We start from the raw sequence: 144,179 nt of genomic DNA, 5'->3' as shown, positions 1-144,179 counted from the left end.
CCCCGGCTACCTCCAGAAAGAGTAATGAATATATAAGAAAATTGCATGGTTGCATTTTGATGATCGTAATAATTATTGATGATTTAATTAGTATTAAACACAAAACCGTTTTAATTATCTTTGCTATTTATTTTAATTGTTTAAATTTGTTCTAAGTTTCTAGTTTACGTCCTCTAATCTATACTTATAAATTAAGCTCAATGTGTGTGTGTGTGTGTGTTGGCGCTCTACAGGCCAGGTCATTTGACATACAGCTACCAAATTTGGTACATGTATACCTTAGAGGTCGGGAATGTGCACCTGGGGTCCCTTTTTTTGAATTTTTAATTACAATTTTAATTATTAATTAAAAACTAATTTTCCCTCCAAAAAAATCTTCTATTTTCCCCACCGCCAAATGAGTAAGGCTTCAGTCGTTTTTTTTTCCTCAACAGTAATGAGGCTAGGGTAACATTTTTCGGCCGATTATTTCAAACGATTCTGCTTATTTTCTTAATGTTTGATGCATTTAAAATTAAACATTGTTAATTAATCCATGTTTCAGATTCATTCTGAAGTACTTTTGAATTAAAATAACACAGAATAAAGGAAATTAAAAATGTCTAATCTGCATAGCGTTACCCTAACTGGCGTAGAAAAATTCACGCATGCGCATTGTGTTCTGATTGTTGACATGACAACCATTATCAACGGATGATTAAAATTATTTTTAGGTTAGTTGCATGCTTTTGTAATTAAATTGTATTTATGTTAATTATATATTTTTTGTGTATGCTTATAGTTTTAAGTACATCGTTTTTTAAGTAGTTTTTTTAAACCTGTTTTCGACCAATTATTTTAAACAATTCATTTAATTTCCTTAGTGTTTGAGGCATTTAAAATTAAACATTGTCAATGAATCGATCTGTTCATGATGAATCTGAGAAAATTTTGTTGACAAATTCTTGAGATATTACATAAATTAAGAAAGATATTCTTTAGTGCCCATAAAGTTTAAACGCTCAGTGAGTCTGTTATCAGTAATCATATTATAAAAAAATGCTTTGTTTCAGTAAAAAATATTATTATATTAATTGCAGATTAATTCTTTCCACTTTAATTTAAAGCATAAATTCTACGAGAGGTAACAGAAAATTAGAGAGATACATATTACGTTATGACTGAAGGCCTTTATAATATTAGGAGTGAATTATATGACTATCAAAATTTGAAGTTTTAAAATATTTTGATGAAGAATCTATTAAAGTTGGAATTGCGTAAAATATTTAATTATTAAAATTTAAACGAACATTAAGATTGGCGAACCGGCTGGTTGCCAAAGGCGGCTAGTAATAAAATAAAATGTTTAAAAGATTAAATGCTGTCTATCATTGACCTGGAGAGTCGCACTCAAATCCATATTTATCTTGATTGTATCTTTTTTGTATTTTCATTGCACGCGCTCGCAGAAAACCTGACGGCAAACTATATCATTGTCGAATTGGATCCAAAATCGTTTATCATGTCTAGTTTTAATAATAAAATCATAAACTAAATTTCCTCTATTTAAAAGACTTTGTTTTGAATATCTAATTCCAAAACTCAAAGAAAGCATACATACCGATTTCCCATTACGAATAATTAGACAATAAATAAAGTTTTTAGAGCCTAATTTCTCTTTTTTAGCTCTTCGCGTTTTTGAATCATCACACCCATATTCAAACACAAATCAAAGAGCAGTGTTCTTGTTTCGATCAGAAACGTTTATCACATTGATATTCCTTAAAACTTGAAATCAAAATAATTAACAACTTTGGCTTTTAAGAGCAATCTGCTATATAATTTTCAAATTACCAAAATGATCTTTTGATACAAAATATTTTACTTTTATCAAAAATATATTGAGAAGACAAATGCAATTAAAATTCGTAATGCTGACTAAATGCCGACTATTCAGCGATTCAGTGACTGACAATACAATATAAGCTTGTTAGTTTGCGGAACTACTTGTTTTCTTTATTTATAAGATCAGGCCTAAAAAAAAGGGATAAAAATTTACATGTTAGAACATTGTTTGTATGCTGAAGCCATTCATGCCTCATTTTAATTTCTTATACACGATGCATAGAGGAAATATTGTTATCAAAATATTCGAAGAAATTGTGACGAATCTCAAGTTTCAGATTTTCCTGAATTCTAAAAACACATTTATGGTGTTATGTTTGTATGTGAACACAATAAATTCAAAACAATTTGAACTATACGGATGAAATCAACTTCAGACCAAATTTATAGATTTCATAGAAATCATTGACCTGAATCTGACAAGCTTACGGAATGTATCGCGATATCGAAATAACAAAATGTATTGAATGTCCTTTTGTCGGTGGACTGACACCAAAATCTGACACGAAACAACAGTTGTAATCATAAGATAATACGTCACATTTCATTGATTTAAGTCATTAAGTTAATGAGTTATTGCGCTTATATGCATACGAAAGTACAGACCTACAGACGGTGAACAGTTTGACTCATTTAATTCAAAATTTGTTAAATATCTATATTTTATATACTAAGAACGTGTAAGAAATTTATCTACCTAGCTCTTTGCGTTTTGCAATAATCGAGTTCACTTGTACTCGAACGGCCAAATAGACTGCCTGTGAAAGGATTTCTTTTCGTTCTTAATAGAAATCGAAAAATTTGATCGTAATTCCATACACCAAATTTCAACCGTCTAGCTCAAAGCGTATTTGTGCTATTGTGTTCATACATGACAGACGTAATGACAAAAATGTGCTTTTCGGACTCAAGTAGGTCTAAAATGTGAAGATTCATAAAAATCTCGGGTGCTAAATTTTTGATAATTACAATATTTCCTCTACACTTCGCCTATGAAAAAGTAAAAAGGCATCCAAAATGCATATTCTCACACAGATTCAATTACAATGCTGCATTCACGACAAAGATTTTTATTTTAATAATATTTCGTGCTAATTTCAATGCAAGGCATTCGTGGCCTTAACCATGCCCACTGTTTTATGCGAAAATAGAGGAATAAGTCTTTTATTGGGGAGTTTACGATAAAGTTTCAAAGAGATTAATCCTGTTGGTTAGAGCTATGTAATGAATATATTAAAATATCTTCGAATGCCTGCACCTTTTAGATAGATTCCTATAGGAAGACTTACGGGAAAATTTCTTCAGTTCTTTGCCGATCATAGTCATTAGAACCTAAAACCACCCTTCGTTCAAAAGTTTATATAAATATAATATGCGTATAACCCTTTCCCCATGTTATCTTGTAAACAGGATAATTAGGTTTTTTTTTTTTTTTTTTTTAACTGGCTTTTAATATTCTGTTACAAATGTAAAAATCTCGGACGAGCTCGTAAATGGCTCATCTAGCTCAAAAGTAGGGTTTATACAAAAACCGACTTTTTGAAAAACCGGTTTTCGAATTCCATATTTCCAAAAAAGACGGTTTTCAAATTTTTGACAAAAAAATAAAATAGGGAAAAATATTTTCTCTAAGTTATATAAAATAACAAAAAATGAAATCAATATCAAATTCAATAAAATTAAAAAACACATATAGATATTATTTACACAAAATAACAAAAACTTAAACAAAAATTTTGAATAATATTTATATTGTTTTCACTAATTTTAATTTCTCCTAAGAAAATAGGATTTTAAAAAACATAAAATATCGACTGAATGGTGGCTAAGTTTTAAAGTTAAGTCTAATTTTGGACACAATATTGCCTGAAATTGAAAATACTCTTTCACTAACTACTGAGCTTGGTTTTATAGTTTTCATGGCATCAAATAACAAATCTAAGATTTTTGTTCATTTATTCGTTGCCTCAAATAATGAAAATTCAGCTTTCAGTGTCTTTGCATTTGCAAGCTTCAGGGTCTTCAAGAAATTTATGAATTGATTTTTCCATGGCTTCTTTTAAAAACGCATTACTCTGACGAGTAGTTTCTTCGATTTGCTCTTCATCAGAATCGGTTTCCACATAAGAATTTGGAAATATTCTAGACAATATCTTTCCAGATAACTTAATAATTTCGGTTTTTGAAACTAAAGAAAGTACACTAAATTTCTTCACTGAACTAGAAGTGTGCGAATACGGCAAAAGAGTCGCTAATTCGATTTTCTTGAATTCATTCTTCTAAAGCAATTTCAAATTTATTTCAGTGTTCAAATTTTTTAGTTCATTTAACAGAAATCCAAATATACCTACACTTGTTAATAAATTCGCATCTCGTCGCCTTAAGGCCCCAGTTGCTAGACAAATCGGTTCCAACCGATATATATGTATATATTGAAGAATTGGAATATCTAGGCGTTCCGGAAAACCGGTTTTCTTACTTTAAAAAACGGTTTCCGAATTTGACAAATTTGCTTAAAAAACCGATTATTTTAAAACCGGGTTTGAAAAACCGTCAAACCCTACTCAAAAGCGTTGGAAATGGTGAGGAGTTGAAATTTTCATTTCTAACTTTCTTACTATTGAAGATAGAAAAATAAATCCAATGAGCCAAATTATCACCTCATTAAGACGAGCAACTTTTCAATAACTGCAATATCTTAGAAGTTAGGTACTGAAAATTTTTTAAGCCCTAATTTTGACTAATTCTAACATCAACAATTTACGTTGCCAGATAGCAACTTAGCTGTAAAGGAGCCTACCTTTGCCGAGATGACTTTTTTTTTTTAATTATATTATTCAAAAATTACCTTTTACCACCTTTTCTTAAAAATAGATTATTACCAAGTCGAGGATTTAATATTATTCATTGAGCATTTATTTTTATCTGTCACGTCTTGAGGCACTACCAGACATAATTAATGAGAAATGGGAAAAATAGGGCGTGCAGCTTTCAGCTGTAGACTCTGGTGATTGTAAATCGGTATTGCTCTGGAGGCCATGTTTATGAAGCATACGTGATGTCCTGTGCAGGATACTTTCAAAAATGAATGAACTATTTTTAACTTCGGCGTAAACGCTTGCAGTTTTACTTAAATTATGTATTTCTAAGAATATATAAGGAAGAAAAATGTCGTGATATTTGAGCTGCTTCCTGTATACTTTGCCGAATTCGTAAAGGGACGAGCTATAGATCTTTGAGTTGCTAATAAATATACCGTTGTCAATATTTAATTCTTCATAATATATTCAGATATTGAAACCATAAAACGTCTTCATGAAATAAATGATTTCTCGTATTTTCTTATTTAATTTTATTATGAAAAGAAAAGATTGTCTGTTCATTCTAAACATATTTAATTTTAAATGAAATAAAATTATCCAACTTACATTCTATTTTTCCCAGCCACCTTTAGTGATCTGCTTTATCATCCGGGGATATTGGTTATGTTTAATTTCAGTTATATCTCTTCTGCATAACTTTGATGTTCGTGATTATCTCAATGAAGCATTTTTAAGTTTATAATTGTGCGAGACATTAAAGTTTTAGTATCTTTATGACCTTATACTTGTTTTGGTGATTATGCACATGAACATTCCTAAAATAATCTTTCTTGTTAAGCTTATAATAATAAAATACTTTATGAAATAATAGAAATTCCTATTCAAATATCCCGTGATATCTAGTACCATTAAAAAGGTTACTTTTCAGGTAATCTATATAATTCATGTTGCCTTTGCATTATTGTAATATTATTATCCAATTCCTCACGTAAATTTGCCAGATAATAAAAAATTCAACATTTTTTTTAAAAAAATTTCAGCTATAGAAGAAAATTACGCAATTGAATATTGGGTAAAGTATTGGAAACATTTCAAAATCCATTGCAAAAGTGTGAAATATTGTGCACAAAAAATACATTTAAATAGTTGTTAGAGCTCAGAACAGAATTGCAACAATTGATATCGTTAAAAAGACATTTTTACAATTTAAAATTTTCTAGGAATCATTTTATTCAGTCATATTTTTTTAAATAATCATAGAAAGGCACACAAATTTAGCTTAATTTTTAATTTACATTATAATTAACATTTCAAAAAAAATTCAATTTCAAGTAACGTCATCTTCTAAAAAATAAAAATGTTTTTGGCAAATTTGGTGTCTCTAAGTCAAATAAATGGTCTGGCTTGTAGAACACCAATACACACACACACACACACACACACACACACACACACACACACACACACACACACACACACACACACACACACACACACACACACACACACACACACACACACACACACACACACACACACACACACACACACACACACACACACACACACACACACACACACACACACACACACACACACACACACACACACACACACACACACACACACACACACACACACACACACACACACACACACACAAAAGCTCTCTTTTATTGATAATAGACACTAAAGATTGTAGATAAATGTAGGACAGAATAATTACAAAATGTAATTAATTATATCACAGCTCTTAAATTTTAAAATTATCCAAAATTGTTCATATGCCATGCCTGTAGTAATGTTTCACTTATCTTCCAGAAGAACTTGGGTAAAAAGATCATAACAATAAATGCTGAGCTGCACTAATGCTATTAAACAAGTAAACGAAACTTTAAGTAAGCTGTGCAGCGTTTTAGTATGCGGACTGATGAGAAAAAATCATTCAAATGTTAAGGATATGCCAAATATAACAAGTCAGTTTGTACACTAAAGACTAGAAAATATAGTCCATATCTGTGCATGCTAGAAAGCTTGATTAGATCTGACGTGAATTAGTTATGTCAGTCTTTTTCTTTTAAATTAAATGTCTTAACAGCGTAATATAGAATTGTACAGAACCCCTGAAATAGTAAGTGTGCATTTCAAATTTGAAAACAATTGAAATGTTCTTATTGAGAAAGATTTTAAAATATATGTGTCTATTTAATAATTTCTTTTACTCTTCAAATTACATTCAAATTACTCTTCAAATGACATTATTAATACAAAATGCTTTGAATCCTTGAAGCACATTATCATGACATCAGAATGATTACTTTACAATGTGCAAGAAGAATTGTAAGAATTGTATGCAATTTTCTGATAATTCATAATTATCTGAAAATGGCATATAAATTCTTTGAAAACATCAGTTCTCTATTATCTGAGCTAAAATTAAAACGTTATCTGATTCGTATTCAGTTTCTAAAGTACGTAATATCGCATACTGGTATGTAATATTGCATATGTTTTTCGTATGATTTACAGATTCATCGAATTAAAGGAAAGTATTTTATATACGTTTTTTAAAATGGAATCAACATGAAACATATTATTTTGAGTTCTTGTGATTTACAATTAAATTAAAAAAGCTGCCAAGGTTTATAATTTCGGGTTAAAAATTTCTCAAATATTGAATTTATGGTAGTACTTTATAAATTAACAATAGTGAAATATGAGCAAAATCAAAATAATTACTTATAAAATATGAATGTTGACGCACAACAATGCTAAATTCATAAACTTAATTAATATTTATAAATCAAACTTTTATCCTTGGATCTGAATTCTGAATTAAATGATTATTATGCTTGAAAATACTCACACACTTTCACAAATTTCTGAAATTATGAAAAAATATAAGAATCAATTGATGATAAACACATTTAATAATCGTTTCTAGATTCTTTCTCGTTTGTGAAATATGCAAAGAGAAAGTATTGTAATTGTCAAAAAAAATTCGATCTCGAAATTTTGACAAACCGATACATTTTAGACCTGTCCGAGTCCAAAAAATATTTTTTTAGAATTATGTCTGGCCTTCTTTCAACCTGATTACTCTGAAACGAAATGTGCGTTTAGCCTTGAGCTAGACGAAAGAAATTTGATATATTGTCTTAATATCAAATTTCTAGGTATGTCAAAATTTTAAGGAAATCCATTCAGAAAGTCTATCTGCCTGGCTGTTCGAGTATCAGCAAACGCAACTGCAAAATATAGAAAGCTAGATAGATAAAATTTGGTGCACAGGATTAACATCCTTAGCATCCATCCAATAAAATTTGGTGCACAGGATTAACATCCTTAGCATCCATCCAATAAAATTTGGTACACAGGATTCACTTTCAAACCACAGATTCGTCTTAAATTTTAAACTTAATTCGACATGGGGTTGACCATCTTTTAGTTTGTGCCTTCACATGTATGTAACCGCAATAAAATAATAACTAAAAAAATCTATTGGATTAAACAAAGGAAATTTCATATACGATATTGTGACTACAATTATAAACTTATGTCAAATTTTGAAGTCACACTGCCTTAAAAAATGAAGTTCAAAACACATATTTTGATATTATGGTACTTGTATATATGAACCTCACACCAACGATGGAAAAATTATTCGCATTCTGGATCATGCCAAATATCAATGCTACATAGATATTGTTCGTCAATGTTATGCAATTTTTACCCAATTATTAATTGCCTTCTCTATATTTAGAAGCGCACAACTCGTATATGTAAAATAAAAATCTGAGCACTCTTCACATTCATAACCATGCCAAGGCCCAAAATTCTATGCATGAGGAAGGAGGATAACGCCTTTATTAGAGAGTATGAAGGAGAGCTTTGGAGAGAATTATCTCTAATCTCTTCTTGTGTCAGGTCAGAATAGCAGAGCTCCATATATCCCGATTTAATCTGTTGTATCAATTTCTTCATGAGAAGGCAAGGTTCATGAAGTTGCGAGAGAATTTCAAAATTTCGGAAATCATTCAAACTTTGTAATTAAGTTATTACAGTATTTAAAGTGATTGAAGAGTCCATTCAGTTGTTACCATTAACGAATTGATTGTAATGTGGACTGCTCCACTTTTTGGACTCTTTAAGAGTCAATCCTGAGTTTTACAGGATTTTATTAGTCAGATAGTATGAAGTGAGGTAGGAAAACTGAAGGGTTTGTAGCTGGACGCTACGATACCCTAAGAAATTAGTGAGCTTTTCAGAGCAATATGCTATTTCCGATGTAGCGCTGAGTGTTAAAATTGAAGGATAGTATAAAATTCTCTGAGATTGCCAAAACAGGTAAGAATTATTGGGGTGTATACCAGGTAGTTAATATGTATCAGATTCTATCAGTTTATCTTGTTGATGCTCTCAGTACACGGTGACAGCGGTGGTTGTCTGCAGGTTGTTCTTTGTCATTGGCCACAATACTTGTTCATTCATCATTCTCCTCCATATTCATCATTCGTCCTTGTTCATTCATTTTTCTCTAAGTTACTTCTACAGAGCCAAAGGCTATTTCAAACATTCAGCGTGAAAATAATACAGAATTTGAAAAACTGGTCTGTCAAGTAAACAGCTATGAAATTTCTGGAACCGTGACCTTCTATGGTAATTTCTAATTCACATAAACTCATCTTGTCCGTAAATATATAGTACAGAAGAAGGAACGTGTATCCAAGGGTTTTAAATTATTAACTTTATTTTTGTGTTGAAATAATAAATAACTTAATTGAAACAACAGTTGTCATATTTGTCACAGCTCATGGTGAAAGTGGGAATCCTCAGGACACGAAATAGGTATGCTATTGCGTCAAAACGCAATATGGAGTCAAAGATAATGAATCAAAGTGGCTTATAAAATTCTGAGGAAAGTTCATTTTTTAAAATATAATATACCACTATTTGACGATACTAATACTTCTAGATGTATTTGGTGCGACTTGGTGACTTATGTCAGAGTTTCTGAATAAGGTATTTGACGAGCCACATTACATTACTTAATAGTTTTGACGCACTATTCAATAAATTTCTTCATTATATTTATATCATAAGAGAAGACAGGATCGAAAAATTTAATATTTTTCTACTGGCTTGAACTGAAGATTTATAGATTTAGTAGCATTATCAAATTTCTCTTTTACACGCTGAGAACTTTCTAATCATAAATTAAGCTTGACATTCTTTGTATATTTAATGAGTATATAGTTGGCAAGAATATCTATATTGGTAAGAAGGCGAGTCAAAAAACGAAATAAAAATTATGCTATAAATTATTTTATATCCTATTATTAATTTATTATCTTCTATTAATTTTGAATAATTTTCTTTTGCTGTCTGTTCCTTAAATTGTACAGTATTTGGGAAAAGAACACAATATACAATTTCAGAATTTTTTTTTTTGAAATACAGTCTGATATCTATTTGATATTCAAACATATTCTGTAATCTGAAATTTTTTCAAAAATTCATTTTACATTCATTTCAGGAAGTTCATTTTGAATAAACAGAAACTTTAAATAAAGATCCGATTGCATTGTGTCATGCTTTTCTTAATACAGTTGATGTTACTTGCTGTGATCATTTAGGGTCCAAGCCAAAGTAATCACTACATCTAAATAATCATTACGTTGAAAATGCATTAAAATTATACAACTTCCTCTCCATAAGTATATAGATATAACTTATGGAGCGCCTAAATAAGTATATAGATATAGCAGAAAAAAATCAGACCACACAACAACATTCGTACTATTTATATATTGTAACGTTTCCCCTTTCTCCTCACCTGGTAATTGGCTCTCCGGCCATATGTAACGTCACCCGTTTCCCCCCACATAGTTAAGTTCCTACGGACCGCACTTAACTGTGTGTGGACTATCTGCAGGACAGATGAAATCCTCCTCACTAGTAGAATCATTGTGTCTGGTCAGATGCTGTATCCAGATAAAGAACCACAGATTCGCGTTTCGTCGTTTTGAAAGGATCCATCATATCTTTAAGGGAGAAGAACGTCAAAACATCCAGATGTTAAACTTTTTTTCCATTATGTAGGGACTCCTGAAATCTTCGAGAAACGATTAATCACCAGCAACATTGTCATCAATTGTCGGAGTCAGGTAGACTTTAGCCGGTGATAGCTGTGAATTGATTATAATTCACATGTGTCTGGGAAGGGTCAGCTACAAAGATGGGTTAATTGACTGGAGACCATCGAGGAAGCATTGCTGAGCAGCTATTGGGTGATAAGGAACTCGTGTGCACCTGTGCACCAATGAGAAAATCAGAGCTGGAGATTTGATGGAAATAAAATGCTGGATTTTTTGTTCTCAAAAGAAAGAAGAGCAGTTACAGCCGTCGAAGGAGGAATCGGAGAGATGAGGGTGTTCGAAATTGTTCCTGCTTTTTATGAGAAGCTCCGTGTCATTTGGGTTTCTGTGTTAGGATCCACCCGATAAATATCGGTGGATTTCTGGAGCGGTCCCCTGGAGTAGTAGCCGTAGTCTATTAGCGCTCTCTCTCTCTCTCTCTCTCTCTCTCTCTCTGTGTGTGTGTGTGTGTGTGTGTGTGTGTGTGTGTGTGTGTGTGTGTGTGTGTGCAAGCGTTGCTCAACCTGCCAGGCTTTCACCCATACAGCCAACTCGGGCCAATGCAAAAATGATATTCCATTTTGCGGTCGCTGCAGCGGACGACACCACACCTGGAAGTGCATGTCTAATGAGCACTTCTGCATAAACTGCTCAGAGTCGAACAGACTCAATGGAACTAACCTACATATCTACCATATGGCCATAGACCCACGATGCCCCTGCTACCAAAAAGCGCTAGCAGCATTTAAACGGACCAGGGATTATTAATGACAACTAATATCACTCTAAATTCTTCCTTCTCCAGCAATAAAAATTTAAATATTCTCCAAATTAACCTTGGCAGAACTAAAGCAGCAACCACTCACCTCCACCCGACAGTGGTAAAATTAAAAACGGACATTCTCTTGGTTCAAGAACCATATGTGTACAACAATAAAATACAAGGTTTGCCGATGTCTTGGAATATCTTCACATCCACATCAAATAAAGCTGCAATTTTTATTCCCCAAACCATCCATAAAGCAATTACAGTAGCTAAATTGGAAAATACAATAGCAATCAAACTCCATACGGACAACAAACCTATAACACTCATTTCAGCTTATTCTTCTCCAATAGCGGATATCAATGAAACTTTACAAGAGATCCAGGATATTATAAGAATGCTACCAAATGAAAACTTCCTTGTAGGAGCCGATCTGAATGGCCACAATCCTCTTTGGGGATATCATCGCACCAACACCAGGGGTGTTGCAATAATGGATTTCCTACTGGCTAATAACCTTTTTATCAACAATTCGTCAGATGCCCCACCTACCTTCACGAGAAATACAGATGTGGGTTGGCCCGATTTGACATTCTGTTCGCAGGAAATGATCACAAAGGTAGCCTCTTGGGAAGTTCTCGAAGAACCATCGTTTAGTGATCACCAATTTATTCAGACAACAATAAGAACAATAATTACTAGCCACATTTTCAATAGGTTTAAAACCCTCCATGGAAACCATAATAAATTCCAGAAGCAGTTTCAGTTTCATGTCGAAAAACTAATTAACATAATCAAGAACTGCAATACCCAACAAGAACTAAATGAATTTACCTCCCTTCTTCAAGCAACAATAATTCAAGCCTGCAATAAAACATTTAAAATAAAGAAACAGCCATTGACCGAAAACCCAACTTGGTGGACAGACAAATTAGAAATAGAAAAGAAAAGAATTAAGGCATTGAGGCGAAGGGCCCAAAGATCAAGTTCGGAGGAAAGATCAGAAAAATATTTGCAGTGGAAGACAGAAGCCAAAAAATATATGAAGAAAGTCAAGAGAGCCAAAAATGATGGTTGGAAAGATCTTTGCACTGAAGCTGCAAATCCATATGGGAAACATTTCAAAGCTGCATTTAGGAAAACAATTCATCCATCTCAACTAACAGTCTTGAACAATATCAGTCCAGAAGGAGGACACCAAAAAATAGCCCAGGATATATTAGAACAAATTTTTCCATTCCCAAATTCAACCCCATCTTTAACACATGAAATCACCACCACCCCTAATGATTGCCCTTTCACTGAAAAAGAAATAGCACAGGTCATTGATAATCTCCCTCATGGAAAAGCACCAGGATATGACGGTATCGATAATCTAATTCTGAAAACAATAAACAAAAATTTTCCAACCCTCTTCAAAGAATATTTTAATAAATGTCTTTCACTAGAAAAATTCCCGGATCCATTTAAAATAAGCAATATCATCCTATTTCAAAAAACTGGAAGAGACCCGAAACTAGCCACGTCATACAGACCAATAGCTCTCTTACCTACTATAGGAAAAGTTCTAGAAAAATTACTCACACAACGTCTTATTTATTTTCTAGAATCAAATAAACTCATCAACAATAACCAGTTTGGATTCCGTGAAGGAAAATCTATAGATGCTGCTCTTAAAAAGCTTGTAGAAAAAATTTATGATGGAAAAAGGGAAAAAGACAATATTCTGGTACTTTCAGTGGACATCAAAGGGGCATTTGATAATATCCAACACCATTCAATAGTTAAATATCTAGATAAACTCCAATGTCCCCAAAATTTAAGAAACATCTTTGAAAACTTGCTACATGCCAGAAAAATAATCCTCAACACTCAAGAAGGCTGGGCCATAAGAGAACAGAAGCAAGGCTGCCCCCAAGGATCGTGCAGTGGTCCAGCTCTGTGGAACTTGGTGGCGAACGATCTGCTTAGTAAAATCTGGCCTGCCCATACAACTATCCAAGCATTCGCCGATGATTTTGTTCTGGTCATTAAAGCCAAAACAAAAGAAAATCTAAGACAAAATACTCAAGAATCAATAGCACAATTCGTATCCTGGGCTGACATAAACAATCTAGAAGTGTCCACGGAGAAATCCAACTTTATTCTGTTTAGTAAATGGGTAGCAGGACCCAGAATCTATTGGCAGGGAGAAAGAATAAAGCAGACTCACGCCATTAAATACCTAGGTGTCCATATTGATGATAAATTGAATTGGAATACCCACCTCAAGCATTTAGCATTGAAAGCGCAACAACAACAATTCAATTTTCTCAAAATAGCTGGCAAATCCTGGGGAATAACACTTCGACACAGAAAAATTTTGTACAAGACAGTCATTGAAAGGATGCTTGCACACGGAGCAGGAGTTTGGTGCCTCCACCCAACGGTTAGATTAGCAAGAAAGCTCTCTTCCATCCAAAGAGGCTTTCTGCTAGCAATTACGGGAGCATACAAGACCACGCCTACCGCAGCACTTCAGGTTATCCTTGGCTTGCCACCACTTCATCTGCAGCTTCAGATGATGGCAAGAATGACTGAACTGTATAGACTTCGTGGAATCGTACATGATATGCCACACATCAGCTCATACGAATATGAACACAGAGCTACGGGATGGACGTCACATCCTTCCAAACATCTCCAAGCACATCAAATTTCGTTGGAGGATGGTGGATCTCAGAATTTAATACTCGGGATCTATACCGATGGATCAAAGACCTCAGCAGGAGTTGGGGCTGCATTTTGTGTTGTGCAGGATGCAGTGGTTATACACCAGTGGTCAACCAGCCTATTGAAAGAAAATACGGTCTTCCAAGCTGAATTACTAGCACTCAATAGAGCAGTCAAATACGCAACCTCTCTTCCTACATCAGATCCCATCACAATTTACGTCGACAATAAAGCAAGTATACAAGCCTCAAGTTCACCAAAATCAAATAGCCAATTAGCAAGAGATACATTCACCCTTCTTCTTGCAAATCCTCACATTAAAATTTCATGGATCAAGGCACATGTAGGCTATGAAGGGAATGAAGCGGCGGACAAACTAGCCAAAACAGCGGCTAATGCTAATCAAGATCGGAATGTAATGAAGCTTCCAAGATGTCATCTGAAGAACATCCTCCAAACCGATATGATGACAAGATGGCAAAAGGAATGGGAAGAAGGCGAAACAGGCCGCTCCACATTCAACATAATACCGAAAGTTTCTCTCTACGCGACCAACTGGAACAGAGCGGATGTCCTTTTCTTCACTGGACACGGCCCATTCACGACATACCTACACAGATTCCACCTGGCCAACTCTCCTTATTGTAGCTGTGGGGAGATAGGATCCCCAATTCACTATGCCACCGAATGCCTACTAACTCTCTCATGGCACATGAGGAAGCCAGAAACAAGTCTCGAGGAAGAATGGTACAGGAGAGTTGCATCGAATACCCTTTCACGCGGCAAGATCCACTCCATAGTAAACCATATTCATAAATACCAAGACCTCTTCAAGACAACACAATAGCTGAGACCAAAATGCCACTTATCAAAATCAGCCGAAATTATAACTTCAAAAGTCCCTCAAAAGTGCAGTTCTGACGAGGGAAATCAAAACCACAGGACTCAAAAGGACGTTACAGATTTCTGACCTTTCAGTGATAATTTATATGCTTATACATATGATATAGATGTTCTCAATGTAATTTATCAGTTTTTTCAGTTAGTAATCTCGTTTCCCTCTAAGTTGAGCCCATAGTGACCATTTGTTTAAGTATCCTTGTCCCCTCTATTCGGTTATTACGTCACCAAAAAATTAAATACAGTCGTGTAGGATTTGACACCGTTGGGATTCTCTCTGGAGAACCCTGGATGGTCTGTCGTCTCTTTCTTTCTACCAACATTTTCTTTCTTTCTTTCTTTTTTTTTTTTTTTTTTTTTTTCCTTCCATCTTGTGCTCATCCAACTGGTTAGATAACTTAGTGTTATAGGTACCGGGGACACAGGATGGCGTTATGTTATGTGTGTGTGTGTGTGTGTGTGTGTGTGTGTGTGTGTGTGTGTGTGTGTGTGTGTGTGTGTGTGTGTGTGTGTGTGTGTGTGTGTGTGTGTGTGTGTGTGTGTGTGTGTGTGTGTGTGTGTGTGTGTGTGTGTGTGTGTGTTTTCTACGCTTTGATCGAGGAACTATTTCATGATTAAACTTTCAGATATTGTGTGAATTTTGTAAATAATATTAACCTAGATGTAAGGTTGTAAATAAAAAAAATGTTTGTTACGCTATTTTTTTGTTTGATCGGTCAGGATTAAGACATTACAGCATTTTAATTAAAAACAGTAAAATTAATACACTTTCCAGAATTGAAAAATATTTATACATGCGCAATTTTTTAAAGTTTATTTCCAAAATTATCGAAACTATTGAATTATCATAAATCCGTTGGATAAACCTTTCATATGCATAGCAAAAGTTCAGCAAAAGATGCAGCGCAGCATTGGACTTATGTTTTTAAAGATCGAAGGGTTGCAGAGTGTCATGATCTGATAGTGATTTCTCTTATGGCTCTTCTTCATTGCTTTTGTCCTCCCTCTGCAGTCATATCTTCGATTCATCTTGCATGATAAATTATTTCTTCTATAATTTGTATAGTTTTCCTGCAACTTATGTAAACGGTGACTAGCACCTCGTTATCTTCCTCGGAAAGATCTGCTGACTTTGCAATCAATCAAGGTCATCCTCTTGATCGGTTTTAATAAAAACTCTATGCCGAATCATCTGCATATCGATCATTACAAGCGAATTGTTGATCACTAGAACTGATATTTCTATGTATTTAGGTATGCGAAATCTGCTCCTTGCTATTTTTATCGTTACAATCGATTCATCGTTAAAATATATTTTTAATTTAACCTAAGTTATACCTTTCTGAAAACAAGAATAAAAAAAAGTGTTCATTTCTATCATCATCAACAGGATTATTATTTATTATAGTTTTAATTATATTTCTCCAGATTCGCAAATACAATAAATTGATCTGCATTTTTGTGCTAAACTTGTCAAGTTTTTGAAAAATCTAGCACAGAATATTTATGCAAATCTTTAATTAAAGTTCATTATTGCCTTCATCTGCCATTATTATATATATTAACTAAGCAGGAGTTCTAACTACGTTTTGGCACCTTAAAATATAATCATTTGTATTAACAATGAATGAACGACGGATTTGAAATCAAGCCAAATATGCATTCAGTTTCTTGTACCAAGCTGTAATTCATGTGCCGTGTAAAGGAAATTTTTTTTCACATTTTTAAAAATTATCTGAACCATAATAAAGCAAATACATTGAACATCATGGGAATCAAACAAATTTAAAAATGAAAGAAGTTTTGTTAAAATCATTCATTTGCTTCTTGTTAGAGCATTGCTCAAAGTAAAAGAAAAAATGTAAAAAAGTTAAGAAAGTAAAATCATTTTTAAAAAAATGTGTGTACAAATATATAAAGTGTGAAAAATACTTTTTATCAACAATCTGGAAATGAAAACAGTTTTTTTGGAGAATGAGGAATTGAGAAAATTGCACTTAGTAAATTGGAATTTTTATCACAGAATATATTTTATTTTAGATTAATTTTGAGGAATTTTATTTCCTATGACACAACGTGATTTAAATTCTTTATTTTATTGTTTCTATGGCTCATAGTTTTTCGATTTCCATTTTGACAACTAAATTTTTGATAATAATAGCATTCTTCCTATTTAGTGTTTATTAAATAAATTTTGAATTTTATTCTTTTTCCAATTTACTACCTAAAAGTACCTTCTCTTTTTTCCTCTTATATAAAAACAACATTTAATTAAAATTGATTAACACAAAATTAAATTATAAAAACATTAAAATATATACTTATACCCCAAACACTTAATTATAAGAAACTTCAGAATGTTAATAAACCATGAAAAAGTGTGAAAAATCAATCTCAAACTTCCATCCTTTTAACAATGAAGTCATTCAATAAAATCGTGTAAAAATAACTCTTATGAATTTCTCACAACTTACGAAAATGCTATTTTTATTTTGTTGTTTATTTTCTTAATATAAATTGTTTTTACAATATGAAGTAAACATCATATAAAAAAATGGCGTAGAAAAATATTTTCAAAGAAAAGGTTATTATTCTTTTAAGATTCGAGGCATAACTATCATGCATGAACATCAATAAGAAGTAGCGTGCCAACGAAAGAATTCCACTTAACTAATGAATATTCTGAGTTAATAAAAGTAGCGAAAAAAGGAAACTGGTTAGAAATACCACTAACACACTGACTTCTAATGAGCTTTACTATACTTTGAGAGTCAGATTACTCTCTTATTTGGCTTAAATTGTTCATCCGTAAAAAGAAAAGAAATTTAATTACTGTTACAAAATAAGAAAAAATAGTTATTTAATTATACTATTTTTCCTTGTTTCGCACAATTACCACGCTTCTCATATGAATTAAACAATGTTAAGTGCAAATCAGCAAGATTTATGTTGAGTTATATCACATTGCGTTGTATTAAACTTTCAACGCTACCGACGAGATATCAATTATTCCGGCTGTTGGCATTTTTTATACAAAAAAAAAAAAAAAAAAAAAAAAAAATGGAAAAAAGTAAAGGTATTCTTCAGATATGTATTAGAAAGTTCAACCTATCTAAACTGGCATAAGAGACAGATTTTAGGCCAGAGAAACCTGTAATTGGAAGTAGCTGCAAAACGAGATATCTCGTCGGTAGCGTTGAAAGCGTTAAAAAAAAAGTTGATTTGTGCAATTGCATTTTATAATAAATGAAGTGTAAACCAAGACATAATTATCTGTGAATTTTGATTATCACACACTAAAGGAAAATAAATTGTTGCCTTTATTTCATACATAGTTTCTCAAAATTTGGAAAATATATAAACAAAACATAGTAATTAAATTTATGCAGTAATGGAACTAATTTAGAATTTTTTTTTTGCGGTTTTCAGATTTGTTATGATATTGATTATTGCAATAAGGCTAAATATAGCATTCTCCAGAAAATTATATATTCAGAAGTATTCTTCAGAAGAATATTATTATTATTCAGAAGTATTCTTCAGAATAATGTTTTTAAGTACATTTTTCAGCACATATAATAATATTTTATGCTACAGGGTAATTCAAAATGTTTACTCCCTATTACAAATTTTGAATCAAAGAAAAATGCAAAAATAAAATTTCCATATAGCTGTAAAAATAAGCTCAGCGTTTCCTTTAGAAAGTTTAAGATGTTCTCCGCAACCATCCTATTCATTTCTTCAAACAGTCGTAAATTCTAAGCCAGGTCCATTAAGAAGGGAGTCACGAGGAGCAGAATCCCTAAAGTACGGACCAAAGGGATCTGTGATCAAGGATGTAGAAAAATGCATTTATTTTTAGTTATCAAAAGGTTGTTGTTTCCTATTTTATCAACTACAATCATGAATGAACTATATATATGATTACATTTTTTTGCTGAAAGTAGGCGATAGAATTATGGGATTGTTCCTGACATTTTTCTCTTAACAAGATTGTGATTGAATATCAAAAATGTAATTCAAAAATTTTTTAAAAAATTCAAAAATTATCAAAAATTAAAAAAATTTTTGCTGAAAGTAGGCGATAGAATTATGGGATTGTTCCTGACATTTTTCTCTTAACTAGATTGTCATTGAATATCAAAAATTAAATTCAGGCAGAAACATTAACCACACGTTTGTTCATTCGTCATCCAAACATTCAAATATTCAAGACAAATTTCTGAATAGATTCAACATATACCTGTAAGTAATATCCTATTAATTTGTTTAAATAAGTATTTTCCTTAGATTAAATAACTCAGTCAGTTGTTAAACTGGATTGTGTATACGTGTCCTATTGCTTTGTAATGTATTTCACTGTTTATTTTAATTCAGATTGCGTGTCCATGTAGTTTAGTACATGGTGTGTTCGATTGCTTTGTGAAATACATAATGTGTTCGATTGCTTTGTGAAATACATAATGTGTTCGATTGCTTTGTGAAGTACATGGCGAGTTCGATTGCTTTGTGATGTACATGTCGTGTTCGATTGCTTTGTGATGTACATGGTGTGTTCGATTGCTTTCGGAAGCACAAAACTTTCTACTTGGAAGACTGAGTTCTAAAGAAAGATCTTACTGATCATCTGTAAATGTCCCACTCGGGGGGGGGATACCTCGTAATAGAGGAAGAGAAGCTTCCGGCATGGTGGTTGGTTCTCGCCATCCCTGTGGGTTCACGAAAAGATGGGGCTCTGACTCCTTCCATCGATGATGGGACGTACTTCCTCAGGGAAGGGTTGTACCGTGACCGGTGATGGCCCTTAAGAATCATAGGTCTACACTGGTGGGCCCTTAAGGCACAGTTTCCACCAGTGTTGCTGTCGCGGTGGTCCTGTCATTCAAGTGTTTCCGTTGCCTTCCGGCACGTTGGAGTAGTCAGTTTGTGATTGTGACCATCTGTGAATAAGAGTGTTCTCAATGTCACGGAAAAAGTTATTCTCGTTCTTTTTTTCTGTTTTGAATCTTTGATATAAATTTTATGTCCTGTGTTAATGCTGCTTCCATCTTCAAGGAGGGCTTCAGTTGGATTTACATGCTCCGATCTGTCTGCTGATCAATCAGTTGTCTTCTTTCATTCTCAAGCATTTTTATCAACGAGAATGCAATTTGTCGATACAGGAAGTTTAAGTTTCTAAACTCCAGTGATACATGTTTTTAATAGGGATGCAGTACCCATATTACTTGTAGAGCTGTTGTGGAAGCTGCCCGGTAGGCACCAAAATTTACCAGGATGAACGGTTGTAATATTGTTAATATATTTCTTGCAATACGTAGCATTAATTCCAAATTTCAGGTGTATATTCCATGTACCAGCACTTGTTCTATTATTGCTTTATTCAAAATCCTTCGATATTTCAAGGATATTTCCTCGAAATTTCTAATTATTATAAAAAGTTTTGAAAAAATTGCATTTCTTTGATAGACTATACTTTTAGGTAAAACAATTAAAATTTTCATTTCTTTCACTCTCTATTCCAGGGTATTTTATGGCATGGGTTTTTTTTAAGTCAATTCTTTGCAGGGAATGTTAGCTTTCCCCAGTAAGATATCTGAACAACATGTAATTGATGGTATCAGCTAAAATTTCTATTTAATTCTTTCTTACCAAAGTAAGGAATGTAGCTATTGCCTGGTTAATTTGATGATCCCTTGTTGGAGCATAGGAAAGCAGGACAAAGTCGTTTACGAAGGCATAAAATATTAATTATTTTTAAGTTTTTTCCCAATTTCAAAAATTCTGATGTTTTATAACTGAAAACACTACATTTTCCTTTTATTCAAACACTACGTTTGATATTTTAGGGAACGTCTTGCGCTTTTTTATAGAAAGCTATAGATTTTAATGACGTTTTTTCATACTGATGCACAAAACTTTATGACTGAAGATTCATCCTTGATTTGCCCAAGCACATTTCCTTGATTTTATTCATACAAGTTTGTGAGTTTAACAGACATTATTGATCATTATTGATTTTTTTTGACAATATTTGTATGTATAGGATAATTTTTCTTTGATTATTTTATTCAAGTCCTTTTTTAAATAACTCAAAATATTTTTAATCATGATTTTATTCAATATTAATTTCATTTTCAAAAATTTTATTAATTACAAAGAAGAATTTATTATCAGATGCTAATATCCCTGAACTGAATGAAATTGCCTTCTTGAGATCCATATGCTGATGATTACTTGATCAAATATCAGCGAATGAATAATTTTTACTATTGTGAATTATATTTAACAAATTAATATGTAGGGTTGAAGTTTCCATTTTGAATTGAACGATAGTCTAGGCCTTGTTTTCTCATACATATTAAAACAAAGGGTAATCGCACATTGAATAATTCTACCCGTCCTGAGGCACAAGGATAAATATGAATGACCAAATTGCCACGACTACATTGACATGAACTGAAATTGAGTCCTAACGGCCACGGTACAACCCTTCCCATTGGAGGTGGGTCCCGTCATCAGAAGGGGATATCCGACTCCACGCCATTTTTGTACCCACCCAGATAGAGAGAACCAACCACCATGCCGAAGCTTCTCCTCATATCAGTGTTGTCCCCGGTGAGAGAAGAGAAAGGTATCTTTTATATTGTTGAAAAATTTTTTTAAAATTTTACACATAAAGTTTATAATTTTAATGAAAGATAAAATCTTCTTCAAATTACAAATTATAAGATCAAAATGTTCTATGGTTCTTTTTACTATTTGAATTAGTTTCTAAAATGGTTTGAACTCTTTTGAAACTAAAAGGGTATGTTTTTTTTTTCTTATTTCCATTAAATTGTAATCTTCTTTTCTTTTTCAAGCTATAGATATCCACTTAGACTGACATTTTTATACACTGGAAGTTAAAGTACAGTTTAAATTTCCAAAGAAGGCTCTTAGGGATTGCTACATATCCTTTTAGTGCAATAGACCTCAAAATCACATTCATAAAAAATAAATTTTAAAAAATTATCCCTCCTTGCTAAAATTAATGACAGACTTTTATTGTACTCTTTGGAAGACGTCCAATTTCAAAGCACTCTTACTATAAACTCAACAGCTTCAATTCAGAAATAGTTCTAAACATTACTGTGCCGACTTTTTTGCTAGTTGCAGGCGTACTACTCAAAGAGAATAAAAAATTTAATATCTATGTCCTCATCCAGTGATCGATGCTTGAAGTAAGTCAATGACCTCAAAAAAATTTCCAAGACGGATTGGTTGCCCTTTTGAAGCTTAATAGTTAAATATTTCTGAAAATGCGTCTGTCTAAAGTTGTTCATTGCCTTACCATATTTTAAAGCATATCATGCAAAGTTTTCTTTATTTTTATACTGGGACAAAAATAGCTACGCAATAAGGTTTACTACAAAAGTCAAGGAGGAGATAAAAATGCTTCTAAATTTATTATGAAGATTGATGTCAAGTACATTTATTTCAAGTAATCCGTCTTTGCTTTTCGGAAATGCTTTATTTTATTTCATTTTCCAAAGAATTGAATCATTTAACACATGATTGGACTTTTAACAGCGATTCACTCTTTCTACTTCTTATTCGAAATCATACGCTTGCAAACACCAGACATCAATTTTTAAATCGAAAGTAGAAATATACTAAAATATACTACATTATTAATTGACTCAGACTTTGAAATAAAATATTTTGATTCATTAAATAATGAAGGCATAGTTCATTTCTTAAATTGTGAATAATAAATTTCAGTCATTCCTCTTGATATTTTTTCCCGGCTAATTGGAAATGACTCCTTGATTATTATTCCCTTCTTTCCATATTTACATCTAATCAAACCATTGCATATGAGTAATTTTATTGGTTGAAATCAAAATTATTATACTACTAAAAATAAGGCAGAATCCGATTTGTTCCATGGAAGGGTTAAATCTTAATTATTTTCTGGTATAACAAATGTATCAGTTTATATGAGGAACAATTTTATAGGTAACACACTTGTAGATCCAAATAAAAAGATAGAAAAGACTGATAGCAAAATTTTTGAAATGGCATAATATTCCAAAGTGAATTGAGGCAAATTTAATGGTTTGAAACTTAAGGGCAAAACTTAAATTGAAGTGCATGGATGTTTTAATTCATAAAGCAGACTTGATTAATAGATTATAACAATGATATTGTTTTTCTAGACTAATTTACAATGTACGAAATGAAATGATGATATATGATGATTTATGAAGAATGAAAACATGTTGTTTCGAGATTACTGATGTTCTACAACAAAATGCTTCTTTACTTGCAATTAGAAGAAGTGACTTTCACATATTCATGAGCAATATTTTAGCATATTCCATTTACTTCGATTAGATCGAAAATTTGACCCTGGTGTATATTTTTAGGGTCAAGAATACATGCTAAGTTAAAATAATTGCGTGTTTAAACTATGGATTCAGAAATTCATGATTCATTGATGGATCGATGTCAAAATCTTAGGTACATTTTGGCCAAAATATAACACAAATCAAAAATGTGATGATAAAAATGCATACCAAATTTCCTACATCTAGTTCACCTGGAATTCCTATAGAGTTAAATGAAACTCAGCACTCCAAACTGTTCTATACCAGTAATGTTATTGAAATGATTTTGTCTAATTTTCATTTGTATGGCACGTTTGCTTGTTTTAAGTGTATGATGTATCACTTCTGAATCTAAGCATCACATTCCTGAAGCGAATAAGCTCTAAGATCTGGTAATAGTAGTGATACAATATGACAAAAGGTAGTAGTAATATATAGGAATGATTTACTACTCCCACTCCATATTGTGCCACATATGTATTCAACTATGCATCACATCCAGTCCCCAGATATGAGTAATGTGTTGTAGTTGTAGTAGATACGATATGGCATAAGGTAGTAGTAATAGATGTGAATGATTTACTACTCCTACCCCATTTGGTGCGATATATGTGTTCAAATTTGGATGACATCAAAATCCCCAGATATGAATAATGTGTAGTAGTAATAGTAGATAGGATGGGGCATAAGGTAGTAGTAATAGATATGAATGATTTATTACACCTTTCCCTTATGATGCGATATACGTATTCGTCTATGCATCACATCCAAGCCTCCAGATATGAATGATGTGTAGTAATAGTAGATACGATGTGATATAAGGTGGTAGTAATAGATATAATAGTAATAGTAGTAATAGATGTGAATAATTTACTACTCCTACTCCATATGGGCGATATTTATATTTAATTATGAATCACATCCAGTCCCCAGATATGAATGATTTGTAGTAGTTGTAATAGATATATTATGACATGAGGTAGTAGTAATAGATGTGAATGATTTACTACTCCTACCCCATTTGGTGCGATATATGTGTTCAACTATGGATGACATCAAAATCCCCAGATATGAATAATGTGTAGTAGTAATAATAGATAGGATGTGGCATAAGGTAGTAGTAATAGATATGAATGATTTATTACACCTTTCCCTTATCATGCGATATACGTATTCGTCTATGCATCACATCAAAGCCTCCAGATATGAATGATGTGTAGTAATAGTAGATACGATGTGATATAAGGTAGTAGTTATATTCAATTATGAATCACATCCGTCCCCAGATATGAATGAAGTTGATACTATATATATTCAACTTAATCATGTATATAAAAATAATAATTTTATTTACAAGCAAACTATTTACAGCGATACAGAGCTTCCGCTCATACGATCATGCTGGTACTGAGAAGAATGGAATAATAGTAGGATAAATTATATTAAAATGAAAATTAACGTGTAGTTTCTGTCCATCAAATCAATCGTTCTACCACCGAGTTTAGATAATCCGGTTATTGACTCCTTGATTTGGTTTCAGCTCATTCCCATTTCCGTTTTGAAATTCAGGATACTCTAATCAGATCGGTTGAATGCATCGATCAGAATACAAATCCTTGTCATCTCTCATGACACTACTAATATAAATAATGTGACCTAACGTCTGCACTACTTATCATCACTGAAACAATAATTATCCTACATTAAGACCGATTATGATACTTATCACCGATACGAGTATTAGATATTTTAGTCGCCCAACAGTCTACTCTTGTGCTGAATCTTCACGATTCTGTCGTTTATAATGGCCGCAAATGAGGGGGAATTTAGTTTCAATTTACGCTGATGGCTGCATAAGAGAATGTTTAAAATTACCATGAATCTTCCTAACATATTTTTCTGCTTGCTTATATTGTTTTTCTCGGCACGACGAATGTAGTGATGTTAATGCTTAAACGAAACATCTAATCAGTTAAGGAAGCATTTATTTAGACCATAAGTTAAAGCTACGCTGATAGCATGTCGTTTAACTAATAGACATTTCTCCGAGATAATCTGTGGTCATTAGTGTGGTCCCATCGACATTTTATGATTGTGCCATTTCAAACAAAACGCCCCATCATGCGCTGTCATTTAAATATAATTCAATATTTGCAAACGCAATTACGGGCTGTTATTGAAAGGTGCCTTGCAATTTAGTCTTTTTAAACTAAATCCATTCTATTTATGGCATCCTATGGGAAACCTATTAATTTTGCCCCACATTTAGCTCTGACTTGAATATATATAGAATTCTGTCACGCGATTCTGTGGTTTAGAAATATATTTAAATGTCTATGGAATGTTTGGAGTTAAAATGGGTGTCTATTGCCAGATTACATGTTTTTGTTTAGTTCAACATTTTTCGTATTTCTGAATGTCGTGATTGTGAATATGGAATTTTATAATCGATATTCATTTTATTCATCGATATTCATCATATGCTCTACAGTTCTTAATCATGTGGTGTTGCGAGTTCTCGGTCATAATGCAATATTTTGAATTTTCATAGCAAATTATCTGACAATAGATAGATGAAATCAATTTTTTTTTCTAAAAGAAATTTGAGACAAATATTGAACTCAAGATTCCATTATATACATAATAATGATATATAATAAAGTTTAAAATAATTTAAAAAGTTTTTGAAATAGCTTTTACTAATGTATCAAAACTTATAGATAATTTTTATTAAAAATATGGAGCATAAAATAAAACCTTAAAGGCATAAGAATGCTAAAATCAATAGTATTAAGAAATTAAGTTACATTTAATAAATTAAGGATTAATCATTATCCTTAAATTAAGGATTAATCATTAATAAATCAATGATTTCAAATTATTGATTAAAAAATACAGAGAGCTGTCAGTTATCCCTGCTCTTCCAATGTCAAAGTCTTTTTAAAATGAATTTAAAATAAAAAGATATGTCGTAATATGCATTCGTAATAAACAATATACCAATTTTCTTTGTAAAAGAATTAAACTAATATATAAGTACAGAGATATACTGTGTTTTGATCTATAATTATATATGTAAGCCCCATATAGCAAACAGAAATTATTTTTTAAAAAAAACGTTTTGTGATGATTGTGTCCTTTTTCGACGACTTTCGGATTATTTGCAGTTTTTCTATGTTCACCGTTTCAGCGCCCCAATTACGTGAATAATACGTAAAATTAAAAGCTATAATTTTTTTTTAAATTAGATAGATTGCCTAAATCCATAATAAAATTTCATTTTGTGGAATTGGTAGGAAAAGACCTTTTGAGATCATGATCATAGAGAAATCTTCAGATAATATAATTTTAGCCAATTTCTCTCCTATTTATAATGTTCAGTATCTTGAACAGAATGCAAAATAATTTGCGTAAATAAACACTGCACTTTCTTAATAAATTATAAGAAAACATAGCACCTCATAAAGTAAAATAATAATGTCTTCATAATGTAAGAAAACAATTGCTTTTAAAATAATTTTATCCTTACCTAAAATTTCACATTTTCTTCTAATAGAAAAATGAGAAGAATACGTATATGGGAAAATTTCTTAATAAACATGGGCGGATACTGTCATTAATCTATACTTATAATAAAGCTCAATGTGTGTGTGTGTGTGTGTGTGTTGGCGCTCTACAGGCCAGACCGTTTGGCATACAGCTACCAAATTTGGTACATGTATACCTTGGAGGTTGGGAATGTGCACCTGGGGTTTCTTTTTTCGAATTTTTAATTAGAATTTTAATTATTAATTAAAAACTAACTTTCCCGCCAAAAAATCTTTCATTTTCCCCACCGCCAACTTTTCCGCCAAAAAAATCTTCCATTATCCCCAGCGCCAAACGAGAAAGGCTTCAGTTTTTTTTTTCTCCCAACAGTAATGAGGCTAGGGTTAAAATTTTTCGGCGGATTATTTCAATCGGTTCTGTTTATTTTCTTAATGTTTGATGCATTTAAAATTAAACATTGTTAATGAATCAATCTTTCAGATTCATTCTGAAGTACTTTTGAATTAAAATAAAACAGAATAAAGGAAATTAAAAATTTCTAATCCGCATAGCGTTACCCCAACTGGCGTAGAAAAAAATCACGTATTTGCGTTACGTAACCGGCGAAGAAAATTCACGCATGCGCATTCTGTTCTGATTGTTGCCATGACAACGTTATCAATGGACGATTTAAATTATTTTTGGGTTAGTTGCATGCTTTTGTAAGTAAATTGTATTTATGTTAGTTATATATTTTTTGTATATGCTTATAGTTTTAAGAACATCGTTTTTTAAGTAGTTTTTTTAAAACCTGTTTTCAACCGTTTATTTTAAACGATTCGTTTTATTTTCTTAGTGTTTGATGCATTTAAATTTAAACATTGTTAATGAATCGATCTGCTCATAATGAATCTAAGAAAATTTTGTTGACCAACTCTTGAGATATTACATAAATTAAAAAAGATATTCTTTAGTGCCCATAAAGTTTAAACGCTGAGTGACTCTATTTTCAGTAATCAGATTATAAAAAAATGCTTTGTTTCAGTAAAAAATATTATTATATTAATTGAAGATAAATTCTTTCCACTTTAATTTAAAGCATAAATTCTACGGGTGCTAACAGAAAATGAGAGTGATACATATTACGTTATGACTGAAGGCCTTTATAATATTATGAATGAATTATATGATAATCAAAATTTGAAGTTTTAAAATATTTTGATGAAGAAGCTATTAAAGTAGAAATTGCATAAAATATTTAATTATTAAAATTTTAACGAACATTAAGATTGGCGAACCGGCTGGTCGCCAAAGGCGGCTAGTAATTGAATAAAGCAAACTGAAAGTGAATTTTTATATCTTTGAAAATTCTTGAAAAAATTAGGAGTTGCTGAATCGTTCAAATATGAATCAGAATTTTCTAAAAAATGTCGCAAAACTCCAGTTTTCACCCTGTGGACTTTATTTGTTTCAAAAGTGAAAGTTTGTTTCAAAAGACCAAATATTTAAATTGATAAATAAAGAAGAAAGAAAATTCATCTCTAGACTTACACGAGTTCTCAAAAAATTATTCTAAGGAGGCATCCAGTTGTGGAAAAACACATTGGGGAAAATAGATAAATGAGAAAAGAAAATGCTTGAAGGAATTGCTGATTTATTTTGAAAGCTTTAAAAAAAAGATTATACATTATTTTATTACAAACTTCTTTTGTAATATCCAGAAATCGGAATTTAGATTCAAATAATAATTTCAAAGTTCAATTTTTTTTTAAATTCTGAAAGCGATTTTTTGCATGAATTATTGGGTTCCTTTTTCCATTCCTAATATAGAAAGCTTTTATAGAAGGAAATCATGTATATAAAAAGCAACACTCTAGAGAAAAACAAAAGTTATTTTCTTTGTCGTCTTTTTTTTTTTTTTTTTTTTAATCATGTGAGAATTTGATGTTGTTTTCGTTACGGGATTTTGAATAATTGAACGAATAATTGAAGAAGCGAATAATTGAAGCTCGAAATCTCATAGGCAATGAATAAAGCATAAATGGCAATATTCATTTTTATCTGCTTCACCTGCTTTTACCAGTATTGCTTTATTATTATGTATTCTTCTTCTAAAGCAGATGCGTTTTTAAAAGGTTGACCAGCTGTTAGAGACATGAGGTTTTCACCATAGTAATCCTACGGACTATAGAAGATCCCCCATGGAGTACTCTACTGCGCATGCGCAGATGGTTTTCGTTATATCTCGTAAACTACATGTATTAGAGACATGGGGTTTTCACTTAGAAGTACCCTCGGGGAAACACCCCAAAATTTTTGCATCCATTGAGCATGCACGGATTTTGCTTATTATTGGTCAAATCAATGTCGGGTCGATATCATAGAGTTCCTATGGGTCTAGGGTGTCGATGACGCCAATTTCCGGTCAGACCGGAATTTGTTATATCTTGGATTCTATGCAACGTAGGGACGAATGCGTCCCATCTAAACACTTGTCTCGATGAATAGAGTCGAATGATATTCTTTACCGAAACTCTGGTCTCGATAGAGTCCGAGATCGGGTCTCGAAATTAACAAATTTGAGTTACAATGCATTTGCTCGTATCATTGGATAGTACTTGCCAAAATGCACGTAACGATATGAGTTTCACGTTGCTACTCCGGGTGATTCGCGAGTTATGGGATCTCAAACTTGTAAAAATGTGAATTTTCGAGCGAGGTTTTCGACCTCGTTTTTACAAAAACTCTCTTTACGACTGGCATCGATGCACTCTACTTGATGCTCTCTATCAAACGATACCCCATTTACGTCGCTTACTTTATTATATGCTCAGAAACGGAACCGAGAACGGAAGGTTAAGGGGGGGGGTTGAAGCTCGAAATCGCGTAGGCAATGAAGAAATCCTAAATAGTGCGTCCTATGCCTTCTCCCGATGAAGCCTTGCAAAGAAAGAAAGAAAGGGAACGATGAACATACAGAGGCCGGAACAAAACCTTCAGAGACAAAACCTTCAATCAACAAAAACGAATGATGAAAATTTAAAATTAGAAGCTGATTGAATAAAACAAGAACGTAAAATAGTTTTACAACGGAAACGAAGAAAGCGTAAACGCATGCAGTGCGTTGCAGATTCTCAATCGCAAAACTCAACTTCAAACACAAAAAAGTGTCCATTTTGGATTCTGAATTACAACCGTCAACGTTCAACGCAAAACGTCTAAGTTTCGATTCTGAGTTTCATAAATCACTTTCTAGTTCTAAGCAATTCATCGAAAAAATGTTTACACATGATAACTTGAAATTTGGGATAGCAGATTTAATTTTTTTTAAAGATTTTTATTAAATATTCAACTGCTTTAAGGTTCCGAGATTCTGATTCAAGGTGCAGATATATTATAATGTTCTGCTCCGTAGTTTTTTTTTTTTTTTTTTTTTTTCCACTGAAACAAAAGTTTAACCTTTATTCAACAGATGTTAAATTTCCTGTATTTCAAAGGTATTAAGAAATAGAATTTGATGTAGATTTGATTTGCCTCTTGCTTATAACACTTGAATAGTGCATCTAAAAATGTTCTCCGAAATTCACTTTTATTTTTCCACTCAGTTTGATAAAACAGTTTCTTTTTATCTGAACACCTGATTTATAACAAAAGAGGAATCTATAAATTATACTAACAAACAGGTTTCGACTACAGAAAGTGTTTTTTTTTTTCAGAGGCAATATTAAATACCCCATAATCCCAATTTTTTAGAATCGGAAGATTTCTACACAATCCTTTTTGAAAAGGATTGTCCAATAATAGTGGAGTCATTTTTTTTTTATTGAAAGAAATCTGAATTTAACATAAAAAATTTATTCTTTTATAGAACCAATGCTATTATTGATTAATACTTCAAAATAAGAATTCCTGGAACTCAACTGAAAACTTCTTCCCTCCATATCGGAAGTAATAGGCAGAACAAAATACTATAGACTTAAGAAAAAAATTATAATTACAATATAAGTAGGTATTTACACCAATTTAACTTGAATGTTGATAACAAAATTTAACACTTTTCTTATGAAAATTTCAACATTGTCGATGTTTACAACGGAATTACTATTTGGTATTGAAATGAAAAACATAACCAAGCTTTAAAAGAAAATGTGCATTTTTTTCTTGGCATAAAAATATTTTATTTCAAATCAATTCTTGATTAAAAGCAGATACATGGATTTTAGCATGTTTTCGCTTATAGGAAAATTATGTCTAACATTTCTAAACTAAAAAACGAATCATCAAAAAAGATTTACAGCATTCATAATCTTCATGGAATTAAACTTCATGTTTCTAGTTTAAATAATTTTTGTCACAAAAGATTTTTTTTTGTTTGTGAAAAAAGGCAGCATTTCTTTTATCTTTTATTTTTTTAAAAAAATTAGGCAATCTTTTAGACATTTTTGCAATTTCAGTTATTTAATTTAAAAACAACTTTATAAAATTCAGTGTTTTTGAAACATTAAATGTCACACTTTTCCAAAATGTAACTATTTGACATTTTACATATAAGATATATTAGAAAATTATTTCTAGAACGATATTAAAGAGATTTAATGGCAGCACTTAATCCTATTACTGTTCTACCTAATTGGATAAAATCTTATCTATACTTATAATAAAGCTCAATGTGTGTGTGTGTGTGTTGGCGCTCTACAGGCCAGACCGTTTGACATACAGCTACCAAATTTGGTACATGTATACCTTGGAGGTTGGGAATGTGCACCTGGGGTTTCTTTTTTCGAATTTTTAATTAGAATTTTAATTATTAATTAAAAACTAACTTTCCCGCCAAAAAAATCTTCCATTTTCCCCACCGCCAACTTTTCCGCCAAAAAAATCTTCCATTATCCCCAGCGCCAAACGAGAAAGGCTTCAGTTTTTTTTTCTCCCAACAGTAATGAGGCTAGGGTTAAAATTTTTCGGCGGATTATTTCAATCGGTTCTGTTTATTTTCTTAATGTTTGATGCATTTAAAATTAAACATTGTTAATGAATCAATCTTTCAGATTCATTCTGAAGTACTTTTGAATTAAAATAAAACAGAATAAAGGAAATTAAAAATTTCTAATCCGCATAGCGTTACCCCAACTGGCGTAGAAAAAATCACGTATTTGCGTTACGTAACCGGCGAAGAAAATTCACGCATGCGCATTCTGTTCTGATTGTTGCCATGACAACGTTATCGATGGATGATTTAAATTATTTTTGGGTTAGTTGCATGCTTTTGTAAGTAAATTGTATTTATGTTAGTTATATATTTTTTGTATATGCTTATAGTTTTAAGTACATCGTTTTTTAAGTAGTTTTTTTAAAACCTGTTTTCAACCGTTTATTTTAAACGATTCGTTTTATTTTCTTAGTGTTTGATGCATTTAAATTTAAACATTGTTAATTAATCGATCTGCTCATAATGAATCTAAGAAAATTTTGTTGACCAACTCTTGAGATATTACATAAATTAAAAAAGATATTCTTTAGTACCCATAAAGTTTAAACGCTGAGTGACTCTATTTTCAGTAATCAGATTATAAAAAAATGCTTTGTTTCAGTAAAAAATATTATTATATTAATTGAAGATAAATTCTTTCCACTTTAATTTAAAGCATAAATTCTACGGGTGCTAACAGAAAATGAGAGAGATACATATTACGTTATGACTGAAGGCCTTTATAATATTATGAATGAATTATATGATAATCAAAATTTGAAGTTTTAAAATATTTTGATGAAGAAGCTATTAAAGTAGAAATTGCATAAAATATTTAATTATTAAAATTTTAACGAACATTAAGATTGGCGAACCGGCTGGTCGCCAAAGGCGGCTAGTTCAATTAATATTCCATAAAATTCTTATTCAATTAATATTCGATTTGAGGTATTTGTGAATTATATGTAATTTCTGTATCGAGTTATAGCGTCACCGAATAATTTAATTACAAGTTTTAAAAGCGATAATTCGATGCCAAGATGAAGTATGAACATGACGATTAAGAGGTTAAAGGAAAATGCTAGCGTTAAAAGTGTTTTAAATACTCGTATGATTTTTTTGTGTTTGTGTATTTTCTCGCAATTTCCAACAGAATTAATTCTTTTCCAGACAAAATGGAATCGGAAACACTGATTCAATCAACTGCTTGCAAATTTAACATAAAATAAACAAAATAGAAATGTTGCTTTAGAAAGAAGATGTTGAACTTGTTTTGGGAAATGGAATGTAAATGAAGAATTTTGTGAATGAAGAAAAATTGGGAAAACATTCAAAAGCTTAAAAATATTTTTGATATCGTCTGTGTTTGTTCTAATGTATCACTACTAGAATTTTGTTTTAAATAGATAAAATAATAATGAAAATTAACTATACAGACTTAAAACAAGGAGTTTGGTATTTGTAGAAGCACAGGTTGTTATACCTTATTTCCAAAAAATAGTCACAGTAAATAAGTGGCAAGAAAATTCAAATCCAACGTATTCCAAATAGAACATTATGTCAACGCCATTTTTTTTTAATTCTGTATGTCTGTTTCTCTTCAATTTCAAACAACGCGTAGGGTTTCATTTAATGATTTCTGTAGAAATATTTTGAAACGTAAAAGAAAGATGTTGTGGTTGAAAAGACAACAGAGGCCATTAATCCCTAATGAAGGTGATAGAGAAATTTAGAAAACTCTGAATTATTTAATTGAAGATAACTTTTATTCACATTTATTTTGTCGAAAATGCTATAAAAGAAATGCTTTCTTTGCATGCTATGCGGAAATTCAATCAAAGCAAGAAAGAAAAGAAAAAAGACAAAAAAAGCAAGCAAGAAAGAAAAGACTTCTATAAAAAGAATGCTCTTTACCATAAAGAATTATGTACTCGATGCCATTACCATTATTATTCTCATGACACATTGCATCATTATGAATAAAGCAAATCAGCAGTCTTGTTGTTGCAATCATTATGCTGGTCAAACTGGCAATAACATCTTTCCTCTGTTTTCGGTCCAAGACGATAATGAATCATTGCTTTAATGTTTCTTGTGGAGATGAAGTATTTGCTGTTTTAGAATTATTCGTTTTGTATTATTTCTTTTTGAATTATTTATCACTGGAATTTTCCAGATTAGGCACAATATTTTCCCAGATATATTCATTTAATATTATAAGAGGTAATATTTTCCATACTTTCTTTTGCCAAACAATTCCTTAATTCATTCCAAATGATATTCGAGTTTCCAGGCATTGATATAAAAGTTATTCTTTCGTTTAATATTATAAATGTATGCTCTTTGAAAATCAGGCTTTGAATAATTTTTGATGATTGGAGATAGTTTTCAGAGATATAAGAACAAAGAAATTATCAGCAAGAATCAAGCAGTTATTCCCAGTGAAGATTAGAACATCCAATGCTTCAATGATGGTTAAGCTTTCTGCTATAAATTTGAAATTCAGTACACAGATTCCAAAAGCCAATTTTTAAACCGGTGATAAATTAGCTATCGAAATGTGTCAGACGTCATTGACGATGATGAAATGGACCAGAAAAGAATTCTAATTGCATATTAAACTCAGTTCTTCATCACTCATACTGAGGTCAAGGGTTATGTTCATTGTTAATAAATGAACAAAAATTATTCTTTTTCATTTTCACACTCATATGAAATTCAGTTAACCATGTGCAGAATTATATTTCATTTATTTAATTATTTATCCTATAACATCCAAATTACATTTTTTGAATAAGTAAAATATTTTATAGAAAATATGTTTTTCTGAATATTAATTATCTAACAATAAACGCAATAAGATACGAGGTATATTAAGGTATCATATGTCATTAAAAGAAATTTATGCTTACTTGTAACAGTCAACAAATAAAGTATAGTCATTAAGTTCATTAAAAAAGGTAGAGAATATTATAAATCGGCAAAAATTGTAATATTTTATGATAAAATTATAAAAGTTTAAATACTATATTTCTTGAAAAAAATAGGATAGATCTAGAATGTTAATTACCAATTTTACTTCATATTGCAATCTTTTTAAAATTAACAATTGAATAATATGCTTAGACTAAAATAATTTTTAAATATTTTATAATAGAATTTAAATAGATGTATGAATGTGAATAAGCAAGACAATTCTTGTGTTTATTTCCTACCTATAAATATCCAAAACAGTTAAAAAAATAATTTATATTTTTCTATTAACGTTTTGAAATGCTAATCAAATGCTTTAATTCTGTGGGGTTTTTTTTTCCAAAATTTAAGACATTTTTGACCTTTTATTCCTTGGTTAATATTCATAAAAAATTTCTTATAATTTTAAGGTTTTTTTTGTTTTGTTTTTAGAATGATATTATAAACATGAATATAGTTTACGGCTCTTTAATACCGGGAAACTCTTTAACATTTTTAAAAATTCTACAAAATAGAAAATTTAACAATTTTAATTTTTTTAATTATTAATTTTTAACAATATTACACAAATTGGAAGTTCTTGTCAGCAGTAACTAGTTATAACATTTTTTGATTCATCTGTCCATCGAATTTCAGTGCAAAATTTATGACGTAACTATTACGCAATCTGAATCTTTTTTTTTTAACTTTTTATGGTTCTAAATATTAACTGTATAATTTTTATGGTTCTAAATATCAATTGTATATTATTTTGATTAACAATCAATTCAGTTACATCATCATTACATTTTTAAAAATTATTCTTAGAGATTGGAATGACATGAGTAGGATATGTATTTCTATTTTTTCTACGGTTATAAATTTCCCAAAATATCTGACGAAAACATTATGTTGAAATTTCTGAATTGCAATATTCATATAATATTAACTGCGATACGCGCATGGTATGTCCCACTTCAAGGTAACTTTTTTTATCGGAAATTTCCTCGAGCTTCCGAAAAAAGTTCTAGTTGGCGCTTTCCACGGTCGATAAACCGGCCAAGTTTCAGTACTTCTTGGCGACGCCAACCCTAACGCGTGTTTGGGATATCGGGTCACTTCCTAAATGCATGCCACAACTCCGGCATTCGGTCGGTGATCGAACAGCATCTGCGACAACTCTTCACTCATCCCCAACATCTTGATCCTCGCCGTCACGTGGAAGCTTCTCGTCCTCTTCCCTTTTTAGAACTTTTCTACCCGTCTCTCTCCTCGCCAAATGGATTAAAAATTAAACTTTCTTGGAGAAATGGGAGTTTTCGCAAGTGACAGTCAACAATGTTTCATGCGCATTTGACTATTAAATATATTTACAACTGACCACCCAATTTATATCTCTCAAAACATATCTTTGTCATAAATCGTCTGCGTCAAAGTATTTTATAACAAAAATCGTTTGTATAAGTTCTTCTGTAATTTTATATTCTAGAGAATTTTTATCTGGAAGTTTTTAAAATTCTTATAAGAGCCTAAGTATCGTCGTGCTTCATCTGTCATAAATTGTCACAAAAAAAAGTGCTAAAAAAACTCTTGATTTTAAATGTTTTGACCTTCATTCAGATGATTCGGAAAACATTTTCAAAGTGCTTCACGGTCTTCTGAAGATTTCCAGACGACGCTTTTATGAGTGGATAAGCGAAAAATAAATTTTCATCTTTTTCTGTGTCAGGAGGGAAAAAACCCACATTTCAAAGACTCTGCAGCCTCTCGAGAAGCTCAAGAGATCTTCCAAAAGAACAGAACTCCCCTTTTGAGATTCTAAGATCCTGAGTTGAATATTTAGTTGGAAAAGCACCATGGCTAAAGTCGTTATCAAGTAAGTTCCCTTTCTTTTATTTTGAATTTCTTCCTTTATTTTTTTTTATTGGTGACTTAATGCAGAGAACTAGAAACACTTAAGTCAACCTCTAATGCAAAATTGCTTTTATTCAATAATAAAGCTGTTACAATAAATCTTTCACCTGGAATTTAAAAGTGCTTTTAAATTGTTTTGCATTGACCGTCTTTTAAGGTGGGCCAGCAAATAAACTTTTGAATAACGATCATCATAAAATGTTTATTGCTTTAAAATAATTTATGGTTCAGATGAACTCTGGCTTAATCCAGATATAAAAATCCTAATTAATTTTTTAAATGCTATAAATTTTTTTGAATAATTCATACGAATGTTTCTATAGATTGCTATCTACGGATATTGGGTTCGTAAGTCATGTATCTGATAGTGAAACTGCAAACAGACATTTCTAAAACTTCTCTTCTTCGATTTTTTTGCAAATAATTTTTAAATAATAAATCATTTGTGAAAAGCAATACTTTCCAAGTTGTTAGAAGTTTTGATGCGAATTTGTTGTATTCTAACAATTAACCATTGTTTTTTAAAATTAGGTCAAATGTGATATTTCAAGAATGACAAAATTAATCCTTAACACATAATTTTTTTTTATAAAAATGCATGTCATAAAGCAAACATTTTCTGAGACGTTTTTTCTTATAAAAATGATAAGAATAAAAAAGAGAGAAAGTGGATGTTAGAAATTCTATTATTCCATAAAGTTTTCCATGTGTACGAGACCAACAAAATATAAAGGGGTTTGAAATTCTATCACCAGAAAAGAATGTTACGATAATATCCTACTTCAAACTTTTGTTAAGTGGTTTTTCACAAATTCTTTTAGGGTTTTCGGAAATATCATTATATAATACAGATTAAATTGACTCGTTTTTAATTGGATTTGTTAATCAGAAGGCAAAACGAAATCTATAAATGTTTAAATTAAAAGACTAGAATAATTTTTGTATAAATTTTGTGATTACAAATTAACAATGTATTCAACAAATTTGATTTAAAAAAATTTTTCTTCCAAGGATATAAATAATGAACTCCTGTTAATTTGTTCTTAATTGAAAAAAAATTGAGTTATCTGATATTTCTATAAAATTCTTCATTCACGTGTAGGCAAATAATTTATTCTGGTCCAATAATTCTGAGCAAGTTTTATAAAAATTCATCAGAATGGGAATTTTCAATAAGACACAAACTTACATTAAAAGGCTTTTTGTTTATTTAGGTTATAATTTTTTCTTCGTTATTACCTTTACACAAACAAAAAAAGTAATGAGTTTTTGTACTTGGGGTTTTGTTTATCAAAAACAAAATGAAAAAAAAAATTCATATTTACCTTATCTCAACAGAAAGTAACATTCAAATTTATAAAATAATAAGTTTCTGTACATTAAGTTTTCTTTTTCCAGACAAAAAGGAAAAAAATATTTACTTTCAACAAAATGTAACGTCGAAATCTATGATTATCTAAAAATTGTTCTACAATTTATAACATAAAAACAAATTATCAGAAAAAAAAAAAAAAAACATTAAAACATCTGGAAAAAGTTTCGTGTTTTAATGGAAGGACAACACATGTCCTGAAAGAGGACAAAACGTCGAACATCAATCCCATCCTGTCTCCAATGACGCGGAGAAATCCGATTGTTTACCCGATGATTACAAAATCCATAACCGTTCAATAAGTAACACGCTCTCCACACAGCTGTGACATTTGAATGTTCTGTTGTTTTTTTTTAAACAAACAATAGGATACCGCAAGCTTTCATGCAGAACTGTGGGAATAAAAAGAAGCGCCAGTTCCTGGTAGTGAATTTTTAGGTATTCATGTTATTTGTAAATTTTTGACTACCTGTTAAACTGTAACAAAGTAGTCTGGTTGATATACGTCAGGTTTTGACGTTAAAAAAATTAAATGATCCGCTATTTTGTTGCGGAGATTATTGACCTTCAGCTGAGCCTCATTTTTTAAAAATCATTGTTATAGTGTTGCTTTTAAATATTTAATTAACGAATGGACTTCACTTAAATAGTTTTTATTGGCATTATTGTTGTTGAATAAAAGTAAAAAAAAATGAAAAATCTCACTGCAAAAATGAATTAATAAATTAAAAATGATAAAAATTGTTGTCGAGAAAAAAAAATTATTTACCAAACGATAATAAATTTTTTTTTCGGAATTTTTATGATATAGCATTATAGATTGGAACAATAATTTTGCTTTTTAGATTGCTAATATAATTAGATTTAGAATAGTAAAAATTTTTACACGCCAAAGAAAAGCAAAAATCCAACCTTAATGAATAAACACACACCTGTTCAGTCTTTAACTTGATTAGCCAAATATCTAACCAACTAATTGCTCAAACTCACAATATGTACTTGAACATGGCACGATTTTACTGTTTCTAGCTCATATCTTGACTTCTGTGAATTATCTTGAAGCAGATAGCAGCTAAATAGTAGCGTCTTAAATATCATTACCACTTCAACTCCTCATCTAAATTTACTGCTATGAGGTGTTTAATGATGCTTAGCATGAATTGCTATATTATGGACAAATTGAGGGGTATTTTTGGGGGTGGGTGGGGGGTATTTAGTAGTTCTGAGCCGTGGTCAAATGACGAGGATGGCACTCCCCATTTCTAGTTTCCATACTATATCAACAGATAAACATTTGGCTTACGACGTCATATTTAACATGTACAAAGTCTGCATGTACGATGAATCTTTAGTAGAATCGGATTTTGAATCTGGAACCCTCTGTGACCGAAGCCGAGATTTTACTGCTAGGCCACAGAGATCTTGAGGAAAAGGTGGGGCACTATGCTCTGATGATAAAGTTTAAAAGTCAGATCGAAAGATTACGAATTCGAGACACTATTTTAATAAAGATCACTATGTATATTGATCAATAACTTCATACATTTTAAATCCGTCGAAGTCGAACTTGAATCTTGCTTTTGTGTGGTATGGAAATTTAGAGAATGCTCGGTGGCGCGTCATCTGGTACTGGTTCACAATTATCCCGATAGGGGCCTCTCATAGTTTCATATATATAGGAATAATACGTCAAATCCTTAAAAAAGACGATTATTAATTTACAGAAAGCTAGGGTTTAGTTCATTATATTAGCGTCCTCTTTTGAAACATATTGACTATGTGAAATACTATATGATTACAGTGTACAAATATTGAATTATTTATGCAATTAATAAATTTAAATTTAATAACGTTTCTCATTTATATTCCAAGTTCTAACACCATTTACTGAATTTCACTATTGAGAGTGTTTATGTAGAACAAATTTATTCTCAGCAAACTGCAATATTTAGCATTAACATTCTGTATCGAACCAATCAGAATGAGACGAATGCGAACGACACGTATTGCATGTACTCATAACTAGTTTAGCATGCATAATGCAGCCAAAATTCTCGCAGATTATATTATAACTACTAATTCGTTACAAATTTACGCGTTCAAATACCATTAGATGAAAGATTCACTTTGATAGCTGGTTTAGTATTTTTTATGCCTCTAACGCACTGATGCGTGCTATGCACAGCATTGTTAAAACAATTGTAAATGATTAGAATTGAGTCTGACGTCTTTTCTGATAAGATGAATACGAAATTTCATGATAGATATATTTCTGACGCATATTTTATGTATTTCATTTTATTGATTTAAGGAAGTGATGTTACACTGTGGGTTTATACCAGAGTTTCACTGATATTTTTTATTCATCAAATTGTTCAAAATTATCTTTAAAGATTTTCAAATGATGCAGTAAGGAAATCAATCGATACGTTTTCAAAAACATATATATAGATGTTCTTAACATTCATGCTTAAACATTCCATGCATTCATTTTTTTACATTCATGCATTACATTCATGCTTACATTCATGCATTACATTCATGCATTACATTCATGCTTACATTCATGCATTACATTCATGCTTACATTCATGCTTAAACATTCCATGCATTCCTTTTTTACATTCATGCTTTTTACATTCATTACTTTACATTCATGCTTAAACATTCCATGCATTCCTTTTTTACATTCATGCTTTTTACATTCATTACTTTACATTCATGCTTAACACATTCCATGCATTCCTTTTTTACATTCATGCTTTTTACATTCATTACTTTACATTCATGCTTAAACATTCCATGCATTCCTTTTTTACATTCATGCTTTTTACATTCATTACTTTACATTCATGCTTAACACATTCCATGTATTCCTTTTTTACATTCATGCTTTTTACATTCATTACTTTACATTCATGCTTAAACATTCCATGCATTCCTTTTTTACATTCATGCATTACATTCATGCTTACATTCATTCTTTTTGCATTCATTACTTTACATTCATGCTTAAACATTTTCACATTCATGCTTAAACAGTGGGAGTAGTTCCTTTGAAATTTTCTCGTATATTCTCCAATAAATGTATTTGTGTATTAATAACCCCATGAAAGGGCAAACAGTAGTTACAAAATTATCTAATATTATCGTGTGTTTGGCGCTTTATTATTATTATAATTATTATTTTTTGCTTTAAATCGCTGGGATGCAGTTAATTCCCGAGTACCAGAAAACCGAATATGTGTTATGGCCGATTTATTTTAAAAACTACAAACGACAATGACGGACAAAAAAATTGCAAATGGAGTCACAAATCCACATATTAAATTTCATATATTTAACTAAGTTATTGCGTTTTTGAAATATCACACATTTTACATGTTTGAGAATGTACAGATCGGCAGACGATCGACACCTTGACGACTTTGATTCCAAATTTGGCTATCTACATTTTATATGTTACATCTGTATACCAAATTGTATCCCTTTACCTCACTTTGTTTTGTAGTTATTGTATTATCTTATTTTCAGACAACTTCCTGGGAATGGATTTCGTTTAAAATGTGATAGAAATCCAAAAACAAGTTTTTAAAATCCCGCATACCAAATTTCATCTATTTAGCTCAAAGCATTTTTTGAATTATCGTATTCAGATAGACAGAACTCCAAAACTGTATTTTTCAGACTTAGGAAGGTCCGAAACGAGGATTCTAAATTTTTTGACGATAACAAAACTTTCTCATTGTGTGCTTTGCATACGAGAAATTAAAAATGCTAAAAGGCATGTCTGTAAATTATTCCCCCGATCAATTGCCATTCAAAACTTCTTGTAACTGGAGTTCTTTTTAATAGACCTTAGAATGTAGTACAAATGCGGTCTAATTTAGACTAAATTCCAACAAGAACCTAAACGCATACATTAAATATAAACCAATCTTGTTTAGATGCTCCAAGATTGCTTTGGCTGGAAGAAGATACATTTCTCCTTTGTCATTATTGTTTGGCTAATTGTACTAAATTAATTGGGATTAGAATATTGTACTAGATTAATTGGTAATAGAATCGTAAACACTTTTAAATAAAATTGAATGAGATTCAAAATTATTTGACTGGAGTAATCACAAATCTTTTATCATACTGATAATTGAATTATAACTAATTTCAAATAATATCATAATTTTAGTCCAAATTATTGACGTTCTGAGAGGCAAGCGTTTTGCAAATCCGGATTACCAAATCAGATACGAATTATTTAAATAAAATCAAATTCTGGTTCATCAGAATGATCAACATTACTTCCCGATAATGTTAGATATTAAATAATGCAAAATTTTGATGATCATGGAAACTTGAATAGTCGGTAGATAATTTTGATTCATAATATAACGAATACTTATTTTTTAAGTTATTGCGAAATAAGAAAATGTAATATATATAACATAACATTTGAAAAGCATGATTTAATTAAGTTGACGACATTTTTGCGAAACTTCAGAAGTATAAGAAGAATGATTCATAACATATTGAGAAGTTTTTGCCGAGAGTTTTGATATTTTAATTTCAATTTTACCCTTAAATCAAAAGTTTTGAAATAAAAAAGAATAAAGATATTTTCGCAAAAGTATTTCCTTCAAACGGAATTTTTCTTCTCTCTCTCTTTTCTGTGAAGCATTTAACCGCTATCGCTCATTTTCCTCAGGAAATACCTTGTTGAATTGTAAGTAGCTGTATCCCTTTGTGGTTTTATTGCATTGCAACCAGGAGATACACATGGACAAAACAAGGCGTGAGTACAGCATTGAAAGAGGTTATTCATGACCGGAAATAATTTTCCTTTAATCTACTTTCAAAACTGAAGCATAATTATTGCAAATTTCAGAAGCAATTGTTACAAAATTGTGTCATAAACTTATTAAACTTTCACCTCAATAAAACGGAGATTTTCCACAAATCATTTTACCAAAATAAAAGTAGTCATCGGTTAGATTCTTCTTTAAAAGAAAAAGTTGTTAACTAACCAAATAATAATAGTTATGTTGGAATATGATTTGGAGTTTTTCTTTATAATGGATTAAAATGATCATTATTTAAATTATTTTTATTTCGGATAAGTTTCTTATTCCTAGAGCATTTATGAACAATTGTTTACAAAAAAACTTGTGAATATTGTAAACAGATTCTCCATCATTTGGAATTACTATTTTTGAAAGGCAAATTAAAAATGATTAGATTTTATTTGTGTAAGAAAACTGGGAAAGTAATTTTAATACCAAGAAAAGAGTTTAATATTTAATTGAGAAAATCAAATTCTTAACATCAATATTGCGGTTTCAATAAACCGTAATTTTATATTAAAAAATCATAAATGAAAAAAAAATTAATGTGAATCAATATTTTAAAAAAATGCTTTAAAAAACAACACAAAATGTTCCATATTTTCCTGTAGGATTATGAGGATTGTTAAATTTCCTTCGTAGAACATGATAATACCACCAGAAAATACAGTTTCTAACTGTAAATAGTTTTAAAGCCATTTAATAAAACTTTAATTTATAAAAATTCTCTAAATATCATTTTGTTGTGATATTTTATAAGAAATTTCGGATTGTGAATCGAATCAAAACAATTGCAAATTAGACAAACCATGTTTGGTTCAAGCTGGAAATGATTTCAGTTCTGTAGTGTGCTGCATCGTCAAAGATCTACTTATTGAACTACGATAAAAATTTTACTGAATCTGAATTCATTTATTTGAGTGAAATAGATCTTTTTTGTGATATTAATCAATATATTTAACTATGAGTTTTCTAAATTAAGAACGAAATTGTGATAGAAATGGAATTTTATTTTAAAATCATTCATATACTGAAGTTATAGCTCTTTCAGAATCAATATATTTTACATTCATTTCCAATATATATTCGGATAATCTACATTTATTTGAAATATATCATTTATAATTATGATAACGTTTAATCGTGAATAAAATAATTTGAGCCAAATATTTATATATATATATATATATATATATATATATATATATAACCATTTGTTTATGCGTTCTTGTGCAATTTTCAACGGCTATATATATATATCAGACTTGTTTTTCTAGTGTCTTCTATGGATATAAAATTATTTCTGCTACTTAGGATATATCTTCCATATATTTCTAATACACCAATAGCGAAAATGCCAGCTATAATAAAATCCTCTCTAGGACAATTGCTATATAACATTTATCTGTTTATTTAATTCATTATTTATTTAGTTCATTTGGTATTTAATTTAATTGAATATTATGCTTATAAGGTAGCAGTGCAACAGTAAAATGCTAAAACAAATGTGAAAATCCCACCAAAGATTTTCAAGATAACGAATCAAACACCCACTTCCGGAAACACGATTCCCTTCCTAAGTATCTTACTGATTTCCCTATTCAAGGAAATATGAGGACACGCCGGTCACTTTGATTAACAGGAAAAACTTGCGTATTCATTCATTATCGCAACGCTGGTTCAATGACATCCTGTTTTTAAATAATCTCCTCTGAAAGAGGAGTAATCTCTCGCCGCATTAATATTCACTGCGACTGTACCTAAGCCACTTTAATCGATGGTTAATACTTACGTCATTTATTATCGAGCTCCCTTTTATCGTGCTAATTAACGAAAATATTAACACTTTCTTCTCCTGCAGGCGAGAATACCTCATTTCCGTCAAGTCGTGGTGAAGTATCTTCTAGTGGACGACGCAGACCCTAGACCCACTAAGATCGATACACAAATAGCCTGATAAGGTGTCATAATGTAGAAAGTGTGCTGTAAATTTTGTGAAATAATGAAGGCATGTTAGGGTGCGTTAAATGAACAAATTGCATGTCTTTAAAATTTTGGATATGTTTATTATTGGCTTTTGATTGTACTATTTTTGAGGATAAATTCAAGGTCAGTGTCAGTGTGTTTAATTTCGAAGTAATTATTTTGGATAAACACGAACTTGATTAAACAGATCGTCCTTTCCGTAATTAAAAAGTTGGGAGAAAAGGAGCTTTCAACGTTCTTATTTCTGATGACTATTTTATTCATCGATAATAAAAGATAAAAGGTATTTTTAACAGTAGTCCATGATTATCTGGATACATTCGACAATTCAGCTATGTAGAAAATATTTTGTGAGAATTTTACGAACTTTAAACTATTGACAAATGAAGTACAAAATTTGAGTGTTTGCTATAAAAATTAATAACATAATTGAAAAAGTTCCATATGATGAAATTAAAAATCAACTTGCATTACAAATTTATCAACTTTTCTTAATTATAAATGTTGATTAATAAGAAATAAATAACAATTTAATTTAATAGGCCTTTGAATTTCACATCAAAATCAATATTAAAATATATTTATTCGTATATTGTAAATCTTTTAATGTTATTTTTAATTGATTATTAAGTTAAAAGGAAACTAACTCCTTATTACAGTTGATTTCATCAAAAATACAATGCATTTATATACTTTATTCAACATTGTTTTGTCCGTCATTAAAAGGAAGCTTATTAAAAGATGTCTTTTTATTTTGTCATTAACATTCTGTTAATTTCCTTCAGCATTGTCTTAAATTTCGTTCCGTTGTAAAAAAATTTATTTTATTTTGCTGTCTTTTTAATTAAAATATTTTTATAAATCTCATAAAATATTTTGAGAGATTTGTATTCTTTTTAAGCAACACTTCAATTTTATCCTTTTTTTTTGAGTCTATGAAATCTCGATTTTATTATTTTATTAAATTATCTAGTCGTCTCCTTACGCAAATTTGAATAAAGTGTTTTCATTCTTTGTTTTTCAATTTTTTCTACCCTTCCCTGGAAACATTGTTGCATCCTGAATATCATTTCTATCAAATTTGTTTCATGAATTTTTGCTTTCAAATTTTATTCTTTGCGCTTGAGTCCTTTAATACGCATCGTGTGTGTCGGAACCAAACTAAAAACTTATAAATTCGTGCAACTACAACTGCGCGTTCAAAGCGACACGTTTAATACACTGCTGTCACATTCTGATAAACTATTATTTTGTCAAACCGACATCGGTATTAAAATGTTTAGAATGGCTGACATGAATACCAAAATACACTTATTCAAAAGACAATTTAATTTTAGCACAAAACGTTCTATCCTTTGTTGCAATTTATATAGAAAATGAATTGAGTTACTGATCGAAATGCATTGTATATCTTTAAAGATAATTAGGGTTTAAAATAAAACTTTCTTTTCTTGAGATGCATTTAAAATATTTAAATAATTATCATATTATGATTATAATGAAATTAGCATGATTTTTTTCGTAGAAGGATTTTCAAAATATATTATACAGTTTATCAATTTGAAAAAAATTAATTTGTTATTAATATAATCGTATTTTATTTGTATTTTTTAAATTAAGATTTTGTGAATTTTTATTATTTATTTCATGATCAAAAAAATGTTATTGCTTTTTCATAGGATGATTTCCAAATTATTTTATCGCCATTTTTAAATCGATTGTCTTTAAATAATAATTATTCAGAAGTAATACCCCTTTCCTCTAAAAAAAGAATTTTTCTATTCTGTTGCCTCAGACAGTTCTACAAAACACGAATTCAAAGAAAGGTTTTTCTTCGTAATCTAATCTTTTTAGTTATAGACGGATTCGATTCAAATGTGACCTTAATAAGCATATTAAATAAGGTCACTTCTCCAGTATCTGATTATTAAGGGCACTTTTCAAGAGAAGATTTATAGAACAGTATTTTTATGCCAGAACTTTCATTCCATTTGTTGTCCAACTCGTCTTCACTGTAACTGTGCAGTATATACCTCAGGATTTCCCGTTCCCATTATGACAGATTACCTAATTTTAAATTAAAACGTGTCCATTTGAGCGAATGATCAAATTCTCAATTGATTAAAATTTCGATGCTTTGATGTTGTACTCGTTTTCCTTCCGTGACAGTCTATATGAGGACATCCGGTAAATTCTCATCAAGAATTTCAATTGTTTGATTACTATTGTTAAGATATGATCAAAGCACAGAAGAGAATTTACGAATGGATTCGCATTCTTACGATTTTCGAATAACTAGGTGATGCAATTTTAAGTAGTAATTCATAATCCACAATCATGTAAAACGCAAGTTAAAGCATCTTTTCTTTTTTGAGTGAATGAGTTGTAGGGCGCAATTACATACTTTAAAATTTATTTCTTGTTTCAAAAATGATTATTGACATTTTTGTTAGTTATTCTAAAAAAAAGTGTTGTAATTCACTTACATCCAATTTAAAAAAAATTCTTTTTTAATATAGTGTAGATATTTTGTTTCAGTGATATATATACATTTAATAAAGAGAAAAAAAATCAGATAATTAATGGAAACACAAACAAATATGAATTCGTTAACTTAAAGATGATTTATCGATCGTTATTTGCTCAAATAGACGTCAAGACTAACTTCAGTTTTAGCATTTATAACATGAAATCCAATATGTTTTAACTAAAATATTTTAGATCAAAGAACACTAATATGTTTGAACAATTCAAAATTTCTTTTTAAAAAAACCTTAAAAATGCGAGCCATAATGACAAATTTACTTGATTTACGTATCAAATAAATTTTATAATATTATTTTTTTAACAGTAGCTGGAAGAACGCACTATTCTGTCTTTTAAAAAATTCTCTGAGATTCAAATTACAATTTATTTTCAGTATCCTTTGAAACAAGGCAATGCACCAGTGGAAGCAGTCTCCATCAAACTTTCTTGCGTAGAAGTGTTATCCCCCTCCCCCTCATAAATTTGTGGGGCCGCGGTGGCCTGGTGGTAAGGTCTCGGCTTGTGAGCCGTAGGGTTTCAGGTTCGAGACCCGATTCCACCGAAGAACCGTCGTGTAAGGAGGTCTGTTGCACGTTACATCCGTCATGCCAAACGTCCTCCCGCTGGTTCGGTGTGGTGGGGAGAGGGGGGTGCCAGCTCAGGTGTCGTCCTCATCATCTGACCGTGGTTCAAAATTACGAGGTCCGTCCCAAAATAGCCCTAGTGTTGCTTTACAACGGGACGTTAATATAACTAAACTAAACTAAAGTCATAAATTTGTGGACCATTGGTAAGACTGCGAATGCCTTGCATGGAATTGGTGAACAACAATTACGATATATTGATCTTTGACTTGAATCTAACATTTCTACTGAATCAATTATGTAATCTTTGGCAATTAATCCGTAACATGCGGTTAATACATAAGTACCCAAAAATTGAATTTTAATTTTGGAATATCTTGCTTCCACTGATTAAAATCAAAGTTTAACAGAGAACTATAATTATAGTCAAAAGATTCCCCACCAAATTTCACTTATTTTAATTAGTGGATGTTTAAATCATCCATTTTCATGCATGCGAAAGTACTGCCCACCGAAACGGTCACCCTTTGACAGATTTGGTTTAAATTTCGATAAGAATCTACATTTAAATGTTATGTGTACATTTTAGAAGTACCCAACTTTGCGCTAGTACGCCAATTAGTGCCTTCTTTTCTTCCACATGTAATAGCAAAATATATTTATTACTTATTTGGGAAGATATATTAGTATCCCGAAGACGGTTAGAAGAGATGACTAATTTCAACTTCTATTAACTTAATATTAAGAAAGATATTTTCAAATTTCTCCATTTTAAGAAGATCTAGGAGATGTCATTCATCCGTAATCTAAACCCCTAGGTGCATTTCGGGTAAAAATCGGCATCGTGGGTTCGAAATCTGATTCCATCAAGGAATCGCCATGTGTGTGGACCTGGTCATTCAATCCTCCTCATAACGGACTACGCAGTGGCCTGGTGGTAAAGTCACAGCTTCGGAACGGGAGGGTTTCGTGTTTAAGACCCGATTCCACTTAAGAAATTTCGTGTAAGCGGGTCCGGTGCACGTTAAATCCGTCAGGGCCAAACGTCCTCCTGCTTGTGTGGTGTGCAAGTTTGGAGAGAGAGTACAAGCTCATGCGTCGTCCTCGTCATCTGACTATGGTTCAAAATAACGAATTGCGTCCCAAAATAGTCCTATTGTTGCTTTAAAAACGGGACGTTAATATAACTAAACTAAACTATCCTTCTCATAACGGGGTGCGGCAGTTACAGAAGGGAGGGATTAACACATCACCCGGCGATGGAACAAAGTCCGTCTGAAGACAGCTCTTACTATGTTTCAAAATGCGATGTTAATAAAATTAACTAACCCACAATCTGAAGGTTAAGGATAGGCATCTTTTTTTTTTTTTAGAGGTCACTACAATTATTTAAGAACTTGAATTCGTTGCATATATTTATTTATTACAACATCAGTTATTTCTTATACATACATGAACTACCGTTCAAATACTTTGGGATAGTTGAAGTTCCCCGAAAACTTCCCAAGTTCCGTTTTGAATCAGTGCATAATGTAATTGCTTTAAGAATGCCATGCCCTTTCCCATCGCCAAATTAAAAAGCTCTCCAACCGAACGGAAATTTCGCCTTCACACGCACCGGTAACCATTCTCGACTTTTAAAAGTAACAGGATTGCATAATCCCCCCTGCCTTTATGAGGCCTTGTGAACTTCGGTAGCTTATTTCATGCCTGAAGAGCGTTAGAAAGAAATAGTTTTACACTCATCTCACGAGGTGTCGAGATATCTGTGCTTTTGATAGAAAGAAAGACTTGGTTGATAGCGGAAAAATTTCGAAAGCGATAGCAAACATTCGATTAATGCAAGACTAGAAAAGTTTTCGTTTGTTTTTTACCCACTATATAGTGATTCATATTTGAATCAATCTAAATTTCACATTTTATTTTTTAAACAATTCTTTCAAACAACAATCACAAACAGAATTTTTAGTTGATTAAAAAATATATATATATATTTTCATTACATTACAGCTTGAAAATGAAGGTTTTTGATAAAGTAATTTTAATTTGACAATTTATGATTAAAGTTTTTATTATTTTTTGATTTATTTACTATAGTTTTTTTTTTTTTTTTTGTTAAAAAATAACAATTGAGCAATTTGTAGTTGGTAATTAAATATTCTGAAATCGATAGTTTTAGTATTTAAGAAATAAGTATTAATCATTTTTATAAATGTTATTCTACTGATAATCAGTATATAATAAAATAATTTTCAAATTCATAACCATAATTCTGTATAAAATAATTTTCAAATTCATACCATAAAATAATTTTCAAATTCATTATGAATAATTTTCAAATTCCTTCATAATAATTTCATTCTCAAAAATGAAACATTTTAGATTACACATGTGATTAACTTAGTTTAATTTTGGTTTTATTAAATAAGGAAACAGTGTGTGTGTGTGGGGGGGGGGGGGCTGTTTGAGAAATGTTTTTATAAATTTGAATCAAGAGGAAATACTGAGAAAGCTAGAGGAACTACATTATAGGCGAGGGTAGTCGTATCCACAGGGGTGTTTGATGGAATCGTCTTTCAAATCTCGAATCTTCTGGTCCGGAAGCTGAAGCAATTTTTTGCAATAAAGGAATTATATATGTATGCAAGCTATTTTGCATATATGCAAAATAGCTTGCATACATATATAATTTGTTATCGCGGTAGAAATTTAAAATCAATTTATTTATAAATAAAAATGATGTAATAAAATTTAAAATAAAAGTGTGATTGTAAAAATTATTTTTAGTGTGCTAAAAAGTAATTTTTAATTTGCTTTTTATTAATAAGTTATGATGTATTTTTTTAAAATATCAAAGATTCTTATAACAAATTTTTCTCGAACAAGCTCAGTGATGGAGCTACTGAAATGAAATAAAAATTTAATTAACTTATAAATGGATGATTAAGTTTTGAAAAAAATCTGACTCTGAATAATTTTAAATTATGAGGTCTAAATAAAAATAATGTAAAGATCATATATTGCTAGTTTTTTAAGAAATAATCACAGAAAAAAAATCAATATTTTCTCTCATTTTTGTCGTAGTTTAATTTTAAGTGGACATGTTTCTGACAAAGTAACTGAAGCATTTGTTAATTTATGCCCAAAAAAGCAAATTTTGAATAATTAATTTATATTAATATGATGAAGATAATCTAAAATACTTTAATAATATCTTATTCTCTGTCTTGAAATGTGGTTGATACATCTAGATGTGCAAAAATCAATAATTAAAAATGCAACTAGTTGCTTCAAAATTTCTTTCATTGCTTCGGTGTTATCTTCGATCAATAATAGAGCAGGTGCTCTAAGATTTTTTCTTAGGGATCAGCTTCTTTTCTTTTTATTTGAAAATGCAGATGTTTAACTCTTTGCAAATGTCTCAAATTTTACGATATAAATTTTTATGAAAACAGCTGTGATAAAATTTTATTTGCGTCCTGAATGTGCATTTGTGGAAACCCTCCAATAGAAAATTAGTTTCGGTTAATTGAATTGGATGTTTGATCATTTCACGTGACAAATGACTTTGTTGTTTCCAAAGACTGAACTAACTGATTGAATAATAGTGTTAAATTATGTTCGACTTCACCGATTGGTTAACTTTGCAATCACAATGAGACTCAGATAAAATTGTTCTATTATTACAAAAGTATTTCTATTATAAAATTTTTCTTTATGCACTTTTTATTATTAGGTGGGAATGTAAACTATAAAAAGATCAAAAAGGTCCTTATTTAAAAATTTTGAAAGATACAACGATGCAATTTAAAATAGCAAGAACATTAATGTATTATAAAGCAGTATCAATCATTTTTTTTTTACTAATTGAAGTTTAACTATTAGAATTCAATTCTTTTTCAGTAGTTTTGAGTTAGCAAATTTGTTTCTTTTCCCTTCTGTTTTTTTTTTTTTTTTTTTTAATAAGTAAACAGACAGTTTAGCAGAACACGGCAATAAATTCATTCTGGTAATAGTATGGATCAAATGTAACTCAATTTTCTATAGATACTGATGAAAATCCTAAAAATACTTTAGCAGTTTGTGACATCGGGAAAGATAGAAAAGGCAATGATAGCTACAAATATACTTATTTCAAACATAATTAAAACAAGCATGTGATGCACAAATTAATGTACAAAATCATACACAAAATTATTAAGATACTCTTAAGTAAAATAAAATACTTATTTAGATATTAATTTTATTAAATTATATTAAATATTAATTATTTATTAAACATTATTATAGAATTGTGTTTAAATATTGATTTTAAATAGAATTTGTCAAAAGATAATTTTTAAGAAATCTGTTTTATCTTTGTTTCAATATGAACAATTCAGTAAATATAATATAAAACGAAATAATCGAGGGCATTTAATTCATATATGGGATAGTCTCGCAATCCCCGATTATTTTTCTATCGCAGGCAAAGTGAGGAAATTTGGAACTTTGTTGGCTTTTTCAAGAAATCTGGTCTTTTTTTATATTTAAAAGAAGTTGAAAAGGACTATTCATTTAAATATTATTTAAAAGTAATTATTCAAACTAACTTTTTAAAAAGAAAATACATAATTAATCGATTGATAATGTGAAATAATTAATTTCAAATGAATTTCTATAATATTTTATTCAAATCCAGGGTCATTTTCCAATTTCCAGTCTACTCTGATAAGGTCAACAGAGAAATCTGATTATCTTAATTACACTTAAAACCTATGTGTCTATACACACGCAAATTTAATTGGTTTCTGAGATAGATCAGAGAAATTCATGTGTATATGATGTATACTAAATGAATTGAATTTAATATACATAATATTTTTAAAATGAACTATTTCCTTTAAAACGAAATATAGGATATTTGCACTTTTACTAAATAACTTTTAGACCGTCGACAAACAGTCGAAATTTGAGACGGTCCCAGTTAATCCAGGGTGTCTGGTGACCCTAATTTTACCCGAAATTATTTATCTTTTACATGTACACGGATTGAACTGGTATGAGATGGATCAGCGAAATTCGTGTGCATGTGATGTCTGGACGGACACAAAAGAATGCCAGGCAGACGGAAATGCACAAATAACACATACTAAAGAATGAGGAGATGGCCGCAGTCGACACAGTTCCTCTGTCCTTAAATGTCACATCCGTTCTCTCCGGCACTGTTCACCTCCAACTGTTGCATACATCTCCCGACCGCAAAGTGTTTCTGTCGGCTCGATTGAACCTTTTTCTGAGGCACTTAACTGTAGTGCTTGTGTGGCTGGGCCGAAAGAAGGCCAGTGTCTCGTTTCGCTTTGCAGGGCAAGGCCAACTTGCCGGTTATCAACCCTTCTATTTCGGCTTTGTTTCATCTGATTAGGGATTCGAACAGGTTGCGTCTTCAGTTACACGAGTTCATAAATGGGACTCGCTGCTTACTGATATCTGGGTGATGATTGTAACAGAATTATCGGATGAAAAGAATAGGAAATGTCCGTATTAAGAATCTTAATTTGAAGGTCTTTTCTTTTTGTTGAGATAATGTTATTCGTGTTTAAATAAAAGTCACATTTATGATTTATATAAACAATCTTTAGTGAATCTTCTGATGTTTAAAAGCGAGACGCTATTATAAAGTTAAAAAAAATAACATTCTAAATTTTTATTTATATCTCAAAGCGAGTTAGCTAATGAGACATCAAAGTTAATTGATAAATAGTACTCGACGTATATGGATTCATATTGGTATGATGACTGTAATAATTTAGATGTTTAATTTTTTTTTGTTGTTGAGATAATAATATTGATATGTAAATAAAAATTAAAGTTACAATTTATGTAAACACTTTTTAGGGGATCTTTATATGTTTAAAAGCGAGACGCTATTATAAAGTTTTAAAAAAATAGAATTGTAATTTTTTATTTATATTGGAAAAAGAGTTAGTTAATGAGACATCACAGTTAATTGACTAATAAATTGCGATGTCTATTGATTGGTATTTATATGATGACTGTAATAAAATTATTTTTCGGAAAGAATAAAAAAGGTTATCTTAAGAAATATGATTTAAAGTATCTGTCTACGTTTAAAAGGCAGTTTTTGGTCAAAATTCTCATTTACTTTACTACGTTATTTTAAAACCCATTTATTTGGGTTTCAAAATCTGTGTTAGTTTTAATTATACGATAAATAGTAAATTATACGAAAACACTGTAGCTAAAAACGAAACCGGAAGTTAAATTTTTCTAACATTTTATCAAATATACGCCTTTTTTGAATTATAATTTATTTTATATGTTCAATCATCAAGCCTCGCGTATACAGAAATACTCGATTAGCTATAACTTTTTTGAAATTGCATGTAGTATTTCTTAGATTCTAGTTCATTGCCTTCATCACAGTTGTAAGTATGTTGTGTATAAAAATAATTGGAATATGGGCTATAGAATTTTTTTGTAGAGTGTTTAGTTTTTGTTGCAATTTTCACTATTTTTTTACCCAAATTGACACATTTTACAGAATTTCAATTGACACAAGATTTCCTGATCAATATTTTCCATTATTTGCAATCACATTGATTCAGAAAATGAATTAAAATAGATCATTAAAGGGATTTTTCAAACATTTGTCTCCTTAGGTAGACAGATACTTTATTAGTATTGATATGTAAAAAAGAATATGATTTCTATAAACATTCATTATTTGTGAATCTTTATTAGTATCACCAAAAAAGTCAACGTGTGACGTCACTGTTACTTTATTACCACATGTGCGCATGTGCCCTAACATAGAATGCTCACTGCGAACTCCTATCTTTTTTTGTTTTTACAAAAATGCAGTTGATCACAAAACTAATCTAAACTATCTTTCTTATATTTGCCGGATATGACATGATTACAAAATGATTCATTTACCAAAAGTTTCAGAAATTTCAGATGTTTTCGAATTGGGATAATGTAATTACCTAAATCAAAATTTCGTTCTTTTGAATTATGTGTTGATATGCTTATGACAATCATATATTGATGTTCATACTTTGCCAAAATGTTACAATGTACTATACGTTTATACATAAATTCTTAAATATTATATTAAAATTTTATATGTTTTAAGTTGATTTAAATTATTTCAAGTATATTTTGAAATGGAATTAAATAAATATGAGTATAAGTATAATTTGGATACAAATAGTTCTTTGTATTCGATTATTACTAATGCTACTAATTGTTCAGACATAAAGAACAATTTAACATTTAGTAAATTTTCCAGAATATTCCAAAATACAGAGTGCTTAGCTACAGAATATATTCTAAAAGAAATTAACTTTCATAAATATAACGAAAGTTATAGAAGCCTCCACTGGAACCAGCATTAATGCTCTAGACATTTGAAATGAAGCCTAAGCAAACTGAAATATAGTAAAACTTGCTACAGTTTCAAATTAATGCAACAGCCCAAAGCAACATCGGTAAGAATTTATTCCAGTGCTCTCAATTTCGTTACATTTTGTAATATGTTTGTATGCCATAGAGGATTTGTTCAGATTAAATTTAAATTTTAGTATGGATTTATGTTATGATTTAGTTCCCCCGCCCCTTTTTGCATTACTTTGGCTTTAATTTAGTTATCTTTATTAGAATAACTTCAACATTTTTTTAATCAGAAAATATTTGAAAAATAAAAAGTCAAATTTTTTATCATCAAGGAGTTTATTAAAATTATAAATAATAAAAATTTTAAATAGATGACTTAAAAATTATTTTCAATTTTTATTTGCAATGATTAAAGCTGAAAAATATTTTATTTTGTATACAAAATATCTGTGACTTGGAAAAAATCGTTACAGTTGGTTTATTTAATTAACACAGTAACATAAATAAAAAATCAGTTTTATAATATGAACGATTAATAAAGTATATTAGCATAATAAGAATGTCTATTCTTTGTAATAAAGTCTTATTTCTTGAGCAGCTCATAAGCACTTAGTAATTAAAATGAGAAAATAAGAATCAAAAGTAACAATATTGTATTATTCTTTTCCCAACTACTCTAATAAATGTTTGATATATCAATTTCCGAATATATATTTTGTTTTTAATCTTTGATATTTTAAAAATTCTTTTTATTTAACGATGTCATATAGAAAAATTGAAAAAAGTTATTAGTTAAATCCGGAGTCTTACATGATGACTAATTGAATTAATTAGTAATGCTTGAAATCTATTTGCGATACCGGCTTCTAAGCAAAAGCCATTGTTTTTGGATTTATTTTTCTTTCAGTTTTTTGAAATTCTGGTTTCTAAAGTTTACTTTCAGTTCCATAAGAAAGCAAAATTATTTAAATTCCTATAAATAAAGGATTTGGAGCCCGTTACATTTTTTTCTACTTAAAAAAAAAACACAGCAAAAATGCATAATTGTCTCTTATACTTCTAGTTAAGATATGATTTAGTTTGAAATGGAGTATACAGCTGATTTATGACGATGTAACAATTACCTTAATTTATTGCTTAAAAAGCATGTTGAAAAGTTTAAGATTCTTTTTTATGGTTCTTGAATGTTAATATCGCCTACTTTATGCAGCTTTGTATAAAAGACAAATCTTATTTTTTATTTTGAACTGAAAAATATATTATTATGCCATTTAATTTTTTGTGGTCGTTAAAAGAAGTTATTCTCGATCGTTATTAAAAATGTGTTTTATCTTTATGCACTCTGTACTGAACGTAGGCTTATAAATTATGTTGGTTTAATTATATGTAATTATTAGTCTATAATTAATAGTTGTATCCGATATCATCTTGCCAAGTCTTCAACACTTATCTTACGAAAGTAACAAAAAAAGAATAACGTAATACTTAAGCTAAACAGATTATACTACATAATTATTAATAAGGGCATAATTATTAATAATTCTGATGCAGTTTCCTTTTCTTATTCTTTGAATGAACTATTTCATAATAGATTAAACCAAAAGTTTTTCAGCATTTCCACGAATTTCTAGAGTTTGATGTCATCCAAAAAAATTGCATCTATCATATGGTGTATAATTTCAATATTTCTGTCAAGTGTCATTCTAGGAAAAATATCTTCGTAATAAATAAGCAAGTAAGATAAAATGTAAGTAATTTAATAAATACAATAGATTTCTTTCCCTCGCTATATTCTAGAAAATTCTTCACTAAATAATATAGAAAAAACATTCTAACGGAATACAATAGAGGACTCAGATCCATTTAATTTTTCTGAGTCAAAAAAGATCTTATATCATAAAATAGCAACAAAAAGCAAGCATTTATTCATGTAACATGGGCTTGCATTCATTGTCATTTTTATCATGGGCTTGCATTCCTTTTAATTGATACTATCAACTAATAACCAGCAGTTTTTAGTTCTTTTTATTGGAAATATTCAGTATGATGTTACAGTGGCTCCCAAAAGTGTTCATACACTAAAGAAATTTGCAGAAATTGTGTTCTATACTTCTTAATAAAGCATTTTATTAGTTGGTTTTTTTTAATTAGCATCTTTAAATAGTTCTTAATAAAACTGAACAAATATTTTTATAAAAAATCAAGTAGTATTGTTCTAAAAAATAAATAAATAAAAAATTTCACAAAATTAGAACACAAAAGTCTTCGTACATCCAAACATTTTTTATTTAAATTCATCATAAAAATATCTTTTGCGGCTTATTTTTCTTCTAATTGAAAAATACACTAAAATCGTTTGATTTCAGTATTTAATATCACAATTATTTATTCTATTTACTTTATTCTTAGATATGACGCACATTCGTAAAGAAACGAGTTTAGACGTACGAAAATTAATTATATTTCATTTTAAAGCTGAAAAATCAATTAGAGGCATTGCAACTATAACTAATCTACCTCATTCAACGGTGCAAAGCATAATAAAACGTTACAGAGAGGGAAAAAGGATTGCAAACAAGCCTCGTAATGGTCGCCCTCAAATTCTGTCAGCTAGAAGTCAAAGAAATATTGTCAGTAAATTTCTAAAAAATCCACGTCTGAGTGCAATAAAGTTTACTTCACAGTATAATGAATCAAATGGAACTTCTATTTCCTGTGAAACTATTCGTAGAATTCTTCAGAATGCTGGTATACATGGCCGCCCTGCACGAAAAAAATTCTTTGTAAGTCAGAAGAACAGAATTGCTAGGCTTAAATTTGCCAAATCTATGATAAACCAACCAGAGAGCTATTGGAATCGTGTCTTATTTGCAGATAAAAGTAAGTTTAACATCTTTGGGTTGGATGGGCGAATCATTGTATGGAGAAAAAAACAGAAGAACTTAATACCAAGAATTTAGTTGGAACAGTAAAACATGGCGGTGGAGGTGTCATGGTTTGGGGGTGTATGTCAGCGGCTGGAGTAGGCAATTTAGTATTCATTGATGGTATAATGGATCATAGAGTTTATATAAATATTCTCAATAATAATTTAAAAGTGACAGCATAAAAATTGGGCATTTTAAACAACTTTGTGTATTACCAAGACAACGATCCTAAGCACACGGCCATGAATGTTCGTCTTTTTTGCCTCTATCATTGCCCTCAAACCCTTTAAACACCAGCTCAATCACCGGATTTCAACCCTATAGAACATATTTGGAAAGAATTAGAGGTGCGAATAAGAAGTCACGACATTAAATCGAAAATTCAACTGAAAGCAGTAATGATCGAAGAATGGAATAAGATCGGTGCAGAAGTAACCGACCGTTTAGTTAAATCTATGCCCAAACGTTTAAAAGCTGTTATAAAGAATAAAGGATATCCTACTAAATACTAAATATTTATAAAAATTTAGAAAATTTCATATTTAGTGATGTTTTTTTAAAGTGTATGATCATTTTTGTGTCCTATTTTTGTGCAATTTTATTTATTGTCATTTTTTAAAAAAACAATTTGTATCGTAATTAAAATTTGTTCTTCACTGCTTTATTAAGAACTGTAAAAATATGCTATGAAAAAATTTTCATGTAAAAATAAGAATATATAATGGTAAATAATGAGGTTTTTAATTGATTCTTGTTGGTGTACGAACACTTTTGGGAGCCACTGTATATGGCTTGCGCATTTACGTTTGTGATGTGATTAAGATGTCACTTTAATTATTTCCATTAAATTTGAATGAAGGTTGTTATTTAATTTTTAATAAACTTTCTTCTAAAAAGTAGTATTAGTATGTGGGCATACATGAGTGTATGAATTTTCAGACAAACTTATCATACTCACAGAAATGAAATTGGCATACAGGAAGTCGTAATGGCGACTGAATATAACTGGAAGTCCGAATTTTAAAATCGCAGTTAAAAAAAATTATATAATATTTTTTGTTGTTTAGATAATTTTTTGCACGTATTCTGTCCAGATATCCTTTCTAATGATAGTAAAAAAATTGTACTATCTAAGAGAAAAACAAACAATTGTAGTTCTAAATAATTCTTTATTTAGTATTAAAATCAAATTTTAAAAAACTCTTATTAAAATAAAAAAAAATTTACTGAATTTCGAGAATTTATTTTTAAAAGTTACTTTTACCAAAAAATTTTACTAAAAATTAATATTTTTGAAACCAACAATGTGATCGTTTTCAAATTTTTTAGGTATATTATTAAAACATTTCTTTTTAATTTAAAACAACAATCAAAATACTTTTTTACAATAATTTTGATGATGATTTCAAAAACTTCCTTTGCTGGAATGCGCGGCAAGAAATGAAGATCTGCGGAAAGAGGTTTTACTTCTTCGCTGTTTGGTGAGGAGCCAAATTAAGAAAATAAGAATAATAAAAGAAAAAAAATAATGAAATAATATGAACTAAATTCTGATTTTTTTCATGTGTTTTTATTTTCAGTCTTTTTTTAAATCGTCTGCAAGCAATATCCACAGAGAACAATATCTTTTTTTTTTGTAACAATATCAAAATAATAATAATAATAATAATAAACGTGCGAAATCACTAATTTTTTGTCACATCCTCATGGTTTTAATTTATGTTATTGTGTTTTGATTTCTTTGAAAATTATCATGCCTCAACTTTTTATGGGTTCTGATAGTTTTATATAAAATCTGCCATTATTTATTTCGTCAGTTTTACATATCTTTATATTTTGTACAATTTATTTTCTTTTATTTAAAATTTTGCATTTTTTTTTCAATTAAATAAATTTTATAAAATTTTATGAATAAAATTAATTATTTATCTGATTAGATTGGCAATAAAGTTTTGTGCAGCCCAATCAGCCGTTTTTTCTGTTGACGCTCTTTCTCCACTAATTTAAATAATTCTTATCAGGCATTTATTCTTATCTTGAAATGTTGCATTTGCATGTTTGTAATTTAATGTCTTTTTTTACACATATAATTGAAAAAAAAAATCGAAAAAAAAAAAACCTCTCTCAACAACTAATTTTATATTAGGTGAAGAGATAAATTACAATAAAACTATTCTTTAATTTATCATATCCCGAATATTTTTGGCTAGTTTTATGAAATCATTTGGTAATAAACTTTAACTTTCGTATTCTTACTTTCTATTTATTAAATATCTCTTGCGCGAATCAAGAATAAATATCTCAGTATTATTGCAGCGATAAATCTTTTATATTTCAAAAAATTATATAAATAATCTAAATTTTGAATGCAATTTATTGCATGGGAAAACAAGTTTATTTCTTTCACAATATCTAATTATTTATGATTATGGTTTTTAGTCTAGACTTCATTTTTTTTGTTAGTCAATTTTAAGTAGTCGTTTTATAGTCGCCTAATAAAAGTATATTTCTGCGACATTGCTTATTTTTAATGCAATTTTAGTTTAGAGAATTATATTTCATAAAATGCAATCTTAGATAGCTTCGAGCCAAACATCAATAGGCATTCCTTAAATTCGTTCATATTTTTTGCCATCCATTACATACGAATCATAAAAACTATTTCTATTTTATTCCCTTTCTTCGAATCGTCAAATGAATAATAATTTCCCTCTATGTCAAATGTTGCTAAATTAAATTATTGCTTTTTTTATACGCAACAGCAATACATCTTTGTTCAAAACACGTTATTCGACGGGGACACTTAAAAAAAATTGTTGATGTGTCTATGTGTACAAAAAAGCTCCGTAATTCTTCGTTTTTATGTGACACTCTAACAGTACTTATTATGAAGATTGGAGTATTATCAAAGGATTGAATGAAGAAACCGAAAAAACGGTGCGATGAATTAATTAGAAATTCTTCTCACACAATAAGTCCCATTTCAGCTAACCCTAAGTTGAGCGGTCACGACTGTAAGATTCACGCACATAAAAAAAAGTTCGAGATTGTATTTTTGTCCAGCTTGTCACTATTTGACATGAATGTGACTGACCTACCTTCACAAGGTGGAACCTCGAGGGTTTTTTTCCCACTTTGTTTCACGTTCATTGTTTTTATATAATGACTAAAAGGATCAAAGCGGCTGGTGTTAGCATGATTTGATTCGTTTAAAACAGGACTGGTGCGGTAAAATGCAATAAAACATCTTTTCTGAACTGATTTACTGGGACAGCTACTTTATTAGAAAAAATAATTCTTTTGAAAAATTTATAATATAATATAGTATGAGAAGCAAAAAAAAAAAAAAAAGTGGCACTAATCATCATAAATCAGAATATTACATTTTAAGGTTCATTTGTAAAGTGTACAGATATTATTTATTGTTCTCGGTTTTTTCCCGTCGTTAACTAAGATCCATAAATGTTTTTGTTTTTAAAAAAATTGTTCCTTTTCATAACATTTTGACATAATTTATGGAAATGACCACAAAAAATTTTAGAAAGATAATTTAATAGTTATTTTTTGTCTTAATGTTTCTAGATTAAATCTCGAATGTGCAACAAATTTTCCATGCAAGATAAGGTCTAAATTATTTGTAAGCGTTTATAAATTACTAAAATGTGTGATGCATGATTTTATAAAATTGTAAAGCTGTTCTTTAATTTTTGAAATAGAAAGATTTAAAATCATGTTTCAACGCGTGTACATCGCAAAATAATATTTTATTTCACAAAGGATTAAAAATAATTCTTGCAACAACAACATGCAACGGCTAAGAAATATATTTATTTACATCAATGTTTACTAAAAAGTAAATGTATTCCTCAATTTGTTTACATGGGATGCTATAGATTTTGATTTTGTATAAATAAAAAGAGCCTCAAAGTTCAGTTTTACACACGCATTACACACCAGAAAATAAATAAATAATAATAATATAAAAAAAGTTTGTTATTATAATTAGCGGGAGCGGTCTTCCCAAAACTTTTTCGCGTACTCTCTAATATATTTGTCATGTCAGAGAACGCCTTGCATGGCATTGGCGTACAATAGTTACGAAATATTTACCGTTGGCGTGAATTAAACAATTTTATTGAATTTATCATGTGATCTTTGGCAACTTCTTTTCCCGCTTAATTCCCGGATTTCGGTTACTGAGATACAGAAATCGAATGTGTTTTATACATGTTTTTTCTCAACCGATTGAAATAAAAATTTGATTGAAAACTGTAATTTTAGTCACAAAATCCCATACCGAACTTCATATATTTACATCATTACGTTTTCGAATTATTTCATTTACATATTTCTGAAAGTACAGACCGACAGACAGTTAACCCCTCGTTGAATTTGGATTAAAATTTAATAGATGTCTACACTATAAATTTTAAATATGTGTAATAAATTTATCTTTCTAGATCTCGTTTTGTAATTATCGTGTGAACTTATATTCAAACAGTCAGACGGACGGACTTCTACTGAACAGATTTTACACAAAATTTGATAGAAATCTACAAATTTGTTGTGAAAACCGTTTACCAAATTTCAGCCGTCAGCACAAATCGTTTTGAATTATCTGTTTTTTATTGATTACTATACTTCTCTATATTAACTAAAAATAAATCACCAAAATATCTCATAAACATTCACAGTCGTTACCAAAACTTTATTTTTTTAAATTAAGATGATACGAGGGTGTAAGGTATATAGTTAATGATTTTTTTTAACTTTGGATATCCTCTTCGCTATTACTTCTCGTTTTGAAGCATGATATACTTTCCTGCAAATATTAGCACATTTTCTCATTTTTCCTACATTTATTGAAAATTTACTATTTTATTTTATTGCGATAAACATGCTGCAGAATATATTCCACATTTAAAGTTTAAATAACTCAACGTGAAAATTCTTAGGAAAAGAATGAAAGCCAAATTTCTCAAAATATGTTTCATCGGAATTTAATTAAAATATTAGAAAATAAAACATTTTTCTTAATTTTGTCAGTGTACTACCAGATATGGTAATTGGGAATGAATTTTGCAAACTTCATTATTTTCTACGATTTTAAATGTTTGTATAAAATAGAAATTATGCCTAAATTTTATGTAAATATATTATTCTCTTTAGGATTCATCAAAAAATACTTTTTTTTTCCAAATCACTTTATTATAAATTTCCAGTCTCTGTTTTAGCTCTGTTCATAAACACTTTTGTTCCTGGTAATCCCAGAAACTATGACATAATTGGGAACGCCTATTTTATCTACTGATCACAATAACGAATTGATTTGATAGCATTTAACAATTTTTAAGAATTATTCTTAGATAACAGCTGATTCTACTAAAAAAATGAGATTTTATTACGTGCAGGTCATTACTTTAATTAACTCTTAATGACTAATATACTAAATCCATTAATTTCCTTTTCTGTCATTTGTACTTCGCCCTATATTTAGTTCTTTTATAAGAATCTAATCATAACACAATGAAAAGCCTATTAATAAAAGGAGAGTGTTATAAAATTGAAAAAAAAAATCTTTCAGAATCTCTTAAATTGCTTAACAAAAAGAACGTCTAAAAATAAATATTTTAAATAGCGTTGCTATAATTTTATCACTTCCATGTCCATTCATAAAAGCCTTGAACTCTCTAACTTAGATAGTCATATATTTTATAATTAGATTTTAATAGCTATTAATATGTTTTACAAAAGAGCAGGTGTATGTTTCAGTGTTAAAAAAAAACGATCTTAATTTGACCAGCAGGACCACCCGAAGCAATGACCTCATTTGCATTCCTTTATGAAAGTCATTGTATTCTGAACTTCCTCGGTGTAATTATCACGTATTCGACTAAGAAATTAATGGGTTAAAAAACAAAAGCATGAGAATTGCAGCATAACTAAATCCTGTTCGTCGAGAACATGAAAATCATACGATTGCCGAAAAGTAATAATAAATCGAAACAAGTAAACTTGCTTATAAATAAAAATGCTTTATAAAGAAAGTAATAATCGCAGATGCCTAAATGATACAGGTTATCATGTATGCATAAATACTGGGTGTTAGAAAACGTGACTCGTTTCAGAAAATAAATAATTCTTTGGTTGAAAATATGCTTGATTAATATTTTATCGTGACAGGAAATCTGTAAACGTTTCGATCTTCTTTATAGCAGTCTCTCTGAACTTGATGATTCGTTGAAAGTCACAAAATGAAGTACAGCTTTTATTTCTATTCCAGATATGGAACTATAAATGTTAATGTGGAATTGCTGTATGGCTGGTAGATTTAATCTAGGAATAAGCTGTCACATTGGGCTTTGAAAGATAACATCTGAACAAACACGTCCTATTTGAAGTTTGCTGAATCACGTACTACTCGTAGTTTTGCATTTGTTTAAAATATTGATTGATCGCCATTGGTTCCAAACACAAGTTGGATTATTCATGATTTCATTCTAGGTGTGACTTTTAAAGGATTACAATAAATATGTCAGAACAATACTTCATAAGATTGTCACGAGTGGAGCTGCTTTTTTACTGTCTCATTTTGTTGTTGTTTATCCCCCTTGGATTGAACTCCAATTCAAACCAAGTAAGAGATCGAGGAAAGAAGGGTGCAGTAGCTTCTGAAGGTAAAGACCCCTGAGCACCCGAACACAGAAGTCTGACTTTAGCTCAAATGAAGATGAAACTCACACACTTTCTTTCGCCACAGAATATCCCCGAACTTGGAATCTCTAGGATTCCCTGTCGGTTGAAAGGATATACGTGGGAGTATTTATTAAGATAAAAAAATACACAAAAAAAGACATAAAATATCAATATACACATAAAAAGACAAAAAATATCATCAATACACGTAAAAAGTAACTATATACAATATTATAATGATGAAGGAGGTGTTTGGTGGGGAGTATGAGTAGATGAAATCTATTGAAATTAATATATTCTGGGGAAGAGCTTGGTTGAGAAATGAAACGAAAATTTATACTGTGCTTGGGTCTGGAGAAATAAATTCCTCGTTCTCTTGTAGGAACCGCACAGGATTTCTAATTTTAACCTTGGACATCTTGTTTCTCATAACGTTGGTCCACCAGATATTTTCTAAGTCGTGGGTGGGTTTTTTGAGAAGAAAAGATGTGGTGAGAGGGCAGCTAGTGGCATAATGAAGGGAATCGCCTACTTCGCCGCAGCCACATTGATCCGATCCTTTAATATGGAATCTCTTGAAATATGAGATTCCAATCGCCTACTTCGCCGCAGCCACATTGATCCGATCCTTTAATATGGAATCTCTTGAAATATGAAGGGAAAGGGCCATGGCCAGTTGCAAAGATAATGATAGGCCTATTCCAAGAGGATGGGTTAAAGGACACTTTCGAGATGATTTGATGGATGTTTCTGCCAGTTGAGCCATTGTCCCATTCTTCTTGCCATCGCTGTAGGCTCAATTCATTTAGAATACTTTTCAGATGGCTTCTAGGAGCTCGGTATTGAACGGGCGTACCTGCATAAATGGCCTGTTTGCCTAGGGAATCTGCAACCTCGGACACTCACACACTCGTTTGCACAACCATTTTTTACGGGGGGAGGCTCTTTCACACATCTCACAGATAGAGCACAGAGTAGAGAATGGCCATGCCCAAACCAAGACTCAAGCCCGGAAGGCCCAGATCACGGGGAAGACGCGCTACCCCTAGGCCAGGACGCCGGCTTACTTTCTCGTATATAAGGTATAATAAAAGTATTGGATTCATCAAAAAATTCAAACCCGAAGTTTCACGTTTTAGACCTCCTTGAGAAATATATTTTTGGCATTATATCTATTTATTTATTTATCTGTCTGTCTATGAGCATGATAACACAAAATCACTGTGAGCTAGAGGGATGAAAGTTGATATAAGGACTTAGGATCAAAATTGTAAATTTCTATCAAATTTTGAGTGGGGCACTTTCAAAGAAAATGTATCTGTCTGGAGGTTTAAATGAAAGTGAACTTGTAAACCTGTAAAGAGCTAGATAAGTAAAATTTGGCACACAGGTTTCGCATCTAAAAAGTAAATTTGAATCAAATTTTGAACCAAATCTGTCAAAGGTTTGACAATCTGTCTTTCTATATTTTTGCATGTGTGTAAACACAATAACTCATAAATGCAAGGACTTAAACCAATGACATCCGGTAAGTAATCTTGTGGTTACAACTGTAATTCCTGTCAAATTTTAGTTCCACTCATTTAGGGCAAAACGGTTTCCAAAATGAATATTCGCATGAAAGATTCAGTAAAAATGTTAGATTCACATCAAAGATCTGTATTCTGTAATTATAGTTCACATCAATGCCATGTAATAAATTCACGGCCTTACCTAGGGCTCACAATTTCACAAAAAAGATAAGGCCTTTATTGGAAAATTAGCAAGAAAGATGTGGGGTGACCACTTCCGACGAATTTCGAATTTTTAAATGAAAATGAACAATATTATGCTTTTATTCTTCTTTTGTCTAATTTTGTTCTTTATATCTTCTTGATGTCAAAGTCCATCACATCTTAAGAGTATATTTATTTTGAAATTATTTCTGTTCTAAATATCAAGCGATTGTTTAATGTTTTTTATAAAGGGATTGATAGTAAATGTAAAAAATAAAATATTCACAACTGATCCTTTCCTTAATTCAAAAGTTTAATACTTCTGCGGATCTTATCGAATAATCCATTTTGATTAAATGTGTCATAAATTTCTACAGATTTATGCCTGGTTTTCATTGTTCCCTATTTTTCATTTTTGTAGAAATACATCCAATAATAATACATCCAATTTATATATAAAATGAATATATTCCAGTACAATAAAAATAATTTGTGTCTTTTTTGAATTGATATAAGAGAATTAAAAAACATACTATATAAAATTCCAAACATAGGGCAAAAAGGTTTCCAAAATGAATATTCGCATGAAAGATTCAGTAAAAATGTTAGATTCACATCAAAAATCTGTATTCTGTAATTATAGTTCACATCAATGCCATGTAATAAATTCACGGCCTTACCTAGGGCTCACAATTTCACAAAAAAGATAAGGCCTTTATTGGAAAATTAGCAAGAAAGTTTGGGGGTGACCACTTCCGACGAATTTCGAATTTTTAAATGAAAATGAACAATATTATGCTTTTATTCTTCTTTTGTCTAATTTTGTTCTTTATATCTTCTTGATGTCAAAGTCCATCACATCTTAAGAGTATATTTATTTTGAAATTATTTCTGTTCTAAATATCAAGCGATTGTTTAATGTTTTTTATAAAGGGATTGATAGTAAATGTAAAAAATAAAATATTCACAACTGATCCTTTCCTTAATTCAAAAGTTTAATACTTCTGCGGATCTTATCGAATAATCCATTTTGATTAAATGTGTCATAAATTTCTACAGATTTATGCCTGGTTTTCATTGTTCCCTATTTTTCATTTTTGTAGAAATACATCCAATAATAATACATCCAATTTATATATAAAATGAATATATTCCAGTACAATAAAAATAATTTGTGTCTTTTTTGAATTGATATAAGAGAATTAAAAAACATACTATATAAAATTCCAAACATAAATATTAATCGATATATATTCAGAACCATACTTCATTATAAACTGCAGAGTCAAACTCCATCTAACAATAGTTTGTAATTATTAATCTCTTATATCAATTAGTATTTGCTCTATGAGCTACGATGAAAAATATTTAATTCTAAACACATTATGTTGTTTAATTAAGTAATTAAGATCAGGTAAGTTCGTGAATTTTAATCATCTGAATTTTAATTTATGACATATCTATTTGAAGTTCAAACTATAACTCCTAAACATTATTTTTTTAATAACATTTATTGATATGAAAATTCTGTGCTTTCAAGTAACATTAGCTAATTTTATGACAGTTCGTGATCATAAAGCATTTAGATTAAGAAATACCCGATATTAATTTTTATGTTAGTGATAAAAAGATTTTTATTTGCAAAAGTTAGGATGGACGATTTACTATTCAGTAGATTCATTCATAGAATAATAATTATCCTTAACATCTCTACATTTATTCTGAATATAATTTTTCATTTTCGTTTGTCTTCTCAGCAGCTATTCTGAATAACTATTACTCGATTTCATTTGAATTCACCTGAAATATATTCAGCATCATGATTATATGATGTTATTGCTATTGTGCTGCTAGTAATTAAATTCACGTTACTGGGTGTGATCCCAATTTATTCACTTCCTTTACCTAACCGCCATTTTTGCAATTTCTTTCCCTTGTTTTTACCTTGCTCGTTCCAAATAGCTAAGAAACCGATAATCTTTTTCAAATTGATCTATAATACCGGGGTGCTTCGATGGTTTTCCATAACGATACCACTGCCGTTGCTACCCTCCCCTGATGACATCGACCCATATGAAAGGCAGTAAAACCACGAACTCATTAGTCCAACCAATAACACCTTTACCTAGTTATTATTCCTGGCTATTATCTCAAGTTTCTCGTTGCCCCTGCTGTCCCTAATAAGCATTGATTCCATGCAGCTAGAACCACATGCGATGTTATTAATGGAAATGGAAAAGGTTCATTAACTATCTTTTGACGAATTTTGACAGCTACTGAAGTCTAAAAGGGACAGTTCGATGTAATTAATCTTTTTGGTATAACGTAATTAAGGTATGAAAGCGAGAAATTACTACAACAACTGTCATTGTGCTGTTTTTTGGTTATAAATGTCTCTAATGACGTCTGTATTAACACTGGTGTTATATAAATTCTGTTAACGTCTCTAGAAATTTTAAATAGGGTGGTGCATACACTGATATTCATTTAAAATAAAAATATTCGAAAAATAATTATATGTATTCTAACTTTCAACTGCATCAGCTGTATTGAGAATTAATAGTTTAAAGCTTTAAATGTGAATATAACGGGAAAAAATACGATTTAATTCTCTATATCATCTTCTCTTCTCATATTTAAATATAATTTTTTCGAGTTTTAAATTGTTAATATCAAATCGTTTATGGTGTTGCAAGAATTCACTCGTTTTGGGTTATTCTATTTTTTGAATTAGTAATATCTTGCTTCAAAGTTATATTTGGGGTAATTGTTTCTGGCTCTCAAATTTTTACATTGTGATCAAATAATAAGTATTAAACTTTAGTGGGCAATTCACTATTCGTAATTGCACTCCACTTTAACCTGAGAAACTCGCATTAAATATCTCCGATTAATTTTTTTCTGGTTTTATAATTCATTTTTTTTAAAAAATACTTTTGTAGTCCTTATTATACTACCCTTCGCCCACCCAAAATTTTCATTCTCAGCAGATTTATAGAGTTTTGATAATAGGAGCACCAAATTTAGTATTAATAACTCAAAAAATCTGGAAATTTGAAATAAAATTCTAAATGCTGTAAAAAATGTGTAAAAAAAAATTGCACAAATGTTTTAAATGCCAGCTGCATTCTTAATAAACCATTTTAGAAATTTCCATTCTTTCCAGTTTCTTCCATTCTTTCCAGTCCACTATCTTTTGAAGTAATATTGTGAATCCTCTGAATATGATTATGTTTTTGCACAATGTTATTCCTTTTTCCCGTATTATTACGATATAATCCAAATATCAAAAATTTTATGAAGTCTCAAAAATATTTTTCTTGATTTAGCATATTACCAATTATAAATATTAAATTTGGTAGTTTATTTTACTTAAATAGTACCATAATTGCTGGAATTTATTTTCGTCGCTTATTAAGTGAAGGTTACATTTTTATTCATGCCTATGTAAACACTGACTTCTGTAGCCTAGTGGCACATGTTGTGTCTTGCTTTATCAGCAATACGGTAGGTTGCATTTATTTAATGCTAATTAACTTTCGCAATGAACAAGTACGTCGGGGTTATTGAATATATTTAATTTCAGTTAAATCGTTTAAATAATTAGAACTATGATTCCGTCAAATTGTCAGGCATAAAAGTCGTATTATTTTAATTTTCTTACATAATCTTTGTTTCATTGCAGTATGGACCTTTCTAATGCAGATCTGTATTATGAAATCATAGCGCTATTAAAAATGTATATATGCTATGCATCTGCTTTTTGAATTGTACAGTATTTTTTTCTTCTTATCAACTTATCATACAAACTTTATACAGATCTTTCTTCTTTAGCTTTCAACACTGGAAGAAAATCACACGATTGAATATTTGATGGAACAAGGAAAACGGTTTGAATTTCAATGTTACAATGTAATCTATTTTTGGAAATTAAGCAAACAAAATTTAAAAGTTGCTAAAATTTTCTGGTAACTATTAAATTGGTAACATAAAAAAGTTAATTTTTAAATTTTGTATCGATGTAATTTTTTTTGTGTGTGTAGTAATAATTTCGGAAATTCTCGTTAAAAAGTACTAAAATTAACATAATTTTAATTAATTGAAATTCTAATTAAAATTTCAAAAAAAAAAATTGCTCCGAAATGCACATTCCCGCCCTCCAAAGTATATATATATATCCCAAATTTGGTAGTTGTAGGGCAAACAATTTGGCCTGTAGAGCGTTAATATACTCTGACCACATTCATCCTTATTATTGGTAGTGATAGATATGATAGATAATAAGCAAGTATTCCCACTGCAATGCTGATATTGAAAATGTAATAACCTGGAAACTTTGAATTATCAAAAGTTATATCATATGAATTTTTAACAATTTGTAGTATTTATTTTTATAATCATCAAGGCTTTTGTTCATCTGATATTTATAATAATATTCTTTTTACTGTGGAGATTCATCTTAGGTATTCCTACTAAAACAATTAATTCTTCTTCTTTTGTTTCTCTTCTGTCACAGGTAGCTCGTATATACGACATTCCTTCCGCATTAATTGATCCTATTCTTCTTTTAATGTTTGTTTGGATATCTCGAAGTTTATTCCATTAGGGTTCTTCCTCTTTTATTGTTTTGTCTCCATCTTAGCAAATACGGTTATTGCATCCAGATGCTGCACTTTCTCTAAGTGGCTTTCCTAGTTCAAGCTAATGTTGCTCTCTCACTACACTTCGGGCTTTTTCGAAAAGTTTGCAGACGATTTAAGAACTCGGATTTTTCTCTGTAACTAATAGGAAATAAAAAAAAATCGTCTGCCACACATTAGAATAAAAAGTACTTAGAAGCAATGTGAAAAAAGAAGGGAAATACCTGTCTTCAATTCAAATTTTGATTAATTATAATATTAGAAAAATTAGTTTTTTAGTTTAATTAGTTTTTTTAAAAAAATTATTGATTTTTAATGAAGAATTTATTTTACATTTAAGATTGCAATACAAATAATTCTTATTGTCAAAAAGTAAAATTTTATACCATGTATTACAGTTTGAATAATAGCTACATATATCCAGCAGAGTTATACTGAAGTCACTGTATTATTTTTTTCGCAAGAAATAATGTCATATTGAATAAATTATTATTTTTTTTTTTTTTTCATTTCTTGTATAAAGATTGCATTACAAAATTTTATTTTTCAATGCACGTTTACTGCAAAAGATATTCAACAATATTCTTAAACAGTTTTCCATTTTTAATTGGCTCATTTCATGTTTACGCTCTTTAAATGATCGCGAACAATATAATCTTGGAGCGTTTCCTGCATAGCTCAGCGTAAGACAGTGCGCAATTAGATGACACGTGGAATTCTATTATAGTTTGAAAAGTCCCGGGGAAGAACTTCCAGATCGAATGAATAACTGAGCATTTATGCCTTATGCAAATTTTTGTTACAAAGTTTAAAAAAATAAAGTTCATTTATGTATTATTTCAGACATCATTATTCAATTAATCCAACTTAATATTTTCTAATACTTTAAAACATAATTATGAGATGTATAATACAAAAACAATAATGAACATTGACACAAAAAAAACCCATTTCCCTTTCCTTTTTCCTTCTATGGTTTTCTATTTTTTTTTTCAACAAATCGATTGAGTTTAGAAATATTTAAACTTATGTACACATGAATTTTCGAGATTTAAATGCCATGCCCTTATTGATCTGTCTGTCTCCAATTACACATTTCCACCATTGATTTTAGGAGTCTTAAAAAGAAAAGTTTTATTTTTCCAGACTTTTAATTAAGATTCAATCCTAAACCCTGCCAGACGATTTTGATTTCATTGATTATTAAACGTTTGTGAAAAGAATAAATAACACACAGCAGCCCTATATCAGCCGTCAATACAAATTAGGGGCCCATAACATCTACCCTAGCCAAAGGGATTGGATTTTCTGGACAGTTTCCAAGATTTGTCCGAAAAGTTCTGATTCCATTTTTGCGTAAAGGCGGCTGACTCTTCTAATTACAGAGTCTGCGATTGCTGTATTAGATGGTCATTAACAACTATCAGTCAAAAGGCCTTTAATTTATATGTAATCATATGATGCAGACTGTGCAGTGCCCTTTTTTCATATATATGCAGCTAGCATTATTCAATATCCTCTTGAAATGGGTCGTGATGATGTTTTATTGCAGTCTTGTGGGCGTTCAAAGTCACGATTATTACTTTTAAAATTGACCTAAAGTAGTAGGGAGCTTTCAATTGTAAATAAATGGTTGTTAGTTTTATGGTCCATTTCATTATGTGAAAAAAGAAGCTCACTTGCTTACTGCATTTCCTTGACCAAATACTGGAAGAAGAAAAGTTCAATGTACATCTGAAAAATGTTTATTTCCTTTCGGACTTTTGAGAGGCTTAAAAGATAATAGGTTGATTTTTTTTTCTACTTCAGATTTAAAGTTATAAAAGAGATTGCATTAAATATGTTATAAATATTAAAATTAAAACAGCCGTGGAAAATAAATTATTTGGTATGTTTATGACTGTGCAAATCGTTTATTGCACTATTTTCATCAAAGAATAATAATGTTTTCGATTCTCATTTCTCTTATGCTGTTTTAACATGATGAATTTGGATGCAAATTATCGTTTGGTATTAAATTCTCTAAATGATTTTTTTTTTTGTTAAGAGTGTATAGAAATTCTAAACTACCACTTTAATACTAAATACGTCCTATTATAAAAATCATATCATTTGAATATTCGTACTGATTAAACAAGTTATCCATACATATATAACCATTTCTATTTTATTTATCGACATCCGATAATTTGGATTTTTGTAGGAAAAGATAATTTATTGTGTAATCTAATTTGGAGTTATTTTCTCTCATATGGGTAAATAGTAACAAAAACACAGAATTAAACATGAAAACAGAATTTGGATTTTGATAATATATTTAAAATATTTAAAAATTCTAATATTTCATATTTTTCCCACGCGCAAATCTATAAAAGATTACAATAAGAAATTGATTTTTAAAAAAATACGCTTTCCTTGACTTCATTAACAATAAAAATCATTTTTTTATGTTTCTAAATTTATTTCCGATTTCAGCTATAGAATTTAAAAAATAAGTCCTTTATTAAACGTATCGAAACTTCTAGCTGAATTAAATCCAATATTCCAATAAAGTTTTCCCTTAATTAGATAACTTCTTAAGCAATTTTTATCACAAATTATATATCGTTTAAAGGTTTATCGGAGGTACTGATAAAAACAAAATCTATTTTAGCATTCTAATTACTTATTTCCTAAAAATAACTTTCGAAAAATCATTACTACAGTACAGTGCAAGATTATATAATGCAGTATTTATGTTTTTTTAATTGGAAAATTAAAAACGATACATTTTACAGAATTGATATTTATTTTATGAAAAAGATCCTTCGATTATACTTCTCCAGATGTGAAATTGGCTATGGGATTTTCTTTCAAGCATTTTCTGCTTTTATTTAAATTTTTTAAAAAATAATATCATTTTAGTCGTACTAAAATTATATTTCTTTATTAATAATAAAGACGAGCCCGCGGTATGTGCGTGTGTGTGTGTGTGTGTTAGCACTCCATACGCCAGACTTTTTGACTTACAGCTACCAATTTTGACACATATATACCTTGGAGGGTCATTTGATAAAAGTCATATAAACATGAATAGACAGAGTGCTAATATTTCTCTTAATTTGATATTTCATTCCTCATCGAAGTACAATTCAAAATTCCCTACTTAATTTTATTATCAAATTCCTGCCTATTACCATTTAGAAATGTCAGTTAAAGCTTTGATCGACTTCACTTTCTTGTAAGAATGAAACAATCTGATCTTTCAATGAGTGTCTTTTACTGAAAAAGAAACTCAATTGGACACAGGATCTTCACAGTTTTGTTACAAAACGTTCAGGATATTGTGCAACATAGTAAGGATATACTAGGAAATCGTGTATTTGTAACAACATCATGCAAATATGTATTGAGCTACTCAGAACTCTGAAAAGAAACCATATAACTCTAAATCTCTATCAAAAGAATTTTCACCGCATTTTTTAGAACTGCAAGAAATGAAACCTTCAATCTGAGAATAATACTGCTTTAGAACGATGTTTTTTATCTGTCAGAGTGAAACCCCACGGAATGTGAGAACGAAAACTTGACAAAATTCCCAGCCTTTTGTTTTCTGGTCCACGGCTAGCTCTCTAAGTCCCACCTGCAAGTGGGAGAGTGAGACATTAAATTTGCCACCATGTGCTCCAAAGAGATAAGAAGTCGCGCTCTGGCGTCACTGAACTTCTTGAAGTTGTGCGGAAGAACCTCTTGAAATATCGGTCTGGGAGGTCACAGCTCTTCCTCGGTGATGTAAAATAAGACCACGCTGCATGTTCACGTGCAACGAATAAGTGAAACAGACCGATCTTGAAAGTGAAAGATTTCTTACATCAATTTTAAAGTAGTCTGAGAGTTTCGCCAAGGACGAAATATTGAAAAATTGAAAGAGTCACAATAATATTTTGTGACGCCCTCTGTTTTTTTTTTTTTTTTTTTTTTTTTTTGTTAACTTCTGGCATTTGAATGATCCTTCGGATTTTTTTAAACAGACAAGTTAACAGTAGAGGAATTAATTAGAAAGCTTGACTGAAGTAATAACATTACAATGAGATAACACCTTGATCTTAAGATATTGTTTGATCAATGATTAAGAAAATATAAAATGACCGGTTAGGTTATATCTTCTGGATAAATACATTAAAAGTTGGAAAATGGCAATAATTATATATTTTTCTTTGAAATATTTCGCAAATATTTTTGTTTAGAAAAACTTTAATAAATCTCGTATGAAAATGGATTCTACCCACTTAAAATTCATGTTAAAAAAGTAAGATGCAGAACACAAAAAAAAAAAAAAAAAAAAAAAAAAAAAAAAAAAATTCTTTGTCTACAATAGGTGTGGAAAATTTTAATTTTTTTCATCACGTGTCAGATAGTACATTCTTAGTCTATACAGGAACAAAACATTCCCTAACGAAAGAGAAATGTCTAATGATTTCTTGAAGTATATCTATACTTTAAGAAATGATTAGACATTTTTGGCCGCGGTGGCCTGATGATATGGTCTGGGACCCATGGTTTCAGGTTCGAGACCCATTCCACCGAATAACCGTCGTGTAAGCGAATCTGGTGCACGTTAAATCTGTCGATTCCTAATGGGGTGCCAGCTCAGATGTCATCCTCGTCATTTGACAGCTGTTCAAAATTGCGAGGTACGTCCTAAAATAGCCTTAGGGTTGCTTTAAACTGGATCGTTTATAAAACTAAAATTTAGACATTTTTCTTTATTTTATGATAAAATAAAAGCATGATTGTTTCTATAAAATCTAGTGCTACGAATTGGTTTGATTTAAATCAACAATTTTACGCCACTCCTAATCATAAATATTTCTTCAGGAGATGGTGCGAAATTTGAAGTATATTCATTTTTATTTTATCATGCGATATTTCTTTAGAATTGAATGGGTAATTTAAAATTATAAAAACTACAAATTTCACTTACTAAATTTGAAATAACGATTACAATTTCGAACAAAGTAAAAAATAAAAAATTGAATGAAGTTACGTTCAAACCACGAGATTAATATAGTTGAAAATGAATAAGTAAATTGATTGTAAGTAAATTCGTTTCTTTCTTTTTTCTTCTTTCTATTGTTAAATATGCGAATCTTGCAAAACAAAAACAGATAGAAGAGAAACCTATTGTTTTAAAGAAAGAAATTATCCTATAATCTTTGAATAATAATATGCAAATATCTAAATTAAACTATCATATTCATCTTCATATTGCCAACGATGCCAATGAAGACTTAAAAACCTTGATTAGCTGCAGACTTACTTTCATGACAGATGAATTGCGAACTTGTCTCAAAAATATAATAATTTAGTACGAAGATTAATTCTGACTTTTCCATGAGTTAGGTATTGTTGCTTACGCAAAATATAAGCTATCGATATTATAATATTCAATGTTTCAGTCGATCATTGAAAGTTCAGAAAATATTATTATGAGATTTCATTGCCTAATCTCTATATTTTCTAAAGCGAGATAAGCAGCTTTTGAAGTGTAATATTCCTACAAAAGCAGTATTTTGCTGCATAATATTGAAAGAAATTTAATATGATGCATGTTTACTGCAGTGACTAAAATCTGTTAGCAAACGAAATCTGATAGTTATCTCAGTTTGTATTGTTAACCTTGCTGCTTATTATACAGCTGGGGTATTACTTCTTTCATTGCAAATGCCAAATGCACGATTTGCCCGTCTGGCAACAGCAGCTAAATAAATGGTGATCTTGTCGCAAGAGTAGACACCTTTTGTCATTTAGTAACAATTTGTCGAAAACCTGTCACTCACTTGACTATATTTGCCATTTCATCATCCTTTCAATCGTACAATGTTTGCAATGCAAGTTGAAGATATTGATATTCTCAAAGCTAGTATCACAAACACGTTGTCTATTGTAACAGCCAAGCGTTGAACAATATTCGGTAATAACCGGAATGCTTTGACTACCCAGGGTGTTTACTTTGAAATTTACAAATGTAAGTAGCTTTATTAAAAGCTTTATACACTTTTTAATAATATATGCGAATAACTATATGCCAAATTATAAGGTGTTTTATACACACACACACACACACACACACACACACACACACACACACACATATATATATATATATATATATATATATATATATATATATATATATATATATATTAATCAAAGAAAGACTTTGTGGCCACGCTGTATTTATGGATATTTCTTATTTAAAAATTAGCATCCTTCAATCATCTCGCATTTCCATTTTTTTTTGTGTGTGAATATACACACCATTTCTATTAAAATATAAGCATAAAAATTTCTTTCAACAAAATATTCTTCGCTTAGTTTTTATCTTTAAAAATATAACACAAATGACTTGCCTTCTTTCTACGGGTTTCGTTAGTTTTTTGACAGAATGTTGGTTTTCTGACTAGAATGTAGCAAGTTCAAAACTTTACGAAAGAGTTGCCGCATCCAAATTACATCTGCGGTGCATTCTCAGCATCTGAACACGGTTCAAATTTATATAATTAAACAAATTTAATCATTCTCTTTTTTTCTCTCACAACTAAAGTGTTAACTAATTTTTTTTTAAAAATGAAATTAGGTTTACTTTTATTTGTAATGATTAAAAGATTTAATTGCTTTTTTATTTCGTTAAAGAAGATTGAACTAACCAGGAGAAACAATTTTATAATGAATTTTTTATTGTACTTCTTTGTATTGACTTCGAATTCATTACCCTTCAAGAAAGTTTAATTTAGTCAGAATTTTTTTAGATAAGTAAATTATTTTTAAAAAATCAGTCTTGAAAAAATTTAATTTAGAACACATAAAAACATTGTTATACATCAAGTTAACAAACGTTGATGCTGTTATCAAGCGATAGCATGATCCCTTTTAAAATATATATAAATAAATAAACAATATTTCGCCTCCTTCATCAAAAGAAAATTTTTTAGCTTAGTTTTTTTTCATTATCTGATTATTCGAACTTCTAAAGAATAAAAGAAAGAACCATAAAAACCTTTTTAAAGATTCTTTTACTACACAGTTTTATTTTTTCTTTCACTTACTTTCATAAGGCAAAATTTAAAAAAGCGGGTATTCTACGACCGCTCTAATCCTCTGCATACATTGGTACTCTCCGTAATTAAGTCTTTTGTGCATTTAGAAATAGTTAATTCACTTATGAGTCATTCTAAATAGCTTTATCTGGCTCCAAGACTAACATTCTAATTAGATGCAAGACAATAGCCGGTATTATTTAATGATAACATTCAGTTTTGTTTGAAAGCGCTGGCTGTCTGTTTCAGTAACAATCGAACTGTATTCTTCTGCCGCTAATTATTCTCCACAACAGGAACGGAAGTTTAATTCAGATTCTCGCATACACGGAACGATTAGGAGAATAAAATGAAACACGACCTTCTGTTATTGTTGCAATGGCATTTATATATAAATGTGTTAATTCCGATGTATTTATAAAATAACCTCTTTTAGGAGGTGCAATTCTTAACGAAAGTAGCTCGGAAATAATTTAGAAAATTTTAATTACCGGGTTCTTCCAATATTGTTTGTATAGTTTTGCCTCTTCTTTGTTTAACTGGAAATTAAAAAGTAAATAGGAAGCTACATTTTGTGTTATCTCTACAAATAATAATGGTGAATATGAAAGTGTGTGCTTATATGTATATGTTGGCGTTCTACAGCTAAGACCATTTGGTCTAGAGCTATCCAATTAGGTACCATATACTTTGGAAGATAAAAATGTGCACCTCGGAAAGATTTTTTTGGTTTTTAATTAGAATTTTAATTAATTAAATTTTAAGACGAATTTTGAGGAGGGGATTCCGGGATAACTTCCAAAAATATTATTTCAAAAAATTATTATTAATTTAAATTTTTTAAAATTTTAAAAATTGTTTTAAGAATATCAGTTTAATCGTAAAAAATTTTCATAATGTTTGACAATTTTATAAAAATATGGTGTGTATTTTTCCTCCTTAATTTCCAGCATTATTGACCAGAAATTCAAGCCATCTTTACTGTTTCGTCAAATATTTAATCGGATTATTTTCTTTCACTGTAAAAAGCTAAAGAAGAATTCTGTTTAATAACGGTGTAGTTTAAAAAACGAATAAAAAGTGAATTTTAAAATTAACCGAATAATTGCGTTTCTAGCACAATGAAAATATCACTGAAAATATATTGTGTTGTTAAAATATCGCTGGAATCTATGGAACTGGTCACCGTTGTGAAGTTTCATTTACACAATGAATTCGAAAATTAACCGAATAATTGCATTTCTAGCACAATGAAAATATCACTGGAAATATATTGTGTTGTTAAAATATCGCTGGAATCTATGGAACTGGTCACCGTTGTGAAATTTCATTTACACAATGAATTCGAAAATTAACCGAATAATTGCGTTTCTAGCACAAATGAAAATATCTCTGGAAATATATTGTCATGTTAAAATATCGCTGGAATCTATGGAACTGGTTACCGTTGTGAAAAATTATTTAAACAATGAATTGAAAACATTTAAAGCTGTTGAAACAAATTGGTTTGAATATCTCGCAATACGGCAGAATCATGGACATGGAAGTACATCTAAGCAATTTAACTGAAATTAAATAGATACCAATATTCTCTCTGAATCAGTTGATCATCAAAGACATCTAGTTTATACAAAAATGTGTATTATATGAGATAAAGAAGGTACTACTAAAACTGTCAAATTAAGAGTACCGTTTGTAGGATGGAAAGAGGATTACCTAATATTATTTTGTAATTAACTGGAAAATAAATCCACTCGGATATTTACATGGCAAATGTGTATTTCAAAAAAAATTTCATGAAAAATTATCTTGAACATTGGGTACAAATACACCAGGAAAAAAATTAACCACTGTGTTAAGATTAGAAATATGTATCTTACGCTTTTGTGTATTTTTAAAGAGTTTATTTCTTATTTTAACTGAATCTATATTTCCATAATTGTTTACAATATTAAATTTGCCTGACATTGTTCTCCTTCTTCCTTTGAGCAAAATGTCTGCTTTCTGCATCATACCATAAATTTATAGATATCCCAAGATATTAATATTTAACACGCTCTAACTTTCATTTGCTATAATCAATAACAAAATAATTTGTTATTGAGCTGTTAATTATTCTAATCAAATTCCTTTAAATATTTTATTTTTTAAATGACGGAATTAGTTTTAAAAAGTATAAATCTTTTCGAATGTGAAATCATTTCTAATTTAATATTGATATAAGAGGCAGTGATAGCAGTTTGTAAGTACAACTACTAGATAAGAAAACCCGTTTTAGGTGTGGGTATGGAACGAGTTTTTGGTTTTGTTTACAAACAGCCATTGAAACCGGAGGCGATAGTTATCGACTTCCGATGTGTGTCTTCCGATTTTGAAGGACATGTATAAAGATATTAATGAACTTAGAGATATTTTTTTCTACTGCAAAATGTCCTGTAGTCAGTTATCAAATGAAACATGACTTGAAAAGTGATTTTCGTTGCTGTACAAAATTAAAAAATATGTAAATACGTGACTTATCTTTTGCGTAGGAAGACCTTTAATTTGAAATTGATCTCTTTTAGAATTAAAGGTTTAAGAAAACGCAGTAACGATGGCTAATAGCTTTTTCTTTCTATTCACATTCGTGTCATTGACTCTTGCAAAACAATTAACTGAAAATGATGGTATAGCCAATGTGATTTTTTCAAATTACGTTAGATTTAGTTTCTTCATATTATGAAAAGACTTCATTAAGCAGTATGAACTCATTAAAATCACATGATGAAATTTATCTTTCAACTTCGTTTTATTTCATATTCTTCACATAAGACTGACAAACTGTCAGTATTTTGATAGATTTAATTCAAAAATTTCATTCATATCTTCAACGCTGGATATATAAAACATCTGCAAAATTTCATCCAATTGGCGTGCTCCGTTATTAAATGATCGTGTTCGCATACATTAGGACGGACCAACAGACTGATTTCGCTTTGCGGATTCTGCCCAAAATTTGATGCAGATATACAATTTTAGTCACAAGGCAAATATAGAATATTATTCGTCTATTTTTCCCCAGTTTTGAATTAATCTATTCACCAGCCAATGCATAGGCAGACATTAATTGAAAAATGGCTCTATTTTATTTGAGAAGTACAGAACATAAGAATTTACCAAAATCTCTAGATCGAAATTTTTAATGCTTACAGTACTTACTCTTTTCATAATTCACATACGAGATGGCAAAAGTAAGCAACCTATTCTTTATCTGTATTACAATTAAAACGTTATGCATTTTTAAACAAATTTGAATACTGTAACTTTACAAGCAATATTTTACTTTCAAACTTTATCTATGCAGCAAATAAAAGGAAAGAAAAATGTTAGGATATCATAAGAGAATATTATCAAAAAACATACTTTCTCTGATGAAGCATATTTCCTAAATCTTATTCGGGCCCGCGGTGGCCTGGTGGTAAGGTCTCGTCTTCGGAACCGGAGGGTTTCAGGCTCGAAACCCGATTCCACTGATGGTGCACGTTAAATCCGTCGGAACCAAACGTCCTCCCGCTGGTATGGTGTGAAAGCTTGGAGAGGGGGTGTCAGTTCAGGTGTCCTCCTTGTCATCTGACCGCGGCTTAAAATTACTAGATCCGTCCCAAAATAGCACTGTTATTTTAAAACGGCACCTTAATATAACTAAACTAAACCTAAAGCATATTCCCTTTCCTTTTATAAATTATTGCTTTTGTCTTACCTTAAAATGCCGAATGAATACAACGCTTAAAATAACAAATCAATGAACAAAAATAAATGAACATTTTATTTCCTGAGCATTTGGGACACTATCCATAAACAGTTTCACTGTCGACACCCAAATGTCCTTTCTTATCTCTTTTTGATCACCATAAACTGTTTTATGTCCTCTTCCTGGACACTTTCTCTGAAAGAAAGAAAAAAAAAAGACAAATATATGAGGCAGTCATTGCGGGCTAGTGGCTGCTTGTCGGGTAATCAATTTCAGCAGGTATAAATAGCAGGTGGACAAAAAGGGATCCCCGCCTATTGGTCCAATTACATTGTCGATAGAGAGGTCCTGGTGCGTCATCTCAACACTTGACGGAAGAGCAAACAAGGAGATGATGGAAGAGCTGAGTGATGACCCACTGTGTTCGCTCGACGATGAAGGGAGGAATAGGTTATATGTTGTGGTCACGCCCTGTTGAGGAGCGGGGGGCTGACCACTGGTTGCGCATGGGAAACAAGCAGATATTGCATTTGAAGGGTGGTTATTTAAACGGAGCTGTCACTTCTGACAAAGTGTTCTGATTTGTTTTTGCTCCTGTGGGGAAATTGAGGTTAAATTACATGATTAATAAAAGTAGTATTAGCTAAACAAAATATGTTGCTTATATAGTTGAATTAATAAAAAAATTATATCTTTCGTATAATAAAGATAATGAAATGTCAAAAACTATTGTAATACTAGAAATCAAAAATAAAAATGCTTATTAAGAGTCAGTTCACGTTCACCTGATAAACAGATGCATTGAGTGAATTCATTTTCGAATTCACTGAGAATTTTATAGAGGAAAAAGGACCCGAAATCTCAAAATCATGTGTAATTGAATGTTATGGAAAGACTGTTCAATAATTTATTCATATATACAACATTGGTTAGTGTTTCGATACAGTTGTATTATTTTAAAAGCTAATTCTGAAATGAAATTATAAAGGATTTAAATGAATCAAATTAACAGATATAAATTTCAAATAATTAAAAAAAATTTCAACTTTCTGTTGATTATTTCAGCCTGATTGTAAAATATATTCGTGTAGAATAATTGTAGCAGTATTGTAAAACGTGTTCCGTCGAAAGATATTCTTGAATATACAATAAAATTATAAATCAAATATTGACATACGTGGCATATTCTACATCAGCTATCTTACTTATCAAATATATAAATGATCAAATAAGTAAATGATGATATCAATTTACTATAAAAAATTATTATTATTGAAATTATAGTTTAGACAATAATTTAGTTTTTCAGAATAATTAACTCGTATAATATTAAATATAAGATTAAAACTACAAAGAGATCGTCTGTATTTTTTCGATTTGTAATAAATAATTAATTACTAATGGAAATAATTTCTGAAAATTTATTTTGAATCCATTTTACTAATTCTGTTCTTAAATAGCTTCAGTAGAGAACGTATTTCCTTGAATTCAACAGAAGTGACTTTGTAATATTAGTTTCTTTTCGTGTGATGAATCAGTTGCAAAGTTCACTAATCCGAATCGATATCAAAAGCGGATAGCACTCGCATCTCCTTCTGTAATACGAGCAACCGGCAATCAAAATACAGAAATATTATCTAGCGAGGCACTGAAGCAAATTGCGATTAACAATATGGTAGGACGACCAAGAGAGGAAGTATGATAGGGAGCAGGCAGGTAATGGATGAATCATCCGAAGCAGTGATTACAAGATTTTAACATATGACATCAAAAAAGAATAGAGGGTGAATCATAAAGACCCACCCCAGTCGAAACCCACAAACCGATCAAAATTATAATACGATTCTGCCACGGATTAGGAATCTAATGGCGTTTGAGTAACACGGCTTTGCGTGAGTTTTTTAAATGCTAAATTGTTTCGCGATAAGGTTTCATGAGACGTCAGGTTATATAAAGGAGAGGGGGATACCCTGGACTTTTGACAACTAAAATAATTTTGATGTGAGTTTGGTGCATATTTAGTCTACCTCCGTGAGTCTAACGTAATCATTCTGAAGCAGAATTTTACAGAAAATATTGTCGTGGATGTCATCGTCATCATCTCAAGATGGTATTTCAAGGTTAAGTACCGTCTCAAAAATCATCTGATATAAGTTAAAAACACCATGATAACTTAGCGATTATACTACATCCCAAGTGGCTTCACTGTATATATGCAGACTTGCTACCGATTAAATCTGACAAGGGTTAAATGGGACCTTGGAATCGTAGGGTTTCAGGTTCGAGACCCGATTCCACCGAAGAACCGCCGTGTAAGCGGGTCTGGTGTACGCTAAATCTGTCGGGGCCAAACGTCCTCCCACTGGTGTGGCATGGAAGTTTGGAGAGGGTGGGGCCAGTTCAGGTGTCGTCCTCGTCATCTGACTATGGTTCAAAATTATGATGTCCGTCCCAAAATAGCCTTAATGTTGCTTTAAAACGGGAAGTTAAAATAACTAAACTAAACTAAACCAAGACTCAAATATAATTTCGCTCGTGGCAGGGGAGATAGGATAAAATCTCATGATATGGTTCATAAAAGTAAACTAATTACAAACATTCCAAAATAGAATAATTTTGGAATTAGTAATTACGATCATTCCAAATATTCGAGGATCTTATCCTCGTTTCTCTTCAAAATGGAAGTAAATATAACTAATCAATTAAACTAATTGGATGGTTTAAAATCAATACCAAATGAACACTGCATCTACGAATGTATAAAATGAGCAACACCGATTTCATTTCAGTATCCATCGCTTATATTGCAGGATGAAAAAGAAAAAGAAAAAAGAATTTGCCACATAATGAGTGCCTCATAGCACTCATTATGTGGCAAATTATATTAAGATTCGTCAAGTTACTTGTGTGACTAAGCAAAAATTCTTAATAATAGTTCTTAAATTTAAATTAATATCGATGTGTGTTAGTTTAAATTAAGAACCGTTTTCTGCGATTTTATGTGAATCGCCTTACTTTAAAAATAAGTAAATTAATCTTTATATTTATTGCTATTTTCATCACATTTGCATTATAATACTTTTCTAAATTTTGCCCATTATAAATATTTTTGAAATATTTATATTAAATGAATTTCTAAATAATGAGAAGTTTAGGCATTTCTGAAACCTGCCATTAATTCTCAAGACGAAAAAATTCATTGAATCTAGATTCGTGTCATTAAGATTCTACTTGACAGACTGCTTAGTAATGAATTAATTGTAGATGAAGCACTTTTGACTACTGATGAGAAAATTTTTATGCAAACAAAATTTATTCTACTATCAATCAACAATCGACTCCCTTCTTTAGGAAAATCATATGAATATTCTGAATATTTAAATATTCGACAAGTGATTTTTTTTACAATGGAGAATTTATATTCTATTATTAATGTCAATATTATAATTATTTTTCATGTCTAGTTAATTAACTTATTTAAATAATAATATAATTACTCAAATTTTATTCTTGAATTGTTAGTTTGGTGATATAATATTGTCACGTAGACCTATAGTATAGAACTCAATGACACACACAAGAGGTAGAGCTAAACCAATTTATTAACTGAACTCTGAACTGAGAATACAGTAACTGACAAATCTGCTGCTTTTATACAAGCAGGGAAAGTTCCAGAATACTCTTCTGGAGACAGTAAGAAAAGTCCAGAACACTTGTCTGGTAAACTAAAGAAATGTCCAGTATCTTCTGGAACATGAAATAAAGGAAAACATAAAATCGAGGAATTAAGTATTTACATATACTATTAATCGCATTGTCTCTAGCGGGATTCGAACCCAGGTCTCTTGATCATGAGACCAGTGCCATGACCATTCGGCCATGGAGATTTGACTGTCTTTCTTCAATGTGGCAATATAAACAGAATAAAAAATTATGGTCGATATAGGACTTATCTTAAACTTACATTAAGGTTTAACTTCCATCAACATCAAGGTTTATAAAACTTTCATTGTGTTATTAGCTCTAAATTATCTAACAACGCTTATTGTTATGAGTTTGGTAATACCGTTTCCTTATAATATCAATCTTGTTGTCGAAAAAAGAAATTTCCAGAGATTCTTAATGGATATCATGGCAATGACTCAGAGTTGGAAAAAAATTTGACTAGTTGATAAGTTTGGAAGCAAAAATCAAAGTTCTGGAAAATGTAAGAATTGTGGTCTATCTTTATTATTAACCGAGTCCTATTCTATCGGGAAATACATGAATTTGTGATGTTGAAACGAGTTAATCCATTTCGGATGTTCTGTTTTGTGCGAGCTGCAAGACGCTGATCAAACAACAGTAACACAATGTTATTGCTGTTTGATCAGTAATTCACTGCCTGCTTGTGTTGCTGATTTCTACAAATTTTGTTCTTTGACTGCAGCTTTTCTGTATTTTGTGTATTGTGTATCGCTTTTCTGTATTGTGTATCGCATTTTCTTGAATATTCATGGAATAAAGTGTCATCCTTTATTCAAATTGTAGGACTTCATTCATTATGCTGCACACTACGAACGATTTGTGTAACAATATTTTACACTACAATTATTCCGCGTAATTTTTCAAGCATATGGATATAGAGTTTAAAAGATAATCAAATCGAGATGGATTTTAAATCGAAAACAGATTTATATGTTTAATTATGAAATCATTTGGCAAATTCCATCATGATTCGTTCGAAATGAAAACCGAAATCTATAGTTTTCCGCTGGAAAAATTGGGTGCCGCATTTCAATAATCTAACTTATTGCAGCTTTCAGCCGTCTTCTAGGCAAATAAAAAAAATAATTCTAAATTTTTCTTAGGATACAAGGAGGTCTAAAACATGGAGACTCATCAAAATTTCCTGGCCGATTTTTTAAAAAAGAAATCATTGTACTTTATCTATCTATATTACATGCATGAGAAAGTCGCAAAAAAAAAAAAAAAAAAAGTTTTTAAGGTGTATGTACACACTTGAATCTTCGAAAATCGTTCAAAATATCGAATCTTTTTTTATTGCTTAATAATGTTCTCTGATCCTTTAGCTTTCAAACGATACCAAAATGTTGTCAATATTCGAAATATTTCTCGAGTTATAATTATTTTTCTTGAGGTGCTTTCATTAAAAACTCTAGTTACGGTGTTTTTAAAACTCATTTTATGAAGAATGATATTTTTCCACTATGTTGCTTCATTCAAACAATCATAACTCAACAAAAAATTAACCAAGTACAGTTATTTATATATCAAAATAATCTGTGTGAAATAGCGGATGTTTTGTGCCTCAATCAAAGTTATATTTATCGAAATAAATTTTTAATAGCTGTTTAAAAGTTAAAATTACAGAAAAATCTCGCTTTTTCTATTCATCGTTGATGAAAAAATTGTTTTAAAAAAACTATACATTTTTATAACTTGTTTGAGGCAGACAACATGAAGACTAATATTATGCATAATTTCCAACTAGAATTGTGTGTCTGTATAAATTAGAATTTAAGATGTTTCAAAAAATAGGCTAATTAGCTCATTAAATATTATTTAATTAATTAATAATTAGTGTAATATGGTCTTTTCTCACTGAAATGAGTTTAAACATATATTAATTACCTACTGTGAAAAAACTGGATTTTTAAAAGTTAAAATTTAAAAAAAAATCTTCAAGTGTGTACGTACACCTTAAGAAAATCCAAAGCAATCTTTTATAATTATTCCTTATTTTTATATATTATTATTCGATTTTGTGACCTTACTCAGGAAAATACAAAATATTTTGGTATTAAAAGGCAGTTTTCCAGCTTTCATATCTTTTTCGGCAGAAAAATAATGTAGAAAGTGCTTTTTAATTTAACGCCCTCTTTCTCACGCAACCTATCGCTTATCACAGGAACACGAACGCTTCACGTTAAACTATTCAATGAACTGTCAGTTATATTTCACTGGGTGATAACTGTAATTTTTGTAACCCAACAGAAACTTCTTTTTGGTTCCGTTCCGTTTCATTCTCGGCGGCTTTTAACCCAAAATTAATTATCTACTCCATTCTTTCCTTTCTTGTTTTCCAGACTGAATGGAATAAATGTCAAACTGTTGTCTGTTGAAGACTGATGATTGCTGTAACGCAGTCAAAGACTTGACAGTGATGTCTCGGATAAATACTTTTCTATTTGATTTATTTTATCCGCTTGAATGAAAAGTTGTGAGACCGAATATCTCTGACATTTATGCATTGGTAAGATTTATTTTCATCGTTTAAATAGAAATAACGTTTGTTTTAAATATGAAGTATAAATTTAGACTGTCTAATTGAGTAATGAACGAACCGATAGGATTCTTCTCAGACAATTTTGACCTTTATTTTACTAGTAAGGAAGTATCAAATCAACGGTTAGAAACAAGGTTTCCAATGAAGAAACAGGAAAGTAATTTTTTTTCCCTTTACAATCGCTAAAAAATAAGACGTAGTGTCATTTCTCTGTCCTTTTGTCGCAAGAACAGTTAACTCACTTATCAATGGCCCTGTGAATCAAGACGTGGAATATGTTATGGAACCTAATATCTGGTTATGAGTTCTGTAGTTCCACAGTAATTTAAATTGGCTTTATTCAAATGTTGCTAGAACAATGTTTGTGTTCAATCATCAAATTGATCTCTGCAATCAAGTTGGAGCGTAGAAGTTTAGTGAATGATTGTAGACTTAGATATCACCATCATCATTTGACCACTTTTCAAAATTATGATGACCTCTCGAAGACAGCCCATGTGTTACTTCAAAATGGGGTTTAAATGTTACTAAACTTAGTTAAATTTAGTAAAAGGGTTCAAATTTCTCGAAAGACAAAGTTTTGAATTGACTTGGTTGGATATGCAAAACGAAGCTTGTTTCAAATTAGTTAGCTTGTTTCAAACTAATTCTAAATTAGCCTAGTCATCACACTTGGATTAATCCATGGTGAATAAGGGGCAGATATGCAAGTTCCAGTTTAAGAATAATATCCATAATAGCTTGATGATAGATATTTGTACCAACTCAAGTTTAGAACAAAAATTCCACTAGTACTTGAGAATGATGTAAAGCTGTGTCAAAAGGGATAAAAAGGCGACAACAAGGTGTTTTTTCACCCGCATAGATGTGGGAATTGCGGGGGGGGGCAGAGAGAGAGAAGATTATTCAGCGGGAAAGAGTAGATAATTGAGATTTTATGGAATATAATAAAGCAAGGGAAGAAAATTATCTACAGAGGATTAAAGAGTAGATAGTGAAGTAATTAATGCCAGTGTAATGGTTAGTCCTAATGGTTTTATGGCACTGCATCTACACTAGTCCATACTCAGAGCTCATATCTAATGATATTGTAGAATTAGACAAATTTTATGTCATGTGGGTTCAAAATGTAACATAAATTTGTTTGTTCATTATTAAAAAGAAACAGCTTTTCTTGGGTTATTAAATAGCATCATATTTATAAACTGCTGAGTTTCTCTGGTACTATATTTATTCAAACTTCCGCAACATTATTTAATATTTGTATAGCCCTCGGATATGCAAAACGAAATATATAATCATCATCTATTGATTATGTATTTTTAGAAAAATCAGTGTCTGATACTTATCTCAAAAGAATTAAAAAAATTTACCTAGAAGAAAGAAACACTTAAATAAAATCAACAAATGGGGATTAAGTCTTTTTTTTTCTTTTTGTAATTGTGTTGAATCACATTTATTAAAAAAATAGTAAACAGTATTTATAATTTGTGTTTTGACTCGGAACACCACTTTCGTTTTCGAAATCAGTTTATTTTTTCACTACACAAGACAGAGTTTCATGAGGCGATTTACAGAATGATGATAGAAACGTATCGGAGTATTTACAGATGAAGTAGACTGAAACTGATCAAATGATCCTTACATCAATTACAGAGGTGAAAATAAAGTAACGTAAAAGTTCCTTTTTGAATATAAACACAACACATTCTACTTAAATCAGTAAAGTGGATTGCCAGATTCCAAGCTGGAATAAGATGCAACGCAATGAAAATAAACAGGAAATATAAAACTTATTAGGAGTGGCAACAATTTGTTAATCATTTTATCAGTGTTGTTTCAAATTTAATTTGACATCTGAAAAGAATGCTTTCTATTAGAGGAGAATAAATGTTTCCTGTAAGTGCCCGATTGATTCTTTCCATTAAAGACGTATAAATGTTTTCAAATAAGGGAGAAATATTTAATATTAGACATAAAAAAAACTCATATTGAATAAGTAGTTGTTCTATAAAAGTAGTTAAAACATTTAAAAACTTGAATAACTGAAATCCATTTTGGACATATTGTTTATCTATCTATATTGTTAAATCGAGAATCGTATGATCGAAATTAAAGTAACTTATTAAAATCATTTTGTAAAAATCATGTTATTAAATCATTTTTGTAAAGTATTATTTATAAGATTTATAGTCGCAGTAAAATTTTACATTCGCAAATTTTATTATCTATTTTAATCGTTTCATTAGAGTAAACACACTGATACTTTAATAAGAATGTTAAATACCTGATTGAAAAAAGTCAACATCATATTTTCTTCTGTTAGTATTCACTATTCAAAATGAATTTATTTTTTCTGATTCTAAAGCTTCTTTGCATTCTTGCCCCATTGTTTATTTCCAGATGTAGAATTTTAAAATGCTGAATGAATTTACAGCCAGACAGACTGATTTTTAGAAAAGCTAAAGAATCTGATTATGAGAATTTAAAAGGGAATTCTCGATCGTGACTTTTTTTTTGAAAAAAGAGTTGAATTTCTATACGATTTTAAAAGAAATATTACAACGACTAAAAGCGTAGATAATTTAATCCTACATTTTAAAGTTGTACTTTTTTTCTTTGTATAACAAAAATAGTAATTCTTGTTCAGATTTTACAATACCCAGTCTCCAAAATAAATCACTATATTTCGAGCAAAAAAATGTGCAGTTTTCAGAGCTCAAAAAACTCACTTGATTATAACTATTATGGCTTTATAATAGCGTCTTTTGTTTTCAAGCATACCTTAACATCTGTTCGCTTATATTGTAGAAAAAAGGGTAAAAAAACATAGGAGAAAAAAGATAATTTTCTTTCTTGCTGACTCTGCAATTTTACATTAACTTATTAAATTTCCATCAGTAAAGTATTGCAATTTGTCTTATTTGTTATAGGCTCCATTTATTATGGAAAAAAGTATTTATTATTTAAACTAGTTAAACACTTTTTCGCTATCGTTTACTAAATATCTAACTACTGAAAATCTTCTCAATTTGCATTGCATATTATCTAGAAGAAATTTATAGCAACTAACTTGCAAGTTCATAACAATCTGCATGCTTATTAAATATAATTAGCTATTTATTACATTTTGAGAACTTAAAATACTAATAAAATAAAGCAATATTCTTGTGAAAACAACATGTTGCTTAAAAGTTGAGCCTGCTTACGACTACTTTTACAATGAATAATACATTTTTTTATTGTTTTTATGTATATGATATCTTTTCTGCTTGATGCCGGGCATAAAAGGATGTTTTTAACGGTATTAGGTTTAAATGGCTTCTTTATGTTGAATATTTTATTTTATTTCTTTTATTTTGTTATTAAATTTATCAAGAAAAATAGTTTTCTTAACTGTAAAACTTTTTTCCTGCAGCTTTCAAAGGATATATTAAACTTCGTAAACATCGAATATAAAAAAAAAATAGCAAAAAAAAAAAAATCGAATTGAAAATCTACAGGTCATTTGACATAAATCTATTGAATGATATTTTTTAAAAATATTTTTTTTTTCAAGTTTCATTGTTTATGGAATCTATCAGTTCACTGGAAGACAGATAGGCTACAGCTTAGGGCTTCCGCTTTGTGACCTCAAAAAAAATGTTTCTGAAATCAAGTATCATATATACTAAATGTACTACTTGTAAAAGGTCCATATCTCAAAAAGTTTAAGCCAAGTCTAAATCCGGCATTGCAGTTCTTGCCTCGTCAGTCACATGACAAATGCAACTGCGTATACCAATTATACATTGTCCTAAGTTTTGCTGTAATATCGAGTCCTTTTTCCTCCAGCAAAGCCTGAGGTAGAGTCTTACATTTAAAGTGAAATATGAAAATTGGTTAGTATGAAAATGGATTCATTTCATTATTTTACATGCGAATAACTTTTGAAAAACTCTCTACTAATAATAAAAGAAGATATGTATATGTATAGCTATCTGCTTGATTCTTTTGGCGCTCTATCTGCCAAGGACTGAGACCAACCATGTTTCTCACAAATGTGCTTTGGTGGAAAGAAATGTGCGCCACGGAGAGAGGTGTTTTTGAGATTTTAATTAATTAGAAATTAATTTATATTTTTTAAGATTTTCATAATCCTTTCCAAAAACATTATTTTACAAAAAAAAAAATTTTTTTGAATCATTTTAAAAATTAAATATTTTTATTTTTATCTGTATCATTTTAATTGTCAAGCAATTCTTTCTGAATATTAACAATTAGTTAAAAACATTTGTTAACAAATTGTTTCCAACAGTTATTTTAATAGTTTCAATGAAATTAAAAACGATTTCAGTATTTCGTTATATGTTTAATCACATAGATTTCTTCCTTTTTTGAAAAATTAGGAAGAAAGAATCTGCTCATTTTCTCCGCTGCTTAAATAAGGAATCAAAAAGTGAAATAACATTTCTGCAAAGACAACTTACAATTAGTACATAGATTACAAGAAAAACTCACATTTTTAATGGCATTATAATGTTGTGCCATTTGGAAGGCTCCTATACCTAATATATCGCATATACATTATACTGGTGGAAGACAATGAAATTAATGAGGCTTTAATGTCATTGATACTCAAAAATACTTTTTGTGTGAATATGTTATTAGGAAATCATGAACAACAAACTATTCTTAAGACATTTAACTGGAATCAATAACCAATACTCCAGAAGAGCCTGCTAGTCTCCACAGACGGTTAGTCAAAAAGAAAGCAAAATCATTATTTACATTTAAACATTAACTAGTACTTCATTTCATTCAAGAATCAAAAGTTTAAAAAATAATTAAAATTAATGTGAATTCACGTTTCTTTCTCAGTTCACATAACTATGACAATTAAAAAATATAAGTAAGTTAAATCAAAATGTAACTACAATACGCCTTAGCCATTTTAAAAGAAAGAGTTTACATTGCTATTTTACTTGGATGATCTGTAGTTATTTTAAGGTTTAAGAAACACAACCATTTTATAATCCACTTTCGCAAACGATTTTTTGAGCGCTTCACTTTTTATCTAAAGTATGCATCGCTTGTAAGTGGAATAAGGATTTTTTTTTTTTTTTAATACGAATCACGTTTTCTTTTCTTCCACGCACCAGGCTCGTTTCCGGCACACACTCAAACCATCCATTAATGTTCGTGAGGGTAATGTTACTAGTACAAAAATAAAAAAAAAATATTAGAAGGATTCTTATCAGCATTCTCTGTTTATTAAAGGTATTGAGTGTAATCATCTTCATTACCACTTCAACATGTGTCAGTTAAAAAAAAGTTTAAAATGCTTTATAAACATAAATTTTATAGCCTTTAAGGGCAATCAGGTATCTGTGCTTCCTGGATGCTAAATTTTCGGTATTTAATGGCACATGAAAGCTTTAGGGAATATAATTATGGCGTAGTATTGCACTCTGCTTTTCTTTTACTAATAGGAAAAATATAGTTAAAAGCTAAAATAGAGGATATTAACAAGAAAAAAATAGCAGCAAAAAAAAAAAAAAAAAAAAAGGATTTTCACTTATCTTTCAGGATTTTTTTTTTTTAATAATTCTGCAAAGGCTGATTAAAAAATTTCTAGGATTATAAATTTTATTTTTACGAAAATTAAATTTTCCATTATTTAGTGCTATATTTTTTTTCCTTTTACCTTTTAAATAACTTTAAAAAGCCATTTTCATAAAATTATGGATTTATATGAAAAGAATAAGTTAATAATTCTTTAATAATAATTAAACTATTTATTAATAATAATTTTAATTATTATTTAAATTTTTGTTTTATACACCGGAAATATTTTATTATTTTATGCTTCAAAGTTCAGAGCGATTAACATTTAAGGTGTCTCTTTCTTTATCAGCAAAAACTAAAATCCATATAGACAAACTAGTAAAAAGCATGACTTTCATAAATTTTTATTTCTCTGAAAAAAAATAAAAGATTTTAAAAATCAATTTTATTTTCAATAAACATAAAATTTTCTGAAAATCAAGCAGAGATGAACAAAACTCCTACCTGAAAGCTAAATTTTAAATAAAATATAATGAAAAGAATTTTAAAAATTAGAGCGCAAATACCGTTTTAAAAATTACTTAATTTTGTTTAACTATTAAATTTGGAAAATCTGAAAGATAATTAGTATAGTTACATTCCAGTTCACAAGTGCAAAACAGCTTTATGATTTTAAATAAACAGATAGTGGAAAAGCAATTATAGGTTCATTGTCCCCTTAAGTTTGTGTTTGGCATGACAATATAAAGCTTTAATTAGTCTATTCATTAACTCAAAATGCCCGCCAATTAAATTTTGGAATCCTGTGTAAGGGGGAGGGGATTTTACAGCCCAGCGTCAGGTAACGAGAATTTTTTATATATATATATATATATATCCACTGATATTTGCATCATGATTGAACTGATCTCATTGAAAAAATTCATGATCTCTTAATGTTTCCAAATTTATATCCGTAATAATTAATTTAAAAAACTAACTTCCTTTCTTCAAAGTAAAATATCCTCGTGAAAATTTTCCTTTTCCTACATTTAATAGGAAGCTGAAATTCACTGGACAAACACTACTAACAAATTATTATACGAATTCATTCTCAGAACATCACCAATTTCGTCGCCAAACGATTTTGATTTCTGTGGAAGTGATTTTCCTACTAAATGATTCTAAGTGCAGAGAAATGATCATGCTAAACTGTAAAATCATAACACAATATAAGCCAATAAAAACATGTTTACTGCCCACTTAACAACAAATGTTTTATAAGTTATGACTAATTACTGGCAGAACAGTTTTACGATTCATTTAAGACAATGAAAATTCAATATAGCATATAATTTTAGAATAAAAAATTCCTTAAATAACTATTAAAGGATTACTTATAAAATCATTATTAGAGTTAACTAAATATACCTTATAATTAATTTTTATGATAAATTTACATTCACTATAATCATTTACTGAAATATTTAATAGGGAATATCAATTTGTTAAGAATTCGTATTAATTAAAATCAATATCGTCTTTTACACTGAAATATTTTGCAATACATAATAATCACAATTAATACTCATCAGTATCTTTCAGTTACCTATCTTTTAATGCTCAATAATTCGATATTATTTTAAAACTAGCTTTTACTTAGAATTGCCAATCTTTTAATAGTACAACTAGTGAATATCATTTTCACTAATTTTCTACAAAATGATGAATTACTATTATCGCCGATTGCTGCTTTTCGTTATTTGCATTTATTTTACAATTAAAAAATAATGCAATTATACTTTTTATTTAACTATGTTTTTTATGCAGTGTTAATTCGTAAAAATGCGAATCTCTAGAATTATTGATTAATTTATGTAATTGCGTTTACTTTTTTTTATTTTATTATATGATTTTTTTTATTCTGTTACAAATCCATAAAACTAAAATACATTTTTATGTCATTTTTTAATAAAATAATTTGTTTTCAGTTTTATTGCAAAGAAAAAGGATATTTTTAAGAACTTCAAATAAATCTTCATTCTTTTTGAAAATGCTTGGAATAACAATAGAAGTTTTTTTTTTTTTTTTCCGTGCTTAATCTTCTTAGTTTGAATCCGATGCACACAGATTTAGAAAAAAAATGATAAAAGTTAGATCATTTTAGCAAACGAATTTTTTAAATTGTTAGAACTGATTGTAGCATCCAGAAAGAGGGGGGGGGGAGGACATAGGAAAACATTGAATGAATTTTAGATTTAATTATAATTTTTATGCCGATTCATAATAACTTTTTGCTTAAACTTTGCAAATAAATATATTATTTATGCCAGACGAAAAAGTCTTATTTTTATTCAATTTCAGTAATAAATTTTATATAAGCACTAGCCGCCTTTGGCGACCAGCCGGTTCGCCAATCTTAATGTTCGTTAAAATTTTAATAATTAAATATTTTATGCAATTTCTACTTTAATAGCTTCTTCATCAAAATATTTTAAAACTTCAAATTTTGATTATCATATAAATCATTCATAATATTATAAAGGCCTTCAGTCATAACGTAATATGTATCTCTCTCATTTTCTGTTAGCACCCGTAGAATTTATGCTTTAAATTAAAGTGGAAAGAATTTATCTTCAATTAATATAATAATATTTTTTACTGAAACAAAGCATTTTTTTATAATCTGATTACTGAAAATAGAGTCACTCAGCGTTTAAACTTTATGGGCACTAAAGAATATCTTTTTTAATTTATGTAATATCTCAAGAGTTGGTCAACAAAATTTTCTTAGATTCATTATGAGCAGATCGATTAATTAACAATGTTTAAATTTAAATGCATCAAACACTAAGAAAATAAAACGAATCGTTTAAAATAAACGGTTGAAAACGGTAGAATTTATGCTTTAAATTAAAGTGGAAAGAATTTATCTTCAATTAATATAATGATATTTTTTACTGAAACAAAGCATTTTTTTATAATCTGATTACTGAAAATAGAGTCACTCAGCGTTTAAACTTTATGGGCACTAAAGAATATCTTTTTTAATTTATGTAATATCTCAAGAGTTGGTCAACAAAATTTTCTTAGATTCATTATGAGCAGATCGATTCATTAACAATGTTTAAATTTAAATGCATCAAACACTAAGAAAATAAAACGAATCGTTTAAAATAAACGGTTGAAAACAGGTTTTAAAAAAACTACTTAAAAAACGATGTACTTAAAACTATAAGCATATACAAAAAATATATAACTAACATAAATACAATTTACTTACAAAAGCATGCGACTAACTCAAAAATAATTTAAATCATCCATTGATAACGGTTGTCATGGCAACAATCAGAACAGAATGCGCATGCGTGAATTTTCTTCCCCAGTTACGTAACGCAAATACGTGATTTTTTTTTCTACGCCAGTTGGGGTAACGCTATGCGGATTAGAAATTTTTAATTTCCTTTATTCTGTTTTATTTTAATTCAAAAGTACTTCAGAATGAATCTGAAAGATCGATTCATTAACAATGTTTAATTTTAAATGCATCAAACATTAAGAAAATAAACAGAATAGTTTGAAATAATCCGCCGAAAAATTTTAACCCTATCCTCATTACTGTTGGGAGAAAAAAAAAAACTGAAGCCTTTCTCGTTTGGCGCTGTGGATAATGGAAGATTTTTTCTGGCGGAAAAGTTGGCGGTGGGGAAAATGGAAGATTTTTTTGGCGGAAAAGTTAGTTTTTAATTAATAATTAAAATTCTAATTAAAAATTCGAAAAAAGAAACCCCAGGTGCACATTCCCAACCTCCAAGGTATACATGTACCAAATTTGGTAGCTGTATGTCAAACGGTCTGGCCTGTAGAGCGCCAACACACACACACACACACATTGAGCTTTATTATAAGTATAGATAGATTAATTATTTATCTAGCAAGAATATATTCAGAAATCTGTTCTTTGTATCCTTGTACCACATTAACTTTGATTGGGGAAAAGATTATTGCTAAATGGTAGATGCAATTAAGAATTTTCTTGGCAATTAATTTCATATTTATATGATGCTTTTTTAATAGCATTACTCCGATTATAATTTCAGACGCATGCTATATTTTCCTTTCCTTTCTTTTCCTTTCTCTTACAACTGTCTGGCAGTTTTATTTACGAATTTTAAATTAAATAATGCAAATAATGAATTGTGAATTAAAAAAAAAAGATAAAGATAACCTTTTTTGTCAGAAATTTCTCAATACAATAAGAAAATAGTTTTCATTTTTTATAGATAACATTTTAACTTTCTTATTCGTAGAGATATTGTATCTATAGAAAATGTCATGGTCAGTTAATAATATTGCTTTTTCATCAACCTTAGAAAGAAAATTCAAACTTTATTTAAATATCATAATACATTTTAAGCTATAAACTATAATAAATATAAGTGCACATAAATTTTAAGCATTTTCTTTCTATTTATAATTAAAATTTTACTTACATTTTCCTGAATGACGTAGAAAATAGATTACAAACCATTGCATAAAAAGAAACGAAGGAATGAGTTTAATAAGTTTGCTGTATCAATAAAATCAAAAATTTAATGATATAATAATAAATATATATAATTTTTATAGTTATTCACATAATATAATAATAACAAACAAAAAAGTGCGAAGTAACGTTTTAACATTACATATTCAAGTCCAAAAATTCTTAATTTAGATTAAGTAGCAGTTTTATTATTCAAATAATGTGTTCTAGTGTTATTTTAAAATCAAGTAAAACTCGTCCATGAACTTGTAGAATCCAATTGATTAAACGTGCGTGCATTCCTAATTCGTATCTTTACAATAATTTCCACTGGAAAGACATTCGCCTTCAAACTATTCACGATTTATATCACATGCGGAAAAGTAATTCCCAAGGTCACGTGCGATGATTAGCGTTCAAGCGTTGAGTGAGTGACCTTCCAGAACACCACCGTCTCTTACTCGCTTCCTTCATGCGACTCACGAACTTCGCTCACTGACTCACCTCATCGCTTTACCTACACCTTATCGCTTTCTTACTCCCTCTGCGATCTCGCGCAAGTGTCTGAAGTAATTTGCGTCAGAACCTCCGCTCTAGACGATACTGCCTTATTATGATTGCCAGATCTATTTATAGCAGGTGGGCTACTCGCATTCGGTGTTGATCACTCAGGGCTAGTGAACTTTGCAATTGATCCATCGCTTTCGCTTGGAGATAGAAATCGCGTTTGTCAAGGATGTGAAAATCAGATCGAAAGTGAGATTTGTAACATTTCCCGCTATGTGAGTACTGGTAAGGTGAGATGTTACAAAGTGAAAGTTATGAGATTTTACATAACGTGGAAGTTATTCGGATTTCAGGTAGCGTGAATCGAAGAAATAAAAAAAATATGGTGATTCGAAACAACGGGTATGAAGCTAGGTATGTTATGGTTTATTAAATTTTAAATATTTGTGCTAAAAAGCAGTATATTTGATATAAAAAAATGCGTTTCTATTTTATATAAATTATATTTTGTATTATCTCTTTTTTTTATGAATTACAAAAGTTTTTTTTTTCCTTTAATCTAATATACTTCTTTAATATATTATTAGCTTTCAATGTAAGATTATTTTGATGTTTAAAGAAGCACTCTGAGTCGATTAAAAAGTAATTATCTATATTTTCTCTTAATCGAAGATTGTACCCCTTATATTTATATACGTATGTGTGTAATAATATTTTAAAATTTAATTTTATCCTAATTAATTTCCAAAGTTTTATCTTAATTCAGCTTAAGATAAAATTCAATCTAACATGTTATCTTATTTTCTGATCCAATTCCACCTTTTTTATTTAATTAATTGAACACAAGTTCTAAAACTGCTGAAATCGACAAGTTACCACACTCCGAATGAAGGGATAAAAAACTGTCAAGCCAAGCGAATTCTTTTTAAAAGATACTTGGATTTCCCTATCCTAAATCGACACGTATAAAGAAATCCCTATCGGAATCTCATAGTATAAATAACTCGGAAAAATTCTGTTTCTTTTACGTTTCTTCTGCCTTTGTATCGCTTGTGAACAGACGCCAGTTCGCCCGCGCCTCTTGCACATAAATTATGCCTCCCGGGATGGAATAAAAGCGAAGTTTAAAATTTCAAAGTGTCTTCTTTCTCTCTTAAAAAGTTATGCTTACATGTGTGCGTGTATATATATGTGTTTTATTACATTATATAGTTTCATGTTATTCTTTCTTAATGGTAGTGGTTATGTTTCATCTTTCAAACTTTGGTTTCGAGTTACCCGCAACTCAAATAATTTCAAAGTAATTGTCTTTATTTCAAATATAGATAAGTCCACTAAATGAGACCCCCTTAATTTCATATTTTTATTCCCTCGTAAAAATAATGGTAAGAGAAATAAAAATGTTTAAAAATTAATAAAAGCATAAAAATATAATATTTTCTTTCTGCTTAATATAAATATATAATATTATAAGCATAATATAAGTAATATAAACATTTATATCTAAGTAGTAATATATCATTTCTATATTAAGCAGTAATATGGGCATTTCTGCATAATATAAGAAATAAGTACGTATTTGTTTCATGTGGGACGGTGTAAATATTAAACCAGCAGACACCCCTCCCCATTCCCTTCTCTATCCAGGAGATGCAATAATTATTGTACATGTAACTCATTATGATTTCTTCCCTCTTTCTAACACCACTTCTAAATTGTAAGGCATCCCTTATATCGAGAGAAAGATTAGGAAAACCACGGGTGTTTGATGGGAACAACAGAGCTTCTTTTCTAATGATATGAAAAGCTTTTCTTGTTTCTCCGTCAAAATCTCGTTTTAAGGAGTATCTTATCACATTTTCTACCTTAAACTCTTAAACTAAAGGTCAAGGATATTTTACAACACGTTATATATATATAATAATGATATTTTAAAATTTAATTTCAACTTAATTAATTTCTTAATTTTTAGCTCAATTTAGCCCATATTAACTTCATTCTAAAATATTCTCTTATTCCCTGATCCCATTCCACTTTTTCTATCTAATTAATTCAACATGAATTCTAAAATTGCTGAATCGATTCATTTCCACACTCCGATTGAAGGGATAAAATATTGCTGATATAAACAAATTCCATAAAAGGTGTGTAGAATTCCCTGTGTTTCCTTTATTTGTGATTGACATGTGATGGAAATTCCTTTTAAAATCTCACAGTATATATTCACAGGGATAAAATTTTCATTAGCTTTTCCTCATTTCACTCTGTGTCGTTCTGTGTTGTTTGTGAGCTCGTCGCGTCTCTTTTACATAATGCGTGCCTCCCCAGGATGGAATAAAACAACTTCAAAAAAACCGAAAGCCTCTTCACTGTCTTCGAAACTACCTTCTGCTTCTGCTTCAAAAATTGTGCTTATATATAAAATATAACATTGCAATACAATAATGTGTACCTTATACGTCGGATGAATAAATTTTCCAATCTATTCCCTCAGAAAATTACAATTCTTTTTCATTCCTTTTCTTCATTCAGTTCACAAACTCATTGACGCATCTCATCCTTCACTTGCATCCTATCATTTTCGTCCGAATCGCAAAATCGTCTGAAGTAATCTGCGCCAGTGTCTTGAACGATTATACTCTTTAAGTACCTAGTATATTTTTATTTTTTCCGTGCAGATTGCTTCCATTCGATGTTGATCAAGGCAAATGAACTCTGCATTTAATCTACCACTTGCGTTTAGGGATCAAAATCACATGAATGAAGGATATGAAACTAGAATGAAATTTACTTACGTGATTTCTATTATGTGCTGCTTCAACAACAATAACAACAAAATGATTTTACAATGTAATAGGTTGTTTTAATGTATGATGTGACGATTAGAACTAATATATCTAATTTAGGAATACGCCACGACTTAGTAGATTTAAGAATGAAAGATTTGATGTAGTAATTAAAATTCGTTGTTTTGAGAATATTTTACATTTTTACTTTAACCGGAACCATTGTTTAATTTAAAATTTTTATTTGCCAATTTATTATTCTTTATGATGCACGATATAAAATGAAAGTGGTCATCTATAAGTTAATCTAATTTACTTGCTTTATTTTATTAAGTCGGTTTAAGAAACGATGGTTAAATTTTTCAAAAGAATTTAGAAACGCTTGCTATTAATTCATCTCCCACGTAACATATAATACAGCTCCATTATGATACAGTTTTCATATTTTGTATGCCATGCTGTTTGGAGTTTCAAAATTAATTTTTCTTATTTAATTATTATAATATAACCATTTAATTATTATAATTATGTGTATAATAATATATGTAATTATTGTATTGTAATAATAATTAATTTATATATATAATATTATCAGTTAATAATATTTTTTCTTATTTAATAATTGATAATCCTGTGATTCTAAGCTAAAGCTAGGAAAGACAATAATCTAGAAACTTTATCCTTCTTCTTTCCATACAAAGGATTAAAAGTCTTTTACACTTTATTTGAATTAATATAATTTATTATTTTTGTGCCAGGATTTATTATTTTCCTGATATTATTTAAGTGAAAATGAAGAACTTTTTAATGTTTTTTTTAAAATTATAATTAAAAAATAAATTAAAAGTAAAATGACAATAATAATATTAAGAGGTGAATATTGCTTATCGAAAGCTATTGAAAATTTATGTACTTGCAGTTTTGCAAAAAGTTTCTGTTATTACAATAGAAATTCAGCAATACTTATATTCATTTTTTTAAAATTAAAACGTTCAATTTTTTAAAATTCAGTTTATATAACACATATTTATTTACATTAAACGCTTTATTTCGTGATATTTATATACAACAAAACTCACATAATTTTAACCTTATAGTTCTAGATGTGAAATTCAAACATGTTGTGAATTTGTATAAACTTGTTAATCATATTTTTGAGGTATAATTAGAAAAGAAATCCTTATTTCTTTATCGTTTTCGGTAATCAGGTCGACTAATTTTCTCTCTCAAATATCGGAATGTAAAAGTTGTTTCCCTGCAAGAGGGTTTTTACAACTGGAAAAGCGACTAATTTTAAAGAATGCAAGCATGCAAACTTGAAACAATATAAAATACAAATAGAATCAGGATTGTTTCTAAACTTATTTCTCAACAATGTGGAAAACTTAATAGGATAATAAACTTAAATAGAATATATTCATAAAAATATAGAGCTTAACATGAAAAAAAAAATCATTAAAATAACGTTAATATTGTATATATTATTATGCATGTTTTAAATTTATTATTTTAATTGTACATATATTTATGATGATTATTTCTTGCATTTCCATAAAATGTTGTACTTTCCTTCATGTAATTAATTTATAACAGATTAATTCTCGTTTATTTGGAAATCATTTCGACTGATGATATAAAATCTTTAAAAGTTTTCTTTAATAAGAATAGCTGCTGATATAAATAAATTTTCAATATCCTTGTTTGGATAGACTTTATACTTTCTTTATAATTGTGAATAAAGGAAATATACAATGGAATAGTATATCGCGGGAATCACATTTTCATTTATAAATTGGAAATTCATCAGTATTTAAAACATTTAAGTTGTCAAACTTCAAATATAAAATAAATTTGTTTGTTTTTTAATTCGCAAAATTTTTTTGAAAGTTTTTGTGTAATTATCACGAATAGAATATGGTATTAAATTGCTTAGATTATTTTATGAAATTCGAACAAATTGCTAATTATTTCCAAATTATTTCTAAACATATGAAAGTGTATTTTACGCTTTTCTATATTTTATAGAAATGGAAAAATATCCATTAAAAGTTCCATAGCAAAAGTACAATCTAATCTAATTTTTTAGTACAAAAATCTAACAACATTGTTTCAATATCTTCACAGTATTGTACGGCATTCAGAATATCGAATAACGTTCGTGAAAATGGCCTCAATATCTTGTGCTAATAGAAAATAGGATAAACATTTCATTTGTGAAACGACAACCGGAAGCTCCAAATAAGATGAAATTAATAAAAAATTGCATTTGCGCTGGATGATGCTATGGATAAATCAAGAAAATAATCAAAACCAAGAATGAAATCAGCATCCATTCTCAGAAATTTTCGCGTATTGTTATTGATTCTATATGTTATATTTAAAACTCACATAAACTGAATTTTTTAATTAGTGAATGCAATTAAATTTATCTCATAATTATAATAAAAAGCACACACAAATTTAATATAAATTCATTTATCACTTTTAAATTTGGCGCGGTATCTGAAAACATTAACTGTAGAAATAACGGTAAGGAAACGCATGCTTCATTTCATTATCAAAACAAAACAAAACAAAGCAATAGAATTTGCTTCATCAGTTCAAAATGTTTGCTCACTCGTATTCTAAGAATATAAGGTCTGATTAATTATTTAACATGAATTCTTATCTGTAAGTCTTCGAAATTTATAAATTCGAAATTAAAATTCTGCATGCAAACGATCAATAAATGACGGAAGTTGAAATACACGTGACATCCTTTTTGAAACAACTCCACAGAGCAGATCGGGCGGCTCCGAAGAGTTGCAATTTGTTTCGGAATACGAAGCAGAAAAAGAAAATTATTTTTAAAAATTACACAAAATTTAATTAGTTAAATGCATTTGTAAATACTGGATTAAAATTTGTTTTGAATTCTTACATCACAGTAATAAATATGAAACAATGATTTATTGCTCAGGTATTTCTAAATTTCATCTGACCTTTATTCGTATGTTATATAATTTTAAAGGTACTAGAAGTGAAAGTATGATTTTTTCTTTTTTATTCCGATTTCAGTAGATCATTAATCAGCATGTATGTGTGGCATAATTTTGTCTGATTTTAGCGAATAGTGCATGGATATCACTGAATTCAAATGTAAACGGGCGAGTAAGCGTGTTGTCCTTGATATGAAGTGGCCTTTTATTTTTGGTGCATTTTAGGAGAGAGGGGCTTTAACAAGGAGTAACTAATTTAAATTTTATTGTATTTTGTTGGCGATATTCCATATTTCTTTCTGAGGTTACTTAGAATTTCCTTTGTGTTTTCCATAAACATCGATTTCCTAGTGAGTAGTCCGTTATAAATGATAATCATAGCAGTATTAAAAAAAAAAAAAGTTTTAATTGTTTACAGCCAGAATTTAGTGTTAGTAAAATACTTAGCGTTTGTTCTATTATACACTGGAAATGCAAGCAGGAAAAGTGATGCTCTCAATTTGTGTTATTTTTATGTCATCATAAAATGAAGTGAAAATTCATTTAAAAAAAATATTTCAGAGTTTATTGTTCTGTAAAGCTATAGAAACAATTAATTTAAAAACGTTTATTCCTCGTCCTTTTCATTTACTTTTTCTCCTAGAAGAGAGTTTTTAGTTTGAGCATTTTAGACTAATAATGATCATTTCTGCAAGTTTATATTGCGATGAATTGAATTGTACTTTTTTATTTGTGATTTTTGCCATCCCCGACTAAATTCTTTTATTATTATATCGTGTATACTTTTAAAATTATGGACTTTTTTTTTATTATCCCTTGATTGTAAATCTGGATATTTATATGTTTGGGTGTGTAATTAACTCAAGATCAAAATTGTGATTAAATTATTTATTTAATTTATTTTTACAAATTGTGTTCTATTAATAATTAAAATAAGCCCACCTTCCTTCTTATTGGCCTAGATATTTTATGATATCTATCTCCATAATGTTGATTTGATATTCTGAAGACCCTATGATTTCTTGAAAATACCATAATATTCTTGTGCCTTGTGTTCTAATACGGCTTACAACTGTACATGTTACTGTATTAATATGTCACACACTCAATGCATCTTCTTTTACCTCTGCATGTTTCTATAAAAGCAATGGATTATTCTGTATAATTACAACATTCTCATCAATAATAAAATATATTATTGATGAGAATGTTGTAAATGAATTAATCTTTCAAATTATTCACCATCCATTGAATGATTAATTCTGATAAAGCTATTTTTTTAATGATAAATGTACAAATTATAAATATTTTCAATACTTCACTCTTATCATTTATTCATTATATCGAATTTTTACTTTTTTCATCTTTTTTAAAATTTTGAAACTAAATGAGCTATAAAATTTAATCTTTTTTGTATATAATTAGGAACTTTATTCCAAGTGACTAAATAATCTGACTAAAATATATGTATGTGTATGTATATCATCTGAAGTTTACAAATATAATTTCAAATTCCTTTAAATAAATTGAAATTGAATGCATTGAATTTTATTTTATATTTATACTACTAAATGCATATATGATATGAGTAATTTTTGTATTTATTTTTTATATGGTAACTAATGTATTTTTTCCCTCTTTTGTAGGTCAATCGAGCATCCATTTAGTATGCTGTCAAATATGTTCTATCGCCTTGGAAGGCTATGTGCCTCATATCCATGGGAAGTTATCTTTATTGCCTTCTTGACATTGTTTTGTGGAAGGGGATTACTAGGAAATAATACTACCAAAGTCTGTGGTCAAGATTGTTCGGAAGTAAGCAGTTTTTTATAATTAGTTTTGTTAACTTCATGAGTGTGTTTAAATTATTATTATTATTATATTGAGAAAAATTCTTTACTTGATTATAATATTTACATTTTTGAGTAAGTATTTATTTCAACTTATTTTGAATGTAGTAAAATTTTTTAATCTTTTATTTTCCTTCATTTTACATATTTAGCATATTAGAAAAATCAAAAATACTTGTAAACTGATATTTAAGAATTGGATTAAATAAATATTTGATCAAACTCAATTTAGAATAAAACTGTGAACTGAATTATATGTTTTTCATTCTATTTTACATTTGTGATGTAAAAACAATAATAAACAAGAACTTTTCTCCCACGTTATCTTATTTTATCCATATTAGCCCACTCATTCATAACCAGTTATTTAAGCAAAAATGTATTATCTACTGAAATATGCTAGTTAGATTTAATATTACAATTTTTTAAAATTTCAATAAAAAATTTTATGATAAAAAATTATGATTCTTTTTCTTCATTAAGATTATTTATTGTTATGTTTTAGTTTTTTAAAAATCCAATATAATATAATTTGATTAATTATAGGAAAATAAAGGAGTCGAATTGGTTCTATTATCAATAGCAAGATGTGTGGCCATTTTATTTTTCATTCATCCATTTCTGAAGCTCAACAAATTGGGATCAACATTTTTAGTTGGTAAGTTTTTTTGTGGTTTATGAGTTAGAATATAATATTAGTGATGAACTTTTGAAATATAATTTGTCTTGAAAAGCATTTAATGAATATGTATATAATATTTAAAATTAACATGTAAATGTTTGCAAATCTGGACATCTTCTGACTTTCTAATAATTAATGTAATATAATCATTGATATCATTAGTGCATTCTAATTTTGATTTCATTCATGTTTCCTCTTGTATTGCTACAATGAATAAATCAATGAACTTATGTTTAATGTTTAATTCAAATTATTTGTAAAAAGTATATATTAAATTATAAAGAATAATTTGCATGTAAGTACAAATAGTTTTCAGGTTCTACATTTCTGGTCCTATTGTAGTGCATTCCAAATTTTTTTTCCTTATAAAATTCCATAAGTAGCACTGTTTATTTATATTGAAAGGTTTTGCCTTTTTATATTCTAAACTAGGTAAATGAAAGAGAAGTGTTTGTCTTAATAGCCTAAAGTTAATGTATAATATAATAACAGTATAATGCATAAAATATGAAACAGTAAAATTGATCAAATTTATTAAATGTAATTTGATAACCATTTGCAAGTTGTGATTGTTTACATGTTTCAATTGGCAAAAAATCCAAAAAAAGCATTTTTTTTTTGTTAGATAATTTTAACAATATGATTATAAATTTGTAGTTATGATTATAAATTGAAATAATCCAAAACAAGTAGTTTGGACCAATGAAATAAGAATCATTCTTGTGAGGATCCAGTCAGAATGAATAAAATACAATACAGTTAAGCATTTTTGTGTATAGAGTGTAGTTTTTAAACTACAGAAGCATTAATCGAGACTACAACAGTTTTTTTTTCCTTAGCAAATTTTTTTTTTTTTTTGAAAAAGAAGTAAATTCACATCTAAATTATATGAAATGTTGCAATAGTAAAATTTCTCTTTTTATAATTAATATTCTTATAATTTCCTATTAGCAGAAATATAATATGCATGTGTTCTGTACACTGAGTTTAAATGAACTAATCACAGTGTGATCCCTGAAAACTCGCAACATTTTTGTGATTTGGGAAGTAGAAGGTTTTAATTCTTTAGTACATTATTATTTCTTTAAAGACAGTTTTTGATGACAGTTAATGATTTTAAACCTTTTAATTGAATAACTGCAGCAAATTTGACACCGATTATTTATATTTGTGTGTCACAAAGTGGTAGCTGTGAATTAAGCTGTATTATTTTTCTCCCTCTAAGTAATTCGCCTGGTGGAAGTTATACTTTTTTATGCTTGATACATTCTACATATATGAAGAAAATTGGTTTGATTCTAAGAATGGAAGATATTATAGGATTGATTATTGGGCATATTTAGATACAATTGAATAATCACTGATAATTAAAATCCTATGGAATTTTCTCTTTAAAACTTGCTTCAACTTTATAATGCTTGCATTTTATTATCATTTAATGCCTTTAATAGGTGCATTGTTTGATTCATGGTTTTTACTATAATTTGATAAACTGGAAAAATTAGGAATAATTGTATTTATAATTGATACATCAATAATTTACATAGCTACTTTCAAAATGTAATACCTGCTTTAGAATACTCAAGTTTTGAAAACTAATAAGTAAAAAATAAGAGTTACTCATATTTATATTTGTCTGTTTATTGAAGATCAATATATAAGTTTATATTTTTGTAAGAATATTTTAAATTTCATTTTGCTAATTTGTCATGGTTGAAAAAATATTTCTATTGTAGTTTATTACTTTAGAAAAATAAATAAGCCCTCCACTTTTTTTTTCTTCCATTTCTAGAAATTGTTGTCATAATATGCAAATTAATGAATTCTTTTTTTCTGTTTTTTACTCTACATGACTTACAGTTAAGGAACATAAGATATTTCTTGTTTTTGAGTATGTTCATATGAAGTTACCCTACTGCTATGTAATTGCTTGATTAAATTTGGTAAATTATTTTCATTATTTTTTAAAAATGTTCACAATGTTTTAAAAATACTTTTGGAAAATAAGTAAAAGCACATATAGAAACATAATTTATGCTGAAATAAATGTTTTATGATCTTTTATTAAATAAGAAGGGGTGAGATTCTTTACAATTGTATATAGTTACTGTGGCCTCATCTGGGAAAAGGAGACTGGTGTTGCTAACCAAAAATATTTTTCTAATTATTTATTTATAATAATTTAAATTATTTAAATCAAATTTGTATTTGCTTATGATATGCTCTACTATTTTTGTACGATCAATGTGTTTTGTACAGTTTGTGTTTTCATGTGTTTCTCTTTTCTCTTCCTTACAGTGATTGGAGGAGTTTTTACATTATCATGCTTTGTGTCTTGCTTTGTTTTCACTATAAATATTTCAAATTTACAAGCAGGTGACTTCACTGAATTAAAGTGAGTTCTTTTTATCATGTTATTTAATAACTTTTACTATTATTTGTATAATACCTAAAATTTCATTTATCATATCAATTGGAGAATATTATTTATTTTGGTAACTATGACCTTTCTTATATGTTATTTTATAATACATTCTATTTCAAACGTTTCTTATCTTCTATTATTAAATTCTTTTTGTCAGCAAGGCCTTACCCTTCTATTTTTTACTGATGGATATTACGAATGCTGGTTTGCTTGCACAGTTTGCACTAAGTTCTTCTACTCAGGTAATACTGTTTTTCATTTAATTAATTTTTTTACGAAAGATTTTCTGTGGTATCTAATATCTATTTTATAATTGTGGATTTCAAAAATAATCTTTTAAAAAAAAGTATACTTCTTGCATAAAATTGAAAAAGAAAAATCCTGGAAAAATGTATTGATATTTTTCTCATAGATGGGAAAGGATATATAGATAAACGTAGGAGGGGAAATGTATAGAATTTTTCTATAATTAGCTGGTGATTTAATATGAACTAATCTTTATTAAATATAATCAGATTTTGTAGCCTTAAGCAGTAGCACAATTCATAAGATCCAACTACAGTCTTTCCTTTTATGTTAAATGCCGATGTGATAGCAATATATTGAAACTTTTCAGAATGATTAATTTTCATTTCATTTTCAATTATTAATTTTATATACTGACTCAACTCTGTTGTCTTGATAAAATTATCTCTTCTGTTGGTATAGAAATACAACTAAATGTATATAAAAGGAATATTTACAAATGTATTATATTTGTACAAGGAGATTCCTTTTAATTTTTTCTTCCCTATCTTTTCATTAAAAATTATGTAGAAGTATCTTTATAATAGTGAAACATTTTTATGGTACTAATTTAAAAAATAGGTAATTTATAAATAAATTGCATTGTCTTTCAGGAGGAAGTTAGAGAAAATATTGCCCAAGGAATGTCAATTATTGGCCCAACTATTACCCTTGATACAATTGTAAAAACTCTAGTCATTGGAGTTGGAACTCTCTCAGGTAGGAATTATGTTTTAGCTTTTTTATTTGCTGTTATTTATATGCTATTCAGAAATTATGCTCTATTAAATATTTTAAAACTATTGTTGAGAATCATTAAGGAATTAAAAATTATTTGTATTTATTTACAACAAAATATCCAGAGTAAGGTAATTTAGTAATTCTTCCCCAATTTCACTACTTGTGAAATTTAGAAATGCTTCCTATTCAGATGAATCACACTTTTGCTATATCATTCTCAGTTAAGTATTTTTTAGGAAAATATCACTATCATAGCTATATGTCTGCACTATTAGTGATGGAAATCTTGATTTTGAAACGTGATCAGTCGTGAATTTAAGGCAGTGCTAGATTATGATTTTTTATATGTGTTCGACAAAGTATATAATATTACAGATTTTCTTTATGACTTGAGTTTTCGACTTTTATTCACCAATATATTATAAGATCTATTTTACATCATTGTCTGTAATCAAAAATACATATTTTATGGAAGTTGTTGTGGTGATACGCCTTTCCAATAATTTTTGCTTTTGTTAATAATTATTTTTATATTTGATTATTAAGAAATTTAAAGCATAAAATTACTTTTATATTGTTATGACTTAATCTTATTTTTTTATTTTACCTAGGTGTCCGAAGACTGGAAGAATTGTGTCGTTTTGCATGCATGTCTGCTGTCATTAACTATTTTATGTTCATGTTATTTTTCCCAGCTTGTTTAGCTCTAATCCTAGAGGTATGTATCTTTCAGACAAGTTATTATACAGAAACTTAAATTACACTGATTTTTTTTTACAAATCTAATTTTTGAAACATATTACAAATTCTTAAGCTTTACTTTATTTTAAAGTATGATTGAAATTCCTGTTGTTTATGGAAGGAATAATCTTATTATTAATGTATTATTTATTTACTAGTAGATTGTAATAATACCAAATCATCTTTTTACTTTATTTGAATAAATAACTTCTAAAAATGATATATATTCAAGAAAATAATTACATCAGCAATTTTCAAAACAGAATTATGTGCGTCAGCGCATGTAAAGTAAATTTTTCATTATTGTTTCACTTTTTAGTAAATATTCCAAATGTACAATATAAAAGGATTTGCTTTGAATAATTAAAATGATTATTTGGGCCTTGATTTGAAATAATATCATTGAAATTGTCATATGAAATGAAATAATTTATTATTTACTTACCTTGAGAAAATTGATGCAAATTTTTCTCATTACCTGATACTGTTTTTGTATTCTTATATGTTACAGTTTTTTGTTGGTACATTTCAGCAAATATATTATTGCTGACAAATCAATGATATTGGATTTCTATTAAATCTGCACATTGGTATTGAACAAATATTAATGCACTGTAAGATTAAAGTTTTATATTTTATTCATTGGGACACTTTTTTTCGTCTCCAGTTGTCCAGAGACCAAGATGAAGGTAGACCTGTATGGTATTTCAGTACATTATCTAGGATATTGCAACAAGAGGAAGAACAGAAACCCAATCCTGTTTTACAGAGAGTAAAGCTTATAATGGTAATTTTTATTTAGATTTTTATATGCATTTGTCATATTTGATTTTATTAATTTTAATATTCAATCATAATGGCTTCATTTAAATTAGGAATTAAACTTATTTTTAAATTAATTCGATAATAGAATGGTCCTTTTTACATAGTTATACTTTTTTTTTATAGTCTGCAGGCTTACTATTGGTTCATGCGCATAGTAGATATCCTGTACTTATTGCTGGTCGAGCATTACAACAAGCTGGTAAATCAACTCTGGCTGATTTTCCTAACCAGCCTTCTAATTGGGATTTGTATATGCAAAAGTAAGTATATATTTCGGTTTCTTAACTATCTACTGTATGATGATCTGTTCAAATATAGCAATATTATTATTATTATTATTTTGTAAAATTAACTATTCACTTAAAAATTTTTTGCTGTTTATACATTTACATTTTTTAAAAAATTTTTAAGCTACAATTATGGAAGTAAAATATGTACATAAATTCTTTATTTAGTTGTTTGAAAATAATACTAATTATAATGTGAGGAATTGAGCCCCGTAAAATATTAGGATAATTATATATATTGTAAAATAAAAGGCAATTTTTATTTTTGTTGCAGTTATAAATCTTTCATTTATTTTTTAAAGATAAATTTAATAATTATTTCTATTTTTACTTTGAACCTTGTTTAACTTTATACAAAGATTTTTTTTAAAACAGGAAAACACCAATCAAAATTGATACTTAAACATTTAAAAAATGAAAAAAAGTGGAAGTATTACCATAAAAAAAATGATGATAGATAATCGAACTGAACACTCTTACTCAGGTTTGGCAGTGCTGAACAAATGGTTTTGGTCACCTTAGCCTGCACATTTGCTATTTTATATCATTACTTCATATCGCATGAAGATCTCGAGGAGCACTTGGCAGCAGCTAATGCCTCACCTTCAAGACGACCTCTGGCATACAGAACTAACTATACATCTCAAACTGTACAAACCAGTTCACATGAGGGTAATTATTATAGTATATTTTAACAGTTAATCTCTTCATTTTAATTACTGAGACATTTTTATATCCAATGTTTGGAGTCATATTTTTAAGGACATAGTTCGAAATTGTGAAATGAAATGAGCTTTTTGATTTTATTACAAAATGTTAAGGGTAATGAATAAAATATTACATAACCCCTTACTGATTATAACTGTAAAGTATGTAATATCTATTATAATGTGTAATTATGCAAAAATAATTTTTTTCTGTTTAATTTATTAAATCTGTGTTATTGCTTGCAATCAATATAAATTTGTGCATAAATTATATACATTTAAATTTATATAATTATTTTACATTAAAACTGCACAAAAGCTTCATTAAAAGCATAATTAATACAATTATTTATATACTGTAAATCTTGTCATCACATATATTTTGATGCAAATATTTTATTAATTCGTGTGTTCTTGCTGATGTTAACTTGTTCTTGACCACTGCTAGTTATTGCTTTTGCTTAACTTAGAAAAGAAAATGCCATCTTGCATAGTTTTTCTAATTAAGAGATGAAAGAAATATTAGCTTTTCTCATTTTGGATTGTAAAAACATCATTAGATATATTATTCATTTATGAGAAGATTGTCATAATATGGGCAAATGAAATGTGCCATAAAACATGCCTCTCTACATGATCTGAAGTCTTTTAAGCAAATAAATGAATAAAATAAAATTTAGTATTCCGATATTCTATTTATGATAAAGGATATATTAATGCAAAATCTTGGTATTTTGATGTTCTTAATACAGTTGATTTAAATTCTTAGGTTCACTTAGACCTCAAAATGCTACTCAAGAATCTGCAAATCAAACAGCTCAACAAAGACCATATCCGGTTTCTTTTACTGTAGGAGGAGGCGATATTGTTAGTAAAAGGCCCATTGAAACTGCTGACAAAGTAATTCAAACAAAAATAGAAAGTAACTGGGCTGAACAGGAAACTGAAATCCAAACTAGTGACCCATCCAAAGAACTTCGAAGTACTGAAGAATGTAAAGAAGTTTTAAAATCAGAGGTAACATACATTTAAGTAGTATATATTTTTGTCTATCTTTATATATCCCAATGCATTCCTATTTTTTCTACAAAAATTGTGGGACATTTATTCATCCTTAATTGTCATTTTGGAATGAACTTTTCTCCTTTGTGTAGATTATTAAGATATATTGCTCATTTTATGTGTAAGTATATTAATTGTGTCTGTATAATTTTAACATAATCAAAATAATTTAATCATGCATACATATATATTCTTATATATAATATAGTATATAAACATATCTGAGAAGTTACATGGCCAAATAGAGGAAACTTTTGAAACTTTAAAACTGTGATTTATTTCACCATAGGAGGCATAATTTATATATAAAGAATAAGTGGTAAGAAATACATAGTGAACATCGCGGCATAAGAGCAGAAGAGACCAAAATTTTTCCCATCAGGGATTTACTATAAGATTTTAATAGGGATTTCTTTGACACATGTAGATTTAGGAATGTGAGTCATTTGAGTATATTTGAAAGAATCTTGTAAGCATTAAAATTTTTTATCACTTTACTTGGAGCTTTACTTGGAAGAAAAATAGATGTCAATTATTTATCAAAAACAAAGTACAAAAAAATCCCCACCTGTGTTATATTAATTGATCCAAAAATAATTCTAAATAAATGAACAATGTTATTAAAAGGTGTCATTATTAATTTTAGGTTTGTTCAAATGTTTCATATTGATAAAATATCTTATTTTTGCCATTCAAATGGTAATTTCAAGATTTTTATGGTGTCTTAATTTTAATGTATTTACATCTTCATAGGTTGGAGGTGCTGGTCTTTTGGATGAAGAGGTGATAATGTTGGCTGAGAAAAAAATAATCCCAGTTCATGCGTTGGAAACTGTTTTGCGAAATCCTAAGAGAGGTGTTTTTCTGCGGAGGAAACTGATCAGTAAACTTGCTAAACAAGGATGTGTTTTTGATTCCCTGCCATATTCTAGTTATGATTATAAAATGGTAAGTCATAGATTAATCAAAATAGTTATTATTATTATTATCATAATCTTTAGATTTAGAAATTGAAGTATCAATAATTCATTAACAAAATCCAATTTTAAAAGTTAAGAAGATATTAGAGTAATTTCAAACTTATTACTATATATGCAGTTATGGCATATTTCCACAGAAATGCAGATTTTTTTTTTTCTTTTTCAGAATCAAATGTTATCATTTTTTAGGTGAATTTATTTTCTTTCAATTTAAGAATATTGCAGTATTTTTAATATTTCAAGCACTTACTTTATAAACTTATTCATAACATTATTCAAGTAAATATACTTATTTTACTTCTCAGTATTTATGTGTAGCATATTTCATTATTTTATGAAGTTTAGTGTTATTTGTTCCAACCCTGTGCCATATCTGCATAATATGAAATTATTAAGTCCATCCTAAAATTATAGGTTTGTACTTATTATTATTTGAACTTTCTTTTAATTTTAAATATCCACGTTATTGAATATTTGTAGTGTATTTGCTATATTGATATGAAATGTAAGATTTTTTTTCTTTGAAAATTATTCATTAGAGACAAAAACATGGATTTCATGGTTAAATTGCTCTTCAAGAGGGATTCTATTAAAATGGTTATTTTTTATTTAAAAATTTTCTGTATTGCTGTTGTTTTTATTTTTTAAATGAGAAAGATAATGGAAACCAGATGTTTACTTAGTTTTTGATTTTAACTTAATTAGGTCATGGGTTCTTGTTGTGAAAATGTAATAGGATATGTTCCTATTCCTGTTGGAATTGCTGGTCCTTTATTGCTAGATGAGGAGCTCTTGTATATTCCTATGGCTACAACTGAAGGTTGTTTAGTAGCAAGCACTAACAGAGGATGTAGAGCTCTGACTGTAAGTACCTTCTAAGCTATTTTTGGAAACACAATTCAGAAAAATATCCGAATTTTTTCTTATTTTATACTTTTAATGATTTTTGTCTTATCATAGTAGCAATATTGGGGGGGGGGCATATTGAGTTTATTTGGCTTAATCAGAAATACAGGTTAAAAAATTAATAAATATTTAATTGTCATATATTTAAGTACTTGTTAACAGCACTTTACATATTTATTAACTCAGTTTTGCGCATTATAAAGATTTTTAATCATTATGCAATATAAAAAGATTATTGAAAATGTTGAATATGTCTCATAATGAAAACAGCAGCTTCTGTTATAAAAATGTTATATATGTTAATACATGGGTGAAAATCTTTAAAAAAACATCAAGATTTTGAACTATTAAAATCTATGATATTTTATTCAAAATGTTTGGGAAGATTGCAAAATAATCCTGGTTCTGTTTATGAGAAACTCCATGTATGATCATTTTGTTTTTATATATTTTTCTGGTTTACTTTGAATATAAAATATTTGCTTTTAATCTCTTTTAAATATTTGATAATTAATGAAAAAAGTGTGTTATTTTTCTTTGATAAAAATAAAACCTTTTTGAGAAAAATTACAAAAATTAGGAAAAAAAAAAAAAAAAAAATTAAAGTATTGGTTTGGTTTAATGATTAAAAATGGAAAATAAAGTATTGTAATTGGTAGACTTTTTATTGAGATTTTTTGTTTCTTAAACATATAGTTGTCAGGAGGTGTTAGGAGTAGTTTACTTAGTGATGGTATGACTCGTGCTCCAGTTATCAGGCTACCTACTGAACGTGAAGCTGGGTAAGGAAATCAATAATTTCTTTACTGCATTAGTTAAAAAAGTAATAATAATAAAAGCTTTCAATATATCATTGATAGAATATTACTATATGTTTTATGATATTATATGGTATTTTTTTTTTTTTTTTTTTTATCATAGGAAAATTAAGCTGTGGGTCGAACAAAGAGATAATTTTGAAATCTTGAAAGCAGCTTTTGACTCAACTAGTAGGTGAGTCTATACTTTATGATATCATTAAAAAGAGCAATTTGAGTCTGCAGAGGTAGAATCGCCACTTCTAATGTCGCGAATTCTTGTTTTGAGATCTAACTTTAGGAAAATAAATAAGTAAATAAAGCATGTTGGACACATTTAGGATCAACATCTATATGCTCCCTTTAAGTGTGGAACTTTAAAAATGAGATGCTACCACATTTCGTGTTCTGATTTCCTAATTATGGATAAAAATTACAAAATCGATTCTAATCTAACATTCATTTCTTCAACATGAGATTATTCAACTATTAGTTAGGCCTACAAAAACCTTTTGTTCTTATGAAAGAATTTTTCAACATTCTTTTGATATGCTGTCATAAATGTGATGTAATTAGTAATACACATACTATTAAAACTAAGAAACACTAGTACAATTTAATATTCAAGCTATTTTAACTTATTTATTGCAAATTTTGCTGAAAATTTAATTGGCATTTTAATTTTTATATAATGTATTATGTTTGTATATATGTTTTTAAGTTCATTAAAAGCTGTGTGTCATTCTCCTTTAATTTTCTTTATACCAAAATAAATATCTTGCTTAAAGCAATGTCTCATCTGAAATTATTTGTGACAAATATAATTCACAAAAAATGTTCAGAATTTTTGAATCTTTTTTTTTTTTTTTTACTTAGCAGTTAACTCATCTTGTTATTTTCATTTTAGATTTGCAAGGTTACAAAGTATAGAAGTTCAAACTGCTGGACCTTTAGCATATTTAAGATTCAAAGCCACTACTGGGGATGCAATGGGTATGAACATGTTATCTAAGGTAAGAATCCTATTCATATTTTTCCCCCCTTTTTCCGATATTGAAGCAAGAGGGCATTCATAATGAAACAACTGAAATTTTTACTTAGGGTGTAGACGAAGCATTGAATAAATTATGCGAAATTTTCCCTGAAGTTAAAGTGTTGAGTCTGAGTGGAAATTATTGTACAGATAAGAAACCTGCTGCTGTTAATTGGTAAGTTATTATTTCTTAATTATAGTAAGCTTTAAAAAGATATTAATTGATATAATTAACATCCTTTTTTTCTCTCTCTTTCTATATTTTATCTAATCAACTTTAAATATCTTATTGAGAATAAGGAATTTCCCTTTAATATTAAAATGAACTTGATATTACCATTGTTCTACATTTGTGGAAAAAAATATGGCATAACTTTTATTTATTTTGTAATAATTGTCTATAGAGTAATGTTACTTATGGAGTTAGCTGGACTTACTTCTAAGTTATCGAAACTAACAGAATAATTATCAAAAATGTCAAACCTAATAGAAGATGTTCTAAAGATATTTTTATTTAGATTTAAATAAGATAGATAGATTCTACTTAGATTTCAAGTAAAGATTACTTTACTTTTTTATTAAGATTGTTTTAAAAATTTCAGTAGTAAATGTGTTTCTTATTTAATGTTCTACTTGCCTAGTCCCCACCCCTCTCTTCCGGATTTTTAAATTTTTACTCCCGATATTTCTGCAAAAACAAATCCAAACTTTTCTTTTTATTAAGTCAGCATGTTTCTATTAGCTTTGATATATATATATATATAAGAAATCTTACAGTGAATATCTTGCAAGTTTTATTAATCTAACTGCAGAATAATGATGGCTTTTAAGCTGAACTGAATATCATTGCTTAGTCAATGGATGAACATGGCATATTTGATGATTAATCATTGGCCTGTTGTTAATATGCAAGAAACATTTTTTTCCCCCTTGTGTATTAACAACATATTTCTGTTAGGATAATAAATGAGATGTTGACAATTTTGTACATATCTTGTTTGCAGTTATAAAAAGTAACTTAAGATTACACTTTACAATGTATTGATATTTCTATTTTCATATTTTTCTAGAGATATAAACAAATATCAATACATCATTTTTAAGATAATCTAAATTAATATTTTGTCTTACAGGATTAGAGGCCGTGGTAAAGAGGTTGTTTGTGGAGCACAGATACCAGCAAAAGTAGTGAAAGAAGTTAGTAGATCTATATTCATAGTTAGTTTTTCTACTTATATAATCTGAAATCAGGGAAGAAAAACAGTGTTTTATATTGATTTATCTTGTTTCAGGTTTTAAAAACAAATGTTAATTCATTGGTAAACCTAAATATTACTAAAAATTACATTGGTTCTGCCATGGCTGGCAGTGTTGGTGGATTCAATGCTCAAGCGGCTAATATAGTTACAGCTATTTATCTTGCAACTGGTCAGGTATATGTGCTTTCACATTTTTCTTGTGTCTAACAAAAATTATTACAATTTTGCAAGCATAAAATGGTAATTTAGTTTGATTATTTTAATATTACAGTGCAAATATTTATGTACATAAAGACTGTAATAAAATAGAGATGCTTGCAATCTGTGTATATATATCTATATATAATCTGAAAATTATTTATGAAATGATCTTTACATTTAATTTTAGATAAACATATAATTCAAAGATTAATTGTTTAGACACTGAGATCTGTCAATACTGATTTGTTCAATTGTTATACTAACCATGAAATACTTTCTTGTAAAACATAAATGCATGTGAAGTTTTTTATCAGAATTTTGAATGATAAAGAGAATTAATTGCATAGCTGTACAGCTTACTTCTTCCTCCTAAATTTTCTATATTCCATGTATCATTATATTTCTGATAACAGTTCATTTTACAACACTTGTTAATATGCATATCTCAGTTTCAAATCTAAAATTTGAAAGATAAAGCCATACTATGTATCAAACTGTATAGTAAGAAGTATCAATACAATAGTTTCCTGATCTTTATCAGTTAATTCCAGAATTTATTTTTTAAAGTCCCACAATGATGACTATACGTGTTGAACACAATAAAAGTGGTTGCATAATAAATTTTCAAAAAATCACAAAAAGTGAATAAGATTTTATTTCTATTAGATAAACGAGTAAACATTGACCACTCTAAAATGAAGATTTGTATTGACATGTACACACATCGAACACACTTAAATGGTTAAACAACCCTCCTGCACACAAAAAAGTATTTGTATAGATTTAATTATTTGAAATAGGGCCATAGTAATCCCAGTAAAAATCCTTGATTCTATATTGATAACTTTTTAAATTTTGCTAAAACAAAGAGAATATTTTCATTGACATTCAAAATATTCCTGATTTTTCAGGGTTTCACCATCAGTTATGTTTGATTTATCAATTTTTACTGAAAATATGTGTTCATAATTTTTAATTGAAAGCGTCAAATGTGTGTAGAAAAATCTACTAAAGCTTGAATGCTGGCTTCTCAAAGCTTATTTTTCAGATGTTTTATGATCTGTTTACTCTCATATATCGACTATATTTAAAAAGAAAAGAAAGATTGTTATATGAAAAAGGTTTTACTTTAACTCATATTAATATTTTCTAAATTTATTATTAAACATTTTTTTTTAACAGTATAACTTTTGTATTTTAATAAAGGATCCAGCTCAAAATGTGACCAGTTCAAACTGCATTACTCAGTTAGAAGTAGCTGGACCAGATGAAAACGATTTGTACATAAGTTGTACTATGCCTTCAATTGAAGTGGGTACTGTTGGTGGTGGAACTTTCCTTCCAGCACAATCATCTTGTTTAGAGGTATGATTAAAGAAATATTTCTTAAAAGATCTGTAAGAAGTGAAAACATAAGATTTATACCTTACCATTTATTAATGTAGATTTTGAAAGTTAATATATAATACAACTTGAATAATTTGAATTAAATGAGGTAAAACTCTCTGGATTATGAAATATATAAATTGGAGCTTTATTTACAAAAAAAAAAAAAAAAAAAAAAAAGTTGCTTCTTGTAATGGTTTTTTTTTTCTAGCTGGAATTGGTTAACTTTGTATTAATGATACTATATCTTAAACTTTTTCTTTATAATGTAACATTATTTCAGCATTGAGTAATGTAAAAATTAATCTGCTGTAGTTCTTTACTTTCTTTGCTAAATACTCAGTTTCAATTTTATTTGCTGTGAAGATAGATATATTCTAATATCCTAGGATACTATTCATAAGATTATAAATTGCAGATTTTCGTATAAACCTACTATACATTTTATTTAGCTCCTGGGAGTAAAAGGTTCTTGTGATGAATGTCCAGGAAGGAATGCAGGAAAATTAGCTAGAATTGTTTGTGCTACTGTTCTTGCTGGAGAACTTTCATTATTAGCAGCATTAGCTGAAGGCCATCTTGTAAGATCTCATATGACTCATAACAGGTAAAATTATTTGTCAAAATTTATCTTTAATAACATACATATTCTTTTTAAAGGTTACTATTCTGGCATTTTATGTGCCATCAATGATTGCTGAGAATTTAATTTTTATAACACATTTGGTTTGACCTTAAGCAGATGGATCACATCTGGAGATAAGGATATTTGGTCTTTTTAGTTCAAAGAAATTTTTTGCAATTTCATTATTTATTGATTTCTTTTACAGATCATCTGTTAACATGGTATCCACATCTTCTCCAAAGAAGCTAATAGAAAAGCAGAGAACATGAACATTTTCAGTGAATGAACTTTCACCTCAAAGTCAGTTTTAGAGAAGACAAAATAGAAAGTTGCTCATTTCTAATCATCAAGAACTTTTCTTTTTAATATTGATAATGGGCATTAACATTGCAGGTTATTAAAAAAAAGACTCAATATTAATGTTATTAGAAATTGTCACCACAGATATGAAGCTTTAGACTTGGCTCCAATAAGTTACCTTTTCCCACCCATCAAAATTTTTATCACAGAAATGAACATGTTTGTAAATATAGCAACTTAGAGAGCTTAAAAAGTGTGCATTTTGTAAGATAATGTTTCTTGTATAGAAAAATATGTATTAAAATTTGATGATTTCTTTTAGTGTTGGTCTTTTATTTATGAAATTACAGTGGATTACAGAGCCTCATTACTTCAGCTGGATTGTAGCCACTTAAAAATTTTATCTGTTTCCTCCCTTCTTCTTGTTGCGCTGCAAAAAAATAATAGTATGTTATTCGATGCTAATATTTACAAATTCACATGGAGGGGGGCTTTTCTTTTAAGAATAGCATAATCCGTAAGAGGTAAATCGAGTTGTTCTTTTTATATATGGTAATTTATTCTTAGTAATAATACATAAAAACAAAAATTCTGATCACGGTAACATTTATCTATGATCAAAACTAATTGAATTATGAAGCTTTAAATTTTTACTATTTTAAGAAAATTGAAGCCTAAAAGAGGGATATTCGAAGTTTCATTTTGGGTGCAGATGAATAAAATTGTTACTAGTTCAAGAGTGATGTCATAAAAATTTCACAAGGACATTTATTAACTGAAACAACATAAAATATAATTCTTTGTAAATTAAGGCATTTTTCTAATTTATTCGGACACGGAATGCATATTCTGCATGCCACATTATAATAGTTATACTTGCCTCTCTCTGACTGTATCCAAAGCCTGTCACAGTAATAATCAAGAACTGAATGAATTTCTTTATCTGTATATTTATCTACATGAATTGGAATAAAGGGATCCATATATTCAAAACCCTAAATTTAAAAGGAAAGAAATAATATAAATATGTTTCCTTGTATACTTTCATTCATCTATCATAATTATAAATTTGCAATAGATATATTTTTAGTGCTGAATATTTACACACTTACCTCTTTTCCTAGTAAAGCACGTGGTGTATAAGGATCATGCTTTGTTGCATTTCGGTTAAATGGTATAATATCTACACTTGTTATAATTGCTGCATTATTCTAAAATATAAAATTGTTTTATAAATAAGTGTTCAACATAAGCAGAAGAATATGTACTGAAAGATTACATTTCAAACTTTTAGTACTTAAGAATATACAGTAATATTAAAAATTAAGAACCAACATTAAGATAGTTCATCTCGTAACACATAGTTCTATAATTAATAAAACCCCTTCAAGTTGGATATTAAGTAAGTATCCAATTTCAAACATAAAATACCACTAATAATTGTTGAATAAGTTTATGAAGAAACGAAATTATTACTTTTATTGCTTACCTAAAATTACTTCATTAACATTTCAATTTCTTGTTTAATCAAAGCTTGGTTATAAAAATGTTTCTTTTTAAGTTTTAGATTTTGATAGCAATGAAAAGTCTCCAGTTTGTTGAATCATGTTCATTAGTTGTATATTCTGACTACTTTATTTCTTTAACCATCTACTATTACCAAAATTGGCAATATTTTAGATGGGCTGATGCTGTCGGCTTTCTTAATTCTTTAATAATGTTTACTGAGTGGATTTCACCATATTGCTTTATTTGATCATACAGTTGATGCTGTAAAAAAAGTTAAATTTTACTAATTAGAATTGTAATCAATGGTGAATCCCCATACATTAAAAACTTGCTCATCAGATATAATGAAAATAATTTTCAAAACTGTCCAGAATTTTGTTTGTTGTCCTCATTATAAAGGATAAAAAATCCTCATCATATCTCATTTTTTAAAAATAATGTACAGATGATTTGATGTCATCTATAAACCCAAACAGAACAACATCGCACTTAATACTTTTTTCTGACACACAATGTAGGTCTATCAACATTTTAAAACAATTTTGCTTTTAAAACATATAAATTTATCAGATATTTCCTTTCTCAAATATAAAGCTTTCAATAATTTTTCGCCTCGTGCACTTGCATTCAATTAGTCAATATCTGAACACAATATATTATTTGAAAAATTAAACTAATGCTAGCAATTTAGTGAAGAAACAATTTCACATAAAAAATAAAGAGCAAAAGAATAATCCATTGCATAAAAAGGGGATCGTCACTCTGTTACATTTAAAGAAATGGCCTAATATGCTCTGCAGCTCACGAAATAGCAGTGGAAATAATTTTCCCGAAACCTTCTTGCATATTCATAGTCCTCAATAAAAATATAATCGCTCCTCCTTATTGCATAAAAGTTAGGGACAGTGAGTAAGGCCTTGAAAGCCCCAAGCACTGGAATGGTTATTTTCTCAGTCAGCACATAAATGTTTTGTGCGCTGTAGTACAATAAAGAGAACTAAATATTCATTTTAGAAGCTTTTTGGCTGGCCAAATGAAACTGAGTTACAATTTTAGTAATAAGATTACTTACAAAATTTCATTTATCTAATTTTGAGTTATTGCATTTATATACATGCATAGATAGACATGATCAACTAGTTGATAAATCTGATTTAAAAGTTGATATATATATATATATTAGGTTTACACCAACTTTTACTAATATAGTTTTGAAATTATAGTGTTCACTTGCACTTAGACAGACAGACAAAAAATTTCTTGTAACTGAACTGCATTTAAAATTTGATAATATGCAAATTTGGTACTAAGATAATATGACAAATTTCATCCTTTTAGATAAGTTTTGAGTTATATGTTATAGATTTCAAGATTTTATTTTTTGGTGGTCAAAATCTAGGTTAGAAGAAAATATCCGAGTTCAAATTTTTTTAATGATTACAATTCTTTCTTTTTGAATAATCACATATGATAAAGTAAAGAGGAATTTTACTGGCATTAATTTATTTTTGATATCTTGAGCAAGAATAACAGTAATACGATATACAGCTAACTTAGAGCACTTAAATATTTTGATTTATTCTTATTTTTAGAAACCTTGAGTCATTCAGTGTATGCACTTTTGATAGTTCACAATGAGTTAAACACTTTTCTATATTTCCTATTTTTAAAAAGTTCTAAAACTTTCATGCACACAAATGTCTGGCAGTAAAAATATTTAAATAAATTACAATTGGTGATTTACTAAATGCTGTGCAAAAAAATACAACTAAAAATGCTTAACAAAAAATAACTAGCACATACAATGACTAAAGCACACAAGGATGTGCTGAAGTCACTATTAAAAGCAAATTAATATGATCTCATGTAAATAAATAAAATTATCCCTAAAAATAAACAATTTTTCCCCTACTAAACAAGCAAAAAGAGGTGGAAGAAAAATCTAATAAATAAATGGAAGAAATGTATTTTCCCCTGATGATCAGTATTTCCATAAATTTAGATAAAACCTATTCCACATTCATTGAGACCCTTTCAGAGATAAAGATCAAACATTCCAAAGAAAGTGCAGTCATATAATATTGCTATAATGAAGTTAAAATTATATTTTTCCCTCAGAAAGAAAAATAAGTGGTTGTACAAAAAATAAGCATTTTTAAGGTTTTCACATAAAAATCATTTAAAAATAAGCAGTTTTTAAGGGTTTTTAAAAATGCTATGATTTGATTGATTTACACATTGATTTTACATCATAACCATTGATGAATTCCAGAATGGTATAGATATCAATCTGATGACTGGAAATATTCAACAGAAAGCATAAAGTGAAAGCCTAAGTAACAACTCAATAAACCTATTTTCAAAAAAATTGATAGTGTAAATAGTTTGCACCTAATAATTTTTATTAACACTTTTAAAATTAAACCTTGTGAGGAATAAAAAAAAATTATAAATAAAAAGAGGATGAAATTTAAAATATTTGATGCAGAAAACTGCAAAAAATTCTTAATTCTGTGAACAATTTTTTAATACAAATAATATATTGACTGGTATTTATATTATAATTTGAACATTATGAAAAAACTAGGCAACTTCATTCTAAAATATATTAAGTTTAAAATATCAAACTGTCATAAGGTCATTTCAATGAATAAAAGATTAAAATTACTAATGTCACATATAACAACAGGAAGCCATTAAATAAAAGAATTTTGATTTTTAACTATGACTATTTCTAAGTTAAATAACAAGAAATGGAAAATTTTACATACCCAATCATTTTGTAATAGTTTCATAAATGCACGAGTTATTGTTATTTCAGTAGCTGGAACCTAAAAATGTAATTCACATATATAAATGTGGTTCTTCCTCTTTAATATTATTTGAAATAAAGGGGAAAATAACTCTAAAAATAAGACTTTTTTAGTGAATGTTTAAATTTTTAATACTAGGAATTCTACATCTAAGCTTATTTTCATAAAATTATACATATACTTGGGACAACATAATTAGTATTCCTGAGTCATACATTAACATTTTGATACTTTCTGTCATCATTAATTTATGAGGACTGTTAAATAATATAAAGACATCAACTCAGAGCAAAAAAAAAAAAAAAAAGCCAAATTTAGCAAATAATGAATTGTGCCAAACATAAACACTGAGAAGTGAAACAAGTATAAGTATGCTCTAGTTAACTGAAAACACTCTCATATGTTAATGTTTGTAACTTTATTTAAATTCAATAAAAATGTTTGTCAATTTTTCAAGGTGTCTGGCACAAATGTTTTCATTATAATAAATTTTGTTTCACAGGACACTTAATTACAACTTAATGTCAAATGATCTAAAGCTTTTTTTTGTATCCTCAGCCACCTTCCTAACAAGAACAAGTATCACTGAAAATAGCAAATTATGCTCTACAATAACATTCAAAATTAGAGACTCAGAATTTCATATTCTACTAAAAAGAGTATAATTAATAGGAATAAGATTTCTTGATGCTGCTGCTGAAGATGATGACGATGTTAGTCTCTAAAAACAATAGCTTGTTAGAGAATAGTTTACTTTTTTAATAAACACCTTCTTTAATTACTTTTATGTGGTCTACTATTGCTCCAAATCCTCTTTTAGCATAGTAAATAATGTCACTATATAGAATGTACAGTATTTTTCCGTTGACATCGACCTTTTATATATTTCCTCCAATAGATATACAAGTTTCTCTCCACTCCCCCTTCACTTTAAAGGTTATTTTTTTTTTCTAATCAGTCACACCGATTTTTTAAAAATCAATATCCTGCAACTCTGCATTATAAGAAATGATAGCCGTCATCCAGATGATAAACACATGTTGGGATACAGAACGAAATTAAAATGAAATCAAAATATCAAACAAACAAAGAAAAGAATGTTAAAAATATCATGCTACTGAAATGGTTTCCATCAGGGAGCAAACAATCATTTCTCTGACATTCAAAACTGTGAATAGTAGTTTCACTTCATTCCAAGTATTTTTAGCTTTGATAAAACAAAAGAATACAGTTTTCAGCCATCCCAACCAATGCTGAACTAGATCCCAAAATGCGACCGAATTCCACTTTTTTTTCAAAGCATCAATCGGACTCTGAATGGCATTTGGGAAGATTATGCAATATTCAATGAATTTGAAATTCGTTTGGAAAAATATAGTTTTTTTTTTTTTTTTTTTTTTTTTTTTTGCTTAAGTAATTTTTTTTCCCCCACAGTAAAATTAATCATCTCATATACAGTCGGACAGATGTATGTATGTGCGTATATATAAAATCAAATTATAGAACTAGTAACATCGGATATTCATGAATCATTTTGCATGAAAAATATAAAAAGCCTGTCACATACATTTAACAAAACAAAAAATTAAAAAGGAAAGAGAAAAACATACTCAAATTTGATGAAATTAGATCTTTAAGAAAATAAATTAATCACTACAAAAAATTTTAATGAATTTTAAATCAATTAAACTTATATTTCAACAGCAGACAAAAATGTAGCTAATTGAAAAATGTTGTACAATATTATTATTTATAAATGAATTCTTCTTACCAATGACCTATCAGGTCTTTTCACATTAGTTTTGTTCCAGAAAGCATTTACACCATCAATTATAACCATAACTTTGAATCTAAAAATAAATAGAATGTCAATTTTTATTTCATTTATAGTAATATTGAAAGATTATATATTGGAAATTGAAAACACAGGCACACACACAATAAGAAGTACAGTTTCAGAATATGAATAAGTCCAAAAATAAATCTAAACTGTTTTATGTTCCATATACACAATATTTAATTATTTTGTTTTATAACCAATATTTAATTATTTCATTTTGTAACCAATATTTAATTATTTCATTTTTTTCCAGTAGGAAAAGATGGAATTTTGTAAACTACCACAATGGTATGTATCTTGTGAAAGACACTCTGCAGTCAGAAAGTTTGGTTATTAGCCTGATAATTGTATTTTTTCACTATTCAACTATTGAAACAAAAAAGGTTTATTTATCAAAGTTTGATAAAGCCAAAATGTTTTTTAAACTGAGACAAATAATTTTTAGTATTAACATAATTATTACAAACACATATACATATAGTTCATTTTTTTCTTAGTTAAACAAAGAAAATTAAAACTGCATTCTTAAGCATTAATTCATAATTATTTGATTAAAAAAATACAGTTTTAACTTTTTATTTAATATTTTGCTGAAATGTGCACTTTTTTGTGCACATTTCAGCTTAATCTTGTTTATTTATTCCTAATTTAAAGTAATAATTTTCTATGCTTCTTTTTAAATAGAAATACTTTCCAATAAACATATCTTAATATAAAGTTAACCACCTTAAATAAAATTTGAGATCTGCAGACACAATTCAGTTGCTATAACAAATTTATAAAATTTTAAACATACAAAATAAAGAAGAATAAAAAACGTATAACATAAATTAGATAGGTAAAAATAGATTATTATTATCCCTACTGTATTGTGTATGAATAACAAAAGTAAAATAATAATAATAATAATAATAATTTTTGCATTACTAATATAATATCTCTATAAACAGAATATATTATTTCAAAAGCTATAAATACGACAATCTTGAAGCTAAATAAATGAGTATAAATCATTATTAACAATGTAACTTTAGGAAAAATAATTTCTCTGACAGTATAAAAAGGTCAAATCTGTACATAAAATAATTATTTTCCTAACAAAACGTCAAAAAGAAAAAAAACTTTTTTCTCTGAATTTATAAAATTTCGGTAAGCTTAAAAATGCTGTTCACATTTTTCTTGAGAAAATGGTGTGTGTGTGTATGTGTAGGGAGGAACACTAAATTAAAGTAAAATATTTGATATTCTAACAGAAGGTTAAAAATTCAAAAATAAAGAGTTTCATGCAAAAGGTGAAGTATTTAATGTTTGCAAATTATAGTATTTATATGCTTCTTTTTTCACTGCACGAGAAATAGAATGAGACAAGTCTTACTTTCCAGTTTGTGCTTGCTGCTTAATTTCTTTCACAAGAGCTGCTACACAATCTGAGGAATGACGCACTCTTTGTATCCCCTAGAGGAGAAAAAAAAAATTATAATAATATAAAAATGATGTCATCTGTTTCATCAACAATGTACCCTCATGTATATACATATATATTAAAATGTTTAAGACTCTTTAAAAGAGAAATTTGCAAAAACATTAACAATAGTTAAAATTTAATTATTAACAATCAATGAAAACGAATAAAATAAAGAATTACTAACATGCTCAACTATGTTCATAAGAGAGTCTCCTTGTTCTGTCACTTCTCTTTTACTCCATGTGTATGATTGAGTAGCTTTTAACTGAAAAGAACCAAAATTATTAAAATATTTGCAAAAAAAAAAAAAAAAACACACACACAATTCACTGGACTAAAACATATCTAAATAAACTAACTAATGCTTTCATTAGAAAGTATAGCAACTAAGCATAAATTATTGTAAAAATTTTAAAAAATAATTTAAATGATTTTTATAAGACAATTATATAATAAGTAACACAAAAAATCTAAAAATAAATTAATAAAGCCATGGAAAAAAATATTTCTTTCAAGGATAATTTGTATTTTACAAATATAATGAAACAAATTCAATATTATGCATAATCAGAAGCAAATTTGAACGTCAAAAAATTACTACTGACATTTGCAGTAACTAAAGAGGTCTTATTCTGTCTCTTATGGCAATAATCTAAAAAATAATAAAACTGCAAAATTCTGCCTAAATAACATCAGAAACACTTGATTCAATTCCACACTCAGGTTTCCAAAGGTGACTTTGTTTGTTTATTTAATACTTATTTTAGAAAAATGAAGAGGGATGAAATGAAAATTATATATCACATAAGCTAAAAGGCATGAAGGCCGATAATGACAAGATAGCTACAGAGGAGGCAAAGATTATGCAAGAATTGACCTATATACACAGAATATCTAATTTCATACAACACTGATGAAATAAATAAACAGTTATTCAAAATACAATTGATGACATTTCTTTTTCATATAAACGTGTAATATAGGGGATTTTAATAAATTAATATAGTCTATCATGTATGTTTCTTACTATAATTTAGATATGAAATGAAAAATTCAATGTAATAATTGGTTTTCATCTCTCTCTATTTCATCATACATGAGGGATTAAATAAAACACTGCTTAGTTTTCTGAGATATTGCCTGAAAGCCCAGATGGAAACATATCAAACAAAAAAAGTTCAAAATTTCTTGAGTTTTTATACAGTGTTGTCTGTTTTTCATATTATCAGTAGGCACGTTGGTGAAGTTCAGAATGTATCATTATTTTATGTAAACAGGGGAATAATAAATATTTGGTCATATTTTTCTACACATATATACAGCTACCATTTTAGTTATATAAATGATTTCTTTTTACTTTCTAGTATATGAAGTATGCAGAGAGAAAATACTGTAATTGCCAAAAAATTCAAACTTGAAGTTTTAATGAATTTTCATGTTTCAAACCTTCCTAAATTCAAAAAACACATTTTTTTTTAAAACTATGCCTGTCTATCTGTGAGCATAATAATTCAAAAAAAAAAAAAAAGCTTTGAGCTAGATGGATGCAATTTGGTATATGTAAAAAAAGGTATTTTTTTTGCTTAAATGATGAAAATAATTTTTTTAATACTGAATTAACAAATAATATACACAAATAATATATTTTCATAATTTCTATTTAATATAAAAAGAGAAAGTTTATTTTTAAAAACCAATAATAATATGATTTTAAAGGAAAAAAAAAAGTTACATTGAGTTTTTCCATGAGTTGTGAGTTTTGAGTTTTAAAATGCTGAAGCCATATAGCTGATTCCACAGGCAGATCAATTCTACCTTCTTCAAACTGAGATGCAATAACTTCTTTTGGTCTTTTTGTCCAGTTGGAAACTAATATAAGGAGGAACAAAACAAAAAACAAAAAAAAAAAAATTATACATTTGAACAACAATTATGCAGTTGATTTTATCTATCTATCTATATATATATATATGAATAGTTCACTAACTTAACTATTCTACGAAATAATAATATGAAAAAGCTAAAAAAAAATGGCAAAAAAAAAAAAAACCTGAAAAAAAAAAGAATTAAAAAAACTATGTATAGGTCATTCTTAATTTTTTAAAGATATATTTTATTTTGAGATATTTCACAGAAATTTTGAAAAGAATGGATAAAAATTTAATATTTAACATTATTGAATTCTAAAATCTAATAACAAAAGATCCACAAAAATAAATAAATAGATAAATAAAAAAAAAAATGAAATAATTTTAATATTTTTCCCTTAAAAATATTATAGAGTTTTCAATTGAATTTTAAATATATAAATACCATACCCCAAGGTACATGAAGTAAAAGGAACTCAGATTCATAAGCAAAATGTAAAAGATGCATCAAAGTTGCAGTCTTGCCTGAGCCATCTCTTCCAACTTTTTTTTGTAAAAGAAATTAATAAAGAAACAATATACAATAGAATTCAGCCCTACTGAGGCAAAACAAATAGAAAATATGCACATGCATAACATATATTTCATTTGCTTAAATCTAAACATTTCACATAAGAATAAATATTTTAAATTCAAAATCTACAATACCAATGTCAGAATATAGTTGATAACATAAGAATATTTATATGAATTCACAATAAGGCAAAGTAACTCTAGTGTTTGTAGATAATTAGTTGCATATAGAAATTTCTTTGCAGAATTTACATTTTCTTTGTAATTAGAAACAAGATATAATCTTTGAAATGCATCTTTTTTCCACCTCTGAATAAAAGCAAGTTCACATTTAGACAGAATAATAATAACTACAGTAAATTATTTTATGATGAATATTTTACTGGAAACAATTTTTATAATCAATATGTCAATATTCTATTTAAAAAAAGAAAAGGGAAAATGGACTTTGCTAATAAATGGCACAAAATATGTGTATTAAACAGTTTGCCTTTCAAATCTGCAAAACAAATAAATAATTCCTGCATTTCCCTGTATGTATATGCAGTATAAAAGGAAATGCACGAATAGCACTCAAACGGTAGTTAGAATAACAATATTTGCTTTCAGATTCACTTAAAATTCTAATACATAACTTGATGTTCACAATTCTCTGAACAAAATATTTTTAACCCCTTAAATTTGGTGCCCAAATATAGTTACTGCATTCCATTTTTATAAATTTAAATTTATAATGAAGTCAATACAAAAATGAAGAGTAATCCATAAGCATATTACTAGTTGTATCAATATGACAGCACATTTTCTCAAACAGTAATGTGTAATTAAAATCGATAAAAGAGAAAATATCATGATTAATGGGTAAAGCATTAAATTGTAAAACACTTTAAAGCTATGCTATTTTAATAGCCTTACATCTATTCTAATAGAGTAAAGATCCATGACATATTAGTGCTACTTAAAATATAATTATTGCTTATCTTCTAATTTCATGCTCTCATTAGTTGCATTTTCATTTACTTATTCTATGTACACACTATGGAAATAAACAGAATACTCCTTTCTTAGCTTTCGACATAATAAAAGAAAATTATACAGTTATATATTTGATGAATCATTGAAAATGATTTGGGCTTCAATGCAGTAATCAATGTACTGCTAAATATAATGTATAAAAATATTTTTAAAAAGTTGCCAAAATTCAAGGGAAAAATTGCAATTAAATTAGTAAAAAAAAGTCAATTTTTAGAATTTTAAAATGATACAAAAATCATTTTAAAAAAACAATGGTATTTTCAAAATAGCAAAACCACAAACTTTGGTGATCAATAATTAATCATTATCTCAAAAAAAAAAAAAAATGCTCCAAGGTGTACATTCTTATCTCCCAAACTAAAATAAAAAAAAAAATTAATAATAATAAGTTAATAGTAATAAATAGAAAATTAATAGTAAAAAGGTTTGGCTTGTATACTTTTTAAAAACAGTTATACAAGGTGATATTCTTGCACTGATTAACTTAAATTTCATGTAACAGGATAACATATTTCAGAATAAAATTTCATATTATTTATTGATGATTATAACAGTCTGCATTATTAAATACAATGTAAATGCATTCATTATTTGCTTGTTCCTCTCAAAATTTAAAGTGTAAAATGCATGCTTCTTTTCAAAATTTGTTATATGTATTTGACATAAGTGAAAGCAACAAGAAAACAACTAAGAAAACCTTATGCTTTTTACAAAATTTTTTAAAGACTTTTTATCCTGAAAGAAAATTTCTATATTTAAAAAAATGCACCTAAATATCTATTTTTCACCAAAAGTAAATTAAGCAATAAAATTCTTTATAAAAGGATACATATAATAAAACGAATTGCTGGATCAGAATAATTTATTTTGTTTACAAAAGACATTACTTCTAAAGCTGGTTCTCGAACCATGATACAGGTTTCACAAAAAGCTTTCATCTAAAATAATCAGAAGAAGTTTTTCATGGGATTAAATAATTAAAAATAATAAACTTTTAATGTTATGCTAAAATAAATAGAGTATTTTATATTGATGCAGAGCAAAAACTGAAAGTCATGAAGTAATAAATTTAACATGATTTGCAAAGAATTTAGTTAAAATCTTACTTAAAGAAATGCCAATGCTTATCTGAAAACTAAGTGCAACTGAATATTATATAAATTTTCAAACTAAAACTGAATTCAACAACATGAAACGAAGTTTTAAAAGGAATAGGCATGTAATTATTAATATCAGTACATTCTAAGGAATTTCAAATCTGCACTTTATTTTCCTTAATATGTTTTTCAAGGCTAAAAATATATTTTTATAAGATTTGTTGTGATTATTGACTTTACTCAGTAATTTACCTTTAATCAAAATTTTTATGCATGAAATTCATACTTAGTATAATAGTTTCAGTCAAGCAATTATAAGGATCTAAATAGTTAGAAATCAGACTTAACAGACTTAAAAAGAAAGAGAGAAAGAGAATAAGAGAAAATTTTCATGTTGGAATAATTTAAATTATATATATATATATATATATATATATATATATATATATATATATATATATATATATATATATATATATATATATAATCAAAGTATATCTCAAACTTAATAGAGCAATGATGAAAAAATACTTTAAATTCATCAGTATAGTAGTTAATTATTATAACAAAAAGAGGAATTATAAGAAAACAGATCAGAATATTTTGGGTTCAACTTAGAAAAATATATTCTTTTTGATTTCTGGATTATTATTATTAGGAAATAAATATATTATAATTTTATGACATACCTGATTATCCCATGATTTAGGTATGCCTCCACTGAGGAATAATTTGTTCTTTATATCTGGATGCATTGTATAGAATTTACCAATATGATTCCTTGTGTGAAGAATCTAAAACATTGATATTGCATTTAAAAAAAATAACACTTTAAAAACCAAACCAAAATTTAATATAAAGTAAGCAGTCAATAAAAATTTAATTGCATTTGTATGCAAAAACAATTTACTTAGTCCAAATAATAACCAATAATTTAAAGCATATATTTCAACACATTATATTGAGCAAAATTACAATAACTGTGATGTACAATTAATTTTTAAAACAAAAATTTTTACCGCAATAAAAAAAAAATGTTTTTTAGAAAAGTTAAAAAATTTACAAAGTGCATTTAATAAAACATTTTTGTAAATAGAAAAGGATATTTTTTTAATGCAGTAGAATAATTTTTTTAACAAACTTTGAAATTCCTTTTATTATTTTGAAAATAAATCAAAACCCCAAAAAATCAAATTATGATGTTTTAAAATTTCACTAAAGTGTGCTATATATCGAAAATTGTTCAGAAGTTTGAGAAATTTTTGAATCTTTTAAGATAAAATAAGAAATAATTAATTGTGTTTTATTTAAGTAATGAAGTGAATGCAATATTCTATCAATAGAATCATGTATGTTATCGATAAATGTAGATAAAATGGATACAGAGAACATTAATAATGATTACAAAATAAAATAAGAATTATAAAATAAATAGATCCTAAAGTTTTATACCAAATATAAGGACCTTTTAAAACCATAAAAGATAAGAATTCAGATGAATATTCTTACCTTTTTACCTGATTGAACTTTAATTTTAATCTAATCACAAAATAAATGGACAATTGTAATATTATTTCATTTTTAATATTTAGATTATCAAATACATCTGCATCTAAACACACACACACATAAATTAAAAACAAACATTACAAATATACAGCTAAAGCAAATATACATTTAAAAAAATTAAAAATAATACATGCTCATACAGGGCTATTTTCTGTGGTTCTAAAATGCAGAAATTGGTCTTGAACAACTTGTGCTGGATTTGTAGAAAATGCTGCACCATTTTTCAAATAATTTAATTGAGTCCTTGCCAGAATTGGAAGATGCTTCAATTTATCTAGATAATATTTAAATAAATAATTAATATTTTAAAAAATGATAAAATAAATATATATGTGAAATAGATTTGAAGTAAAAGGAAAATGACTTTTTCTGAAAAACAGATTCTCTCTCTCTCTCTCTCTCTATATATATATAAATATTTTAAAATTGCTGCTTATATATCTGTATATTCTACAAAGAAATATAAATTTATTTATTAATTATTAAAAGTTTTGTTTGGATTTTCAGTAACCACCAGTAAATAAGTGCAATAGAATTCTTTGTATCTACATAATACTGAATTACAAATTCTAAATCAAGGGAGCATTTTCTTTGCGTAATCAGTAATCTTTGGATACAAAAATATCTTTGCCAGTTATTATATGCAAGTGTGTAAAATTCTAATTCATTAACAAACAATCAAAACAGCATTATATTATCATTCATTTTCTTAAAAGCTATAAATTCTGGAATTCAGAGTTCTACTTCAGGAATATGATTTTTCTTTTCTTTTTTTATGCCAAGATTTCCTATGAGACTTCAAACTTTCAAAATACACATTCTATAAAATTATTCTTCTTTAAAACATGCATTTTTATAAAACTAATAGCAGAATCTTACAAGTTATTACTAAATATCAATGAAATGTAAGCATTACATTAGGTAAATAACTAAAATGCTATTATAAAAGTAAACTTTCATTGGGTTTGTTTATTTTATGGAAAGGAATATTTATATTTTGCTGGAAACTTTAATTAAAAAAAAATTCTTTATTTTTTTAAAAATCTTTTCCTTATAAAAGCCCTGTGAAATAATTCAACATAATATCATGATATGAGAGAGAAATTATATATAGATTTATAATCAGTGATTAATTCTTTTAATTGAGCCTTTCAATTAAGGCAGCTTACAGCATTATCATAGCACAAGATCCTCCCCCCCCTCCTTCTACTGCATAAGAAAATCATATGTCAGTTTTAAAAGTATTCAAAATATGCTTGAAGTAAAGAGGCTATTTTACTACATTAATAAAGGTTAAGTAATAATCTTACTGCATCTTAAATTAAATGCAATAAAATACAATGAAATAGATATGGTTTGCTGAATTTTCTAGAAATGTTTCTTTTTAAAGAACACATACTCTTCAAACATTCAAGGTATTTTTTAAAGTGTGTCACAGGATGTTAATTTAGACTAAGTATTGTTAGAAGAAAATAATCATTTTGAAAACATAATTAATAACGAATTATTCAAATTCAATATCTGGAAAAGATATACATATAAATAAATACAGAAATAATTTCAATATAGTGCAGTGTAAGGAAAGAATGCATCAACTGAATTGTTAGATTCTTCTACATAGACAGATTAGAAATTAAATTTATGCATACTATACAAATAACAAAAACGCTTACATAGGCGCATGTGGAATTTAATTAATTTTTGTAACATTTGTCATAAATGGAAATCAAAATATTTAACGAATTGAAGCTAACTATTCTAAGAGCTCATTCAAGAGTATGCACTAATAGTGTTTCTTAATTGTATCTACCAGTAATTATGCTAGCAGCATATAAATATTTCATGTAAAAATTTATTAATGGAATATGCCATGATTATTTTAAAGAAAATTACATGATTTCAAGCAGAATAATTTCCCCGACAGTTCAGAAACCGAATTTTAATTATATTAGATAGATACTTATAAACAAGATTTCGACTAATTACTAAAAGAATACATTTTATACTGTCTTCGTTATCAAAAAGAATATAATTCTTAAATGCACAGAAAATAAGAATTAATTACAAAAATATTTTTTTTCAGTACTTACAACTAGCCATGATGCATATTATGTTTGTTTATTTTGATCGTATGGAGGTTAGGTTAACATAAAATACAGTTAAGGCAAATGCAAGGCCATACTAATATTGAGCTAGTTATAAAAAATGTTTTTTATCAATACTGATTTTAAAAAATTAAGATATTCATTGTTTTCAAATTCTTTGAAAGATATACTTTAGGAATTTTATTTCCATACGAACTAAAAGTTAGAATAATTTTAAATGAATAGTAGCAATAAATTTTCCGCGGTATATAAACAATTCAACACTCTCTCGGTTAGCGGTAAATTTTGTTTCTCCGCGCAATGCTATCGTTGAATGAATGAAAGTTGTTCAATTTAATATTCGATTATAAACTCAAAATTTTTATTAAATACTGAAGGAAATGGAATCTGAATGCATTTCTGGTGTTAACCTCATGGAAAGCAAAACAGGTCAAAAGATTCTTTTCCGAGAAAATGAGATTAGTTTTATAAAGCGGTATATGGGATATCCATCTAGTTTTCCGTATCCTTCCTTATTAATTTATGGCCACACAACAACAGGGAAGACTTTAGTCGTATTAGAATTAATGAAAAGCTCAAATGTACCTTATGTATGGATCAACTGTCATGAATCTTGTAATGCACAATCATTGTTTGCAAAGGTTATTCAAGTTCTTTGTCCGGGAGACACGGAAAAGAAAATAAATAACATGCATGAATTTTTGAACTTTCTGAGAATTAAATTAAAGGAAGCATTTGAGACCACGTATTTGATTTTTGACTGCGCGGAAGTGTTAAGAAAAGAAGATCCATTCCTGTTATCTGTTCTTTTAAAATTACAAATGTTAACTACAGTAAATATTTGCACAATTTTTATTTCTGAATTGCCTTGGAGAGCATTTAGGTCCCAAGTAAATTGTTTTGATCCTATCTCTCTTCACTTTCAAGATTATTCTAAGGATCAGATAGCAGAAATATTAACACTGGATTGTCCACCTGAACATACAGTTGTATTTTACAAAAGCTATGTAAATGTAATTATGAAGACATTTTTTATACTGACAACAAACATTTCTGAGCTACGCCATCTTGCTGAAATAAACTTTGAAAAATACTGTGAACCTCTTCAAGAAGATGATGATATAGAAGTCAGCAGTTTCCGTCTGTGGAAAAATATAGAACCCACTTTAAAAGAAGCTATGGGCTCAGTTTATCTCCGAGAAATATCTAGTTCTAAATGGAAAGCATACTGTTCTACTAAAGACCAAAATAGTGAAAATAAATGCTCTATAATTACTTTAGATAAATTCTCTGCTACAAGAGAATTACCTTTTTATTCGAAATTTTTGTTACTTGCAGCCTACTTTGCTTCCTACAATCCACCTAAAAGTGATTTCAGGCATTTTGTTAAAAACCAAGGGAAGCAGGCTAAGAAGCGTATTACAAAAAAAGTTGAGAAAAATCGTCACCTTCTGGGTCCTAAGCCATTTACATTAGACAGAATGTTATCTATTTTCTTTTCAATTGTTGGAGAGAAAGTGCTTCCATCTTCTCTAATATTTTCGCAAATATCTTCACTTGTTCAAATGCGTCTTATGTCTCGTGTTTCTACAGATGAGCATTTAGATTGTCCTAAATATAAGTGTTTAGCAGAACTTGATTTAGTGAGTAAAATAGGTAAAACTATTAGCATTGATGTTATGGGTTACTTAGATGATTTCTTATGAAATTGCTTTTCAATAATGGTATGTTCATATTAAGCGTCATTTTAATAATTGAACATGAATGAATTATTTTTGAATTATAATTGAAGAATATAGTGTTGTACTTAATCAATTATAGCAAAAATTTTAATAATAAGTGATTTTCAGCATGTCTTCCATTTAAAAAAAAAAAAAACTAAATTGGAAAAATGACAAATGAAATTTGTTTCATAATAAAAGTATTAAATTTGATTTAAATTTTGAAGGAAAAAAAAAAAAGGTTCTTTTTGTACAATTTTATGAGCATTTGAAATATATGAAACATGTTTTGTGTGATATGTATTTTGTTTGAAATAAACATGTTTAATAATTGCATCTTTATTTTTTTTTTTTCTTATATGGTTGTATTTCTATCAATTGAACAGTTTTAAATCTGGTACCATTAAATGTTTTTATGCTCTTAGAATGTACTTAAGTTTCTGGAAAAGTATTTGATTTGGTACATATGTTAATGTATGGTAGTATATCTTATTTATATATTTGGAGTGAAGATTCTTGCCATATTGCTTTGAAAGTAATTGCTTTTTTTATCTGAAATTATTTTACGATGGTCTTTATGCTTTTGAAGTTATTAATTATGAATCTAATATCAAAATTTTCAAAAAAATTGTAAACAGTGGCTTTGCATGCAGATGTGTTTGTTTATTAGGCAATGATAAAATTCTTTGATATTTGTATTTATCATGTAATAACATTAGGTATATATATTTTTTTTATTTGAAATTTTTACCATAATTTTTTTTTTCATTATTCTGTTTTATTCAGTACAATTCTCTTAATATTATAATTTTTTTCTGATTTGAAGCAAAAATAATTTTAATTTATATGAATGCAATCAAATGTTCCATGTTTAAATTATACTTATCAAATGCTGTATGTGAAGGAAAGGAGGAAATAAGAAGCTTAAGTCTTGTTTGAGCATCTGATAAGAATGGAGACAAGTAGTATATCACTGCATAAGACAATAGGTAATTTATTGATATAATGGTTATGCTTGTTGTGTGGATCAAGACTATTTTCTGCTAGTTGTGAGTGATTTTTGTTACCGAAAAATATTTCTTTACCATTCATATGATAAATATAAAATTTTAATAAAGATGCCTATCATATTGCATAATCAATGTCTTGAACTTATTTTGCTATTCATTATTATTCCAACTGTATATATTTGGTACATACAAAAAGAATTCCTAAGCTTTTTGTTCATTGAGCAGAATGACACAACCTTTGAAGAAAAACATAAATGTAAAATACTTACCAGTAAGTTCATTAATTTCATTTCATTTTCTCCTTTAACATTTAAGGAAAAATTCTTTAGCAATAAATATAATTACCTTGGAATTTTTATAGGTGAAAAGTTTAAGATGAAAGACCATTTCCAAAAATCTGTTAAAGGTGATTGCTGATCTTGCCAAAATTATTAAAATAAATTTTCTAATGAATTATCAATTCTCAAGTTATCTATTAACTGGGAACTGTATCAATTATGTTTCCTAAGATTGGAATAAGTCACTGGCTAAAATTAGCCAGCTTTACTTACAGAAAGTACAATAAAGAATTCATCGTCTGCTTAAATGTTATAAAAATAAGTTACAAAACTATTTGTATTGTTGCTGACATTTTACTCATTGATCTTAACATTTAGTGCTAAAATAATATTCTTTCCTTTCTGATTTCAATCTTGCACTTTTCACTGAAAAAATTTCTCTAAGTAAGTTCTTCATTCAACATAACTGTAGAAAATGCAAGTAGTAAATCATAATATTTCTTATTTTGTAATAAAATAAATATTAAACTGATGAGTGCAAAACAAACACTAAAACTGGTTTAATTCATGTTATATATAAAAGTGATCAATAAATCGGATAGCAACAATTTCACTTGCATATATTCCAAACAAAGTTACTACACATTTATCTTGCTGTGAAGTGATCCCAAATATATAACGTCTTTACATTCTAACTTTTGATATGTTCAGATTCTCATTTATCACTCAAAATGTAAAGAAAGATTTAAGATCAGTTTTCACTGCTCTTCGAATTCTTGATATGAATCGTTTCTCTGAGAGTGAAAACATTTTTTTTTTTTCTGGTAATGAAAGCTCTTTACTCTCGAAGCAGTTAATTGAGAATTTTAGCACATCAGAACCTGAGATATATATGTTCATTCATGGAATCTTAATAGAACCATCTCTTCCATTAGAAAAATTATGGTAAGGAACATCTACTTTTTACAAAGGACAGCTTATAGTGATTATTTCTGGTGTGCAGGAAGAGATTTAAAAAGCTACTGTCACATTGTAAATGATTAAATCATATATGAAAATACTTATTTTCCATTCAGTTAACAATGAATAAAATGAAAAATAGATATTTGATATTAATAGTAATAGTTATTTTGTTTTCACAATCTCATTTACTTATTTATGAGTGATAAAATATTTTAATGTTTATATTAAAGATGATATTGTACATTCATTATAATTGATAAATTTCCATTCATAATTTTTTTAAATGTTTCTTGTTGTAGTGCAAAACCCTAATGTTGATATGCAATGCAAATCAATATTTTTTTCTTTGCTATCAATAATTAGTTGTCATAATCTATTTTATTTCTTGATATTTTCTGTTTAATTAAACTATAAATTTTATTCTTAGCACAATATACACAGTTAGGTGTATTAGTTTATTTTTCTTTTTTCTAAAAATTAATTTCAATCATCAAAATGCAATAAAATTGTGACATTACATTAATTTTTTTACAACTTATCCGATTCTAAAACCATTACAATGAAATGAAATCACTATTTCTACATTTAGTGTTTTACAGGCCTGGAAAATTAATATAATAAATTTTAATTTTAAGATAATACAGATAATAAATAATTGCATATTATTGTGTCTATGATAATCTCATCTACATGTATTTAATCATCATTTCATCTGTATACTTTTTACTTTGATTGTAAAGAGCTTTAAATCACAATATACAGAATTCTCAAAATTTTACATGCAAGAAGAATTTAGAAAATCCTCAAGGGGGAAAAAAAAGAGCTGTTGTTTAGCTATTTAAATACACTCCATAGTCAATCACTATGGTGTGGGGATTATTTGACTGGCTTCTTATACTAAAAGTGAATATGGCTTTAGTTATTGTCCAGCAACATGTTTCTAAAATATGACCATAGTGCTATTGTATTGACACATGAAATTAAGTTTAGGGTATATGTGTTAAATTCACTCTTTTTAACAATTTATGTAAAACAGTTTAACTGATTAAAAACACAACAAAACCTTGTTATTTTACAGTATCTTATAATGAAAAATTAGAAATGAGAAAAATCAAATAGATACAAAAATAATAATTAATTTGTTCCATTCTAAAAGTTTTGTTTGCTATTCTTGAGTAAACATTGTTCATATTGTTTCTTTGTAGATTCGATCAATAATTTACCATCATATGATTATCCAACAGTCTTATTACTGACCCTTAATTGTCTTTACATCCTGATGAAATGATTCAGTCTATTTTTTTTCTAATATTGCTTATTTAGTTTATCCATTTTTTTTAGAATTTTTTTTAATGGCAGTGAGATAGTGAACCTTTATATTCATATTGCTAACGAATCACGACATTGACTATCTAAACAATCGTAAACTTTCCTATGAAATAAAAAGTGGCGAAATTAGTACAGTAGATGGAACTGGAGAACGTTGTTTAATTTTCCTAACTATTTTAAATATATTGGTGAATGAAAAAGGAGATTAATAAGAGCTCGATTGTTAGATCGAATGATCTTATTAGAAATTGAATTGCAAGATGGTCGAAATTCAGGATTTAATTTTATGACAGTTCCATTCTGAATACAGTTCGTTTTAAAATTTCGAGAGCATATCATATTTGAACGATTTTACTTCTCAAATGGATGATACAATGAATAAGAATGTGTTTTAACCGATTTTTTTTTATTAAATATGTTTTTCTTTTAATAATTTTTTTCCGATGTTGATTTATATTCAGACGACTTTTATTCATCAGATGGATAATGCACAATGAATAAGAAGAGTGTTTTGTCGAGATTTTATGTTAAACATGTTTTCTTTTAGTCTTTTTATTCGATGTTGATTTTTATTTCCTTCCTGAGTCGTAGTGCATGGATTTAATCCGATATTTGCGTAATGGTTCCATCTCTTAAACTTCATACCATTGAAATCTTAGTAAATAAATAAATAAGCAAAAAAGGTTTTTTCCTCCATCGTTCTATTATATAATATTTTATTTCATAATTTTTTTATTTCAGTGAAATTAAAACCAACAGAATAATGCTCGGAGGGTATCCGTATCTGAAAAGACATAGTATATGAAGTTTCGTGATGAATGTATGTAAAATAAAATTGATATTTTAATAAGAGTACA

The 144,179-nt window shown here is 28.7% G+C and overlaps 3 protein-coding genes across 5 annotated transcripts; 2 read left to right on the top strand and 1 right to left on the bottom strand.

The window, feature by feature from the left end:
- The first annotated feature begins 36,082 nt into the window (after window positions 1-36,082).
- On the top strand, window positions 36,083-122,468 carry LOC129989549 (3-hydroxy-3-methylglutaryl-coenzyme A reductase-like). 3 transcript variants are annotated; one of them, XM_056098085.1, is made up of 22 exons: window positions 36,083-36,915; window positions 106,702-106,870; window positions 107,452-107,563; window positions 109,886-109,982; window positions 110,170-110,254; window positions 110,912-111,017; window positions 111,650-111,756; window positions 112,447-112,566; window positions 112,728-112,864; window positions 113,376-113,563; window positions 114,368-114,615; window positions 115,414-115,608; window positions 116,346-116,504; window positions 117,243-117,328; window positions 117,468-117,539; window positions 118,251-118,356; window positions 118,445-118,551; window positions 119,510-119,573; window positions 119,669-119,809; window positions 121,043-121,201; window positions 121,675-121,829; window positions 122,053-122,468. In XM_056098085.1, exons 1-22 carry the CDS (start codon window positions 36,896-36,898, stop codon window positions 122,114-122,116), a joined length of 2,697 nt encoding a protein of 898 aa, XP_055954060.1. In that variant the 5' UTR covers window positions 36,083-36,895; the 3' UTR covers window positions 122,117-122,468. The 3 variants fall into 3 exon arrangements, with proteins under 3 accessions (XP_055954060.1, XP_055954059.1, XP_055954061.1); XM_056098084.1 differs by lacking the exon at window positions 36,083-36,915 and adding an exon at window positions 99,659-99,705; XM_056098086.1 differs by lacking the exon at window positions 36,083-36,915 and adding an exon at window positions 104,841-105,036.
- On the bottom strand, window positions 122,460-138,074 carry LOC129989585 (28S ribosomal protein S29, mitochondrial-like). Its single transcript, XM_056098087.1, has 13 exons — window positions 138,007-138,074; window positions 136,057-136,190; window positions 135,037-135,141; window positions 134,080-134,188; window positions 132,093-132,185; window positions 131,507-131,643; window positions 129,959-130,039; window positions 129,685-129,764; window positions 128,241-128,319; window positions 126,428-126,487; window positions 123,260-123,358; window positions 123,028-123,142; window positions 122,460-122,577 (listed from the first exon to the last, which is right to left on the bottom strand). Exons 1-13 carry the CDS (start codon window positions 138,014-138,016, stop codon window positions 122,492-122,494), a joined length of 1,188 nt encoding a protein of 395 aa, XP_055954062.1. The 5' UTR covers window positions 138,017-138,074; the 3' UTR covers window positions 122,460-122,491.
- A 239-nt stretch (window positions 138,075-138,313) lies between these two features.
- Window positions 138,314-139,898, top strand: LOC129961015 (origin recognition complex subunit 5-like). Its single transcript, XM_056074809.1, has one exon. The coding sequence runs from the start codon at window positions 138,402-138,404 to the stop codon at window positions 139,725-139,727; it is 1,326 nt and encodes a 441-aa protein (XP_055930784.1). The 5' UTR covers window positions 138,314-138,401; the 3' UTR covers window positions 139,728-139,898.
- The last annotated feature ends 4,281 nt before the right edge of the window (window positions 139,899-144,179 follow it).

The sequence above is a fragment of the Argiope bruennichi genome, chromosome 2 (assembly GCF_947563725.1).
Source record: "Argiope bruennichi chromosome 2, qqArgBrue1.1, whole genome shotgun sequence".
Lineage (NCBI taxonomy): Eukaryota > Metazoa > Arthropoda > Arachnida > Araneae > Araneidae > Argiope > Argiope bruennichi.
The sequence above is the reverse complement of the archived record's forward strand: the minus strand, read 5'-3'. Positions and strand labels throughout refer to the sequence as shown.

What these genes read in the sequence shown, in the direction of transcription:
- LOC129989549 (XM_056098084.1), top strand. Translation starts at nt 99,674, where the DNA reads ATGGTGATTCGAAACAACGGGTATGAAGCTAG. An exon ending in AACAACGGGTATGAAGCTAG is followed by an intron (nt 99,706 to 106,701) that starts GTATGTTATGGT and finishes CCTCTTTTGTAG; the next exon opens with GTCAATCGAGCATCCATTTA. An exon ending in GTTTAGCTCTAATCCTAGAG is followed by an intron (nt 111,757 to 112,446) that starts GTATGTATCTTT and finishes TTTCGTCTCCAG; the next exon opens with TTGTCCAGAGACCAAGATGA.
- LOC129989585 (XM_056098087.1), bottom strand. An exon ending in AACTCATGGAAAAACTCAAT is followed by an intron (nt 130,040 to 131,506) that starts GTAACTTTTTTT and finishes GGTTCTTTTCAG; the next exon opens with TTAAAAGCTACTCAATCATA. An exon ending in AACTATTACAAAATGATTGG is followed by an intron (nt 123,359 to 126,427) that starts GTATGTAAAATT and finishes TTTATATTTTAG; the next exon opens with AATAATGCAGCAATTATAAC.
- LOC129961015 (XM_056074809.1), top strand. Translation starts at nt 138,402, where the DNA reads ATGGAATCTGAATGCATTTCTGGTGTTAACCTCATGGAAAGCAAAACA.